At 42.8% G+C, this 111,569-nt stretch overlaps 3 protein-coding genes across 6 annotated transcripts; all 3 read right to left on the bottom strand.

Moving 5' to 3' along the window:
- Positions 1-316: 316 nt before the first annotated feature.
- KLHL33 (kelch like family member 33) lies at positions 317-4,884 on the bottom strand. The gene is made up of 5 exons (XM_021528173.2): positions 4,834-4,884; positions 3,523-4,050; positions 2,333-3,266; positions 1,757-1,927; positions 317-1,186 (listed from the first exon to the last, which is right to left on the bottom strand). Exons 2-5 carry the CDS (start codon positions 4,043-4,045, stop codon positions 610-612), a joined length of 2,205 nt encoding a protein of 734 aa, XP_021383848.2. The 5' UTR covers positions 4,046-4,050; positions 4,834-4,884; the 3' UTR covers positions 317-609.
- A 1,507-nt stretch (positions 4,885-6,391) lies between these two features.
- NDUFA11 (NADH:ubiquinone oxidoreductase subunit A11) lies at positions 6,392-9,722 on the bottom strand. Its single transcript, XM_021528174.4, has 4 exons — positions 9,635-9,722; positions 9,456-9,548; positions 7,446-7,568; positions 6,392-6,588 (listed from the first exon to the last, which is right to left on the bottom strand). Exons 1-4 carry the CDS (start codon positions 9,714-9,716, stop codon positions 6,476-6,478), a joined length of 411 nt encoding a protein of 136 aa, XP_021383849.1. The 5' UTR covers positions 9,717-9,722; the 3' UTR covers positions 6,392-6,475.
- Positions 9,723-33,885: 24,163 nt separating this feature from the next.
- Positions 33,886-92,090, bottom strand: RANBP3 (RAN binding protein 3). Of its 4 annotated transcripts, XM_021528175.4 has the most exons (18): positions 92,052-92,090; positions 78,025-78,080; positions 69,392-69,595; positions 64,012-64,048; positions 63,836-63,922; positions 61,283-61,354; positions 60,064-60,129; positions 58,571-58,663; positions 57,379-57,482; positions 49,940-50,059; positions 49,308-49,411; positions 46,925-47,003; positions 45,912-46,014; positions 44,948-45,072; positions 42,584-42,704; positions 40,867-41,009; positions 39,056-39,239; positions 33,886-38,199 (listed from the first exon to the last, which is right to left on the bottom strand). In XM_021528175.4, the coding sequence occupies exons 1-18, from the start codon at positions 92,071-92,073 to the stop codon at positions 38,156-38,158; spliced, it is 1,764 nt and encodes a 587-aa protein (XP_021383850.1). In that variant the 5' UTR covers positions 92,074-92,090; the 3' UTR covers positions 33,886-38,155. The 4 variants fall into 4 exon arrangements, with proteins under 4 accessions (XP_021383850.1, XP_021383851.1, XP_021383852.1 ...); XM_021528176.4 differs by lacking the exon at positions 49,940-50,059; XM_021528177.4 differs by lacking the exon at positions 69,392-69,595.
- Positions 92,091-111,569: the final 19,479 nt, after the last annotated feature.

The raw sequence follows: 111,569 nt of genomic DNA, 5'->3' as shown, positions 1-111,569 counted from the left end.
CAAAACCACCTAGGAATCCCAAAGCCCCCAGGACCCCCTATTTTACCCCACCACCAACCCCCACAAATTCTGGCACCTCCATAACTTTACTGCCTCAGGATCCCCTATGCACCCCAAGATCCCTCTCAGTCCTGACACACACACATACACCCTCGTGCCCAGTGAACACAGGCACACAGAGTCCCAGTGCCCAGCACCACCCACCCAGGACACTCAGGTCACTGGTCTCTTGCTCTCCTCCTGTTCCTTGTGAGAAGCACCTGGATATCTGAAACATCCAGGTTCCCCACCAGAAACAAGAAGACCCAGACAGACAGTTCAGGAAGCACTTTTATTCAACCCAAGTGTGGGGGGAAATTGAAGGATTCCTAGCTCTCAGTGAAGGGCTCAGACAAGGGGATTGAGTATTCCTGGAGGCAGAGGGCTACAGCTGACCTGTGGAAGATTTATGTTCAGGTTCACAACAGTCTAGGTCATGTACCCTGAGGGTGAAGTGTTGCTGGAAACCACAGAAGGAACCCACCCTGGGAGAGGGATCTGGACACTTTTGTCCCATAGAGGTACCCATGGATGATACCTGGGTATCCCATGAGGTTCAAAGAGTATACCCTAAGCGTTATTGGGAGTTTCAGTTGATCTCAAGGGGTCCTTAAGGCACCTGGGAGCACGCAAGGCAGGGGGTACAGTGAGAACACAGGCTTGTAGGTCAGTATAGGCATGGGGCAAGGTGCCTCGGGTGATCCAGCGCCGGGTACCTGGCTGGTAGGCGTGGATCAAGTGCGTGTCCTGGTAGGTCTCATGACTGTACCCTCCCAGTACAAGCAGCTCCCCTCCCAGCACAGCTGCACCTCCAACAACATGTGCACGGGGGAGAGGGCTGAGGAGGACCCAGATGTTCTTCTTGGGGCTATAGACCTCAAAGGTCAGCTGGTCCCTGTAGCCAGTCTGCCCAGCCCGCTGACACAGGCCCCCGGCCACATATAGCTGCCCACCTGCCTCCTCCATGACATGACCAGCTCGCTGGCCATTCATGGGGGCCAGGAGTGTGACAGGTGCACCTGGGACATAGCGGAACAAGGATGCCTGACACTGGTATGCTTCATCACACCCACCCGACACGTAGAGCTCACCATCCAGGGCACATGCTGCAAGCCCACATAGAGCCATTGGCAGGGGCTGGCACCTCCTGGGCAAAGAGAGAGGGAGAGGTGAGGGATAGGTTAAGCAGGGCTGTCCTGCAGTGACCGACTACCTAGGGGTTCCCTGGTGAGCCATGGCTTCATTGACCACTCAGCAGGCAACACTTACCAACACCCAGTGAGCCCCAGTGGACAACATCAACTGATATAGAATGGATGCCCCACAGATGGGGCCATCACTGTTCAACACTTTGTAGTCGCCACACCATTGATCAACAGCAGTGGGCTCCATTAATGGACAACATTGGCCATCACCCCATGAATTTTCTGCCTATGAGAGGAATCAAACTACTTTTCTCATTGGCAGATGGCCAACAAGACCTGCAATGAACACACTGCTGGCCAAAAACTCATTTGTCACCCACTAGTCAACACTGGCCAACACCTAATCCCCAGGGGACTTGGTTTTTCAACACCCAGTAGACCTCTCTCAAATACTACTGCAGGTCCATCCTCCACTGGAGACTTAGTGACACATAGCACTCTGTGGGCACCATGGCCAAGACAAAGGGCTCTGAGAGAAAAGGAAAACTAGGCATTGGCTGGAGCAGCCTCACCTCCAGGCGTCATTGGCCAGGTCGTAGCACTCCACACTATCTGTGCAGTAGAGCTCCCCTGAGCTGCCCCCCAGGGCATAGATGAAATTACCAAGTGCCACAGCAGCAAAGTAGCTCCGTCCACATGTCATACTGGCCAGACGCTCCCAGGAATCGTCCATAGGCTGGTACCTGGGTTTGAAAGGCAAAGGGGCAAGAGACTACCTGTTACCAATAACACCATGAACTGATGTTGGCACCACTGATGGCAACAACCCACCTACAACTTGCCAGTCCCATATCTTGGGGTCACATGGTCACCTTGCATGGGAATATCCCCTCCTTCTGGACAGTATCAAACCCATAATGTCCTGGGGCATCTCCAGATAGAAGCCTCCCACTCCTGCTCCCAAAAATTCTGTAACATCCCAGAGTAGGAGGGCACCTCTGACTCCTACACCCAATCCTTCCCAGAATGTCTTGGGCCCACTTGACCAGCCACAATGTCTTGGATCCATGGGGTAGCTCTAGCTCTAGCAATACCTCCCACAATGTCCGGGTGCCACATGCCAATTCCAAGTCCTCTGTAGCTCTCACCTGTAGACACTGGCTAAGGTGTCATGGACTCCGTAGTAGTGCTTTCCACCTAGGACATAGAGGTTGTTGCCCACCACAGTTACAGCATGACGGAAGCGTGGGCCATCAGGAAAGTGTCCCAGTGCCCGCCACTCAACCTGCTTCACCAGCCCCACAGCACTGAGGTAGCGGTCTGCAAACCAGAGATGTCTGCTGGGCTTCCGGGCAGCCAGGTTGCCCTTTACTTTGTCTCCACCACAAACCACCAACACTTCTTGCAAGGAACGTACCCGGCACGGCAGCTGGGCCATGGGGGTGAAACTTGCTACCATGAGCTCGCGGAGGACCTTTGGGTTAGCTACACCTGCAGTCACAGATGGGACTTTTTTCAGCTCTAGGCTGGACATAAGGGCAAAGCGAACAGATGACAAGATCTCTTTGGCTAAATCCTCCTGGCCATCTCCATTGGCCATAAGCCACCGAGATGCTGCTTCCAAGGCTTCCAGTTCGTGGAGGACATTGAGACCATCAGAACGGAGGAGGCGGATGAGAAGGTGTGCAGGAAGATCCAGGAAGGCCGGTGTAACCACCACACAGGGAAAAGTGGCCAAGATGTAGTTCTCTGCTATATGGACGACCTCATCCAACCCATAGGCCACAGCAAAGGCCAACACGTCAGGGACAGTTTCTGGGGTCAGGCCATGGGTGAAAACATCCAGGCAGAGAGTGAGGAGCCCCCAGGCCTGGTAGCGCAGGGAGGTCTCAGCTGCCTCTAAGACCATGGGCCATGGCCCTGCTACAGCTCCTGTGTAGGCAAAGGAGAGGAGGAGATGCAGCTCGGCTGGGGACAACCCCGTGACCAGCGGGTTGGCAGGGTCATGGGTGGCCTCTCGCATGGGACAGGTGAAAAGGGCCCGGAAGAAGTCACAGGAGCAGCTCAGGGCCAGTCGCTGAACTAGAAGGAAGGAGGAATAATGGTGGAGAGCAGCAGGGGACCCTCTACAGTGTGTGCAACCCCTGGAACTCAGGTGTCCTGGCCCCATGCCTATAAAAGTCCCAGCTCTGCCAAACGGAGCAGCCTTGTGGGCACCTCTAGAGCCTGATCCCCACCTAGAGCTGCAGTCTTATCATCCCCACCAGAGGACTTGGCTGTCCCAGAACACCCTGTCCCATTCCTCAGCCCCTGATAGGAATCCCCACCTCCTGCCCACCTGGGATGACCTCGTTCCCTGCCTGGAGCTGAAGGTCACAGCCCACACCATTGGCATGGAGCTGCTCCATGGCTCTTAGCGTCTCCCACTGCTCCTCCAGGGCCTTAGGACCTTCTTCCTGGTTGTCAATCTCCAGATGCAGGGTGCAGGCAGCCACCAGACGGGGGGCACCCAGGGCCCGGGCGGCCTCCTCCACCTCTTTTGCCTGGCCATGGGGAACAATTCCCCTATAAGCAAAGGTGAGCACAGCCCGCCAGCCCCACAGTGTGGCCCCAGGTGGCAAGGGGACATGCGGTAGAGGATCTTGGCTGAGTTGTCTGGTCCTGCCCTCCAGGAAGCGGTGGAAGAAGGAGCTGATAGAGGCCAGGACCACAGCATGGGCCATGTCACCCTCTGGGCCCACGGCCACATCCACCAGCTGTCCTGTGGTGCGGAGATGGTCAGCCACAGCCAGGAAGTGTCCAGCGTGAGCCCCATCCTGCAGGCTCCACTGGTCTGGGGCCGGCCCCTCTGCAACCCACATCTTGCCTGTGGAAACACATGGAGCACGGTGTCAGGGAGCTGTCTCCATAGCTGGAGCCTCTGGCTCATGACAGGAGTATTGGCTGGGGACATGGAGTCTTGCTACTGGCACTGTCACATAGTAAAGCCACTGGATCCACCACCAAATCCTCTACCCCACAGCCAGGGCCACCACACTCTGCTGCTGCTCCATTACTGAATTTGATGATTCTTGGCAAGCATAGGTGAGCACAACAGCCCATTTCACTGCCCCATATCTGAGCTTGATCTCCTCACCTGCCTCATCTCTAAACCCTTAGCATGAAGCTACTGACCCACAGCCAATGCTGCCTCCCCACATACCTCAGGCCACTGTCACCACTCAGACCTTCAGTCCTATAGCACACACAACTGCACCCTTCCTCAGGCATTGCCCCATAACTGAAACTACTGATAGCCCAACAGCAACCAAGCCACTGGCCCCCAGCGAAGCACCTGTCACACCTGCTTGGTGCATGGCAGTGCACAGCAGGCATTGTAGTGTGTCACACTGCCTGTCACACATTGTGATGTGTTATCCTGCTAGTTGTCTGCAATGTTACATGCCATGCTCCCGTGCACTGCGTACTGTTGAGGTGTGCTATCATATTACTACCACCCCTTGCCCTCACCATGTTGCTCACTGTTTGCACAGTGTTGCTTGTCCTCGTTCAGGCCATGCGTTGCAGCCCAGTGAAGTGGTTGCTGTATGCTGTGCCCCTGCATTACTGTGTGGCCTGTTATGCTGCGCCATGCACTTGTCCCGCTTACCGCCTGCTGCTGCTCTGCAGAACTTCTGTGACCCGCTAGGAATGTGCTCGGGTAATTATAGACTGGACAGAACACGTGGCCCCAGCCAGGAGCTGGGAGAGGCTGAGGCAGAGGGAGGTCCAAGGCCTCAGAGTCCCCAGGGTGGGACAGTGGGTCACTGAATTTGCTGAGGACAGGCAGTAGGGCCACCTGAAGCTGACAGGAGCTCTGTAAACCCTGTGCTATCCTGAGCAGCTCCTGATGTGGATCCCTGGGCCCTCTGGCCCCTCTATAAACCTTGACCTTCTCAAGAGCACAAGGTGAAGCAGAGCCCCCTCCCGAGCCCTCAGGTAGGGAACAATTGCCTATTCCCACACCCCCATTAGGGAGTAGATAGGTCCACTACCACTTGCTGTGCATCTAAGAGCTGTGCTGTGCTGAGCTGTGGGACTCCAAAGAGCTGGGGGTCTCAGCTCCATGAGAGCTTGGCCCAGCCTCAAGTGCCCCCAGGACCACCCTGCAAACACCCAGGACCCCAGCAGCCCCAGAGCACATACCAGAGCAACACAGCCTGCCATGTGACTGTCCCCCAGTATCACCGACCCTCCCTCTGCTGTCCTCTGGTGCCCCAATCTCATCTTGTCCCCTCCCCTTGCACCTATATTCCCCTCTCCCACGCACCTGCATCCCCCATGCCCACATTCCCTGTCTCTGTAACTTATGCACCCATCCCCTAATGTCCCATCTCTGTACCACACTGTTCCCACATGTCCAGTTGAATTCTGTGTCCCCAAAAATGTTCTCACATGCTCTACAAGTCCAAATTTTTCTTTTTCTATCTAGTTAGAATTTCCCTATCTTGTTATTTCCCATCCTTTACTGCACATCTGATCCTCCACTTTCTGTAGCCATCAAGTAGTGAAAAAGTGCTATTACATCAAATCTTGACCTTTCCTCCAGGCAAAATGATCCAGTTCTCCCCTCCCTTTATGCATACTGTGTCTCCATGCTCTCCATCTCCTTAGTGGGTTTGCAGGACACCCACTTTTCTACACTTGCTTGTAGAAAAGTCAATCAGATATAGATATAAGCAACTTGCTCCAGTTATCAGCTGGCGTTCAGGAGTCCCTTCCAGCCTCAGAAATTCCGTACTTTAAACCCTGAAGCACTTAGCTCTAGACCTCCTGAAATGCTTTTTGGACAAAGAACCCAGGCTCCTAAACACATTGTGAGCAACCTACAACTTCCTCTCTACCCCACCTTCCCCATCTTCAGCTCAGAGCCAAGCACTTCTTCAGAAGCTTTGACTCCAGACCCTCACTGATGGGCTCAGTGCAGTGTAATCCCACACCTTGTCAAGAAGCCTCACAGGGCCCACTCAACTACAAGAACCTCACCGAAGCTACAGCATAGTGCTCACAATTGAGCACAAAATAATGAGACATGGAGGCAAAGTAACTTGTGCACAGAAATCATAGCCAGACCAGAAGATGCTGCTTCCTCTTCAGCAGCTCCAGCTTTCTGCACCTCAGCCAAAATGCTGGGGAACAGCCACATGACACCACCATGTTGTGACAACTGCTGATTGGACCAAATCTTTATTACATGATGTCCTAAGTACATACAGCATTTGGAAGCCAGTTCACAGGGGGAAAGGTGACATTTACAGCTTGGGAGGTCCCATCAGCCTCCAGCCCTCCTTGTTACCGATCTTCATGAGAGCTGCAGTGATTCCAAACCCCAGACATGCTGTGGTGCCAGTGAGGTAACTGTGAGCTGAAGAAAACACATCAAACCAGAAAAGACCCATTAAGGCACAAATCCTTTGCAATAGATCTTGATAGACTGCCATTTTTCATAGGTCCTTAGACCATCAGCAACATTGTCTGGTCAGGGGAATTGGAAAAGTGACCTTTTTATAAAATTGAGTTCTCATGTTTATGGCTTGCAATTTGAAGTATCAATTTCAGTAATACACTGCCCCATCCCCTTAAGTGGGTAATCTTAAATGGCTCATTTGAATGACAAAAATAACTATTACTGCTTCAAACTCTCATCAGCTCAGCAACTAGGACAAGTAAAGATTAATTATATTTCACCACAATTAAAACTTAAAAAAATCCCTCATTTCTTTAGGTTTGAGGATGAATGTCTACAGAAAACAGTTGTGTCAGTATCTGCAGGAGCTGCTTAAGGTTACAAAGGGCTGTAGGAGCAACAACAATAGGACATAGCTTGTCCCTCAGACTATGTGATGAATTCACAAGGTAGATACCAGATTGTACTCGCCGCCTAAAATAAATCACAGGTGTTGCCAAGAAAATATGCATTTCCACAACAGTATTTTTCCTATCTTGCAATTTTAAGGTATAACTGGTAGCTACTACTGGCAGTACTGAGTGAGGTGTCCTTTCATTCTGTATATCACTTCATGTTCCCTTTGGTATCCTCCCCTCTTACAGCCATATTTATTTCAGCAGGCCAACACAATGCCAATGAAACTGGCATGAATAGAGGCTGAGATGAATCATTACCAAAGATGCCTGATACCAACATTCTTTAACATTTTTCCCCAACTGAAAAGCTTCTAAAACCAACAAGGTACATTTCAACACAGGCTTGCCCACAGTTACCTCTCACTCCCAAGACAGCTCCTGCTGCACAGCCACCTATGAAATAGTTCAAAGGATCCTCTGGTTCCTCCCGGACTTGGGCACTGAGACAGGTACTTAAGCCAAACACAGCTCCCAGTGTAGCTGTAAAGAAGAAGTAAAAAAACAAACAAACAAACAAAAAACCCACAAAATCCTCAAGGACCAGAGAATTCACATTGAGAATGACTCCAATATTCACAGTGACTACAATGGCAAATGTAGAAAGATCCGTTCCTCATTTCCCAGGGACATCCTATCCCAGCTGCTACAGTGAGACTCAGCATTCACTCAGTCCCCCTCAGCTTCCCTGGGTTTCTCCCCCTGCACTGCTGCAAGCTGGAGCCTTACAGCACTCCCCACCCACTGCCACCAAACAGCACCGCATGTTGCCAGGGTATCAACTAACAGCCCTTCCTGACAAGGCATGGGGCACCCCTGACAGCTGGGAGTACTGGAGAGGAGCAGTGGTGTCTGTGCAGCCACCTCCCCAGCTTTGCCTGGACTCTGCACTGTAACTCAGCCCTCAAGTCTCTGTGAAGCCACCTCACATCACCAGGCAGAGCAACCCCAAGGGCACTGCTCTCCCTACAAACTGCTAGTCCTGGCACTTTCTTCCTCTGCCTGCTGGGACTCACAATGATTACTGAATAGTAGGAAAATGAATTTTGTCAATTATTCTTGTTTGTAAACTGACTCTGAAATTAAATTTTTTGAAATGAACTAAGAAACTGCAAAGTAGAATCACCTTGTCCACTGAATTACACACTTCGTCCCATCAGACCCTGCAATGATAAAATTGCAAACTTTGGCAAAGAGCTGTATCAAGAACAGCTGGATTTGCACCTAATACAAACTCTTGATCATGAAATGTGAACCTGTCTACCAGGCACCATCTGCAGATTTCAATTCATCTTTTTTAGGAGCAACAAAAATGTCCAGATTAAAAATTTTCAATCCTATATAAAATCAGCAGCTCTTTTTACAAACTTATGCAGAAAATAAATTATGCTTATGCCAAAATCTACTGAAAAGAGCACTCCATAAACAAAACCCCCAGACATAGGACTGCATTTCAAATTTCCTGCTCTCCCTGCTTTGGACCAAGGCATCTGTAGGCCAAACGCACAGCTTGAGGCAATGAAAGGACAGACACGACAAATCCTTCCTCAGGTATGAAACTGGTAAGAGGACCCAATATGCCTGTTTAGGATTAAGGGATTTATTGAAATCACAGTTGATTATATGATCCAGTCCCTTCATAATGACCTCAGCTCATTAGAGGAGATGCCAGATCCTGGTTGGAGTCGAACTACTCAAAAATGCAAACCTGGACTGACGGTGCCCCATCTCAAAGCACCAACATTTGGGGAGAGGCAGAGGTGGCACAAACCATTGAATTAGACTGAAAAGCAAAAGTCTGCTAAGATAAAAACTGCACTTCACAAGGGACAAAGGGAACTTCAACCATACAGCCCCTTCAGCTCCCTGCTCCTCTTTTCAGCATCCACTTTCCCTTCCAAGTACAATTCAAGACAACTACATGGTTTCTCCTTGTCTATATGACACGATGGAAAAGAACCCACGTTTATCTTCTTTTTTCCACCAAAACATTGCATTGTTCTTTAGCAAATGCACTTTATTAAATACAATGCCTAAATATATTAAGCAAAAAGTTAAATATGCTTATACTATGTTGTTGCCCACAAACTGAGTATTCTAGAAATACAAAAAAACCATAATGTACCTTTTACTCCAGATTGCAAAAAATATGTTACTTCACCTGCAAATCAAGGATATGTCTTTCCATTTCAGTGTTTTGGCTCTTGGTTAAACAACGACCCAAGACCGGTGGAAGAGAGAAGCACCGAAAATGTGCAGGGGCAGAGGCAAGGGCAAAAATGAGGGCGCAGCCAGACCGGGCACAGGGGAGGGTGCCGTCCCTGCAGAGTTCCACCCTACAGTTACACTGCCGAGGGGCCCGGCCCTTACCCATCGTGACACTGTCCGCCGCCGCCGTCTGCAATGCGGCGAGAGCCGAGCCGGGCCGCAGCAGGATGATGCGATACGCCGCCCCGACCAGGCCTGCAACACAGCACTGCGCGTCATTGCCCGGGCCCGGGCCCCGCTCGGCCGCCCCCCCGCGTGCCTCCCTTCCCCCCGAGGCCCACCCGCGGCCGCTCCCACGCGCGTGGCGAGCCAGGTGCGCTGCGGGCACTGCTCGCCCTCGGGCCCGTCCCAGTAGCCCGCCATGGCGGCAAGGGGGCAACGCAGGTATCGCGAGAGGACGCGCGGCACCGCCCCGAGACGGGGCGAGGCCACGGAGCGCCCGCGGCGCGGCGAGCGCGGCCCCTCCCCGCGGGGCCCCGGCCCCTCCCGCGGGGGCCGGCCCGGGACCTCGACCGGGACCTCGACCTCCGCCCGGGACCTCGACCTCCGCCCGGGCCGGGACTTCAACCTCCGCCCGGGCCGGGACCTCCGCCCGGGCCGGGACTTCAACCTCCGCCCGGGCCGGGACCTCCGCCCGGGCCGGGACCACCGCCCGGGCCGGGACCTCCGCCCGGGCCGGGACCGTGTGCTCCGCACCAGCGCTGCCCGAACACAGGCGCACCGTCACTGGCCTAAGGGATTTCTCCCTCTTGTCCCCAGGTGCCCCACCTGCGGCTCCCACTGTTTGCCTAAGCCTGGGGCTGTGACCCTACCGTTTGTCTTTGCTGGTTGCTTGCGGGGTGGGGAGATCAGTGTGGTTTTGTTTTGTTGTGGATATTTTGCATTGTTGTGGATATTTTGCTTTTTTGTGAGGCAGGCGTTGTTTTTTGCTTGTGGTTCGTTTTTGTTTTTGGTAGGGTCTACAATAACTTACCTATTGGCGTTGAAATATTTTAAATGAATTTTCAAAGATTCTGATTTAATTCTATACTGCTGTATGGTCATATTTCCTTCTGAAATAATAAAGATGCTTTGACACAGGCTATAGAGATACATTGATTTTTCTAGTTGTTCATAGTACACTAAAAAGACAACTCTCTACTGTGCCTTCTTGGTGATGTACGCAAAATCACACAATGAAAAGCCAACGTCCATAAAGGAGACTAAAGAGTCCTTCAACTTTATTTCCATAAAGGGAGAGTCCACTGGTACACCCATGGCTTTTTTTCTTTCAAGGTTTCTCACGTTGCCCTCTTCCTTTTCCCATTGGCTGAGGTACTAGGAAGGTACAAACCTCCTGAACCACCTTACCACATATTCCCCCTTGAACCTGTCATTTTACCCCGAAGTTCAGAGGTTCAGGCTTGTCCTCTGCTTGTCTGTTTCAGGAGTTGGGCTATCTGGGCTCGGTAACAAACCCGTTTGAAGTTAGTAGAGATGTTAAGACCCATACCCTCACACATCGAATTGGTTTGTAGACATTTGTATGCATCTCCACTATCAGTGACACCCCTTCAGGCAAAGCTGTTCCAGTTGTTTTACCAACTCTTGAAATAACTCCAAGATCTGAGTGAAGAAGTCCACAACTGTATCCTTGTTTAGCTCAAGCTTTCTCACTTCGCTACCTCTTTTCCCTGTATGAGAAAAACATGTTAAATACTTGATTTCTGCATTTTCCAGTATGCTGAATCCCCCACAGTATCTCTTTCTCATAGGAGCTCAAAACAGCTGGAGCTACTGCTTCATTATCCAAAGAAATTTTTTGTAGTGCTGTATCCTGCTGGCAGTAAAGTTGGGGCTTCATGAGCCCAGCAGCAGGAAAAGGAGAAGGGGCATGGCCAGGGTTCGGTAGCTGCACTGTGCTGTATCACACTGGAGATGTGCTGGGGTGCGCTCACAACCCAGCAGGCAAATCACCTCTGTTCCAGAGCTGTCTCAGTGCCAGAAGGAGTGGGTGTGGAGTGGATTCACAACACAGGGCCTTCCACTGACTCTCGGCTTGGGCACTGTGAAAAATGTTTTTGTGATTCATGTTAATTGGCAATAAAATCAGCAAATGCTTGTATCTGCTGTGTCCAAAGTAGATGCATTCCCTGGAACGGTTTTGAAACTTTCTGACTAAATAGCTGAATAAATCATTGAAATAGGAGAAGTATAGTAAAGAGATGAGATAGCTAGACAACTGATGCTTAGAATAAAATAGAAGAAGTTGTGGTAAAGCTAAGGAATATTGTGATAAAACGACTAAATGCTTATGTATAATAAAAAGCTTGATGCACTTGACAAAATCACATAGCAGACACCAGTGTAAGGCCTCCCTCCAGATGACAAGAAGAAGGACAGGAAGCCAATGACCACCTGGAAAGATTATGAAATCGCTGATCCCAGCTTATTAATATTTGCTGATTTGAACTAACCAAGCACATTGGAAAATGTCTTGTAGGCTTAAAACCAGTATATATACTTTGCTGAACTTGTAAGTGGTGTGTGCTGTTACTGGAGTGGTGACTCCCTGGCCACCCAGCCCTGCTTGCTTGCTTTCTGTAAAATAAAAGATATAGAAATAAAATTCTGTTTGGCTATTGAAATTTTGTATCAGGCACTACTTCCTCTGCATGCCAGAGAGCTAGCTGTTTTTATACACAGAACCAATGCTACCATCAGGCACTCACTGGTCCTTTAATAAAGGAAGCATTTTTTAGAACAGCTTTACCCTTCTTCAAAGGTTTCCCTAAGCACACCACATGAAGGGCTGTGTGACTCTTCCAGACAGCACGATGGAGAAAACACTTGCCTGCAGGGTGGCATACGCTGAGGAAGTTCTCTCCCCAATAAAAACCATACAGAAGGCACTGAATCTTGCACAGGGCAAGACTCTACACCATTAAGTAACAAATAGTTTTCTGGGATCCAAGTGTAATAAATGAAAAGGTCTTTGTTCATCAAAATGAGCACTAAAGGAGATAAGAATTTGAGCGGAATAGGGAGTTTCAAGATGTGGGAGGAGGAGGCCTGAAAGGACAGCCTGTATCTTGCTTAAGAATTGTGTAAATGTAGCTAGCACAGTAGATTGCATAACCAAATATGTACAAGTTAATTTTTAGACAAAGGACAATCCGCAGAGAGGATGAGGAGCCTTCATCCCGACAACCATCGGAGGGCAAAATACGACCCCCTAGCAACCGGCGGGGCAGACGCAGAGTACACCAGAAGGGGAATACATAGACCAGAAGCAGAAGTAGTGTTAGAACAATGGCGGGGGGTAAAGCACACGCTGTGGTGAAGCAGAGCTTCCCAGCCACCCCAGAGCTGGCTTTAGCTTATTACCGCTTGCTCAATAAATTCTTGTTAATTGATTTACCTATAATTGGTCTCCCCAATTGAATCTGTCTATAACACAAGGAGCTCTTAAAAGGTCTTCTGAGACCATATCCCATGCAATAGATTCGTAATGCATCTTCCACTGACAAGGGAGGTGAAACAAAGAATTTACATCTCTCCTGCTTTGCAGCAGGTACACAGTATCTGTAGCTGCAAGACTCAGCATACTGGTGTCTGCACCTTTCCACTTGCCTCATGGATAGACTGCAGCTATCCTGCTGTACACTACTGGTAGTGGTTTATTTAGCAGATACATATCCTTGGGCTGCAGACCCTCCCCAGGCTGTCAACGCTGTTAAGACAGCTACAATAAGAGGGAACAGTTACCTTACTATAAATGGGCAAGTTCCAAGGAAAGCAACGCATAATTAATGGAACATTACTCCTAAAACACTAACTTGATTCCAAATGCTTTTACTGTTGTTAAATTAACTGTCCGATACAGAATATTAGTTCCCTTAAGCAGTGAGAGGGGCTCCCCACTGTACTACAAGCTGCAGATAACTGTGTTATAGATGAGTAATGCGATGGTTGACTCTCACAATTAAAGAGCAAATATAATGTATATGTTAAGAGAAGTTTGTAGATGTATAGTTATATTTCTCCCCCATTGCATTGTTATCACAGGATGGCCTGAGTAGTTGGGACATTTGGGAGGGTCTGTAGGAATGCATCCCCTGTTGACGGAGTAAACAAGTTACCCTTTGTCCTCTTAAAAAGGAGAAAAGCCCAGAAGTTTCTCTCCTCAATTTGCTTAAAAGACACATCATAGGACCTTGGGGACTTCACCTCAAACTTAAGGGTAGCTCATTGGACAGAAGCCAAAAAGTCCCGCCTAAGCAATTCCTAGAAAAAGAAGAGAACAAAAGAAGTAAATCGCTTTCGTGAAGTAGTTTAGCAGGAGCAAGTACCTCTTGCCCTGACTCACCTTTTCATTTTTGCCTTTTATTACAACTTTTTTGTTTCCAACACTGTCACAGGAGCCATCCTGCTTCTTTTATGCCACCTGAGGTAGCTGAGCTATCAAGGGTATAATGCTTATTTCTGAGAGCTTATAAGACCAGGCTCAGAAAACAGAAATGCATTAAGGCTCAGCTTGTTACTATGGTAGTACCTGACCTCCAATCAAGATGTAAGAAAGTGATCTCCACCACAGGACAGTGAAGGAGTCTACTGACATAACTTTGGGAGCAGATAAGGTGTTAAAAGACAGATCATCCATTGTGGGATGAGCAGATGGCGTTAGAGTCCTTTGCTCTTGGCGCGCTGTATTATTTTCTCTATTCAGTCTTCTGTTGTACTTTTTAAAAAGGTTTTAATAAACCTCGTAAATTTTTTGAAAGTGAGTATCATTTCTCACAAATGAAGACTGGTCTGGGATATATTCCTTCCCCCGTGGCCCTACGACTTTTCAAAAGTGGCACACCCCTGACACAAGTTTGGCAGATTCTATCAGACTTTCCCAGGACTACCAGTAGTCACAGGTTAAAATCCCAAAGGCACCAGGAGACTGAATTAAAAAAAAGGGGAACGGGAGGTGAGTACCATCTTCATAACTATTTTTGGCCAGACTGTAATTTGGTCATTCTGACTTTCGTCAGTTTCAAATGAGTAGTACACGGGACCCATCCTGGTCTGTTGAAGCTTCAGGATATTGGACAGTCAGAAGGAAAAAACAGTGGGACATGTTGGGGGGAGGAAAAACCAGCAGAAGACATGGGGGGACCCCATGGACAAGGACCCTGTGGCTGGCGAGACGTGTGAGATTTAAAGATTTTGGGGACTTGGTAGCAGGGCAGCTGCTGAAGGGTTTGTGGCGGGGGTTGCCCATCAGAGAAGACCGTGCTCGCATCGGGACAGGGCTACAGCTGAGCAGAACCAGATGGGGGGGCTGCAGCCAAAGCCAGCTCAAGCTGGGGGGAGGAGCCACAGCCGAGATGAGCCAGGCAGGACAGGGAGTAGAGTGCAACCATGGGACCAGAGCATTGAACCAAGGAGGAGAGGAATGGCAAGGAGCAATCCGGTGATTTGGATGTCCCTGGATCGTAGGTGTTTTTTTTACTATTTGCAAGAGAGGTAAAGCTTTTTCTCTCTCTTCCCTTTCCTTGTCTTTCCTCCTTTCCTTGTTTCCGTTTTTTTCCCCCTTCTTTCCTTTTCCTTTCTTAGGAAGACAGGCCGTGCTGGAAGGACTGGTGGTTACCTGTCAAGATGGGATTGCGAACAAGTAGGGAATTCCTCAAGGAGGAAGGAAGAAGTGTGGAAGTACCAATATGGATACCCCCTAATAGCCTACTGGGAAGAAAACTAACCCAATGGAAATATGACCCCAATACCAGAAATAAGGACGAGCTCAAAATGATTCAGTAGTGCATGGCGGAACGTGCTAAAAGGGAAATTAGGAGGGATCATGCACACTGGCTGAGATATGGATCAGATGAAGAATGGATATGTCAGGCATAAAATATCTATTTGAAAGCTAAGAAACCATTCAATCAGGAAGAGAGTGACTATGCTGCCTGCTGGGAAGGAGAGACTTCAAGCTCAAATGTGAGCATGTTTAAGATACCAGAAACTAAAGAATGGGACCTGTTAGAACACTTCCCCTCTCCACCTTCAGTAGCCCCAACTGTACCTCCCTTGCACCCTGATGGGTCTAGCCAAACACTAGGAACAGAATGGCACAATGAGAGGAAAGCAGACCAGGGGATGGAAACCAAACAATAGTATTATATCCCCTGAGAAAAGTACCACTGGGTGGGGTGCAGGGAGGAACTGGATTTGTAAAGGTACCTCTCAATTTCTCTGACGTGCGAATGTTCAAGAAAGAATTAAAAGGATTACTAGAGGACCCCACTGGGTTAGCAGAACAGTTAGGCCAGTTTCTGGGGCCAAATATTTATACATGTGAAGAGATGCAATCAATAATGACCATGTTATTCACACCAGAGAAAAGACATGATGCGGGAGGCTGGGATATGGATATGGGAAAGGGAGCATGTGCAAGGACCTCCTGGGGACCTGAAAATGCCCACAGTGTGCCCCAATTGAGACCACAACATCACTGGGGAAGACAAGACATGGAGGAGTACAGAACATTAATTATAAGAGGTATCAAAGAAGTAGCTTCATGAAATCAAAATGCTACTAAAGCTTTCGATGAGCAGCAAAAGAGGAAAAAAACCCCAACAGAGTGGCTAAAAAGACTGAGGAAAAATATGAGGCGATATTCAGGGTTTTACCTGTGGGAATCCTTAAAATCAGAGTGTTTTGGGAAAGTTGCAAAAGACAGACCTCAGAGATAACAAACTGCAATTAGAGCTAAACAGTAGACAGGATTTGTCAGCAGAAAAATTATACAAGAAGTAGAAAGTAAGGACAAATAGAACAATGGTCTGTGTATTAACATGTGGCTAGAATAACTCCCTAAGCTACAGAAAAGTATGTATAATGAGATATTAGAAGTTCTAATCTTAATAATGGAGCTCTGTGCATTGTAATTTAAGGCTTAGAAGTAGGTATTGTATTCAAAATAAGTCAGCATTGTTTTAACCAAAGGTAACATGTTGGATAGAACTACTGTCAATATGCTTTTGCTTTGTGTGATTGGTCAAAAAGCTTTTAAAGTAAGTTGTAACATTAAGTTCTTTGTCTGCTACCAGGGATGTGAGCTGCTGGCATCTTCCCATTGTCATAACCATGTAATGAGAGTGATGCTAGAAAATAAACAGCTCGAGACATGCTCGTCAGCAGTCCCGTCCCATTCGTGATTTGTACATAGGCCCCTGGCCAGCAATATGACCCTGATACAATGGCCAGACAGATCTTACTAAAGATAAATTTTGTCACTCACGCCTAGCCAGATATATAGAGGAAGTTAGAAAAGTTAGATGGTTGGCAAGAAAGGAGATAAGAACTTTTAAGAGGCACAGAAGGTGTAGAGAGTGATGAACAGAAGGCCAAGGCAAAAGCCAAGATAATGTTAACCGCCATTAGGGAAGGAAAGAACTACCCAGGTAAGGGAGGGGGACCTCAAAAGTTAGAAGACAGATGGAGGGGGCATGCAGCTCCTTGGGACTGGACACAAAAAGAAGAGTTTGGTGTCACGGGGTGACGTTATGATGCTGGTATCCCCAATCATGTGTTGTTTGTTTGATATTATGTTCTGTGCTTTCAGAACTGACTCTGAAAGTGAAGCTTTGTTTTGTCTTGTTAACAGCCGGCTCACCTCCCCCCATGGTCTGCTGTCCAGAAGAGGCTAGTGCTGGCTGTCTTGCTTTTGCTTTGCTTGCTGGCTTTCGCTTGCTTTGCTTTGCTTGCTTCTGCTTTTGCCTTTGCTTTTCTAGTTAGTTTAGCTAAGCAGTCCAATTCTTTCCCTGGACTGGTTCTTTTTTTTTCCTTTTCCTGAATACCATCCAACCTGCTCCAGACTGGGAACTGGGAAACACCGAGGAACACTGAGAGCCTGCGCTCTGTGATCTGCAGCAGCCATCCCCAGTGCCCAGAGCAATCCCCAGCGTCCAGACCCGGGCAACCACTCCCAGGAAAGACTTTATGGAAGTCTTCATCTCTTCAGAGTGGTGGAAGAATTTTGTTGTCATCTAGTGTTGTCAATTTTTTTGGAGGTTATGGCATCCAACGGAGACATTCCTCAGATGGGGAGAGCAGGTACACCCCACAAGCTGAGCTGTGGTTCTTCCTGCATGACTGCGGAGAAAACATGAGGAGATGGGATGGAAAATCTACTGCTGCTCTGGCACAATGGGTGCATGAATTGAAGGAAGGCAAGACTCAGAGAGGAAGTTCCAACAAAAGGAGAGCAGCTCCAGTTGCCCGTAGCCAAACTGCCAGGCATGATGATGATGATGACATGTCCGATCCCCTTGAAGGAACCTCTAAGACATATGCCCAAGGAAAGAAGGATAAACAGGCTTAGAGGGGCCCTGCCTCTAGCCAGGTAGAGGCAAGGGAAAACCGTGTTTTCTGGACTGTGTGGATTCACTGGCCTGGCACATCAGAACCACAAAGATATAAGGCTTTGGTCAATACTGGTGCACAATGCACGTTAATTCCATCGAGACATGTAGGGGCAGAATCTGTCTCTATCGCCGGTGTGACAGGGGGATCACAGGACTTTATCTTGGTGGAAGCTGATGTAAGTCTGGCAGGAAAGGAGTAGAAGAAACACCCTATTGTGACTGGCCCAGAGGCCCAGAGGCCCCATTTATTTTGGGCATAGATTACCTTTGAAGGGGGTATTTTAAAGACCCAAAGGGACTCAGGTGGGCATTTGGGATAGCAGCTGTAGTGACAGAGGGCATCCAGCAATTGAACACCTTGCCTGGACTGTCTGAGAATCCAACTACAGTAGGTCCTTTTGAAGGGAGAAGAACAAAAGGTACCAATTGCTACTTCAACAGTGCATCGCCGACAGTACAGAACAACTGGAGATGCTGTGGTTCCCATTCATAAGATGATCCAAGAGCTGGAGAACCAAGGGGTGGTCAGCAAAACCCACTCACCCTTCAACAGCCCCATCTGGCCTGTGCGCAAATCTGACAAAGAATGGAGATTGACTGTGGACTACCATGCATCGAATGAAGTGACTCCACCGCTGAGCGCTGCTGTACTGGATATGCTGGAACTCCAGTACGAGCTGGAGTCCAAGGCAGCAAAGTGGTATGACACCATTGATATTGCCAATGCATTTTTCTCCATTCCTCTGGCAGCAGAATGCAGGCCTCAGTTTGCCTTTACATGGAGGGGAGTGCAGTACAGCTGGAACCGACTGCCCCAGGGGTGGAAGCACAGTCCTACCATGTGCCATGGACTGATCCAGGCTGCACTGGAAAAGGGTGAGGCTCCAGAACATCTACAATATATTGATGATATCATTGTGTGGGGGAACACAGCAGCAGAAGTGTTAGAGAAAGGCAAGAAAATCATCTGAAGCCTCCTGGAAGCTGGTTTCACCATCAAGAAAAGTGAAGGGACCTGCTTGAGTGATCCAGTTCCTGGGAGTGAAGTGGCAAGATGGACGGCATCAGATTCCTACAGATGTCATCAACAAGATCACAGCTATGTCCCCAACAACCAACAAGAAGGAAACACAAGCTTTCCTAGGCGCCATAGGTTTCTGGAGAATGCACATTCCTGAGTACAGTCAGATCGTGAGCCCTCTTTACCTGGTTACCCGAAAGAAGAATGATTTCCATTGGGGCCCTGAGCAGCAGCAAGCTTTCGCCCAGATAAAGCAGGAGATCACTCATGCTGTAGCCCTTGGCCTAGTCAGGACAGGACCAGATGTGAAGAACGTGCCCTACTCTGCAGCCGGGAGCCATGGTTTGTCCTGGAGCCTTTGGCAGAAGGTGCCTGATGAGACTCGAGGCCGACCACTGGGATTTTGGAGTCGGAGCTACAGAGGGTCTGAAGCCAACTACACCCCAACAGAGAAGGAAATCTTGGCCGCCTAGAAGGGAGTCCAAGATGTCTCAGAGGTGATTGGTACAGAAGCACAACTCCTCCTGGCACCCCGACTACCAGTACTGGGCTGGATGTTAAAAGCAAAGGTTCACTCCACCCACCATGCCACCAGAGCTACATGGAGCAAGTGGATTGCTCTCATCATGCAGCACACCCATATTGGTAAACTGAATCGCTCTGGGATTTTGGAAATAATTACAAATTGGCCCAAAGGTGAAAGTTTTGGTGTCACAGATGAAGAAGAAGGACCAGTGACACGAGCTGAAGAAGCTCCACCATACAACCAACTGCCAGCAGAGGAAACACATTACGCTGTATTCACAGATGGTTCCTGTCACATTGTAGGGATGAATTGGAAGTGGAAAGCAGCTGTATGGAGTCCCACACGACGGGTTGCAGAGGCCACTGAAAGAGAGGGTGGATCAAGCCAGCTTGCTGAACTCAAAGCCATTCAATTGGCCTTAGACATTGCAGAAAGGGAGAAGTGGCCAAAGCTCTACCTCTACACTGATTCATGGATGGTAGCCAGTGCTCTGTGGGGGTGGCTGGAGAGGTGGAAAGAGGCTAACCGGCAGCGTAGAGGAAAACCAATTTGGGCTGCTGAAGAGTGGAAAGATATCGCTACCCGGGTAGAGAAGCTACCTGTGAAGGTTTGCCACATAGATGCCCATGTCTCCGTAAGTAGAGCTAATGAAGATCAGCAAAACAATCAGCAGGTAGATCAGGCTGCAAAGATAGGGGTATCAAAGATAGACCTCGATTGGGAACATAAGGGGGAGTTGTTCCTAGCACGATGGGCCCATGATGCCTCAGACCATCAGGGTAGAGATGCCACCTATAAGTGGGCACGAGACTGAGGGGTGGATCTAACCATGGACAGTGTTTCTCAGGTGATCCATGACGTGTGCTGCCATCAAACAGGCCAAGAGAGTGAAGCCCCTATGGTATGGTGGGCGGAGGTCCAAGTACAAGTATGGGGAGGCCTGGCAGATTGACTACATCACACTGCCCCAAACACGCCACAGCAAGCACTACATGCTCACAATGGTAAAAGCCACCACTGGATGGTTGGAAACCTACCCTGTGTCTCATGCTACAGCCCGTAACACCATCCTGGGCCTTGAAAAGCAGGTCCTTTGGAGGCATGGTACCCCTGAGAGGATTGAGTCAGACAATGGGACTCATTTCAAGAACAGCCTTAACACCTGGGCTAGGGAACATGGCCTTGAGTGGGTGTATCATATCCCCTACCATGCACCAGCTGCAGGCAAAGTGGAGAGGTACAATGGACTGTTAAAAACCACCTTAAAAGCATTGGGTGGGGGATCTTTCAAAAACTGGGAGCAACATTTAGCAAAGGCCACCTGGTTAGTTAACAGCCGAGGTTCCACCAATCGAGCAGGTCCTACCCAGTCTGAGCCCCTGAATATAGTAGATGGAGATAAAGTCCCAGTGGCACATGTCAGAGGTTTGTTAGGTAAAACAGTGTGGATCAATTCTGCCTAGAGTACAGACAAACCCATTTGTGGGATTGTCTTTGTTCAGGGACCAGGTTGTACATGGTGGATAATGCAGAGAGATGGAGCAACACGATGTGTACCTGAGGGAGATCTGATTGTGGGGTGAGACTCATGTGGAAATATCACTGTTTGCTGGATGTTACTGCCAGTATCTGTACATGAAAACACACAGACATGAGACAGAAGGAAATGTGTAAGTGTCGAACATTTGAGCAAGTGAAATAGAAGGAAATGTGTGTCGAAGGTTTGAGTAAGTGAGATGGAAGGAAATGTGTATGAGTAAGTGAAAGATGGAAGTTTTTACTTGATGAAGTTTTTACATGATGTTGACAATATGGAGATAAGGGGTGGAATGACATAGGATGCTGGTATCCCCACACGTGTTCAGTTTATGTTTGATATTATGTTCTGTGCTTTCAGAACTGACTCTGAAAGTGAAGCTTTGTTTTGTCTTGTTAACAGCCGGCTCACCTCCCCCCATGGTCTGCTGTCCAGAAGAGGCTAGTGCTGGCTGTCTTGCTTTTGCTTTGCTTGCTGGCTTTCGCTTGCTTTGCTTTGCTTGCTTCTGCTTTTGCCTTTGCTTTTCTAGTTAGTTTAGCTAAGCAGTCCAATTCTTTCCCTGGACTGGTTCTTTTTTTTTTCCTTTTCCTGAATACCATCCAACCTGCTCCAGACTGGGAACTGGGAAACACTGAGGAACACCCAGAGCCTGAGCTCTGTGATCTGCAGCAGCCATCCCCAGTGCCCAGAGCAATCCCCAGCGTCCAGACCCGGGCAACCACTCCCAGGAAAGACTTTATGGATGTCTTCATCTCTTCAGAGTGGTGAAAAGAGTTTTGTTGTCATCTGGTGTTAATTTTTTTGGTGCTGGGGAATGCTTTATTTGTTAAATAAACAGATTCTTTTCCACTTCCCTCAGAGAAAATTTTTTCCCAAACCAGGTGCGTGGGGAGGGGCCATGGGGGTTTATTTTCTGGGGGCTCCTTCCAGAGGTTTTCCCCTAAATTTGCCCTAAACTAGGACATTTGGGAAACAAGGAAACCTAGGACGAGTTTATTTTTACTGTAAAGAGAATGGGCATATCAGAAAGAATTGTTCCCAGAAGGAAAAGGACCTGAGGATCTATGAGATTGAGCAAAAAGGAGAAGCAGAAGACTAGTGGTGTTAGGGACTCTACCTCCTGGGGACTGAATAGCATCAGGAGCCCTTGACAACTTTAAAAACAGGTCCCCAGAAGGAAGAATGTGAATTTTTAGTAGACACGGGGGCTGAAAGAACTTGTGTTTGCAGAATTCCAAAGGGGTGTAAAAAGGGTCAAGATACCATGCAAGTAGTAGGTGCAAAAGAGGAAGGGTTCAAAGTCTCAGTTATAAGGCAAGTAAAGTTTGAAGGAACAAATAAAACAGGGATTGGGAATGTCCTATTAGTTCCAGCAGTCGAGTGCAATTTATTAGGACGGGATTTTCAGGTGCAGTTGGACATTGGAGTACTCCCAGAGGAAGCAAAAATGGTAGTTAAACTTCTCCAGTTAAGGGAAGAAGATGAGAAAAAAATTCATTAAATGGTATGGTATGGTATCGTACCATACCATAAAATGGTATGGTATTTTTACCTTGAAAAATTGAGGTAAATTAAACATGAAACCTATGATAATAAAAATACTTAATGAAAACCATCCAGTTCAGATACGACAATATCCACTCTCCCTGGAAGGGAGACAAGGACTGTAGCTGGTGATCCAGGGCCTACTTGAGGAGGGGACCTTAGAGCCATGTAGGTCCCCTCAATACACCCATATTAGCAGTAAAGAGTCAGGTGGGACTTACAGGCTTGTGCAAGACTTAGGAGAAGTGAATAAAAGAACATTGAATCAATACTCAGTAGTGACTAACCCCCTATACACTACTTACATCAGTGGTTTAGAGTGATAGACCTAAAGATGCTTTTTGGGCTTGCCCACTAGCAGAATAAAGTAGGGATATATTTGCCTTTGAATAGAAGGACCCTGATTCAGGGAGGAAGCAACAGCTTTGGTGGATTAGGTTGCCCTATGTGTTTTCTGAATCCTCAAACCTATTCAGTAGTGCTCCTAAGCATTAGGAGAAGTACTATAACTTTTCTCCATCAAACCTGAGATAAAACTTATAGAATATGTAGATGATTTGTTTCTCTCAGGACAGGAAGAAAACGAAGTTTGGCACTAAATTTTCTGGGGAACCAAGAACTTTGGGTATCAAAAGGGAAACTCCAATTTGTAGAATGTGAAGTAAAATACCTAGGACATATGATTTGTTAAGGGAGCCAGCAACTGAACCCTGAGAGAGTTATGGGGATAGTCTCACTTTCCACCACCTAAAACTAAGACAGAAGTTAGAAGATTTCTAGGCTTGTTGGAATATCGTAAGCTATGGATTGAAAGATACATGCAGGCCATCAAGTTCTTGTATGAAAGTTAGTAGAAGAAAAGATTAGGTGAGAAAAGATGAGCAAAAGTTTGAAGCTTTAAAGCAAAAATTAGTGCACCAGCACTGAGTCTTCCTGTCTTAGACAAACCCTTCTATCTGTTTGTCAATATAGAAAAAGGGGTAGCACATGGTGTATTAGCCCAGGACTGGGGAGGATCCAGGAAACCTGTGGCCTGCTTATCAAAACTGCTAGATCCTGTCAGCTGGGGGTGGCCAACCAGCATTCAGGTGGTGGCAGCAACTGCCCTACTCATAGAAGAAAGCAAAAAATTAACCTTTGGGGGGAAAATGAAGATATATAGCCCACACACAGTTAGGAGTATCCTGAGCCAAAAGGCTGAGAAATGGCTCACTTATTCCCAAGTGTTAAAGTATGAAGCCATCTTAATAGATAATGATTTAGAGCTAATTGTGAGTAACCAATTCAACCCTGCCCAGTTTTTGTATGGAGAACCAGATGAAGAACTAATACATAATTGTCTAGAGGTTATAAACTATCTAACTAAAGTAAGAGAGGACCTAACAGATCAACCACTCCAAGGAAGGAAACTATTGTACGTTGACAGATCTTCAAGGGTAATCCAGGGGCACTGGGTATCAGGGTATGCTATAGTAGATGAAGAGTTAATAGCCATAGAAAAGGGAAAGTTACCTTCCAACTGTTCAGCCCAAGCATATGAGTTATATGTCCTAAAATGAGCTCTGGAAATAATAATATAGAAAAGAGGAACAATATATATGGACTCAAAATATGCTTTTGGAGTAGTGCATAACTTTGGAAAAATTTGGGAAGAGAGGGGGCTATTAAATTCAAAGGGAAATGGACTGACTCATGAGAAACTTATTTCAGAAGTGTGAGAAACGTTACAATTTCCAGAGGAAGTGGCAGTAGTATATGTTAAAGGACATCAAAAAGGGGCGACTCAAGAGACACGAGGGAACAATTTAGCAGATTTAGAAGCTAAAAATGCAGCCAAATCAGGGACAGAAAAACTAGTTATGGTATTAGCCTCCATGAGAGAAGTGCAAGAAGTCCCCGTATTCAGTGGGACAGAAGAGGAAGAACTCCTTAAAATAAGAGCCAAGAAAGATAACAAAGGGAAATGGAAATTAGCAGATGGGAGGCAAATGTTGAATAAATCCCTTGCCAAGAAAATGCTAGAAGGTATACGTGGTACAACACACTGGGGTACTCAAACACTAAGTGATCAAGTAGCTGAAAGGTGTGTGGTATGTTAACAAGTGAACAAGAAAGTCATGAGGAAAACACCCAGAGGAGGCTCTTTCAAAACATCCTTTACCGAGCTTCCCCAGGTACACCGGTGGAAGTTTTTGCTAGTGATAGTACATCACTTGACTCATTGGGTAGAGCTGGTAGTGACTGTTAAAGCCAATACCAGTGCTGTGAGTAAAACACTTCTAGAATCAATCATTCCCCAGTATGGGATAGTGAACAGGATTAATTCAGACCAAGGAACTTATTTCACATTTAAAATATTGCAAAGTTGTTCAAGCCCTGGGAGTAAAATGGGAATTACACTCCATGGCATCCACAGAGTTTTGGTCGTGTTGAGAGGATTAATTCAACTCTTAGAAGAAGTCTAGTTAAGCTGATGATTGAAACCCAGATGTCATGGATAAAATGTCTCTCTTTAGCCTTGTTAGAAATTAGAACCCAGCTCTGGTCAGATCTGGGGGTCTCAGCTATGAAATTATGTTTTGGTTATCCTTTTTGACCTTACCCCAGAAGGTTGCTACCTACGAGGAAGAGGAAGCCTATGCCAAGAAATATGTCTACAGCACAAACCTTAGAAGGGCTAAGTCATAAAGGGGCAATTCCTCAAACTACCATGCTGGATTTCAGAATCCTTAATATTAATCCTGGAAATTGGGTAATGATCAAGTCATGGAGAGATCAGCCCATAACTCCTCAGTAGGAAGGTCCCTTTCAGGTACTACTCACCACCACATTGGCTGTTCAAACTGCAGAGTGGGGATGGACTGATGCCAACAGAGTTAAAGGCCCAGTAGAAGAACCCAAAGAATGGACTATAACATCCAGACTGGGTGAAATGAGATTGACTCTCAGAGACCAAAAGACAGAAAAACAACAAGATGCCCAAAAAGTAGAGTCAAGCTTCCACCAGCCAGCTTGAGAACTGTTTTCCTCTTTTAACGGGCGAGAATTACAAGCATCTGTTAAGGGGAAGTACACAAGGGACTGTAAGAGGTAATGGGGCAGCTTTCTTAAGAACCACAAGTAAAGACAAGGAATGGAGGGCAAGACCAAGTTGGCCCCTTTCTTAGCTTCCAAGAAGATTCCATAGGCCTGCTGCGAGTAGCAACCCCCCATGGTAACTAGGTAGGTGCAAAAAAGGCCATAATGGACCTCTGTTATTCCTCAATTGTCTTTTAATACAAAAGGGATTAGAGGGCAAGACCAAGTTGGGCTCTGTACACACCACTAAGATTCACCTACTATGGGAACAAACCACATAGGCAAGGTAGATGAGAGTCAAAGCCATACTGGACCTCTTTGATGTCCTTTTATCTATTCCAAATAAGTGTGTCTAGGGAAAACCTGAGATTTTTTTTCTCCAGTTCCCACTGTCCTTGCCCACATTGACAGATGTTAATATGACTCATTCAGGAGAGAAAAATTTTTTTAGTTAATTGTTCAAGCCAAATGACTTATAGAAAAGGGGGGGTTGTTATAGATGAGTAATGCAATGGTTGACACTCGAAATCAAAGAGTGCATATTAAGTATATGTTAAGAAAAGTTTTGTAGATGTATAGTTATGTTTCTCCCCGCCTTGCATTGTTATCACAGGATGGCCTGGGTAGTCAGGACACCTGGGAGGATCAGCTTGTAACTATGGCAACACCTCCACTCAAGATACAAGAAAGTGATCTCCACCACTGTAAAGTGAAGGAGTCTATTGACAAAACCTTGGGAGCAGCTAAAGGGAACATCCATTGTGTGGATGAGCAGATGGTGATGGAATCCTTTGCTCCCAGTGCGCTGTACTATTTTCTCTATTCAGTCTTCTATTGTACTTTTTGATAAGGTTTTAATAAACCTTCTAATTTTTTTAAGTGAGTGTAATTTCTCACAATTGGGGTTCTTTCTATCTCAAAAACCTTTTCAAAAATGGCAGAACCATCCATCAGCAAATTGCATTCAAAGCATTACCCCATCCTTCCCTCTTCGGAGCTTTTTGTAGGGCCTCGTACAATAGATCTATCTGCAGCAGAATTTGTGCTCTCAATTCTCCGGAACAGTTTATCTTGTCTGCTAAAAGGACTACTGACAGCAAGCTGCTTTTTAGAGGACAGTGTACAGTCAGCACATGGATGCTCAGTTACCAGCAGCAGACACTGTACAGTGTGGGCTCAATGAGACCTCCTGGTCTCTGGAACAGGAGAAGGAAATCAAACATAACATCACCACTTGGCTTTTCCAGTTTCATTAGAAGCTGAAGGTAAGCCACCAGAATTTGATCAGGAGTGATTAATTTAAAATAGCCCAACATTTAATTCACAGATAACCCTGGAAAAGGTATTCACTGCCTACCCATGTGTCCTGGTTTGTAAGATAAGCTTGTATTCTATTTGCCATCTGTTGGAGGTTGGGCAGGTTTGTTATTTCTTCCAAGAACAATGGTTTGCTCCGAAGAGGTAATGGTTTGTTAATGGGCCATTGACTGACTCACTTGTAGGGCTGGTAAATGTAACATCATCCCATTGTGAGATGCTCCACCCAGAGGGGGAAGCCAAGCACTCTTTTATTGTATAAGGTGGTACCTTTTTGGAGACAGAGCAGCTCTCTCTCTCTTTACGGGATTCCCAGAGAAGCAGCTCTCTCTCTTTGCGGGATTTCCCAGAGAAGCAGCTCCTTCGGCGGGATTCCCAGAGAAGCGGCTGGAGCGCGGTGAGGCGGCGGTGGCGGAGCTCGGAGGCAACCCCGGCGCAGAGGAAGACCGGCCCCACTGCCACCAGATCTTCAGAGAAAAGCTATACCCTTCTAAAGATCACCACTTCAGCTGCAATTCAGAGGAGCAGTTATCATTTCAACCGGACTGCTACCAACACCCCGAATCCTCAGGTTGTGGACTTTATCACTAGTTTTGTTTGTACTGATTGCATTTGCCTTTTTAAATTGTTAACTAGTTTTCTCCTAGTAAAGAATTGTTACTCCCATTCCCATATCTTTGCCTGAGAGCCTTTTAATTTAAAAATCCTAGTAATTCGGAGGGAGGGGGTTTACCTTCTCCATTGCACAGGAGGCTTTTCGCCCTCCTTCACAGACTCCTGTCTTGTCAAACCAAGACAGATTTTGGCGCATCAACTTGGGGCTTGAGGGCATTGAGAGGGAAAAAGGATTAACAGTTCTTAAGTAATTTGGTTTTTTGTTGTGTGTAAAAACATCTTAAGCATCACCATGTGGTCTAGTTTACCTTGGTTTGGGTGGCATGTGATCGTAGCTATACTTTTCCCATTTGCAGACCCTTATCTAAAAATGGGTCCTATAACTAAGGCTACGGTGTCTGTTATCAAGTTTGGCTGCTGGGTTAAATGGGTGAGGAATTCATGGATCTTTAATTTCCTCTGGAAGGCAGGTACATGGATTCATAGCTATCACACACTAACTGTATGTTTTTGGGGTTACTTTAATAACGGTACCTACTGCGAGGAAATAGCACCTGGGGAAACTTTCTCCCAACCTTTTAACCATCTTTTTGGGTCTGCTCCACCAGTTCTCAAAGGGTTAAGATCCTCTCTAAGTGCTAATGATATCATACAATGGGTGGTCTTGCTGATAGGCCTGTTATATTTAGCACTCAGAGATAAGGGAAGATTAACCTGGATAACTACCGTCACACCTACACCAGAGGCTAGGTATGCTCCTGCAGAACCTGACACTGCCCCAGAGACTCGAGATGCTGCTGCTCCAGAGCCTGACCCTGCCCCACAGCCCACCTTAGAAATGAGCCACCCAGATTGGGTGAGGGCTCTGGTTAAGGAGATACGAGAGATGCTGAAGGAGTGCATTTCCCCAGCTGGTGAGAAACCGGCCCTTTGCCTTGAGGAGGGACAGTCTAATAGTACAGCTGTGGAACCCACAGATGTTACAAATGTCCAGGTTCCAGCTGAACCACAAAGGCAGTCACGGTCAGCAGCAGTTGCTCCGGTAGAAACAAGGAAGTCTAAGGTGAAAGCAGAGCACCCTGCAGATAGGGACAGGAATGGAGGAACCTCACAACCCACAGGGGAGCCAGAGATTGCTATCATCACCGAGTCCCTGACGTACGAAAGTCTCCGTAATCTGCATAAAGACATTGTGAGACGAGGGCGTGAGGCTTATGCTACCTGGTTACTCCGGGTTTGGGATCTTATGGGTACAGGCGTGCAGCTGGATGGTGGTGAGGCAAGGAACTTGGGAGCCTTGACCCAGGACTCAGGTATAAATCAGGTTTTTGTAAGGGAACCAGGGTCCCTTTCTCTCTGGGAGCGGCTCTTAATGAGTGTCAGGGAGAGCTTTGTCCACAGAGAGAGAATGCAGGAGCACCATAATAGAATGCGCTGGAAGACCCTCGAGGAAGGGATCCAACAGCTGAGGGAAGTGGCAGTATTGGAGGTACTCTTTGGGAGGGATGGACGACACAATAATGACCCCGACAAGGTCAGGTGTACAGGACAAATGCTGTGGAGTCTAGCAAATCTGGGGCCATCTCAATACACCACCTTCATTGCAACAATCAATGCTGACGCTCACCGAGAGACAGTGGGTTCTGTTGCCAACAAACTTAGGAATTATGAGAGTATGACTAATGGCCCAATGCAGGCTCATATCTCAGTTGTGATTAAGGAGTTTAAAGAGGAGATGAGGGAGGAGATGAGGAAGGTTAATGCAGCACCCATGAGAGTCACAGGCCACAGAATCAGCGCCCAACAATCCCCAGTTAGAGAGAGAGGGTACACCCCAAGGGCTAATCTGTGGTTCTTCCTGCGTGACCATGGGGAAGACATGGGGAGGTGGGATGGGAAACCCACTTCTGTCCTGGCAGCACGGGTCTGTCAACTTAAGGAGGGAAACTCTAACCAGGGGAGTTCCACCAAAGTGAAGGTAGCCTCAACCTCCTGTGACCAAGCTTGTGTGTACGATCTGTCAGACCCCCTTGAAGGGACCTCTAGTATGTATGCCCAGGAAAGGAATGATAACCAGTGTTAGAGGGGCCCTGTCTCTAGCCAGGGAGAGGCACGGGAAAACCGGATCTTCTGGACAGTGTGGATCCGATGGCCTGGCACATCAGAGCCACACAAATATGATGCTTTAGTTGATACTGGTGCACAGTGTACTCTGATACCATCGGGACATGTGGGGGCAGAGCCTGTTTCCATTGCTGGTGTGACAGGGGGATCACAACAATTGACTCTGGTGGAAGCCAAGGTGAGCCTGACTGAGAAGGAGTGGAAGAAACATCCTATAGTGACTGGCCCAGATGCTCCGTGTATCCTGGGCATAGACTTCCTCCGGAACGGATATTACAAAGACCCAAAGGGACTCAGGTGGGCTTTTGGAATAGCCACTGTAGAGGCAGAAGACATTAAGCAATTGAACACCTTGCCTGGACTGTCAGAAAACCCCTCTGCAGTAGGACTCCTAAGGGTGGAAGAGCAACGAGTGCCAATTGTGACCTCGACAGTGCACCGCTGGCAGTATCGGACGGATCGAGATGCCGTGATCCCCATCCACAAAATGATTCGGGAGTTGGAGAGCCAAGGGGTGGTCAGCAAAACCCACTCACCCTTCAACAGCCCCATCTGGCCTGTGCGCAAATCTGACAAAGAATGGAGATTGACTGTGGACTATTGTGGCTTAAATGAAGTGACTCCACCGCTGAGCGCTGCTGTACTGGATATGCTGGAACTCCAGTACGAGCTGGAGTCCAAGGCAGCAAAGTGGTATGACACCATTGATATTGCTAATGCGTTTTTCTCCATTCCTCTGGCAGCAGAATGCAGGCCTCAGTTCGCTTTCACCTGGAGGGGCGTGCAGTACACCTGGAACCGACTGCCCCAGGGGTGGAAACACAGCCCTTACCATCTGCCATGGACTGATCCAGACTTCATTAGAAAAGGGTGAGGCTCCAGAATATCTGCAATACATTGATGACATCATTGTGTGGGGGAGCACAGCGGCAGAAGTGTTTGAGAAAGGTGAGAGGATCATCCAGATATTACTAGAAGCTGGCTTCGCCATCAAGAAGAGCAAAGTCAAGGGACCTGCCTGAGAGATCCAGTTCCTGGGAGTGAAATGGCAAGACGGACGGTGCCAGATTCCCACTGAGGTCATCAACAAGATCACAGCTATGTCCCCACCAACCAGCAAAAAGGAAACACAAGCTTTCCTAGGTGCCATAGGTTTCTGGAGAATGCACATTCCCAAGTATAGCCAGATTGTGATCCCTCTTTATCTGGTTACCCGAAAGAAGAATGATTTCCACTGGGGCCCAGAGCAGCAACAAGCCTTCACCCAGATAAAGCAGGAGATCGCTCATGCTGTAGCCCTTGGCCCAGTCAGGACGGGACCAGAGGTCAAGAATGTGCTCTATTCTGCAGCTGGGAACCATGGGTTGTCCTGGAGCCTTTGGCAGAAAGTGCCTGGGGAGACTCGAGGCCGACCACTGGGATTCTGGAGCCGAAGTTACAGAGGGTCTGAAGCCAACTACACTCCCACAGAGAAGGAAATCTTGGCTGCCTTTGAAGGAGTTCAAGCCACACAGAAGCACAGCTCCTCCTGGCACCCCAACTACCGGTGCTGGGGTGGATGTTTAAAGGAAAGGTTCCCTCTACCCACCATGCCACTGACGCCACATGGAGCAAATGGATTGCCCTCATCACTCAATGCGCCCGTATTGGAAACCTGAATCGCCCTGGGATTTTGGAGATAATTACGAACTGGCCAGAAGGTGAAAACTTTGGTCTCACTGATGATGAGGAGCAGGTACAAGTGACAAGGACTGAAGAAGCTCCACCATACAACCAACTACCAGCAGAGGAGACCTGCTACGCTCTTTTCACTGACGGCTCCTGTCGCATTGTAGGGATGAACCGGAAGTGGAAAGCAGCCGTATGGAGCCCCACATGCCAAGTTGCACAAGCTACCGAAGGAGAAGGTGGATCAAGCCAACTCGCTGAACTCAAGGCCGTTCAGCTAGCTCTGGACATTGCTGAAAGGGAGAAGTGGCCAAAGCTCTACCTTTATACTGATTCGTGGATGGTAGCCAATGCTCTGTGGGGCTGGCTGGGAAGGTGGAGGAAGGCCAACTGGCAAAGTAGAGGAAAGCCAATCTGGGCTGCTGATATATGGAAAGACATTGCCTCTTGGGTGGAAAAGCTGACGGTGAAAGTCCGTCATGTAGATGCCCATGTCCCCAAAAGTCGGGCTAATGAGGAGCACCGAAACAACGAGCAGGTAGATCAGGCAGCAAAAATAGAGGTGTCAAAAATAGACTTAGATTGGCACCATAAGGGGGAGTTGTTCCTGGCTCAATGGGCTCATGATGCCTCAGGTCATCAGGGCAGAGATGCCACCTACAAGTGGGCACGAGACCGAGGGGTGGATCTAACCATGGACAGTGTTTCCCAGGTTATCCATGACTGTGAGACGTGTGCTGCCATCAAACAGGCCAAGAGAGTGAAGCCCCTATGGTATGGTGGGCGGTGGTCCAAGTACAAGTATGGGGAGGCCTGGCAGATTGACTATATCACACTGCCCCAGACACGCCAAGGCAAGCGCTACGTGCTGACCATGGTGGAAGCCACCACTGGATGGCTGGAGACTTTCCCTGTACCTCATGCCACTGCCCGGAACACCATCTTAGGCTTGGAAAAGCAAGTCCTGTGGAGACACGGCACCCCTGAGAGAATTGAGTCTGACAACGGCACCCATTTCAAGAACAGCCTTATCAACACCTGGGCCAGAGAACATGGTACGGAATGGATATATCATATTCCCTATCATGCTCCGGCTGCCGGCAAAGTTGAACGGTGCAACGGACTCCTTAAGACTACCCTAAAGGCACTTGGTGGAGGAACATTTAGAAACTGGGAAATTAACCTGGCAAAAGCAACCTGGATGGTCAACACCCGAGGGTCTGTCAATCGAGCTGGCCCTGCCCAGTCAGAACCCTTACACACAGTAGATGGAGATAAGGTCCCTGTAGTACCTATGAAAGGTATCTTAGGGAAAACTGTTTGGATTAATCCCACCTCAGGCAAAGACCAACCCATTTGTGGGATTGTCTTTGCTCAAGGACCTGGTTACACTTGGTGGGTAATGCAGAAAGATAGGGAGACCCACTGTGTACCACAGGGAAACTTGGCCTTAAGTGAGAACTGGGTGTAAGATTTCATTGTGTGCAGATGGAAATAGAATAAGTAGAATAGGGGGTAGATAATGTCCTGGTTTGTAAAATAAGCTTGTATTCTATTTGCCATCTGTTGGAGGTTGGGCAGATTTGTTATTTCTTCCAAGAACAATGGTTTGCTCCGAAGAGGTAATGGTTTGTTAATGGGCCATTGACTGACTCACTTGCAGGGCTGGTAAATGCAACATCATCCCATTGTGAGATGCTCCACCCAGAGGGGGAAGCCAAGCACTCTTTTATTGTATAAGGTGGTACTTTTTTGGAGACAGAGCAGCTCTCTCTCTCTTTATGGGATTCCCAGAGAAGCAGCTCTCTCTCTTTGCGGGATTTCCCAGAGAAGCAGCTCCTTCGGCGGGATTCCCAGAGAAGCGGCTGGAGCGCGGTGAGGCGGCGGCGGCGGAGCTCAGAGGCAGCCCCGGCGCAGAGGAAGACCGGCCCCACTGCCACCAGATCTTCAGAGAAAAGCTATACCCTTCTAAAGATCACCACTTCAGCTGCAATTCATCAGCTACTGCAAGAGGAGCAGCTATCATTTCAACCGGACTGCTACCAACACCCCGAATCCTCAGGTTGTGGACTTTATCACTAGTTTTGTTTGTACTGATTGCATTTGCCTTTTTAAATTGTTAACTAGTTTTCTCCTAGTAAAGAATTGTTACTCCCATTCCCATATCTTTGCCTGAGAGCCTTTTAATTTAAAAATCCTAGTAATTCGGAGGGAGGGGGTTTACCTTCTCCATTGCACAGGAGGCTTTTCGCCCTCCTTCACAGACTCCTGTCTTGTCAAACCAAGACACCATGCAACAGAATTATGAGTGCTCTCAATGACAAATTCAGCTTTTGTATCTTTACAAAAGGATGAGTTTTGGAAAGGAGTCCTTGAAAGGAGGTAGCCAAAACAGAGCTCTGAATACTACCTTCAAATGAGAAGGTCTTTTACTTATAAAAATTATCTGTAAGCATTTCTTAATGAGATACCTGTACTTCCACCTAGCAGAAAAGAATCAAGGCTGTCTGATTAAGCAATTCTCTCTTGCACCTGTTTTGGTCTGTGATGATTTCACAGGAGGGGAAAAAAAGAAACCATTACAAAAAAAATTAAACCATCTTTGTAACATTGTCTCTGACAATCTGCTACCCACAGAATGGACTAGAGTTCAACTTAAGCCAGTCAGTGCACAGAAAGACCAAGTAACACTGGGAGAAAAAGCACACAGTGAAAAGTCAGTTTAATAAAATCTTGTATGACAAATTACAGCAATTATCATAACTGGAATTCCTAAAACTAGAGAAGATTGTGGGAAACATGGTAAATTTTGAAATATATAACATGTGTCTAGAAAGTAAATAAACCATTTTCTACACTCACTGGGAGAGCAAGAGACCAGTTCAACTGCAGAATGGGATGTGTTGGGAGCAGTCATTTAATAGCAGTAATACCCAAGCAATGGCATCAATTGATTTTCAGAGAACAGAGAGAAGCCATTACAAAGCTGGACATTTTTTATTCCTACAGGCTTCTAACAATCTGGTCACCTCCCACCCTAGTTCTCATGCAGAATGGCTGAGGACTCATTTATTCATTAAATCATTTCCTGCCCTGTCTTCTCTAAAGCAATGCACTGGGAACTGGACTACAAAAAGATGTTGTAATGACAACATTCTCTTACCTTAATGTTTGTGTTTCGTGTGGGTGCCATTTTTTTTCATTTTATGGATACGAAACTTAGTTCTGGTTTCAGTGACATCACAATTCTAACAACATTTTCATGGAATCATAGAGCTTGATGAGTTGGAAGGGACCCAGCAGGATTATCAAATCCAGCTCCTGGCCCTGCACAGGGCACCCCACCCTATGACTGAGAGCACTGTCCAAATGCTTCTTGAATTCAGGTTTGGTGCTGTGACCACTGCCCTGAGGAGCCCATCTCAATTCTAAAATCACCCTCTGGGTGAAAATCTTCCTGATATCCAAGCTAAACCTCACCTGACGCAGCTCCGTGCTGTTTCCTCAAGCTCTCTCATTGATCATGAGAGTGTACAGACCTGCCCCTAACGTCCCATCATGAGGAGGCTGAAGACTGCACTGAGATCTCCCCTTAGTCTCCTCTTCTCCAGGCTGAACAAACCAAGTGCCCTCAGCAGCTCTTCATTCAACTTCCCCTCTAGACCCTTCCCCATCCTTGTGGCCTTTCTTTGGACACTCCTCTATTAGCTTAATTTCTTTTTTATACTGTGGTGCCCAAAACTGCCCCTAAAACTCAAGATGAAGCTGCCCCAGTGCAGAGCAGAGAGACACAATCCCCTCCCTCACCCAGTTGGCCTGATGCCCCCCATCAGGGGCACATGGCTGGCCCTTCTGGTTGCCAGAGTACACTGTTGAGTCATCAGCAAGTATGTTCAACTTTACTACACTCTTCAGTATTTTTTTTCCACTTGGAAACATGAAAGGCTGTGCCTGTATGAGTCAGCAGCCAACAGGATATACAGGAGTTGTCAACACCACACAAAAGTGAACAAGAGGCCTAAGGGAAAAGATGGAGCACAAGCATGATCAACAGGAAGACTGCTGTAAGGCAGCAGAGCTGGTCACCATTACCCTCTCCACGAACAGCCACTGCTCGGTACAGGAAACACAATGCAGGGCTCAAGGTGTTTTGTTTGCTTGCTTGCCGGCACAGGTTTTAATGTAATTCCCATGTACATTTTGATATGACAGTCTTACATATATCTTTCAAGACATATGGGCATTATCTGATTTTGCCTGTCACTAGCTTACTAAGGGTTAAGCAGAGAGCTAAGTCAGGGTTTTGCTTTGGCTAACTGTCTCTTGCTGGGCAGGGCCTGAACTCAACCCATTGCCAATTCTGTCAGGATGCACAGCAACATTTCTGCCCTCACTATAAACATTTATGCAAAGCTTCTAGCTAAAAATAAAATCCACATCAGTAAATAGTTGCCGATATTTTAGAAAGCTGTATGTTATTGTGTACCATCAAGCCCCAAAGCAAGCATGCTTACTCAATATTTCTGAATCTTCATGCACCATCAATTGCATTTTAGGTAAAACACTTCAAAGTGAGACTCAGCATGGGCACCATAGAGGCTGGTCCAGGAAATAATGCCTGTTTTCACAGAAGTAGACTGTGCGGGCTAAGACACCATATTAATTTTCCTTATGAACAAGCTGTTAACAAGAAACAGCTTTATGGAGCAAGAGTTTTTGAAAAGAGTAGTTTAAATCTGAGTATCTCAACAATGTAAAAGATCCCAGATCCAAAATGCAGATCACTTACTTGAAAGTCCCCAGACCTTGTGATGCAGAAACAATTGTGTGGTGGATACTAAGGAATCTGCCATGTTCCTGTTGAAGCATGGCAAGAGTAGGGGGTGCAGCAACAGGTCTGTTCATTGGTAAGAACCGCCATAACCCTAAGGAGGAAAAAAGAAAACCAAAATGCAAGAAGGCATGAGCAGACAATCCAGAGAGATCAAGATGCAGTGGCACAGCTTATCATTAGCCCTTTTCAATTGCCAGAAAAGTAATCACAGATGTTCCTTCAACTGGCTATCAGGAAAAGGGAAAGCACCCTCTGCCACAAGAGCATCAGTCTTCAGTGATGATTAACAACAGAAAACGGGGGAAGACTTGTTCTTGATTGCCAGTGAAAAGTGTGTTCCATTAAAATAAGAGGCAGTATGGACTGTTTTGCTATTTGAATACCAAATTTCAAAGTTGACTTTGTGTTATAACCTGGGTTTCCGTTTTCAATTCATCCTACATCAAATGCTTCTTTCCCTTTCATTTTCTTTTAGGTGATGCATTTTAGATCCTTAACCTACAAAAGAGCAAGCATGCAAGTAAGAAATCATCTATCAGCAAACTATAAAGGAAATAGAAGAATTTGGGGAATTAAAGTGAAAGTGACCTGGTGACTACCAAATTCCAAACTTGCTGGACAAGAACATACTATATGTTCCAGTAAGAAAATAAAACTCAACTTTCACACAAAAGGCTCAAATGATTAAAAAATATCCAAAGGGAAAAAAAAAAAAAGAAAAAAAATTATGGTTACAGTAGGAGTACTTCAGAATTACACACAAAAAACCACATTTTTGCTTTTATTTGTGGTGGAACAGAATACAATAACCTTCAGCCCAAACTACTCAAGGCTGGCAGTATTACCTTTTTCTTCATGCTGCAAGACTTCAGAAAATGGAACAAGGAGAGGAAGGGTTTAGAAGTTAAATTTTCTATTTAAGGCCATTAATTCAACAAGATTTAAAAAAAATGTCCTCAAGTTTAAGCATGAAGAGTTGCATTGACTTCAGTAAGATTATTCACATACAGTTAAGTCACGCAAGTGCTTAAATGGCTTGTTGAATCAAGCCATTAAATGAGAGCTGCTTTATTATATAGATTTATTTTAATGGGTGGCAGCGCTCATTACATGAGCCTATTATTCTTCCAAGGGCTAACAGCTGTTTTGTCATTAACTTTTCTGAAGGTCTAACCTGTATGCCTCCTGCACTTTACTGTAGCCACAGAAACAAAATTTTCTAAGAAAAAATGTATGCAACATCTATTATATATAGTGGCTTAGCTCTCCCTTAAATAGTAACAGAACAGTACAAAACAATAGTTTCACTTTTTCAACACACGAGAGCATCTTATTGAAAAACTAAAATAAAAAAGTCTCACCACAATATAAATCCCCAAAATATAATAATGAAGTGGAAAGAAAAACGGAGTTAGCAAAACGTCCTGCAGACTTTAAAGTCTCTTATCGCATTAAAAAAGCTTTTCTGGTGAACCACAATGTTTTGTTGCTTTCTGTTTACAAATCCACTAGACAGCAAACAATGGTGTCCACATCCACAACCCATGTTGGGATTAAAAGGTAAAAACATAACCTGCCCCATCTACAATCCAAAAAAAATAAAGGAACCCAAAAGGGCAGCCAGTGAGCATAGGAGCTGGTGAGGACTGAGTTTCCCTGCGTAAAGGGGAGTAGGGGTTATAAAAGCAGAATTCAATTTGGAACCACATTGAAAAGTTCTATCTTGGAGACCTGCAAGACATGAACTACTGAAGAAACAGACAAAAGGTCCCAATGAAAAGCTGTAACAAGCTGTAATGTGCCATTTTAATTACAAGGAAGAGGGGAAATGGTTGAGGGTGGTTGCATTTTGTGTTTTTGTTGTTTTGGGGTTGGATTTTTTTTTGTTGTTGTTGTTTTTGCTCATCAATATGATGAGCTTTCAACGTCCCAAACCACATTCAGGTAGTTTCCAAGTCTGCTATTTTTTGTGTGGAATCTACTGATCCAGACCAAAAACCCAAATGAATAGAACAGAGATGCACAGTTCTTAGGTCCTGGAGCTTTCAAAACTGCCTGAAATAATCGCTGGCCTGGGGTATCCAGAGATGCCTGCAAGATGGTGTTTATAGCAGCCTTGCAAGCAGATCAGCTCACATCTGCTATGTGCTGCCAATGTTCTGCCCATCACCTTCATCATTAGGACCTGAAACAATAAAAGTAGTTCTTGGTCATAAGAAATATCTTTTCTTTCTTGCCTTGCAGTAAGAGACTCATCTCAAATAACCTACATAAGTCTCAGATTCAGGTGTTCAATGAGAGAATTCATAGAATTCTTCCTCCCCCACACTGCATATGGCCTTCTCCAGACTAATATTTGTCTACTGTACAATTTTATGTTCTTGACTAATCTAGTTCAGGAATCCCAGCAGCATCCCAAAACCTAAAAGCTCAATTTCAAAGCACTTTAATCTTCCCACTGCTTTTGTTCATATTCATTCCTTTTGTTTTCCCCTTCTGTGAATCAAGATGGAGGACTACCATAGGCTGGATGTTCCCAGCCACAAGAAAGCAAAGCACAGAAGACATCCAAGTTCAGAGTACAAAAGGAAGCCTTCTTCAAACTGAAGACTAGTATTTTTCTTAAATTATGGTCTCCTCATGCACAATAAAAAACATTACACTCTGCCCCTTTGTAAGCCTTCTGCTTTCCAAACAGCTCTCTACTGTAAAGGTCAGTCTGGATGCTGTCTACTGATCCTGAGTCATCTCAGGTTTTATGTGCAACTCCTGGCCATGATGAAGGCCAAAATGAAACTCAGAACCACCCTTAGAAATCCTGTAAGTGATAAAAAGCACAGAAAACCTCTGCTAAATCTGGCATCTCAGAGGCAGCACAGGGGCCTTTTACCAGTTTGGAGAAGCAAGGAGTAGTTGCATTCAAAAAGGAAAGCCATGCAATAGTCCTACTCCATAGACATACACAATGAGCACAGACTTGCTTTAAGAAATGACACAGAAAAAAATGCATGGAAAACAGGAAATACCATTGTCCTTCTTACCACTTCCAACTGATCCTGAAGGTGCAATGACATCATCATCATCACTGTCTTCCTCATTTGACTGTGTTACCTCTGGCTCAGGTGCTACATTCTTGACTTCTTGCTCTTGTTCCACTCTACTGCGCAAGGCCAAGATCCGATGGTGCAATGCAGCATACAATTGCCCTGTATCTTTAGAGCTTGCCTGCATTTTTTAATATTCAGAAATAAGAAAAAGATGCATGGAATTATAATGCAATTAAAACACAGATGACATAATACACACCAGTCATGCCAAATTTCACAATATACTTTTTAGTTTTCTCATAAAGTATTTCTCAAACTGGTCAGATTGGGCTGTGGTACACAGCAGGACATTAGATATAGAGAATTCTGGTGGTAAGAGTATATTCATCTGCTTAGTTCCAACTTTCTCTGGCTAACATACCCAGTATTTGCTGATCTCATATAGCCTTCTTCACATATAAATCACATAGATTTCCTGACACCTCCCAAAAGATTATATTAAAAAGACCTTCAATTAAAATCTTGCAGATTTTTGCTGCCCCGTCAATAATTCAACATCATACATTAGTTAATCATAATCAATCCAACTGTTTCATTAGGCACTGGCATAAAATTTCAGTATGAGATATAATGAGAAAACTCAATGAACAAACAGGCAATTATTCAAAGTTTTTTTTGAACAGTCTCTGTTTCATAGGGAAGCATTTTTGAAAACCTGTCAAATTCTTTCATAAAAAATAGTTTACATCCACCCCATCTGACACTTCAATCTGTCAACTGTATATCAGCAAAATTCTCCTTAAATAAGCTGAAATGAAAAAGTAATTCCAAATAAGATACCTTTTATCAATACTAAAATCAAGAGCTAATAACCTTATGACAGATTAACTCAAAACTTTCAAAACTAGAAAAATATGGAGAAAAATTTATCCAATAATTTTACTTTTTTTCTTTTTCAATGCATATTTGGTATCATTAAGTTCAATTCTGAGACTCCAGATCCCAGCCCTACAAACCTAATGTCACAGGGAAAGCTGGCCATTTGCTGATGCTCTAGATTTCTGATCCCTAGGAACACTAATTCTTTTGCCACATCTTGTGTAAAATCAGTGCAAATCAAAAGAATCTTCTCAGACCTCTCCAATTCTTTTAGTGCTTTAGCAGGCATTAGAGAATGACCTTTCTCCCTTACTGACTGTATGATCAGATCAGTGTTTTAGTAATTCTGATTGCAATTGCCGTTCCCCATTTAGTAAGCACAGAAATCACTTTCACTATCCTGTTTCTGCTTTAATACTCTGTATCAAAGGAAAATCAAAGTTAAAATACGTAAACCTTAAGTACTAATATGATGTTATTGACAGTTTTAGTGTTTCCTTTTCAGTGGGCACCTATTCATCCTCCTGCACTGCAGACAATGATGGTTTTCCTGTGCTGAAACTTCCACTAGATCAAATTTTGGTTAAACTACTGCATAAAATCTATTAAATTATGCCATTTTTTTTAAATCAGAAAAGAATTGGCATGAAACACTATAGTTAGAGTCTCAGTATGTGTGGAACAGATCCCATGACTCTATGGGCAATGCTTTGAGCAACACAGCTTCATAGGGTAGCCTTTGATGTGGCCTTTTGTTCACAACTAGCAAGACTTTTTAGACCAGGAAATCTGCCAAGTGCCTTGTCTTTGGGGCAGGGGTGATTTTAAGACAGTGTGGGGTGCAAAGAAAAATGGAATGCTACCTCAGCTACAGTTTAAGTAAGCACCAACTTGAGTAGGATGGTCAAGACATAAATAGTACTCACTGATATAAGAAAAACTTTAACTCCTTGGTCCTCTGTATCCATGGCGGTGATACGGATACTCTTCTCACTGGCTTTATCGATCTGCATCTGAGCCCAGAGCTTCGTATTTAAGATTAACCTGAGACTCCCCTGAGTCCTCATCACTAAAGCCAAGTTACAAGATCAGTTAGGTGGAAAAAGACACAACAGGAAGCTCAAAACAGTCAATACACTTTTTATTGTACAAAGGTTTCAGTCTTTTTACAAATAAGCCCTCTTAGGCTTTTGTCACAACTGTAAATAAGAAGAATGTAGACTTGTGCTGGTTTTGGCTGAGGTAGAGTTAACTTTCTTTCCAGTCAATGCTATGGAGCTGTATTTTGGGTTTCTGCTGAACGGACAGTTGATAATATAGAGATGTTTTTGTTATTGTTGAGCAGTGCTTGCACAGAGCCAAGGTATTTTCTGCTTTTCATACTACATACACTGATGAGGACAATGGGAGTATGTAATACGTTATGGTCATAGGTTGGAGACAGGTACAACAGAAATTACTGATGATCATGTGACAAATAGCTCGGTTTATTGTTTGGCGTGCCCTTTTATAGGGGGTTCCTGTGCTTGGACAACTGATTGATCAGGGTCTCTGCACTACCTAGCTCCTTGACCAGTGATATGTTTGCATTCAGGATTGAATGGAATTGGCTGGGGTTCTTTGAGTTCAAATTTATCCTATCATTGCTCACCTAGGGACTTTACTTATTTTCTCCAATGAACTAGGCAAGCCGAATTGGATCTCTGTTTATGGCCATATTAATCTGTCCAGCTACATACCAGCTGTGCTGTGACAACTATGTGGGAGGTTAGGGGCAGACACAGCTGGGACAGGTGACCCAAACTGACTAAAGGGATATTCCAGAACAGAAAACACCATGCTCAGGATATAAAGCAGGGGGAAGAGGAGGAAGGGAGGATATTTGGAGTGATGGCGTTTGTCCTCCCAAGTCACCATTACACATGATGGGATCCTGCTGTCCTGGAGATGGATGAACACCTGCTTGCCCACAGTAAGCACTGAATTAATTTGTTTTGCTTTGTTTGCAATTTGAATGCACCGCTTTTGCTTTCTTTATTGAACTGCCTTTATCTCAACCCAGGAGTTTTCTAACTTTTATATACTTCTAATTCTCTCCCTGATCCTGCTGGAGAGAGAGTGAGCAAGCAGCTGCAAGGGGCTTGGCTGTTGGCTGGGCTTAAACTGCAACAAGGTTATTAAAAATTATGAGTCATATCTAAAGCTATTTAGTCTGAAGTCTTATATGTTAATACATTAAAGTTCAGCAGTGGTATCTGAGCAGATAATCTCAGGCTAATGCACATTCCTGCCAGCCTGAACAATCGTACACTATTCAGACTTCCCTCATCACAAGCAACCCATCCAAAGCAGCCAGATCTGAATGATGTTACAATCAATTTCTAGGCAAATATTCTAGTTACTAAACATGGCTTGCTTTTATTGGGGGAAAAAGTAACTGGAACATCTGCCACAATAGAAGGGTATGAAGATACCCTCTTTGGAGGCAGTATTCACTAACTGAAGCAAAAGAAAAGGTCCAAACTGCTACTGAATTGCTGGAGCTAATACAAACTGAAGTGAATGTTGCTGTGTGTCAAGGAAGAACCTTATGAAAATAGCATGGCTGTCATCCAGTATCTCATTTCCCCTGGTTCCTCTTACCCAGTCGAGACTGTAATGTTCCATCATCTGTTGAAGCCATATCATTGAGTCTCAGGAGTCCTCGACCTCTTTCCACCCAAGACTGAGAGCTTTTATCAAATACAAACAGCTTGCACTGAATCTGTAACAGAAAATATCTCTATGGCATAGTGGTTGATTGAAGTAATCATATATTTCTTAGTCACCTACAGTTGATTAAAAAAAATATTCAGATTTCATACTGGAATTTTTAATTGTTCATAGCTGTGGAAACCAAAACAATCATCCTCTCTTTTGCAATAAATTTCTCAAAATATGCTGTCTGCATTCCTCAAGTTTTATTAAAAGAAGCTACATATTCTTGAAGAATAAGAGGGTTCAAGATCAAAACAAGAAGTAATTTTCAGGTAAGATATAAATTTTCACAGAGGAAACTTAATGTCATTCTTTAAAAAGCCTTAGGTACACATTGCAACCCAGCAAATATAATGAAAGCAAAGCAAAATTCTTCCTGTAAGGAAGTAAAGGATGAACAAACATGCCAGCTCATTATCAATTCATTATCAAAGCCTGAACCATACAAAGTCATTAATAACTTAGGGTTCAGAGGTTACAAAATTCAAATATGTGCATTTATTTTTTCCAACAGTAGGAATACTGAAGGATCTTGACCTACAAGCTCCCTTTTTCTTCCATGCCAAACATCTCTACTCTGTATTGCCCTCTCTAATCCAACTTCACTGTTACTGCTGAGGCTTTATACCTCAAACCATCACCCCTCAAGTTCCCCACAGATAAGCATGCACTAAATGCAAAAGATACTTCCATTTTCATTCCCTCAACTTCTTATCTTCTTCACACCAGAACATCTAGCTCTGTATGTTTCTGCAACATTAACATAGTTCTGTCTGTACAAGTCCCACTTGGAATTTTAATGCATTAGATTTCACAAGAAAAAAAAATAATTAAAGTTAGGCAAGATGTCTGTTAAATCACAACATATTTATGCAAGTCAGTCCTCTGTGAAGTATACAACTTTATTAAGTTGTATACTTCATAGAGGACTGACTTGCATGAGTATGTTGTAATTTAAAAACACAACCACCAAAAGTTGTGGTTTTCCTAAGTGAAACAGGATTCTTATCTCTTCCGTTTCTTGTTCAATTATCTGAAGATCCAGACATTTCTGAATTACATAGAAACAGAGATGTACATAGAAACAGAAGAACCACTTAAAGACCATTTATGTGTGGTAAAAAGAAGTCCAAGAAGACCAACATTACAGAGTATAATTTTGTAAGGTAACGCAGGTGTAACTGATGGGCATTAGATACTGATAGTGCAACTGTTTGGTGTCAGAAGAATAGAGCATCATGTCTGTAAGAATAAAAAAGTTATCCTTGAAAATAACACAGTTCAAATGCTGAGAAACAAAATATCTCACGGAAAAAATCAAACTATAATTAGAGGATAAAGAGAGATGGGAAAAAATACATATACCACTTCATTTTATATGAAAACCCTGAAAGTTTTTCTTAAGGATATACTGGAGTTAGAAAGTATATTTAAGTTAATGAATAACTACAATGTTAAATATATCATTATTAAAATCAGCAGTCCAAGTCATGACCAAATATCCTTCTACAACATCACTAATTCAATTAAGTATCTCAAACCAAATTCCTGAGTGTTTGTGATATAGTTTCTGTTTTGCAAGAAACGAGACTACTGGCATAAATAGTTCATTCCAAGTTTTAAAAAAATCTTCTGTAGTACAACAATTGAAGAACTTAAAAATATTTAATTAATTTAATTTTTTTCCAAATAATTGTCTCACAGAAAATAGAAGCTTCTATGTGACAGATTCAGGAAAGTATGCTTAAGATACGCCTGGATGGCTTATATACTAAAATTTATTCAGAAAGAGGAAATTAAAAAACAATGTATAACAAGTTAATAAATAAGGATCTGATATAAATATCTAGAGTTTGCATTTTAACACAAGAAAATACATTAGAGATATAGAGGAAGGCTGAATTGTAGGGAATCAGATGGTATGCATTCACTGGAGATCTGTTACATGGGGCCGTTGGTCAGAGACAGGGACAACACAAAACTCTCAGAGATCCAGGCAACAACAGCAACAGTTTATTATGGAGGCCTGATTATATAGGGGGTTTGAAACTTCCTGGTTTAAACAGCTGATTGGTTGGGATCTCTCTCTGCCCAGATCTCTGGCCAGTGGTGTGCTTGCATCTAAGCTTTAATAGATTTGGCTGAGGGTCCCCTGTATAGATTTAAATCCAGCTTATCTATGGACTTGTTACTGTGACAGACATCCATATGAATCCCCATAAACTCAAAGCTCCTCTATCCATTTCTTACCTGTAACACGTTACTTTCAGCTTCCTCCCCAGTAATCACTTCTACCTTCGCTAATAAACACTTCCTTGCTGTTGCTTTAGTATAGGCTGCTGCAGACTCTGCCAGTGATTCTGAAATATTATTAGCTGAACAACATTTTGAGAGTCTGAGAATTATTAGCATAAAATTTTGTAAGATATACAAAAGTCTAATAGAATTTTGAGACCTTTTGAAATGTATAGAAAACAGCTTAAATAGAACATGTAAAAAAGGACTGATATTTAAAGCAGAAGTTAAAGATTGTCTTTTAATACTTGTTTTACAAGCATAAGGAACAAAATAGATAAATTCTCAAGAAGTTTTGTCCCTACATACAATAGTTCAAAACCTTTGCATGGACACCTGCTTATCTGTAGATGCTCCAGCAATACTGATACTCTTGCCAGCCATACAACTGTGCCTACACATGGACAGTGCATTTAATTTTCCACTTCCATTTGGGCTTGCAGGCAGTTTATTGAAGAAAACCCAGAATTTCCATAATATCTTGACAATCTGAAGTCATAGAATCCAGCAAACAGTTCTGAGTTCAAGCAACATGTGGGGCACCCACTCAATGCAATAATACACATTTGACCCAGAAATTCAGTCACTTGAAATAAAATAGAATTATTTTTAAAAAAAGTTTGCCACATTTCTCCTATGTTTTTTTACCAAGTCCTATTACCAATTCTGTTAATTCCCTCTAATTTTATTCCATTGAAGATACTCTCACAACCACAGACTGTCAATGAAAAAGAAAGGGCAGCCTGCACATGTTTATATCCAGCAACTTCCACACTCAGCCCGTATCTTTGGTTACAGGAGACAATAAAGGCAACATAAAAATCTTATGTTTTTGAAAAGTAACAGGCTATTGAAAAATACAGTAATTTTAAAAGGGATTAACTACCATTATATATAATATTTTTATTTTGTTTTTCACCTTTTTCTGGTGTGGCCTCCTGAGAAGACGATTCAGACCCAGACTCTGTAGCAGCATTCTCCTTATTACCCTCTGTACTACCTTCATTTGATTTTGGTGGACTCTATCACAGAAATAAGATGAGGTAAACAGAAGAGAGAAAGCATACACTAATTCTGCTAAACAAGACTAGTGACCAAGTACTGAGGGCAGCTTCAGTATTTATAAACCATATGACAAAAAAAGAATCTCAAACAACATGCTTTCACAGTTAAAACTATCCTACAGTCAGCCAAGGAACTGAATGGAGCGTGACCTAAAAAACAGTTCAAATTATTTTCCCTTGAACTGATACCAAATTTCAATCCTTATTTTGAAGCTTTTTGACTTGCTTTGTTCAATACAGCAAGTCAATTTCAGCTTCAGCTACTCATGGCATAACTGACTGAACTCCTGCTTGGTAGTTAGACATGTCTGAACACTCAGCATTAAACATTTCCATTTTGTTCCAGCACAGGAATAAAAACAACAGCAGGAAACAGTGAGGTACTAGAAGTTATTCCTTAGGTTGGTACATCATAAACAGCATTTCCAGAATCATACCTCAGTCCTGAGGCAGCTGCTTTACTGCTGGGCTTGAAATCCCATCCTGGGGGGAGTCACATTACTGAACTGCTCTCAATTTTGAGGACAAACATAAAATACTGTTTAATACTTATACTCCAATAGCCATTTAAAGCAACAAGCTGTGCCATAAAATGCTTGGGTACAAGAACCACATGCACTACAGAGAGAGCACTGAATCTCCTTAACACTGAGAGCTTGAAAGGGAAATCCTGGAAAGTATTGCTGGGCAGACAATAGCTCATAATGAACTTCCTGTGCTGCACTCAAAGTAAGTTATCTTCAAGGGAAGCCACTCAAAAAACCCCATACTCAAGTGAGAAGTATAATTAAAGGCTCTCAAAATTCCTGAGTGAGAATCTGTAACAAACTGCTGGCAAAATTACAACATATACATAGTGGATACTCACTAGGACTCGCTCACTCATGTTCTGTCCAAAAACAAACTTGTTGCTAGACGCATCTGCACTGTTTGTAGAGTTCTCTACACTGAAAAAAACCCAATAAATAAGCCAGGTTTTACAAGGCAGAAAATAATACCTCTTTTATTTTCTACTAATAAAATTTCTCAGAAAGTGAGTGATTGTCACTGGCTTCAATAAAGTAAGCACTGGTTGACACAAACCTAAGTAAAAATTAATCCAACTTAACACAAAAGCACATCCTAGTTTTACAGAACAAGAATTCTCTCAGAATGACAACAAATGATTTTGTCTCTGTAAAAATCTTCCTCTTCAGATAGCTATTAATATACAAAACTATGCTGAATGCTAAGTGAGGGCTTATTGTCTAATCATATAACATACATCTTTTAAAACAGTAGTCTGCATGCACAGACTTAAACTTTAGGTCAATTTTCTCAGAAACGGAAAGAACAGAAACAAAAGCACTTGCAAGATTGTAACTGAAGCAAAGGTAGCAGTAAAGCCTTTTATCAGACTAGCTGCAATACAGACTGTCCAAGAAGTTTCACAATCAAATCTCAGCCTTTACTTCTTCCTTATAGAATAAACATCTTCCTCCCATTAGTATTTTTATTAACAGATTTTTAATCCTATTTAGGAAGGACAAGTTTTATTCTTTTACAGACTCAAATGACTTAACAAGTCATTGTTCCTGTCCCTTGCCATCAGGCATACCTTCCTAAGACACCAGCTTGCTCACAAAATGAACATACAGACCATTCTGAATCAAGCCTACATGCATTTCACCAAGTTTGGAAAACAGGGACTCACACCTACATGATTCAAGTGTAACCAAACAAACCTTTAAACTGTACATGTAGAGTTGCTTCTTCTGATTAAGGAGATTCCTAGAACAAAGGAGATCCTCAGTGGAAGATAGCTTTACCTCCTAAGGGTATTAAATACCACAGTTCTGAGCTCCAAATGTTGACAGGGACCTACCAATATCTGTGGGCCTACCAATATCAATGTGGCCTACCAATATCTGCCATGCTACCTAGCACATTACAGTGTTTAAAGAACTGACAGTGTTACACAAAGGAAGGAGTTTCCTTTTACAAGCTGATTACCATAATGCTTTGCCATCTCAGCTGAAAACTAAAGCCAACTCCCCTTAGAAACACTATTGTTTTTAGGACAAGTCCAAACCTAGGTTTCTTGCAACTGACTCACCATGAATAAATCTTCCCAAATTAAAGACTCAAATGAAATTACAGTAGATGTGATATGAGTTGAAAAATATGAAAAAATATTCCAGTATTAAAAGATCACATACTAGCAGTTATTGTTTGCCAAATCTGATTGAACAAGTCTGACTGTGTCTATTGGAAAGCCACTGATCTGGCATCAAGAGGGCAAAGGTGTTCTCTACCTCTCCAGCGTAACATCTGAAAAGTTCAGCATCAAAAATTCATTGACTGCAAAACTGCCTACTGCCTCCTTCATGGTGAACAACAGTATCTTAAAAATGCCAAATATAAGGACAAAGAAAGCATTTATTAGTGCTTTTCCTACAATTATTTCATTGCCTCAATCTGAATTTCAGCTTATGCCAGGAGCAGAGAGTCGCTCTGCTTCATCACTCTTGGTGGAATTTCCTCTCACATTTTTCCATAAATTCACAGCTCTGTATCGTCTGTTTTATTATTATTCTTTACACTACTTCATTTTTTTGACCACTACTAAGCTAGTATCTTTACAGAGATACAGATTTCATGTATCACTACCTTAGCCACAACTGAAAGCTGTCAGCTCAGAGCTCACCACTACATAAAACAGGATTAGCAGTTTTCTCCTGGCTGCTTCACTTTACCTATACATCACATTTCTTCTGATATTATTGATGTTATTGCTATTCATCAGAAGTAACCTCCCACAGTTAGGCTCCTACTTATTCATACAGGCCATTCTGAAAAGCTTACTATCATGAAAAAATGTCAACTGTTCTTCCTTTTATCTGTATCATATATGAAACCTACTGAATAACACAAATACAGTGCAGATCTCCACAAGATTCTACTGGCAGCTCAAATTTAGTCCATCAATGTTTCTGATCATGCATGAAAAGACTTCTCATGTCATGCTTTTTGGTTTTCTGAAGAGGCTTTGGTAAGGATGTGGTCAAATAAATAGTTAAATGCATCTCCCTTGATGAGATGACTGAGGATTCCCCCAGATCTGAAGAGTGTTGTCTCACTCTTCAGAAGTCAGGGTCCCCACTAACCTAGTCTAAGCCCTGCATCTAATAAAGAGCTGAATCATAAAGAATTTTCAATAAAGAAAATAAAGAGTAAGGAGAACTGTGCTATTGGTTTCCCTGTAGTCTCACCTGGAACTGATGTACTGTAGAAAATAATTTGTCGCAGAGGGTATATCTGATGTCAGAAGGCCAGCATTCTGCACATCAGCAGTTTCATTGCTTTCATCTCCTAGCTAGAAAAAGAACAAGTATATATCAATAATATTAATCACAAAATTTTCAACTCATTCTTCCTGAAGACAAAGTTTCATCCACAAATGCTTTCTACAATAAAACAAGATATGTCCCAATATTACACCTTCTTTTATCATGCTAGGAAGCCTGCGCAAACCTGTCTTCAACAGGAGGTACTAACAATCCAATTCAGTTATTCTATGCACAAGTTTAAGCCCAGGTTCAGCCTATTTTTCCATCATTTCTGTGAAGTCTTGGTTGCATTGGAGCAGATTAGGACCACATTTCAACTTCATTCTAACTCAAAAAGTAAGAGAAGACACTACATTCTACTGAGCTATAGTCGCTACTCACAATTGCAGTAGATGTTTTTTTTTTTAAACAAAAAGGTTCTATGTTACTTAACAGAATTCATTTATTAAATGTCCAGAAGACTAGTTTTATTAAGCAAACAACTCTGCTGTGTTCATAGCTTTTACTTTTACATATATTCATAAACTCTTAGTCAAGAGAACAAATGTGTTTACCTTAACTCTATCTCGTAAATTTTGCCCAAAAACAAATGCTTGCTGTGCATTTAGTTCAGCCTTCTCAGAGCTGTCATCATCTGAAGTATTGTTGGACTCCTTTTGCTGACATTCTGCTGCCTGAAGAAATGGAAAAATGTAGCCAAAGAAGCTGAGTTTCTTTAAATAAAACCACCTTATGATAAGGTGAGTCACACATTCATTTACAATGCCAAGCCAACAACTCTTTCAGATCTATAAGGCATGTTTTGCATTTAAATAATGTCTCTGTTGTTAAGTGTTTTTCTTAGCAAATCACAGAATAGTAAAGGTTCAAAGGAATTTCTAACAATCACTTGGTCCAAACTGTGTTCAAAGCAGCACCAACTTCAAACTTATATTAGGCTGCCCAAGATCTCATATCAAGTTTCAAAAGATCCATGTGACAGTTTTACATTTTGGTAGTCTGGTTCTGAATCATGATTTTAAAGGGCTAAGATTTTAGCTGAGGATTAGAACCAATTCATACTGAAGTTAGATACACTAATGATAGGTTAATGATTATTAGATGCTGAAGCTAATGGTTATATTATGAGCTCATTTATAGAAGGAAGTGGAGCAAGTGAACCATTATAGGAACATATTGAAACCAGCAAAACAATGCCCAGCACCTGGACTCCATGTCAATCCATCAGGGAGCAGGGGGCCTAGAATGGTGCCAGAAGGTCACAGAGAGTTGACAAAGACTTCCTGACTTCATCCTGGGGACCACTGACCCAATTAGAGACCACCACCCCAATTCAAGAGAAGAAATGCGCACATGTGAAGGACTAATAACCTCATTTTAATACAGAGTGGAGATGCTGGGGTTATGCATATGTATTATTTTGGGAAATAAACAGAAGGCAAAAATCCTTGTGTGGTGTGGTCACACATGTCAAGGACGACCCCCCACCCCATGCTGTAATAAACATACTACTTGTTAACTTTAATTAGTTAAGAGTCTTTGTCTGCAATATTTGGTTTTAATGATTTACTTGGTGAGCCAGCCAGGAGGAGACTCTGCTCAGATGTGAGACCAGCCCAGGTCATGGACCCCCTCAGGGCACACCCAGAATATTCCTGGAAGAGTGAGGTCTACTGCCTGGACTGTTCATCCAGCAGCAGCCAAGGACCCCTGACTACTAAAATTCCAGACAAAATTGTGTGTTTATAAATTGAAACTGTTTTAAGTAGTGACCTTTAAGGTGTACGCGTGGTCAAGAAAGGCTGTTGGTAAGTCATGGGAGACGTCCCATGTGAAACTTGTGCCCCTGTAATGTGTTTGCAAGCTGAAGTTGAAATTGAAATCTGGTTGTCAGCAGAAAGAGTTGTTAAACCGCCATACAGAGCTTGGGCTTTTGCTGCTGACAGCAGGGGATTTTGCCATTTCTTTCACCATGGAGGGCTCAGTCTGGTAGCAATTGGGGCTAGCAGTCATGAGGACAAATCCCAATCTCAATTAATTGTAAATGAATCCTGACTGTCAGACTTTGTGAGAGTGTTTGTTGAGACGTGCTGTTGGCATGACGCAAGTGAGAGTTTGGACCCATGGTTCTGTTTTTGGGCGACTCAAACAGCCGGGGAAAAACAAAGTGAGTGGGGTGCATGATCCTTAATAAATCCCCTCCCTGTTGTGACTCTGTGTGTGTGTACATGTGTGTGTTTTGGTTACAGGGGATGGAATTTACTGTAATACCCACTGTTTACTTTAAAATGGTTCAGACTCTGAGAAATTATAGGGGCAGCACTTTGCTCTTCAGTTGTTTATGTTTGTGGAATTTAAAACATAGAAGTTGAGTGCTGTAAGTGTAGTGTGTTTGTATATTGTTAGACTGCACAAAGTGTTTCCCACAGGAATAATAACATTGTGATGTTGTAATGGTGTTTGGAGTTGTGTATTTTTGTGGCAACACTGTCATCTTGTGTCAAAAGTTGTAAGTGTAGCACACGTTGAGTGTGAATAAGTAAAACTGGTTTGTTTGAAGCCTTTGGTAAGAGTTTATTTGTGGATTTAGGTATGGGGATTGTGTTTGTAATTATAATAGGGGTAGTTTTGGTCTGAGAATCCTATCTGGCCAGACGGATAGGAGGAACTCCTTTGATTCAGTTGTTTGGGCTCAACTCGTGAGAGTTTGTAAATTTAGTAAACTGGTGGATAGATGGGAAATGAGAGAGTGTATTTAAAAGGTTTATATCAGATGTCTGCTGGGGGACTAGTGGCTTTGGATTGGGAGCAACCAGCTGTGGAGAATTTATAGAGTCGAGAAGGGGTGAATGGAATAGCTTGCATTTGTGGGAATTTTCCTGCAGCTTTTGGTACATCTCGAGGTTGGCATTGCACATGGGTGTTTCTGCAGTGTAAGATTTGCATAGGACATTATTACTGTTCTTCTGCTAACTGGTACGGAGAGCGTGTCCAGTGTCAACAGCTCCCTGATCAAGCTGATCTAGAATCAAGGATTTTAAAGCTGGTGTGTGGAAAGTCACATTTAGTACCTGAGTGGTGGGCTGTGCGAGAAGACTAGGAAAGGACTGTACAAATCTGTGAAGCCAGTTTTGGGTGGAAGTGAGACAAGAAGCAAAGGAGAAGGCAATAAGGATTGGAGTGCTGATCTCAGATATGGGCCCCAGCAAGGCCTTTGAAGCCTTTGACACAGTAAGAGATTAGTTTGTGATGCAGTTAGAAATGATGTTAAGGTAAACACAGTATTAAGGAGCCATCTGAATGTGAATTGGTATAGGTCTGCAGTGTGAAACTCTAGTCACCTTAAGATGAAGACAAACAATGTTTGCTGGCTAATGATAGGGCGCTCAAAATTTGTAAACTATATTTAAGTGTATATAAACTGCCATCTTATAAACAATAAACGGAGAACGTAGCATTAACCATATTGGCTTGATCTGCATTTGTCCTGTCCAGCATTCCCTATTTTATAAGAAGTCCCTAGCTTCTGAAGAGGATCAATGAGAAGCAACCAGAGTAAAGAAATCCCCAGAAGTAGTTCTTTAGGGTGTACTTTGGCACACTGGAAGGAACTAGTAGGGTATTGGGGGATAGAAAATAAAAGGACCCTTGTGAAACTTTCCACACAGTGGTGGCCACTTTAGAGGTTTGAAAAGGGGGTCAGGTGGCTTCCAACTGAAACTCTACGTTATGAGACTTTGTTACAGCTTATGTTATTTTTGAGACAGGAACAGAAATGGGAAGAGGTGATGTATGCTGATATGCTTTTCTCCCTCCAGAACCACCCTAAGTGGCAGAGGGACTGTGGACTCGGGGCTTCCTCTGACCTCTTTTTATTGGCCCTGGAAAAAGCTAATGAGGCTAGAAGGGGGAGGCTGAAATGGTGTTGTAGTGCATGCTCCATAAACCAATGCTGCACACACCCAGACAAGGTATACCCAGCTGACTCACTGGAGCAAGAGTTGGGGGATCTTTGAACCACCTCTTAGAAAGCAACGGAAGCAGAGAGGGGCATAAAATTTGGGAACAACCTCAACTCCAGCTCCAGCTCTTATTCCACCTCTCAAGACTTCACCCTCAATTTCAACTCCAGCTCTTGCTCCACCCTCTAACACCTCTGTCCAAACTCCAGCTCATATTCCATCCCCCACTCCACTACTATTTCAACCCCAGCTCCAGCTTTGAACAAAGCTATTTCTGTTTTAACTTCAGCTCTGGTTTTAAACTCAGCTGAATCAACTCCAGCTTCTCTCTCAAGTTCAACTCCAGCTTTTATTCTATCTCCCACCTCGAATACTCCTAAATCTTTCCAACTACCCAGCAGCGACAGTGAACAAGAGGAGCCCCTCCAGAGGCCCCTATAGCATCCCAGACTTGGAAACAAACTAAGAAAATTATACAAGCACCTTTGAGGGAGGCAGTAAGTCCTGAAGGGAAGACAATGTCAGTTAAAATCCCTTTTTCTACAGCAGTTTTAGAGGTTTGGGAAAAGATTGTTAAACATTATCAGAGTGAACCAATAGGTGTTGCAAAGAAATTAAAGTTTATGATGAAACAGTGTCAACCTAATTAATTAGATCTCCAGCTGTTGTTGGATGCCCTAATGGAAACAGAAAAACAACTGATTTTAAAGATAGCTGGGGGTTTAGCAGAAGATGCTTGTAGAATAACACAGAGTGATACAAGAGATGTCTTTCCTCTCCAGGATCCACATAGGAATGCTAATGATGTTAATGATATGGGAAGATTAGAGGATTATCAAGACTTCATATGAAGGGGGTTAGAACGGGCAATTCCTAAACCAATAAACTGGTCAGCCCTATATACAATTAAGCAAAGTCCCTCCAAAACGCCTTCTGAATTTCTAGAACATTTGTGGGATGCAATGTGTCGTTATACAACCTTACATCCCGAGTCTGAGGAAGGAATACAACATCTAATGGGTTTATTCTTAGGACAATCTACACAGGACGCAAATTAGACAAAAATTTCAGAAGATACAGTTCCGACAGCACAGGATTTAGAGACTTTGCTAGAAGAGGCATGGAGAGTATTAAGTAACTGGGAAGAAAAGTGCAAAGTAGGGATGAAAAAATTATTAGCAGTAGTAAGGCAAGAAGAAAAAGGGAAATGTGGACAAGGGCCACTAAGGCAGGGACCATGTCAGCTAAGGAGAGATCAATGTGCATTCTGCAAGAGAGTTGGACCGTGGAAGAACCAGTGCCTGGAACAAAGAAATAGCAATGAACAAAGAAGAGATCAAAAAGGGAGGGTGGTGGTTGCCCATGTAAAGGAAGACTGATGTGGACCAGAGGACCTTACCCTAAGGGACCCTCTGGTTATAATGAAACTAGGGAACAAGGAAAAGGAAATGTAAATTTTGATAGACACAAGGGCAACATATTTGGTATTAAATAAAGCTTTAATACCTGTAACAGATGATTATATCATGATAAAAGGGGCAACCGGCCAACCTGAAAGAGCTTATTTTTCTAGGCCATTGAAATATAAACTTGGGAAACAATGGGGAATTCACAAGTTTTTATATATGCCCAATTCTCCATCAGAACTTTCGGGTAGATTTATTGGAACAATTAGAAGCAAAAATAATATTAAAAAATGGAGAGATTACTTTGGAGGTTAAGGACCAACAATATGTGGAATTGTTAAGCCTCATACTAACAGCCAGTGAGGCTAAAGCTGAAAGTGAAGATGAGATTCACAGAAAAATATTGGATCAAGTATTTCCTTTGTTTATATGTTGAACAGTCCTAAGGAATGCCTCTAGTGACTGACACTTGTCAGACTTCCAATCACTGGCTGCTACCTGCAAAGCTCACTGCTTCTGTCAATTTATCACCCACTTTAAATTCCACTCAACCAGTATACCTCTCTCCATTTTGGCTACAACAATGATACTTCAGACCATACAAAGATCTTGCCTAAAGTCAACAAGTAGGGCTCTCTGCAAAGCAAATAAACTCAGAGGATAAAAAACCCATCGGGTCGGTCTCTGTTTTATCTATACTGGCTGTTCTCAATCCCTTTAAGGTGCTTCATATCCTAGGATTCCTTCACCACAAAGGGAGAAGAAGGAGCTGAGCCATTTCTGTTTTCCTGGAACCTCTTTCTTGCTATTCGTGGAAACATGTGACATGCTTTCTTCTTTCCCAGTAACTGGGACCCACCACAGTACCATAACTCTCTGAGGACAGGCAGGGGTCTCACACAAGCAGCCCCCAGCTCCCTGCCTGAGTTTATTTTCTTGCCAGTACAACACTGGCACAACACTGTATTTTGGATCCAGGATGAGAATAATCTTGATCATGCACTGATATTTTGGCTGTGGCTCAGTCATGCTCACACCAAGTCAAGGATTTTTCAGTGTCTCATGCTCTGCCAGCAAGGAGTTGCACAAGAAGCTGGGGGGGAACACAGCTAGGACAGCTGACCTGAACTGACCAGAGGGATATTCCACACCATAAAACATCCTGCCCAGTGTGTAAACTGGGGAACTGCTGGCGAGGGGCTGATGACTTCTGGGAGGCAGGCTGGGCACAGATCAGTGGGTGCTGAGCACCTACACTGGGCACCACTTCTTTTCTTTGTGTTTTATCTGTCTCTGTCCCCTTTTCACTACAATTATTATTATTATTATACTGTACTCTGTTTCAACACTGTTCTTATCTCAATCCCCTAGCATTACCTTTTTCCTGATTCTTCTCCCTATCCCAACTGAGTGGAGGGAGTGAACAAGTAGCTCCATGGTACTTAGCTGCCAGCTGGGGTTAAACCATGACTCCCCTCTGCACCTATGGATACACCCAGTCTGGTCCTATGGACCTGTGTACATCAAACTGTCTAAAACAGTCCTTAAGCAAATTTATTGTAATAATTCTCTCCCTCAAACTCCCCTAAATAAAGGACTTGGTAGATCTGACAGCAGACCTCTTCAGTGGAAAACAAGACAAAGGTATTGAGTACAAATTTTTTTCATTTTTTTCACCACTTCAACATTTTGCAGGTCTACAATTTTCCTTCATTTTACCTTTGCTGCCAATACTAGTGGAAGCCTTGCTTGCAGCTTTTCATTCCCTGTAATTTCCAACTCCAGCCAAATTTAGGCTTTACCAGTTCTCCAACACATCCAGGCAATCCTACTGCATACTTCTCAGGTGTCTTGACTGCTTTCACAAGATATATGCACATTCTCTTTCTGGATTTAAGGAGCTCCCAAGCCCAAACACTGGTCTCCTGCCAAATTTGCACAGTTTCATGCGCTTGGGATAAATTATTCATTATCTGAGGTGGCTGCCCATGAAGGTAATGAGCTCTCATGAGCTCTGCTGTCCTTCAGAATCCTACCAACCAGCTCAATGAACAACCTGAAGTCTTCTGTCCTGAAGTATGGATCTTTATTCTGCTATTTATTAGCTCCCTGAGTATCTCAATCTCATTGATGTCTCAATGACAGCTACTCTCTTTGCATTTCTAGCCAGTTCTTTGCTGTGAATACCAGGTACAGCTAAATACCTTCCATGTCAACTTAGCCAGCATATGCAAATATGCTCAGCAACTTATTTCTAAGATCTCCAAGAGTACTCAGGAGGATTTCCACCAGGACATGTTGCCATTTTATCAGGTGTCCAAGTACTAAAGTCCTCCTTTAGAACCAAGGCCTGTAATTGTGAAGCTTTTAGTTCTTAAGGGTGTTAGTTACTTTCTCTACTTTATCAGTCCAAGTCTGGTGAAGGTTCATTTTGATCTCACTCTTGTTGGCTTCCCCTCTGATCTTAATCTATAAAGCCTTGACCAATTCAGTGCCTTCCCAAAACAAAGCCTCTGCATTCAAACAGCTTCTTTTAGCATAGCAGAAGCCATCCCTGTATGTCTTTCCAGCCTTATTTCCTAAAATATTTACATTTGTCACTTTAAGTCTCCTTCTCCAACTCACCTTGTCTTCAGAGTCTGAACTTTTCAATGTTGCATCACTTAGTGATTGTGATGTGGCTGCAGAATCTGGAGGGATATTTACACCATTGGTGCCACTGCTGAGAACTGCAACACAGAAACAAACAATATATACATGAACCCTCTAGATATTTAGACTGTCCTAAAAGTTTTCTTGTTTAAGTCCATTAAACATTGCAATGTAAGCTAAAAATTTCCCATATTTTGCAAGAGACATGAGGACCACAATTCAGCAATGCTTAGCAGAATCAAAGTTCCAAATGCAGAAAACCAAGTCAGCAAATTAATCTATACAAATGTTGTAAGGACTTCAATATGTACAACTTCAAGCAACCATCCTTCTCCAATCTAATACTGTTCACACCCAGCAGGGCTTGTCTTCAGACTGATCTACCTGCTCACATACGAACTCTCACTGAAAATTTTACCCCAATACTAAGTCCTCTGTAGAATCCAATCTGTGTCAGGAGGCACGTCAAGAAATCAAGCTAGAATTGTTTGGTTCTATGCCAGATTCTGCATTACCTGAAGTTACTTCTGTTTCTGTTTAACTAAACTTCCATATAACAAATAGCATCGGGCTGGGGAAACATGGGGTTTAAGAGACAGGGACTTTAAACAGATTTTGCATTAATTTCCACACTTTAATCATGTCTGCTTACATCAGCTACATCAAATTCTGCAATTCCATAATACAAAAAGCATTATATGAATGATCAAACTTAAATATTAAAATTCTGTGTTCAGAATTAAAACTGTACTTCAAAGCCCCAACTGCAAAATGGTCCCTAAGCCCAGAGGCACCTCTCACTGATTTAGGTACTTTACTGTTGATCAATTACCAATAATAGCTTATTACATCATGGTCAATGCTGTCATTTGAGATTGATTACTTATCCATACTCTTACAAGTCTTTTTATTTCAAAACTCAAGTATTGACTACACCGAAGTTAGAAGCCTGGCAACATCAGTCACCCTACACAAGATCTGAAGGTTCCACTATGTTATCCTTAATGTAATACAGATACGCTTACTGTTTAAGATGTTTCTTTTCTGTAAGGAGAAAACTAGAAAAACCAAGGTGAGCATTGAGTAAAAGCAAACCACCACAGTAAAAAAATTCAGTATTTTTGTTCTCTCTCCACTGTATTTAGAATGCAAAAGCATTATTTACCCATCTGTGAGAAAGCTTTTGGCTGCGGTGCCTGTAGTACTGCTGGACGGAGCACACTTCGCTGCTGTTCCTTCGGTTTCTGGCTAGGGAGACCTGCAATTGCAAAGGTTTTTCAAGAAGTATAAAATTTTAAAGTTGGAAAATTCAGCTTCACCTAATCTTCACTAACTGCTTCCAATAGAAGACAATTAAAAAACAGACAAAGCTTCTACTCCTTTTCCATCCCTCCTTACTCAGCCTCAAAAGAGAATTAGTCCCAAATAGGGAAGACTATTTCCTAGCCTAAAAAGACACTTTAAAATACACTGTCTACCTTATCCAGGAAAGCATAGATGAAATTGATCTAGAAATAGCCCTATTTATGCACTGAAATTTCATTCAACTACACATTACAAGTCTTCTTTTCTCCTTCTAATACCGTACTTTCCAGATAGTAGTAATTTTTTTTTTTATCCATGCAATCAAACATATTGGTACTGTAATAGTTGTGTTGTGTAATTTAACAACCTTTTGGCTTTTTGAATTAACCTGGCTTGTTTGGTTATTATAGTAAGATGTACAACACTACAACTCTAATTCTGCTATGATTCGAAAAGCTAACTGACCTTAAAAAACCTAATTAAAAAAACCCCAAACATTGTAACATTAACTCTAGAAGGTTATGGTAAGCCTGGAAAATTCAGTTTTCTTCACTAAAAAAGGTCAAGATGAACTCTTGATCCAATAAAATACTGCAACAGAACTCACTCATAGCAATTAGTTCAATTTCAGCTCACCCATATTAAAAGGGCATGACATCAGATTTTAAAGCTATCCAAAGTTCAAACACTCATAAGCTCAAAACAGCTTGTTCCTTTCTTAAATTTACCACTCTTCCTTCAAGTGAAATGAAGTTTCCATATTGTTATGCAACAATAGCTTTCGTTACCTATATAGTTTTGGGTTGTTTTTTTTCCCCCTCAAATTCCTAAGGAGTGTAATACTAATATCTTTCTGATAGTGGCTGTGTATACATCAATAAACAGGAAACTCAGTCATAGCCAACCTGTAGTGCAGAACAGGAATGATCAAGACCTGCCACTTACATTGCTGCCAAAAGCCAGGGAGAGCAGAACTGGGCATTCTCTTGACACTTCCTGGTCGCAGACTAAATACTCAGTAATGGCCAGAACTTGCTCAAGACACTTGTTGAACATGCTTTTTCTTATTGTTTGCTACCAAAGAAATCAAATTCACTGTCTGTAGGATAACTCCAAGCACAAACAGAAGCTTGCTAAGCAGCAACAGCTGGGAGATCCACTTCAGACATGCACAGCTGATCCAATGCATCCATACGCATTACACAGCAGATATGGGCACAACCACTTAGAGAAGACAAGACTTTTTCCTGTAGACACATAGGTATTGCTACCTTCTATTTACACTAGCTGATTGATGAAACTACTAATTAAGATGCTTGAGCTGGTTACTGTTGCAGTAAACAGTGAACTCACCTGCACTAGGCGCCTGACCATGTATAAGTATTGGTGGCTTCAGCCGGAATCCACTGCTCTTTTCCTCTGGAAGTGAAATACAAAATTACAAGGACAAAGCTGTAACATATTAGAAATATCCATTCAGTCATAAAATTGCTCAGTTTTCCCCACTGTAACAACCCACAAGTCCTATAAATACACAAAGTTATTAGGAGCTTTCCAAAGAACAAATTCTCTTCTTCTGAAAGTAACCTGAATTTCCAGCAATCATCACAGACAAGTAAGAAGTTCAAATTTTTTTTTCTGAAGAAGCAGGAAAGGTACTATGTTCATCAGAGAAATCGGGCTCCTTCTGTGAAGGATTTAATATAGATAATAAAGGTTTTAAGTGAGAATCAAACTAAAGAAGGAAAATCAAAGTTATGACCGAACATGACAGCTGCTAACAACTATAACTCCTAATGATCATGAACCAAGTTAAACTTAATTGCTTAATGTTAGTTTCTTGTAATAATAAGCTTTTACTCATGCTTTTGTAGTAGGAAGATAAACTCCTTTGCTCACACTCACTACAGTTATGGTTTTTAAATTAAATACCAAAATCTCAAAAAAAATATTATAAAACTACAGCTCTTAAAAACTGAGTTCCCTAGAACTTATACAGAATAATTACACTTCTTTCCTTTTAGGGGCTTAATATCTGTACTCAGAATAAGACAACTCAGCATCTTACAGTCTCACTGTGCTTGGTTATAAGCATATGTAACATGCATATGTAGTGCAAATGATGTGCACTACAGTGATACCAAGACAACTGAACTAGAACTATGGAGACTAACAAAATTGGCAGTTCTGTCAACACAGGGCTCACAGGTCATAGCTGGACACAGTCATACCTTATGGTTGTTTTGCTTTCCAATATAAAATAACATTTTTCCAAAGTAGATACATTAAGCTTTCCCAAAGGTTTTATTGTGAGGCTAGCAGGTAAGGGCCATGCTGCAGTATTCTACCATCACTCCCAAAGCATTTAACAACTTTGATATTATTTTAATTACCTCCAGCAATGGTGATGTTGAACGATGAAGTGAGCAAGAGAACAGCACTAAGATCAGAACTATCATCACTTCCATTCTCACAGACAGAAGTACTTCTTACTTCTGAAGTATCCGATTACTTTAGACCACGACAAATTAACAACAGTTCAAGAAAAAAGCAGAAAAATGAGGAAGCTCACCTGGTTCTGAGTCAGAATTGCCCACAGAGGGTTCACAAAAGCTTGATGGCATAAAGACATTATTCTTTGTTACTGCAGTCAAGGAAAAAGGAAAAAAAAGGGAAGTTGTGTATGTTGTTCTTTATTATAAACCTGTTCCCAAACTTCAAATTGAAAACTACTCTTCTAGTGTTTTATTTTGGTTTTATTTCTTCTAAATTAAAACAGCATTACAGCTGAAGTAGCAAACAAGCCATTGTCCATAAAATCCTTTCAGTGTCTCCTGAAACAGAGAAAGAACCAATTTCATTTTTCCGAATCCTGTATAAATACAGGATTCCCAATCTGAATTGTATCTGAATTAGGAATTAGAAGTGGTGTTAGTATATATTATAGCACTGCAAAATGTATAATACCATTTCAAAAGTCCCTTGCAAAGAGAGAGAGCAGAAAGGTGTGTAATGCCTGCTAGAGAGCAGAAGTGAACATCTGGGCTCTGATGGACCACACTATTTTCACCAAGAGGCAGCTTAGGTTTGAACTACCCTGCAAAGATAAAACTCCTATAGAAACAGAGGAGAGCACATCAGAGTACTGCCAGATGTCACCTCAGCAGCATATTAGTAAACCAAAGGGAAAGCATGTTTGAAAAAACAGGCAAAGGACAGCATTTCTTATCCACCCTTTGCTGGGTCCTAAAGAAGCAAACAACAGGGAGTTTGGCTGACACCCTGTCCAGCAGTTCTAGCACTTTTGGTGTTATACAAAAATCACAATCCAGTTTATAAAATAGGACAATCAGAAGGAGACAGATTTCTCCAACAAATAATTTTGCATGAAGAAAAGCATAACAGTACTTACTGGCTCTTTTAGCTTTTATAAGGCTGTAGAAAAAGTTCAAGTATGTTGAAAAAAGAAATGAAGATCACCTCTGAAGATCACTCTACTAAAAAATGTGGCATTTGCCTTTTATAATTAAGTCTTAAAATTTTTTTCTAATTTCCTTTTTTTCCTCTTACTTCCTTCTCTTTTTATTATTGTCTGCCTTAAGCTTAAACATGACAGTTTTCATGTAAGTAAAACTTCCCTATTCCTGAGAGAAACATAACCCCACCAAAAAAAAAAAACCAAAAAAAAAAACCCACAATGTTGGGAAAGTAAAAGATTTTCTGGAAACCAAAGCCATTGAATAACATCAACAATATTCAAAGAGGCCTTCATGGAACTTGCAATTCAAACCAAAGTTGTCACTGCTTGAGAACAACACACATCAGAAGAGAAGAAAGGTGTCAAGGAATAAATCACCACATCCTCTCAAAATTCATTAGCTAAGCAGAGGCTTGAGAAGGATACTGGACTCCTGGAATATCCAGTATGTAACCAAAGAAGAGATGAGTAAATTATTTTCCTCCACTTCTTAACAGATGTTAGCATAGAGATTATAATCTTATACAAAGACATTGCAGGATGCAAGTGTTAAGAGATTATAGGGAGCCTGGGTATAGACAAACTATTATTCTAACAGAAAATCTACAAAACTCTGTATTTATTATTTTTGTGCATTCCTTTACTAAGAGTGGTTGGCAAGCAGACAGCAACAACCCTGATCACTCAATTCACAGGATGGCGTATGGAGACCCACTGAGCTGCACACCAGGAAACTGTGGTCTGAAAGAGAAGAGCTTCTTCCCCTGACTAGAACTGGTGCATGACTTGAAAATGCTATGCCTATAAAGTATTTGGATTTCACAGTCATTTTTTTCTTTAAAATTAAAATCAAAACAACTAGGCTTTCACCTTTTAGTCACATCTCCAAAATGTGCTGCATAAGAGAGGAACATTTTTTTTACTGTTTCTTCCTTCAAGGTTTTTAATCTCCTCTGTTTCAACTTAAGACATAGAAATAAAGTAGCAGTCTCGAAATCTGCCTCAAACACTGACATATTTTAACTAAAATAACCATTGACCAAAGCTAAAACCTTCATATGACCAGTGAGGAGAGACGGCACAAATTAAGACAGTTCCTGTGAGTGAACATCAAATATGACCATTCCATACAAGTGAACTGCATGAATTTACCTCAGTAAATTCACTGCACTGACTGTACACACACACAGGCTGTGGTCATTCTCTCTTGCATTTGTCAGGTGCTTAAGAAATGCACTGAATCCCCCCCATTTTAAAAGGAACGGGAGAAAAGAAGAGGACTAAAACACAAGTTGAGACTTGAAAAACTTCCCTGGCAGCAGAGTAACTAAGAAAAAGGTAGCACATATAAATCTGGAAAGAAGCAACCTGATCACAATAAATCAAGAAGATTTCTTGTTAATTCTGAAATTTAACAGCACAAAAGTAAAAGGTGAAACTACAAATACACATAAACTTACAGATAGAAAACATTTTTTAAAACTATTAGCTCCTTTGGGCTTCACCAAATTTGCTAACATGAGTACATGGCTGCTGTGGTCTTAACTGAAAGCACAACAGACAGTAATAAGACTGCTTATATGACTGGAAAAAGAATGTTTAGGTAGGAAAACCATCCCTCATATATAATACTGTAGCAACATTTACCTGACTGAGAAGGAGGGAACTGAGTCAAAGATGAAGTTCTCTCACGTTTTACAGGTGGGCAGTAGCTTCCATCCTCACGATCAGATTCTGTAGAAAAAAAAATTATTAGAAAAAACACAGAACATCCCAGCAAGACACACACTCATGGCTTTTAATTTTACAGTAAAATCTCTTACCATCTCCATCTTCTGGACTTGATCCATCTGCAGATCTCTGAAATCAGATTACACTGATCAAACAAAGATCACATACTAAATATTTCAGTCTCTTGAGTTTGATCCAAATGTTTTAAACATCAGTTAGGAGAATTTTTCTTTAATGTCAGTGATACACACTCAATGCAATAATCATCTGTGACTTATACTATCAAAATATTAATTAATTCAAAATATTTCTTTACAAGTAATGAAATTCTTGAACATTCCCAACCACTAATATCTTTAGGGACTGTGTAACAATTACTACAGTTACCTTTTCTATATACTGAAAATTTGAAAATGACAGTTTTCAAATTTGGTTTCATTTTTTAAATATAAAGTTTCAAGCTCAACATAAATATACTCATTATTTGGGAGTTCATTCCAAAGCACTTTACCTAATTACTCTAAGTGACATTAGTTCCTTCAACAAAATTATAGCATTAGAAGAATGTCTTTCAAAACATGCTCTATAAGCCAGTACAACAGTATTTTTATTGGAATTAGGATTGGATAGTCCCTTAACATCTTCCACAGTACCAGAACAAAAAAGGAAGCATCACAGGCTACCAACCAGCATAGATACTAAAAAAAGTCTTTGAACAAAGGTTTTATGTATTTTCTGAGGATTTCTATGGCCCCTTCCTCTTACCTCTCTACCAGTTCCTCAACTAATATAATCTCCTTTCCACCTCCAAAAAATAACTCCATGACAGATTCCTTTCACTGTGGAAGGTGATCACAGCTGCACCAGCATCTTCATCTCACTACAAAACATCTCAGAATAATCGAATTGCTTAGGTAAGCAAGAACATTTAAGATCATCAAGTCTAAGTGATCCCTCAGAACAGCCATATCCAATGCTAAAACATGCCACATCCACACATCTTACAAATTCCTGCAGGGAAGATAGCTCCACCACTGCCATGGGCAGCCTGTTCCATGACTGCACAAACCTTTTGTGGAACATGCTTTTCCTAATATCCAGTCTAAATGTTCAACTTGAAGCCATATCCTCTTGTCCTGTAACTTGTTACCTGGAGGAACAGACCACCCCTCACCTTAGCTACACCATCCTTTCAGACAGCTCTGACATACTGGACCATCTACCTAGTCCAACACTACCCTTTCATCCCACTCCTACCCCAGGACATGCAGATGGACACCTCCCCTTCACTCAGTCTTACTTCAGAAATTGGCTGATAAATGGAAGAATGGCAGCTTATAGGCAGAGCCCATTGATGCCCCAAAACTCCTTCTCCACTATGATTCAGCCCACCTGGGCACTGAGAGCAGGCAGACACACAGAAGAACTGCGCAAGTCTGCACAGGACTGACATCTGAAGCATACCTTGGGTGTAAGAATACCAGAAAGTACAAAACTTTCTGTTTACCACTGCATACATTTAGAACCCAGATAATACTGTACTATCAGTACTCCGCTAAATGCTAATTAAAACCACTTACACTGCACTTAGGCTATTTAATTACCTTCAACGGCTTTTCTGTTTTGTTTTACGTTCATAAAAAGATATAGCTACCTCACTAGCACCCTAGTTGAGTACTTTTGAAACCTTTAGCATTGGGAATAAGAAGCTACTGACAGTTCTAGAATGCAACTCCCTGCATTCATACACACCTATCAGCCCAGCCATGTTAATACTGCACTTGATGATCCATGGCTCTTTCCACATAATTAGTCAAGTAGTCCATGGTACTACCAGAAGGTGGTCTTTTCAGTCACTGACCTTGCCAACACACAATACTTTCTCAAAAGATGAGGCTAAAATGGAAAATCATGATATAATGTATTTCAGCAATCAGCATCTGAACTCAAAATGATTCCATTTTGCATGTAAAGTGTTTTCACATATAAAAGCCATTTGTTTCCACTTTTATCAAAAATCCTGAAAATGAAAAGAAAACACTTGGTAAAAAATTTGCATGAGTGGAACTGCAGATCTGTATATGCAAAAATCCTTAAAAATAAACCAATTATTTCCACCTGAATGCCAAAATCTTAACATCTGCTTCATTCTCAATGCTCAAGTAACACATCCAAAAGTCAAACTTATATGATTTGAGGCACAAGCCTCAAATCATCTTATTACTGTAATTTTGTAACTGACAAGCACAACTAATGTACCATCACTGTGTTTAGTAGGTAACAGGCATCAATATCCAAAACTAACTCATACTCTACTGAAGGCAAAGCAGGACAGAAAATCTGCTCCGAGAGTTTTGGGAGATAAAGCTATGTACCTTTGGACAAATAGATGCCAGGTAGATTCTGTGAGGGTACACAGATCTACTGTATTAGCATAAGCTTCACTTTTCTATGATGCCACAAATAAAGTAAGTCACCACTGCAGCCAGAATTGCATACCAGTGCTGCTTCAGAGGAAGCTGGGTACACTAGACAAAAAGCAGAGGTATATACATATGACAAATCTGACAGACTGGAAAAGCAGCAGATTACATTTAGTGACAATGAAAAGCAGTCCAGCCTATCCATTTTACACCTCTCTTCTCAACCTACTCAGTCTGTACTTTACAGCAACATATGCTTTATACAAGTACCCCACAAAATGGAAACAAAAGGCAGGACCATCTCATCCTGTAAGAATCCATCAAGGTAATTAAATTTATCTCCACTCAGTTGTTTGGACTTAGATGCAGATGAAACACAAACTGGTAACAGCAAAATCCAACCTAGAATTTTCTCATTTAAGAGCAGAACCCACTTTTCACTTATTCTCTCTGTCCCTGGCTTTCAGAAATCCAGCTAGAGAAAAGTTACATATATGTCTCTATTTATAGAGGCTCCTACAATTAAGACACATTTCCAGTTAAGGAAATTAGTTTCATAAAGGCTACCAACTGCTTCTTAAAAGCCTAAGTCACAGTAGTTAACTAAATACAAACATTAATACCTCACGCAATTGTTACATCAAGCTAAGATAAGAACTTCAAAACTTAAAACTAGTCAGATTTTGCTTATTTACACTAGTAAGCAGAAACAGGGAGAGGAAGGGAGAATTTGGGTAAAGCAAAAAAGATCAATGCAATTTAGGGAAAACTCTAAGAGTACACTTCTAGTGTTTATCTTTGGAAATGCATTTTAAGATGCAAAAAAATCTATATATAAAGGACTTCAGAGCTAAGTAATGCAAGTCTTCAGTCCAGACACTCTGCACATACAGAGGCATTCTTGAACTGCTATGATTTGCTTAAAAGCTGTTCCAGAACCTCTTAATCAGCTTGGTCTTGCTGTGATGGCCACGTGCTGTGGGAGGTTGGTGTGGGTTAGCAGAGTTAGGATACAGCCATCAGCTCTGCAAGGGGCTGTACCTAAGGCCACACTGAATTCATGCCATATCAGAAATATCTGTGAGTGTGTGTACAAACAAGTAAACAACAAATATGCAGTGTCACTTCTCCTGTCTTAACTCATTCATCTTCCCAGGCCCTGGGAAGACTGCATGAAAATTACTGCTCCTATGAGCCAGTACAAGCACTCTTAAGATGCATCAACCTTCTCTAGATTTCAAGGTAAGGGATGGTTTTACTGTATGACACTGTGATAATTTGAAGAGTACTTGCTAGTGTGTGCCAGTTACATACCCATACTGAGCACCATACAATTTGGTACATTTAATTGACTGGAATAAAAAAGAATTATGAATGAATCAGATGTTCTGTACAGCCACTACTTTCTGCATATGATCCCCAACAGCATTTGTGGGTTTTAAATTTCTTTCAGAACACAGTTAACTGGGATAAGATTTTCTGCTCTCTAAGAACAAGACAAAGATAACCACTTCCTGGTTAATACCATTCTCTTGGTCAGTTCTAGTAACACTGCAATTTCAAATGACAGAGAACTGAGATAAAAGTCTGTGACTATGCTTTATAGGAAAGATGTGTGATAACGTCTTTACAAACGATTCCATGGGTAATGGTATTATGGGTATTAACGTATTTGAAATGGGTCTTAATGTCTCCCCTAACTTCAAGCAGCAGGTTTGTTACTAGAGCCCAGACAGCCCAGCTCCTGAAACAGACAAGTTGGGGACTCTGCACAAGCCTGAACTTATGAACTTTGGGGTAAAATGATGCTTTGAAGGAGGAATATGCAATAGGCAGTTCGGGAAGGCTGTACCTTCCTAGTACTTCAGACAATGGGGAAAGGAAGAGGGCAACGTGCAGCCAGGAGCTTGGGATAAAAAGAGAAGGCTGCACCCTCCAGAACCTCAAGAGAGAAAACCCGGTGGGGACATACGGCCCAGTGGACACTCTCCTTTTTTATTCAAATGAAGTTGCAGGACTCCTCTGTCTCCTTTATGGGCATTGGCTTTTCAGAGTGTGATTTTCTGTACATGTTTACCAGCTATATTTTAAAATATTAACCCTTAAAAATTTTAACCTTCAGAAAAAAGACTGAAAGAGTTCTGCAGGTAATCAAGCAACAGTCTGAACACAAAGAGGTCCTTAACCTACAGCTATTATTAGCACCTAATCATGACAACCCATTCAGTACATTTGAAATGGCCGATTCTTGGACAAAAAGCCCCAAACCAACCAGTGCAAGAGAAGGGTCCAGGTACTGGGTAGAGCAGCCTTAACAAAGCTTGAGCAAAGAGCACATGCCTAGGGTGTGATGCCAGAATGAACAGTGACACTCATCTGCACCAAGAAAACACGGTCCACCAACCAGAAAGATTAGGAACACTTAAAGTTGCTCTGAAAGACTGTATGGTAGGAGTCATTTAGTCATCCAATCCTTCAGAAAAGATTTTGCCACACCACCAGAAGAAAAATCAAATTATGAGCACTGACAGCTTTTCCACAAGATACTGATTTTCTCCCCACTCACTCCAAACACCCAAATCCAAAACTCTGCTATGATGCTTGGTGCTTTTAATCTGTTAAATACATTACAGGTTGCCATGACATACCCAGTGGAAGCAGTATTAGCTGCTCACTTTGTCAAGCTGCAGCATTGTGGCCCATAGAGGGAACAAAGAGTCCTCCTCTAACTGCTTGAAGCAAATCCCTCAAAAATAGACCCACCTTCTCATTTATTTAGACATGCTCTTGCCCTTAGCAAACACAGTTGACACTTCAAATTTTAAAACACTTGAGGTGTCTTCTACAGTTACGCTAATAGGGAGACTCACAAATTTCATTTCTTCTAATTGGAACGAGGGTTTAGAGACGACTAACACTTGAGATCAAAGAACCAGACAGACTGTGATTTGCACTACCTACAGTGAACAGCAACAGATTCCACCTAATAGAAGGGTCTTTTTCCTCTAATCCCCTCAGCAGCAGAAGTACTTGGTAGATTGACACTTACCCCTGCCAGTTCTTGTTGAATAGGAGCAAGCTGCGCTTCAGAAGCAGGACTCAGGGTAGCACTGACTGAGACCACAGCAGGAGCAGGGTGCTCAGAGTCGCACTCACCAGCTGGTTCTGTGTGACCCAGACCATGGTAGGGGGGCTCAACCTCTCCCTGGGGGTCCTCGCCTGAATCCGACAAAGCTTTTTGCTCTGCAGGGGACTGTGAGCAGAAAAGACAACGTCCCTTCAATGCAAGGCTGCAACATGAGATTGGTCGTCCTAGTGAGAGGATCCGTTTTTTTTTTTAATTTCACTGTTTTCACAGTATGGCAGAAGGAGCTGCTTGTTGCTGAGACACCACTTAAAATACATAGAAACTCTGTAACAGAACCTGCTGACAAAATTACTTCCCAAGCCTGCAAAAAGCCTTAGCTGGAGCAAATGCACTCTTTTGAAAGTCACCAATACCATCTGTACCCCCAGCCAAGAGGATTTTGCCAGCTACAGGCTTGTTGGGGTTTAACTCCTCCCCTCTCTCAAGGACTAAAGGACAGTTGATAGCTTTTACCTTCATATTCAGATATAAAAATTAGACAATTACTCTAAATAACTGTTCTTCACTGCCTCTTCAGCCCACTTTTGAAGGAGGTGAGGTTGGTTATAAAATTCTCACAGAAATTATTTTAACATTCACACAAGACACAGGATCCTTTCATATTTACATGACATGAATTATCTGAAAAGCAGCACCAACGCTTTTTTTTCATAAATTAGCAAGTTTCAGTCTATTTCAAGGAGGGAGGTGACTGGATAACTAGTGCACCCTAATGGGATTTGACTTCTGCCACAGACTTTTCACTCCTTCACATCATTTAATGCTGCACATCCCTGCCTGTACAACAAAAGTTTGCATTATCATATTCTGTATATATTTGAAGAACAAAAAAGTTATAAAAAGACTTGGAGCACAAACAACTGTATTGTGATTAAGGACTGAATTATAGTCCATGGATAACATGCAGGCCAAGGATGTGCACTTGTAATCTGCAGGCTGAGCTTCCCTGCATCTTTTGGTGAAGTATTTGAAGAATTAGCAGTAAGGAAAAGATGGCTCTCCAAAGGACACAACTCAGCTTGCTCCCAGAAAACACTTGGTAGAACAAAGAGACTAAAAATGCTCATCATTGCCCAGGTCTGTACAAGAAAGTAAAAGCCTGAAAAATAAACAGCAGCACTTAAGAGCCAAGTTCTTCAAGTAACACTTGTCCTGTCATGGTAACAAAAGCCAGCGATACATGAAATTTTATTATGCAAGAAATTACTATAATTAAGGCTCAAAATAGTCGAAATATATTTATGGGGCTATTACTATGAATATCAGGTAAAAGTTCAAGGTGCTGGGTTTTTGCACTGTCAAAGTTATCTAACATTTTAATATTTAGTTGTTAATAACAGATCCAAACACTAACTTAAAACCCCACAGAATGAGAAGAGTTAAAGAAACATTTTTTTCACCAAACACTTAATAAAATCTTGTAGTCTAGCCACCTATCCTTACCTTTTTGTCTGGGGAGAACAGCAGGAAAAGGCTACCTGGAACTGGCCATAGCACTCACAATATATGTAAAATAAAAAAAAAAAAAAAAAGAGCCTTACCAGAAACATACACTGACTTCTAGGTACAGTTTAGAAAATTGCTCGTAATGAAGAAGAGGCAAGAATATGCAATCCCAAGCACTTAAAATTGGAAATTACAAAATATTTTGCAAGTAATTCATATTGACACGGTTTAGAATACCCTAACCCTAAAGTAAGCTAAGTGAACATACAACAGATTTTAATAACTCCTGTAATATTTGAAATACTTGCTGTCAAACATTTAAAAAAGTGGAAGTAAGTACAAATCTGATTTCTATCCTAAGCAAGACTGGAATATCCACTTCAAGACCCACAAAAGAAATAAACAAAAGTAACTACTGCAAATCACCACTTCTATGAAGAAAAATCTGAATCCAAAAAAAGAATTTCATGGCAAATATATAAATACATAAAATATAAAATTATATTAGAAAAAGTATATTAATCAAAATTCACTGTAAGTTTCAGAATTTTGTGAATAGTATATAGTTTAAGTCATGGAAGACAAGGCCAAAGGACTCAAGGATTTATTTATCAAACCAGAACTGCTCCAGGCAGATATTTGTACAGCTGCTTTTTTGTTCTCAAAAAAGCATATCCAAAGGAAACTGTGAATTCTTAAAATTAATTTTAATCCTTAGTGATGCATACTATTGAAAGTGTTTCCTAGTCTCTTAGCTTCATGAATTCTGATCTGAGCTCTTTCTGGAAGTTCTTAGGAGCTGATGAACAGTTCACTCTCTTCCTTTTTGCTGGAATATTTTGACGGAGAAATGTGTCCCTCCCTCCTTGAGCCTCCTCTCTCTAGAGAAAACATTCCTTATAAAATGCAGTTCTAGGGAGAACTTGACAGAAACCTGTTCCTGTCTCTTAAACACTATGACAAAGATCAAGGGAGAGTTGAATAACGTTAGGAAACCACCTACACAAATTCACCTTTCTCAGCCAGATGAAACAACTTCTATTTTTTTAAAACTAAAAATAACACACCAAGACTAAATACATCTATTTGAAGATTTTGTTTCCTCTGTATTACAGAAAATAAGGAGAGACATGAACGAATAATTTAAAGCTAAGACTTGCGTGATACTACAGTCACCAAATAAAGGCAAGGAAATAATATTCTTTTTACATAATGACTGGAACAAGCACTCTTGGAGCAGCTTTTCCTACCAATTCTAATTTGAGTTATTTGCAATCCCTTTCCTCATTTTCCTCACCCTAGCACCTCTATCCAATGGCTGAAAAAGACTACTCTCAGTATATCTTTTCACATTTTTTACCTGCTTAGAGCCAAGGGCAACTCTTGTCTATATGCCTAATAACCTTTATCAGCCTCTCTATATACCTCCAAGCTTTTTCTGTACAACTGTCTCTCCAAATACCTTCATGACTGTTCTTTTATGTACAGCAAAATGTTCACAATTATGAGCTCTTAAGCACAAAATTCAACTCTATAAGTACATTATGGACTTACAATACAGTTCCACTGGGTATCCATGCTAACAATGCTGAGACAGACTGGGAAAGGGAATGCTCTGCTTCTCCTTACACAAATTATTTCATTCACAGCTTTCTCACTGCCACTATCCTAAACCTGGAAGTCATGGCCACAGCACGAAGAACCTTTTCTAGTCATCTGCCTCCCCAAACCACCAAAACCCAAGCATTTCCAAATAACACTGCATCAAAGCAGGACTTCAATTAACCCCTACTTTAAGTATCTTAAAAAAAAAACCTCATTATTTTGTTCTTCAGGCTATTGAGAATGTCATATTCCAATCACCTACATCACTTCTACAACTCTACACCTAGTTTTAAACTGTATAGTTAAGACCGTGATGACAGCTAGAATAACTTAACAACACAGCCCCTTATTCACTCCAGAACCTTTGCATTTAGGACCCCCAGTTACCCCTTAAACTCTTGGTATGGAACATGACCCAAGTATCACATAGCTTACTTACCTTCTTTCAGAGTCAATCTTAAAAGGTCACCACTATCAATTCATGTATGGAAAGGAGGACACTGATCAAAACCAGTTATACAACAAACTAGAAATAAAGTACTCTTTTCTATATTCTACCAATACATAGGCTGGTGGAGGGAAGAAGACAAGGTGCAAGCTACACCATAAACAATGGTGTCTTCAAGTGCAAAAATTTTTTAAATCCGAGTGGAGAATTTACCTTTTCCTATACTTGTTAATCACAAGTATAAAAAGGTCATAGTATAGGGAGGTCATAATGATCCTATGTAATGACAATCAGTAACGACCAGTGTACCAACAGTTCATACTAGCAGAACAAATGACACTATTTAAAAACATTTTTGGACAAAGTGTTTCTTTACACTACTGATTAAATTTGTTTGAGCTAATATACTTGCTTAAAATGTGCCAATGAAAAAGTAACAGAATACTTTCACCTCAGAAATGCATGTTAAAAGCTAACTTCAGAAAATTAATTAAAAGTAAACTGTAGCCAGAAACTTGTCATGAAATGGTTTTATGGCAGAAGCTAAAATCAGTTTCAGAGCAGAAACACCAAAGTGTATAATAAACACAGATATAAGTTGTATCCCTCAATATAAGTTGTATCCCTCAATTTAAATATTTAATTCAGAAAGTGCTATGAAAAGCACAGCTTAGCTCATAAAGAAGTTATTTGGAGTAACAGAAATACTCTATACGTAACAGTGAGGTTCAGACTTCATATCGCTTTCAGATCTCAACAGTTTGAGCCTTAAGCTGATGCAATTTTCCAACGGGTGTCAGCCCTAGGAACTCTGCTTGTCAGAAATAATAACAGTGCTACTATTCAGATATTTGCAAAGTTGTATTTCACACATTGGAAAAACAATTCTAAAATAGTTAAGGAGACAAGAAAATAATGAAAATACAGACTCATATTTAGTAACTACAAATTTGATATCCACCATTAATTGACATCTAAACTGAAAACAAGGACAGACTAATCCTGTCTTTTCACAGAATTACTAGGTTGGAAGAGACCTTCAAAATCGAGTCCAACCCATGGCCTAACACTTCAACTAAACTAAACATTGAGTGCCATATCCAGTCTTTTTCTAAACACATCCAGGGATGGTGACTCCACCACCTCCCCAGGCAGACCATTCCACAGCTTTATCACCCTTTCGGTAAAAAAACATTTTCCTAACATCCAACCTATATTTCCCTTGGTGCAGCTTCAGACTGTGTCCTCTGGTTCAGGTCAGTTGCTGCCTGGAGAAAGAGACTGACCCCCAGCTGACTTACAACCACCCTTCAGGTAGTTGTAGAGAGTGATAAGGTCACCTCTGAGTCTCCTTTTCTCCAGGCTAAACAACCCCAGCTCCCTTCAGTCATTCCTCATAGGGCTTGTGTTCCAAGCCCCTCACCAGCCTCATTGCCCTTCTCTGGACATGCTCAAGCATCTTTAACTGCAAAAGAAAATTCAAACTTCCTTATGTAAAGTAACATTAAGGAGCAACACTATGAACACTATGCATTTTTTGTCCTCTCTATATAAACATGTCAAATTGCAAGGCCTGATATTTTATTCAAGTATATACAACCTTAGCTGGAAGATGTAGTCAAAAAATTAGTTTCCAGACTAGTATTAATTTTGTCCTAGAACATGCTGAATATTTTCCAATTTCTAGTGGAGAAAAGGATCATAAAACCACAGAATTGTTCAGGTTTAAAACCTTCTCCAAGATCAGAATCAAGCCATTCCCTCAGCACTACCAAATCTACCACTAGCCCACATCACCACAGCTTTTAAATCCCGGTAGGGATGGGGACTCCACCACTATCCTGGGCAGCTGTGACAGGGCTGAACAGCCCTTTCAGTGAAGAAATTCCCAATATCCAACCTTAAACACCCCAGCACAACTCAAGGTCATTTCCTCTCATCCTATCGCTTGTTCCCTGCTAGAGCCTGACCTCCACCTGGCTCCACCCTCCTGTCAGGGAGTTGTAGAGAGTGAAACAATCTCCTGTGAGCCTCCTTTTCTCCAGGCTGAGCCCCTGCCTGCTCCCTCAGCTGCTCCTTATCAGCTCCAGACCCTTTCCCAGCTCTGTTCCCTTCTCTGGACATGCTCCAGCCCTTCACTGACTTTCTTGTCAGGAAGGGCCTAAAACTGAGCCCAGGGTTTGAAATGCCTCAGCAGTGCCCAGCACAGGGGACAGTCACTGAGTTGGTCCTGCTGGCCACATTGTAGCTGGTACAGCCAGGTGCCATTGGCCTTCTTGGCCACCTGGGCACACCTGGGCTCATGTTCAGCTGCTGTTGACCAGGACCACCAGGTCCTACTCCACCAGGCAGCTTTCCAGCCACTCTGATCCAAGTCTCAAATGTTCCGTGGTGTTGGTATGACCCAAATGTCAGACACCTTCCTAGCACAAACTTAAGTCAGGGTATCTAGAAAAAGAACATTGTTTAACTTAATAGTAGACACTACTGTTAGTTCCAGGAAAGTCAGTAAGACCACTGAATTATATCAACACAGCTGTAATACTGAGAGGATCTGCAGACACTGAAATGAAGTAATTCTGCTCAGGAAGTACAGGTTCATGTGGAAAAATACTAGACAAACATATGAACAACCATCACAGACAGTTACCTGAATACACAATGCAATGCTTTTTCTTCCCCTCAGCTTATCGTCAGACTGCTGTGTCAGCACTAAAAAGCCTCCACTAACACTTTTGCTTACAGAAAAGTGACTTGACTAGACAGACATTTTGCTAAATTAAAATTGTAATTTACATTGAGAAATTACATATTCAAGTAGTGTGTTCTTTAACAACTATTTTGAAGTTACTTTTGCATTTTCTTCAAAACACTGCTCAAGGAAAAACTCCTCTGTTTGTAGGATTTCCCTGTTAACTTTAGAGGCTAGTCTTTTGTGGTAGGCAATGCACTTAACCAAGCACCTTTTACAGAAACAGTAACAGTTACCCTTCTTGGGAAATCTTAGCTATTAAGCCATTCTGAAAATACAGTGAAAGATCTCAACCAGTATGTAACATGATGCACTTTTCCTTAATTAAATTGATTAAAGCTGGCCTGAATGCCAGGTTCTGATATATACAGCATAAGACATCGGCTGTTACTTGAGCTCACAGCATCATATTCTGACTATACTACTACTGTATCTATACTACAAAAAACAACTACTGGCACAAGCAAGAAGCTTTTAATTCAATCAAACTGCAAGAAGCACAGCATAGATGCTTCTACAAGTCCTTCTCTGCAGTGTCAAATACATAACAATAAAAGCCACTAAAATTATTAACCACTCCCCCTTCTCCTTTAAAAATCCTCTATCTCGACACAACACTCTAGCATAAGCATTTATGTCTGTCACTACTTTGAAAATTGGCAACTAACTGACAGATGCTACCACTAGACTCTCTGATCTGTTTCAAGGAACAGGCCCTACTCCCCACCCAAGCCAGACTTATTCCATGCACAAAGCAACAGTGGCCAGCATCCATGACAGCACCACCACCGCCTGGCATTTAAATAAATGCATAACTTATCTCTACCTCCTGTGCCTTCAAGATGCTTAGGAGCCCACAGACTCTCTACCCATCAAAGCCAGACTTTCTGTCTATGTCGAGGCAGTCCTGAATACAGTTATCTGCTCAGCACCACCTCTGCATCCTCAGAGGCAGCTGGGCAGATTAAATCACAGATGTCCCTCCTTAGATCACCTCTGCCAGCACCAAAATACATTATCCCTTTTATTAATATATTTTTATGAATATTTTATTGCAATCTATCAGAGTGCAACAGATCTGTCTCACAGCCCAATGGAGGAGTTTGCACAGCTTAATGCTGAAGGCATGAAGTATGCAGGCCGCTAGAGGGGTGCAGAAGCAAAGGTGCATCATGAAGGAACTTGAGAGTACAAGAACTGCTATCTTGGCATGTAAGGACCAGGCCAGCCCAAAAGGACACAGGACCACGTCACTCTGCCTGGATTGCACACTGCTACAATCACCACCAGGGTAAAAGACATCTGCAGAGAACACGCACCATGACACAACTCAGAAGGGACTTCAGAATAGTCTAGGCAACAGTGGGTGATTGGGAGCTGTTTCCTAAGAGGAAACATGATCAAAATTGGCAGTACAAACACTACCACTCCCTTCATTCCACAGTATATGTAAACAGTTATTGTAAAAAATGTAATTAAAAGGATGTCTTGAAAGCACTTACTCTCTAGCAGATTTAATTTGATTAGCTAATATTTGGAGGACAACAGACTTAAATCCTTTCCAAGCTGAAAAACAATTTCAAGCTCCTGCTGAGGAATATGAACCTGTGAGAAAGCTTGAGTCTGGTACTTGTTCTAAACTAAAGAAAAGCTATCAACTGAAAAATTACTCAGTATTTCAATTCAAACATTTCTGACTCCACAGATAACAAAATAATCCAGTGATCCAACAGAAAGTGTATCATACACTTCTGTTGGTTCCCAGCATCTTCAACAGAAACAAGAGTAACCTTGATTTTTTTCCCCACATAAATCGTACTAGCTTTTACTATTAACCAGACAGAATTAAATCCCATATTGAGATCAGCGAACATAATTACCATTTCCCAAGATAACTAGACACTTCACAGTATACAAACCAAAGATACGAGAGACATTTAAGTACACTGAGGTGAAAAGCAATAGTCTGGACCAGTTTTCTTTGCTTTGTAGCTTTGTCATGCTGAGCGTGTCAGCACCCCTCTGCCACATGTTCAAGATACACCTTCACCGTACTTTTTCTTCCACATTGATCCATATTCTGTCTGAAGAGCTACCTGTATTGTGAAACCACCATACATCTTCCCACTTTTAGCCCTTCAGTATCTGCTTGCACTATGCCCATTGATGATGGTAATGTTCTATTAGCCACCTTCAGCCTCACAACAATACAAAGGGCTGATCACCATGGAAGAAAGGAGTCAGGGCTAAGAACAAAAAAAGAAAGTATCAATAACTCCTTACCTTCTGTGCTTTATCCTTCTGAAATACAAAGACAGGTGGGGCAATGGCAGGTTTTTCTGTAAAAAGAGAAATCATTGGAGTTTTTTCCAACCACATTCATCTTGACTATTATGAAAATGTTCTGTTCTGTGATGCTTTTAGCAACAATGAATCCCTAAGCCAGTTAAATCTCAGTTACACATATTGTTTCTACCAGTTCCTGGTAATTGATGTTTATAAGGACTTAACCTTCAAAAGTTAAAAAAGAGTGTTTTAAGACAAACAACACAACTAATGTCTAAAAGCTATTTGTGTTTCTCCTCCAGATCACTTACAAGCTAGTACTTGTACCACACTTTAGTACATCAGAAGGAAAAGTCCCTTTGATGCAGCAGTTCACTAGCTGAACACATGCTTTTCCTTCCCCACTGACACGCATTAATGAAAGGGGAGTTTGTTTTACGCCCCCACATACTCCTTTCTTAAAGGTCCCCTAACACTGACATTTGATTACGCTTGTATTTCATTATCACTGAAAACTGTAGAAAGGTCCTATATTAATATTTGCAGGTCTACAATTCAAACCTACTATATTACACATTACAGAGGAACCAGCCTTTTCTGCACAATTTAAGAGCACATATGCTTTCATCTTAAAGCTCTGAATCAAATATTAGCAGAATGCTATTTTCTAAATAAGCACATCAGCATCAAGTCCACAAGAGTAGAATTAATGTATAGAATGAGTGTATATTTCCATTGTCCTTTGAGATTTCACAACTACTTCAGAATCCTGAATAATAAAAATATACATACTCAGGGGGAGTGTGCATGGTAAAGCAGAGGTGAGAATTCCTGAGAGTTCAACAAACTGACACATCTTGTCTGTGAGTTATATTTGAAGAGAAGCTGCACACACACTATGCAGTCAGCAGCCCTCCTGTATGTTTGCAGGGCTAAAGATGAGCACAATATTTCAGTCTTTCAGTCTGGAAAACGGGATTTACAGAGAGCTTGATTTACAAAGAAATTAGCAAAAAAAGTTCCACCTTTGCAATTATCCAGTCTTATAAACAAATCTAGACATTTAAGAAAATTAAAAATTTTAAAAGTTTCAGAGATTGAAAGGCTAACATAAAAGAAAAAGAAATACAAAGCTATCAAGAAGAACTACCTTGCACCACAAAAAAGAACAGTATCACAAAATCTTGCAGGATCAGTAAAGTACTTGGAGCACCATATAAGGAAAAAGGAATGAAACTGACCATTTGGGAACTGTTATATTAGATCAGTTTAACTGAAAAAGTGAAACTTTAGTTTCACGTATGCAAAATTATGAAAATTATTGCCAGAACTGTGCATTTAATTGTGAGGGTAGAAGAGCGTCTATTTTTCTATGGATCTAACTTAAAGGGATTACCCAGCAAAACCAAAAAACACTGCAAGAGTGATCTAACAAGACTGGCATAACATGTTCTGCAAAAGGCAAAATTAATCAAGAAATTAAGCTACTTATGACATAATTTTGCTTGCTCTTTTTTTTCCTTTTTAAGTTCATCTATCCATCAAATACTGCTGAATCTTAAAAACGCTTATTAATAATAGCAATGCAGACAATGCAGACAATCCATTTCAGAAGTGAAAACAATACAGACCCTTAAATGTAATAATACCTGTCCCAAAACCCAGAGTGTGGTAATACAAGCCAAGGATCCATTTTTATTCCCTGGGCTTCAGTATAACCTACCTGTGGGAGGCTCCACTAGGCAATGACTAAGCTTTTAAATCTTGACTTCAAAGTGACAGTTATGGTGGTATACTTAGGTTGGAAATGGGAGGGTGTAATCTATTCCCATCTGTTGGAAGTAGGGTAGTTTATCTTCTGTTAATTGGGCCATTTTCTTTATCTTTTCCACAATTAATCCTCCCTCTGGGGAGACATCTGCTGTTAATAGGCCATCAAGTGTCACTGCATGACTGATAAAAATTATATCATCCCATTGGGAGATGCTCCACCCAGTGAGAGGAGCCAAGGATTCCTACTTGTATATAATCTGAGATTTGGAAGACCACAATCAGCCTTTCCCACTGGATTCTCAGAGAAAGGCCAAGCCCATCTACACCACCACTGTATCTTCAGAGGAAGACTACAGCCTTCTACAGGATCACTGCTTCAACAGAACCACATCTGTCACTCCAGGAGGACTGCAGCCACCATTTCAACTGAACTGCTACCAACACCCTGACCCACAAAGTGTCTGGTTGTATTTTCACTCTGTCAGTGTTGTTTTGTATTGCTGCATTGTTTATTTTATTTTTAAAAATTTTCTTTCCCTAATAAAGAACTGTTATTCCTGCTCCCATATCTTTGCCTGAGGGCCCCTTAATTTCAAAATTATAACAATTTGGAGGGAGGGAGCTTACATTTTCCATTTCAGGGGAGGCTCCTGCCTTCCTTAGCAGACACCAAGACAATACTTCAGTGGTCATTAGTACTACTGCTACAGCAGCATGCCCTCTGCCAAAGCAATCAATAGGGAGATTTCCCAGAATGTGGGACTTGATTATCATGCACATCTTACAAGAGATTCCTGCACCAAATTCCACAAATACCAAGGAGAACTGAACAAAATCTACTTGTCTCTCTAGTGCATAACAAAGGATTGAAGTAATGAGAGAGAAGAAAGCAAAGAAAAACAGATTCAACAACAATGCAGAGTGCAGAGAAAAGCATGGGACAGCTGGCTAAAGGTGGAATGAGCAGCCAGAGAAACTGATGCAAAGTAATACAAAATACGAAATGGAGTAATTGAAAACTAAGCACTCAAGAAAAAAGACAGATGTCAGAAACAGCAGAAAGCTTACAGTAAAAAAGAAATAGATGAAAGAACAAAGAAAAAAAGAGAGTGAAAAACCTCCAACTATTTGAGGTTGTGAGCAGCTACGACAAATGCGAATGGCAAAAGGACCTAATAAAGCAAACTATGCCCAGGGCTATCAGTCAACCCGAAAAAGGGAACACTGGTGCAACATCTCATAGTCTTTGTCCACTAAAGGAACTCAGTAATCCAGTATTCAAGGTCCAAGAATCTCACTACTGCTCTTGCTGACTGTGAGACCAACTGACAGGGTCAGGAACAATGATAAGAGGCACTCACAGCTAACAACTGTACCAGTGCTTACTCAAATACAGACACACGGAGCACTTGTTCATTTCTGTCCTTTCTGAAGTCTGCAACAATATCACAGTGCTGAAAACATCTTCCTAATTCTAGCCCAAGGCAGGAAGAGATTACTAGATTGCCTAATCTGACCACCTTCACTAAATACTGCCTATTTTTCTAAGCTTTATTTAAATTTTGGTAAACATTTTCATTGAAGGCATCAAAAGCAAAGTAATACTGCCCTCAATCATCTATTTCTGCATTTGGTAAAAAATTCTAGTGTCCAATTTCCCATTCAAATGTCCAGCTCCAGATTCTGGTTCCTATTTCTAGTTACATTTTCAAATGCATTTATGCAGAGCTCTCTACCATTTATTGTTTTTCATACAAAAGCACTTACACATACCATGTTTCCATCAACTGAAGAACCCCCATACCAGATTTTATTTTTGCGGATCAGAAATGCAGATGTTAGGTAGTTCTTTGGTTTTCCCAGTCAAGTGCTGGCTCAAAACAAGATTTCCACTGTTATTTGTATTAGCCAACATCTGAGCCAGACGGCCAGGTTCTCAAGCTTTTGTTACACCAGGACGTCTGAAGGATGACCTACTATAAAATGGATTTAGGTCCACTAAACTCTCAGCAACTTGAAAATAAAGCAAATTTCAGGTAGAATGCATGTAAGAGAACATGAGACCTCCTTCACCAAGAGACGAGCAGTCAGAGCACAGAGTTCTTAAAAACTGAGGATTAGATTTGGTTTTTTTCTTCAGAGAAGCAGACAGAAACATGGCAAAACAAAAGAGAAATGTCAATTTTTTCTAACCATGTCAGTCTTGATAAAGGCATTCAGATGAAGTCCAAGCATGTAAGAAGGAAAGCAAAACTTCAGTAATTAGCATCAGAGATAGTACCTCTCCAATCTCAAGACCTGGCACCATACAAACCTGAATGGTTTTAGACTGTCAAATCAAATTAAATCCACAACTGAAAACCAACTGAATCCACAGAACTCCTTCCTGCAGTTTATTCACTTTGCAGATATTTCAACCTGCATGAATAACTACAAAAAACCTCAAGAGTTGGATTTCACAGGCTAAATTTCTTTAACATATTTTACCATCAAGTGATTAACTAGAAAAAAATGCCCTATGTACTGTGAGAAAAACATGTACTATTAAACCTGCTGAGCTTCCTTCACAAGCTGTGGAAATCAAAATGCAGAAACAGAAAATACTACCTCCATAGCTCATGCAGAGATACCATCTTCAAGTCATACATACTATTTACTATGAGATTTTTAACCTAGATGTGTGACCACTAGTAGCTATAGCAAACTCTCCCATGTCAATCATATTTACCACAACTAGACATAACATTCACTCACATGATGCACCTCTAGCAGCCACAAGGTGTCAGACCTTTATTGCAGCATGAAGTGACTCATTGAAAAAAATCCAAGGGACCAAGGGCAGCAAGAAAAGCTTCTGTAGTTACATTGGAGATAAGAGAAAGGCTGGGGAAAACACTGGCCCTCTCCATCAGGCAACAGATGTGGTTTCCATGGATATGGAGAGCTGAGGTACTCAATGTTTTTGATTCCATCTTCACCAAGAAGTGCTCCAAACCAAGTAATAAATGGGGAAAGCAGCAGGGACTGGCAGAATGAAGGCCCACGTGCTAAAGGAAAACAGGCTTGAGATTATCTAAGGAAGGTTAAGGTGCACAAGTCCATGGGAACTGATGAAATGCATGCATGAGTCCTAAGGGAACTGTCAGAGGAAGTATCTAAGCCACTCTCCATTCATTGAGAAGTTGTAGCCCTCTGAGGAAGTTCCCAGTGACTAGAAAAGGGGAAACTAACACCCATTTACAAAAAGGGAGAAAAGGCAGACTTGGGACACTACAGGCTAGCGAGGCTCACCTCTGCACCTGTCAAGATCATGGAGCAGACCCTCTATGAACCTCCACCATGGAAACTCTGATAAAGCACATGGAAAATAAGGCAGTGATTGGTGACAGCCAACCTAGTTTCACTTAGAGCAAACCATGCCTGACAAATTTGGTTCTATGATTGTCTTACACTGTTGGTGGACAAGGCAAGAACAACTGACAGTCTACCTAGACTTATGAAAACCATTTGACACTGTCCCAGAGGAGATCCCTTGTCTCTAAACTGGATAGATGGACCATTCCATGGATAAGGAATCTGCTGCACTCAAGAGTTGCAGTCAACAGCTCAATGTCCAAGTGGAAACCAAGTTTGGGACCAGCACTGCTTAGTATCTATTTTGGTGACATGAACAGTGGAATTGAAGGCAGGAAGTCTGCCAATGACACCAAGCTGTGTGGTGCGGCTGATATGCTGGAGGGAAGGGATGCCATCTGGACAGGCTGGAGAGGTGGGACTATGCAAACCTTATGAACTTCTACAAGGCTAAGTGCAATTCCTGCAAGTGTGTCAGGGCAATCCCAAGAACAAAACACAGGCTGATGAGAGAAAGGATTGAGAAAAAGCCTGGGGAGAAGGACTTGTGGGGGCAGGTGGAGAAGAAGCTCAACATGCCACAGGCACAGGCACACAAAAACCCCCCTCTGTGCTGAGCTCACTGACCAGCATGAGCAGGGGGGGATTCTGCCCTCTGCCCCACTCAGGTGAGATCCCACCTGAAGAGCTGCTTCCAGCCCTAGAGAACAGTATCAGGAGAATGAAGAGTGGAGCTCCTGAAGCAAGCCCAGAGGAGGCCACAGAGATGCTCTGAGGTCTGGAGCCCCTCTGCTCTGGGGACAGGCTGGGAGAGCTGGGGGTGTTTAGCCTGGAGAAGAGAAGGCTACACACAGACCTCAAGAGCCTGTTCCAGTACCTAAAGGGGCTCCACAGGAGAGGGACTTTGGACAAGGGGGAATGGCTTCAAAGTGACAGAGGGTAAATTTAGATGAGATATTAGAAAGAAATTCTTCCCTACAATGGTGGTGAGGTACAGGTTGCTTCATGGACCTGTGGATGGCATCCCTGGCAACATTCAAAGCCAGACTGGATGAGGTTTGGAGCAATCTGGTGTAGTGGAAGGTGTCCCTGAACAATACTGGGGGGGGGGGGGGGGTGGTGGGAGGAAAGAGGGGTGATGTCTTCAAAGGTCTCTTCCAACACAAACATTTGCAGGAGTGTGTATCTCTGTAGAGTTCTCAGGCTCACAGAGTATATCTCATGGCACAGCAATGACAAGGGCCAAAAAGCAGTCACCTTCTTCACTGCTGAGCCCTTGGGGCCTCTGCCATAAGGAAACAGCATGAATCAGGTTGGAGGTCTCTAGTCCAATCTCCAGCTTCAAGTAAGGTCCATTATGATGTCAGGCCAGGTTAATCAGGCTATCCAGTCTGGTCTTAATATACAAGGACAGAGGCTGAGCAGCCTCCCAGGGAAGTCTCTTCTCTACTGCTTGACTGTACTTATGGTGAAAAAACCTACCACCACCACAAAAATCCAACCTTCCTCCTATTTCCAGTCTGAACATCTCATTCCACCTCTCACCTTTTGTCTTTGTCCTTTCAACATACACCACTCTGATGGGCCTGGGTCTGTCTCTCTAATAACCTCCTCACAGACCCTGATAAGCTCCACTTGTGCCTCTCTGAAGACTTCTTTCCTCCAGGCTGAACGCACACAGTCTCCCCCACAGGATATGCAACCCAGACCATGAAATATCTTGGCGATTCAGGTTAATCTTTAAATTTTAGACGGAACCATGGCATGGAAACAGCTTTTAAGACCTCACCAGATCTGCTGTAGCCGCATTAAGATGAGAATTTATTTTTAAAGCTAAGAATAACAATGTTTCAAACTTTTTCTTTTTAAATTTACTCCAAATTACGTTTAGAAATTGAATAGTGCCTGATTACATGGAAAACTACATGAGGCAGGGGAAAAAAAAACCTACAGTGCAACTTCTTGGCAAGCAGGTCCTTGCTTCAATTTCAAGAAGGACTCTTCAACACCAGAAGCATACAAGTTGGGAATAGCTACTCCAACTGTAACTCTTTGTAATAGATCACTTGAGAGAAAAAGTGAGTGTTAAAAAGAACAGCAATTAGGTTGTTAATTGACTTTAAATACTCAGAGTGATAATTTATCACTTGCAAAACACTTACCTAAGAGTCAAGAAAGTAAAAGTTCAAAGTTAGGTTTAATTATGCTTATTGGAACACTGCAGGCAACAAAAAAATGTCCTTGGGGATTTTTTCACCATTTACATTATGAAGAGCAGAATAATCATGCTAAATTTAACATATGAAGAGATACAGATCATATGCAGTACTATAAAATTCAAAAGATGTTGATAACAACACAGCATTATTTTTCAATAGCTAACAATAGACTCAAAGCAAAGAGCAAGCTGCCACTAAGAGCTTATCCGCAGAAAGAACTCCACAAGCAAAATCCAGCCATACCTCATGTCAGAAACAAGAAACACAACTGGATAATTTATGGCCTATCTCCTCATGATGACTAGAACTGACATGGTGAAAAGAGATACTTCTGCAAATGTTACAAGTCAGAAAAGAAAAAAGTAGCTTATTTTCATACCAGAGGGAAAAGCCATGAGGCAGGACAACTATTTGGTAATGTAGATAAAATATATATAAATAATTCAAAAAAGTGTTCACAAGAAGTATTGAGGCATTAAGATAGCTCTGCCTTGTCAATTAAATAGCTCTTTATGATGCCAGGGTGTGAATTATTTGGACATGTCACTCAGCCTAACTTTGCAACCACTAATCCATCTGAAGTCACCATAGGGGAAAAAAAAAAAATCTTGTTTCTAGAGTCTGCAGCAGTCAGTGGTGAATGACACATTTTCTCTCAAAGTGACAGCAGACCTTCCTCTGTCCAAAAGCTACCATGAGACAAGTAGAATGAACAACCAGGGCAACCCCCAACCCCTTGCCCCGCCACCAAAATGGCACGGAAGCAATCAGCATCCTACAAGTCTGGTAAAGAAATTATACTGATTAGTCTGAAAGGAACTACTTCAGTTTGCTCACCTTCTGTGTATTTCATAAAATATGTTGAGTTGGAAGGGACCCATTAGGAACACTCCTGGCCCTGCACAGGTGTCCTGGGGTGACTGAACCCCAGGAAAAACAGTGAGGCTCCAGAACAGCTGCAGTACATCAATGACATAATTGTATGGGGGAACACAGCATCAGAAGTGTTTGAGAAAGGAGAGAAAATCACCCAGATTCTCCTGAAAGCTGGTTTTGCCATCAAGAAAAGCAAAGTCAAGGGGTCTGCTCAAGAGATTCAATTCCTGGAGGTAAAATGACAAGATTGACAGTATCAGATTCCCACTGAGGTCATCAACAAGACCACCATGATGTCTCCACTAACCAGCAAGAAGGAAACACAAGCTTTCTTAGGTGCCATAAGCTTTTGGAGAATGCATATTCTTGAGTACAGTAAGATTGTGACCCTCTCTACCTAGTCAACCACAAGAACAGTTTCCACTGGGGTCCTAAGCAGCAACAAGACTTTGCCCAGATCAAGCAGGAAATGGCTCATGCAGTAGCCCTTGGCCCAGTCAGAACAGGACAGGACCTGATGTGAAGAACATGCTCTACTCTGCAGCTGGGAACCATGGTCTGTCCTGGAGCCTTTGGCAGGAGGTGCCTGGGGAGACTCAAAGCACAACTCTCCCTGGCACCCTGACTACCGGTGCTGGGGTGGATGCTCATAGCAAAGGTTCCCTCTACCCACCATGCCACATGGAGCAAGTGAATTGCTCTCATCACACAGCATACCCATATAGGTAAACTGAATCACCCTGCATACAGTAGACAGAGCCAAAGTCCCAGCGGTGCATGTCAGAGGTTTGTCAGGGAAGACAGTTTGGATCAATGCTGCCTTGAGTACAGACAAACCCATTTGTGGGGTTGTCTTTGCTTAGGGACCAGGTTGTACACAGTGGATAATGCAGAAAGATGAAACAACATGATGTGTACCTCAGGGAGATCTGATTGTGGGGTGAGAACTACGTGTAAGTATCACTGTCTGATGAATGTCATTGCCATTGTCTGTATATAGCTGTATACTGTGTATGTGTATATAAATACACACAAGTGCTGAGTTAGAATATATACTAATTTTGGTAGTAAGCTGACTATATGGGGATAAGGGGTGAAGTGTCCTGAAATGACTTTATGATGCTTGTATCCCCATTAGTCTGTTTAGCCTAGAAATAAGTTCTGCACCATTAAGACCAGTTCCAAGAGCAAAGAGGGAGAGAGCAGAACCCTGGAGTTTATTATCAGAAATTGCACTTGCTCCCCCGCATCCTTCTCCTGGACTGTGCTGTCTGCAGTACAGACAGATAGCGGGACAGAGCTTTCCCTTGCTTTTAGTTAGTTTTTAGCTCACTGAGCCAGACAAGTTCCCTGGACTGTGGATTTTCTTTTTCTTGGAACTGTTCAAACCTGCTCTTGACTGAACACCCAAAAGAGCACTGGCAGCTTGCATCTGTGGCCCATTGGGCTGGGCCGTGGCATTTCCAGCACTGGAGGGTCTGATGAGAGACTGAGTGAGCTGAGCTACACCACACAAAGGAGACTTTCTGAGTTTATAATTTCTTCAGAGTGGCAAGGTTTTATTGTTTAATATTGTTCAATTTTTGTGCTGGCAAATGCTTTGCCAGCAGGGGTTTTTCCCACTTTTCTTCAAGGGAACTTTTTAATGAACCAGTTGGGGGAGGACAGCTTGAATCTGCTTTCTAGAGGAACACCCCTTCAGAGGTTTTCTCCCAAATTTGCCCTACACCAGGAAAACAGGGCATCCCAAAAAGGCCACCATGTGACAGAGCATTGTTCAAACACTTATTGAACTCAGGCTTGGTGCTTCTCAGTCCACTGCCCTGAGAAGCCTTGTGTGCTCAACCTCCCTCTGGGTGGAAAACCTTTTCCTCGTATCCAGGCTAAACCTCCCAACTCAGATCCATGCTGTTTCCTCAAGTTCTCTCATTAGTCATGAGAGTGTACAGACTGGTACCTGCCTCTCATGAGGAGGTTGAAGACTGCAAGACTTACTCTCCTCTTCTCCAGGCTGAACAAACCAAGTGCCCTCAGCAGCTCCTCATACAACTTCCCCTCTAGACCCTTCCCCATCCTTGTGGCCCTTCTTTGGACACTTCTCTATTAGCTTAATGTTTTTTTATACTGTGGTGCCCAAAACTGCCCCTAAAACTCAAGATGAAGCTGCCTCAGTGCAGAGCAGAGAGACAAATCCCCTCCCTCACCCAGCTGGCCTGATGCCTCTAAGGACATGGTTGGCCATCCTGGCTCCAGGGCACTGCTGACTCAGATCCAACTTGCCATCAACCAGAACCCCCAGGTCTCTTGCTGCACCACTGCTCTTTAGCCTCTAATTAATTCAAGGCAGGTACATATAGTAAATCTGTTATGATTGTGCTGTATGCTCAGCAATTTCATAAAGCCAAGTAAGTCACAGACACCTCGTGAAAGGAAAATGTGTACACATCCATCAAATTTTAGCCCTGAGAAAAATTTGTACTGCTTTTCAGCCATTGAAAAGATTAATTCATTCCCCACACAAGGGGAGCTTGTTGTCTTAAAAATGCAGCTTCAGCAGTAAGTTACAGACAAGCAAACTACTAGTTGTGTTTTAGCTGCAAGTTAATGAGAAAAGCATTCTGGTTCCCATAAATATATAGGACCAACAGTAAGGTCCTAGTTCTCTTTGGTATTCTAGCTGGATTGTCTTAACACTGACACTTCACGCATGTGGCAGTCAAGTACCAAAGACTTCAAAGAAAGTTTCTAAGAACTTTCAGTAACTACTTTATACATTAATACCAATAACAATTATTCTTACCAGTCTAAATCCCTGTTTTTCAATAATCACCCTCATAACGACAGTCCCCAAAACCTTTATCACAATGTCATTACATCTTTGCAGCAAAGTCGATCAAACTTCACACAGCTAGGGAGAAACTACTCCCTCCTCCTCTTCATTAGCTCCACACTTATCAACTAATCTGCCACCATGACAGGCAATGCCAAGACCAGGATGTGTTCCCAGGAAACTTCACAGTACAAACTTCTTTGGTAAGTGGCACTGCAACTATGTCATCTTTTAGCCCCCTTCTATGTAGTAGAGGGCCCTCTTAAACCAACAGCCTTCTCTTGTCAAGATACAGTTGGTCATTATTCCAATATAAAGAGGTAGGGGAGCAGTTTCACCTATTTATTAGAAACAAAGACAAGTGGATGAAAAAGACTTGAGGAACAACAAGAATAAAAAAAAATGAAGTAATTATTAGAGAGAATGCTTGCAGTTTTGACAAAATGCATCACAAAAAGATCATCCATTTAAAAAGCTCAAAATTGTAAAAGACATTGGCAGAATGGTTACTTGGAGGCAGTACTGACAGCTCAGCAGTGATTTAAGACATCCAACAGTTTAAGAGCATCAAAACCTAGAAGGTAAACATAACTAATATACTGTTGGAAACAGAAACACCAATCAATGAATTTAAAGACGGGTGTCATGGTAAAAGTAACAGGTTAAAAGACCTTTATATTAGTAAGATGAGAGGACACAAGACACACAAATCTCGGCACTTCTCAAGGCCAGGAAAAGGTTTGTTGCAGTAATCAAACAGGTAAAAATCTTGAGCTTCACCTGCATGAACAGACAATAAAAGCTATTGTTTAAACACACCAAACAAAAACAGTCTGCAAGAATGACTGAAACCTCATTCTAGGTACTTATATGGCCTGTGTGTCAAAGAATAATTAGCTTCACACCTCAGAACAAAGTATAATTGAGACAGCACTGTTGTACAGATTAACTGAGATTCAGGAAAGTTAAGAACTTCGCTGAAATCACACTTTTTTGTGAACATGAACATTGAGCTATCAAATGGTACAAACAACAGAAGACCAATATGAAGCAGAAGGTAAAAGAATTAACAGTACCAAAATAGTTACGTCACATATTTAGATTAAAATACCTGGGCACAAGGAAGTAAAGCATTCACCTAAACAACGGAAAAATAAACTCACTGATGTGCTTAAGAACGAGGAGAAAACAGTCACCTGAGAAGATCCTTGCCATGACAGAGTCTGCAAATAAGCCACGTAGAAAGACTATAGAATTTTTCAAGTTTCTGGAGAAAGATGCGAAATCCAGGAAGTGCACATATTTCCACTGTTATACAAAGAATATACATCTCAAAAATGGCACTGAAAGGAACAAAACTAGCAACAGTCAATGATATTAGAAGGAGGGGACAACAGTTCCAAAGCAAGACGATCTTGCTTCATCTGAGGAAAGATTTTATCACATTCTTATTGCAAGAAGAAACAGAACAGCAACAGATGAAGGTGACAACTGTGGAAGAAAGGCGAGTATAAACTAAAGAGGTTTTTACAGGTGAAGTAAGTCTCTGGAGGCAGGAAAGGATTTTAAGGATGGGATCACACTCCCCCTTGCCATCCCAGGCAGTCTACAAGACCCTGCAGGAAAAAAGAAGTAGAGATAGAAGCACACAACAAGTCATCACCAAAAGATGTAATAAGTATTGGTAAACTGTTGAGCTTAATGCTCCCCAGCACAAAGGGGAGTAAAGTGAGGGGCTTGCATGACTTAAGATAGGTATTGCCAAGCTTCTGATTCTAAGAGAACAAAAGAACCCATTAAAAAGTATTATAATAGCAGTATATAAAATAAGTACTTATGTTAAGTTTCTTGCAAATAGTCATTACATATTTGGCTACTACTATTCTTGAGATCACTTATCATGCCTCCTCAGGCACTGACAACTCACCCTGAGTCTGGAAGCCAACAGCCCAAGACATGCTGCATCATAGGATTTGTTAACTTAAGCATAATTGTATTGTTAACTTATTGTAGGCTTCATCTTCAAAGGCTGCACCAACATTTATTTGCTTCCTATTGTTTAACGTTAATATCAGAACAGTAATTGCCACTGACACAGAGTTCAAAAGAAAGAAACTGTCCTGAAAGAAGGAGCCACACACACATTTTTCATTCACCTGACTCTGGGTATCTCTTTCCCTCTTCCTTTACCTGAGAATGATGAGAGACAACACAGCAAACTGGCTTTTGCCAAAACCCTGAGAGACATTTGTCATTCCCAAAGGCAAAATATGGATACCCACTGCCACTTGAAACACCACTGTACACACCTTGGGGAAGAATACCCAAAACTGCAGTATTGTAGACCAGGTTCTTCTAATGGTCTTCAGAAAAAAATGAAGCCACTTTACTAGACCACCTCTGATATTTTCAGCTTTAAAAACCCACAATGCATCTACTATGACACCCTGCTTTACACAGGCTTTCTATTAATCCTTTAACTAAAGGATTAACAAGAGTGTAAGCAAAGGAAAGATCTACAGTGGTACGAAAACTGTGGACGGTAACTTCAAAAAGCAACTGGACATGGCGGGGCACAAAGCGGTTCAGAGCCGGGGCCAAGACGCAGCGCTCGCTACCGTGCTCCAGGGCCCGTGCCCAGCGCCGGGCCCACGTCCAGGGAGCACGGGCCCCGGGCCACCTGCCCCGGGAGCAGCCGCAGAGTGAGCCCAGAACCACCGACCCGCGGGAAGCACCTAAGGACGTAGGCCCCAGCCTGGCTTCGTCCGCCCGCGCCTCGCGGACAGCGCGGTGACCCGGCCACAGGGCTCCTTTTGTCCGGCCGCCTTCCCCACTGGGACCGGGACGGCTGAGGGGAAGCGGCGCTCCCGGACCGGCCCCTGAACGCGGATCGCCGGGCCGGACCAGCCTAGGCCCACAGCAGCGCAAGGCCACTGTGGGCCAGAGTAACGACGCCCGCAACTCCCACCTACCTTCGTTCGCCAGGTCCGCCATTTTACTTCCTCAGCCGCACCCACAATGCACCGCGCAGCAGAACGACACCGCTCACCGCAGGCCCCGCGCGCCGCGCACGCCCCGATTTACGGCCGCTCCGGGACGGCGCCGCGCGTGCGCGGAGGGCCGCCCCTGGTTGACTCGCGGGCTCCGCGCGGTGCCCGATGGGTTTCCCATGGGTGCTGCAGCTCCGTGAGGGCTTTCTGGGCAGCGTCCCCGTGGGCCGACTCGTTATGAGGTCTGCGTTGGCCCGATCGCTCCCTGCGGCCCGCGCACCGTGTGTATCGCGGCGGTCGGAACGGGGCTAGCTGCCTGCGGGTCTCCGTCCCGTGCGCGGCCTTGCCGTCCTTCCGTGGCTGCGGAGCCCAGGCGGGCAGACCATGAGCTGCTCCTGGTGCCTCGTCCTGCGCTCAAGAGCAGCTGGCACATGGGGTATAAACTGAGCAATTAATGGTTCTCGTCTTACCCCTATGGATTGTTTCAAGGTTCATTTAACAGCAGCATGCACGATGCCCTTCATTTGACTACATCCCTCATAAGCTATCACACTAGCTGAAGGTAGAATCCAAGGGCCAGGCTCTTGATTCCTTTTGTAAGTCCCATCCATTGAAACCATCTGGTTTGCCTGCTAGGATAATCATCATCAGGAATATAACTGCAAAACTGACAAAACGTGTTAGGAGTAAATAAATTGTATTAATTAAAAAAAAAAAAAAAAACCAACAACAACAACAACAAAAAAAAAAAAAAAAACACAACCAAAAAAAAACAAAAAAAAAAAAAAAAAACCAGAATCATCACTAAATGGTTTGGGTTCCAAAGAACCTTAAAGCCCACCTCATTCCCCCCATTTCCATAGAAAGGGACACCTTTCTCTAGACTAGGTAGCTCAATGCCATATCCAGCCTGGCCTTGAACACCCAGGGATGGGTCAACCCTGGCTTTCACCAGTCTACTAGCCAGGAATTTCTTGGCAAGATCCCACCTAACCCTGTGCTCTTGCAGTGGGAAGCCATTCCCCCTTGTCCTGTCATTCTAGACTCCTGTCCAAAGTCTCTCCAGCTCTCCTGGAGCCCCTTTAGGTACTGGAACAGGCCATAAGGTCTCTTCAGAGCTTTCTCTTTTCCAGGTGAGCATCCCCAGCTCTCCCAGCGTGGCTCCAGAGCAGAGGGGCTCCAGCCCTCAGAGCATCTCTGTGGTCTCTTCTGGATTGGCTCCAGCAGCTCCACATCCCTCTGATATCATTCCCTAGGGCTGGAAGCAGCTCTTCAGGTGGGGTCTCATCTGAGTGGCGCAGAGGGCAGAAGCCCCCTCCCCTGCTGCCCATGCTGGACAATGAGCCTGGCAGAGGGTTTTTTTGTGTGCCAGTGCCTTTGGCTGGGGCATGTTGAGCTTCTTATCCACCTGCCCCTACAAGTCCTTTTTCCCATGCCTTTTCTCAATCCTTTCTCCCCTCAGCCTGTGTTTGTTCTTGGGATTGCCCTAACAAACTTGCAGGAGTTGCAGTTGGCAACACTCCATGTTCTTTTGCATGGTATCCTTTCCCTCCAGCACATTGAATACACCACACAGGATACCTATTTTTAAATACAAAATACCTATCTGTAAGTAAATGTCCATCTTCAGCATATGACGGAATACTTCCATAGATCAGACAATACTCTTTGGAATTTTATGATTGCTTGCTGTGCAAGCTGCATTATCAGTTGAATTTGCAAGACAGTGGGCACAGGAAATCCAGGTGTTTTCTAAACCATGTTAGGGAAAAATTCTTACCACACTTGCTAGATAGCCATCTAGTTCAACTGGACACCCAGCTGTACCTGGTACTCATGACCAAGAGAGGAATGTTTGGGGACATGTTAATCCCTGGTCATGTTGGTTGTAACAGTCATGAAATTGTGGTATTCACCGTTCTGAGAGGCATGACAAAGATAAATGGCAGACTGCAGCCCCTTCAAGAGAATGACTTTGGGTTATTCAAGTGGAGATTCTGTGAGAGTTAGCTCTGAAGAACAAAGGAGTTCAAAAGAGCTGGCAGTGTGATAAGGACTTCCTCCAAGCCAAAGAACAGTTTGTCCCAGCAATCAGAGGCATAAGTGTTGGGAGACTAATTTGGTAAATATAGAACCTGTCAATTAACACAAAAAAACTATACATGGGATGGAAGCAAGGACAGACTACTGAAGTGGAATATAGGAATACTTCTTTAGCATGTAGAGATGGTATTAGGAAGTCCAAAGGTCAACTAGAGTTGACACTGCCAAGGGACTTCAAAAGCTTTCCTGGTCTTACTTTCCACCAAGTTAGTTTCACCAAGCTCAGGTCTCTGAGCTTTGAGACAGGATTCAGAGACAAGATCAAGTCAAAAATCTCTGGAGAATTCTCAGCCCACCTGTACTAGATTGCAAGATAATGTGTGTATTCTATTCCCATCTGTTAGATGTGTGGCAGTTATCTTCTGTTAGTTGGACAGTTTCCTATATTTCTTCCACAAACCAATCTCCTGGGAGACATCTGCTGTTAATGGGTTATTGAGTGTCACTGCATGACTGATAAAAATGATATTATCCCACTGGGAGATCCTCTGCCCAGGGGGAGGAGCCAAGCATTCCTACCTGGATATAATCTCTGATAATATATAATCTGGGACATCAGGGCAGCCTTTTTGACTGGATTCTCAGAGAAAGGCCAGGCCCATCTACACCACCACTGTATCTTCAGAGGAAGACTACAGCCTTCTACAGGATCACTGCTTCAACAGAACCACATCTGTCACTCCAGGAGGACTGCAGCCACCATTTCAACTGAACTGCTGCCAACACCCTGACCCACAAAGTGTCTGGTTGTATTTTCACTCTGCCAGTGTTGCTTTGTATAACTGCATTATTTTATTTTTATTTTCTTTCCCTAATAAAGAACTGTTATTCCTGCTCCCATATCTTTGCCTGAGAGCACCCTTAATTTGAAAATTATAACAATTTGGAGGTAGGGGGTTTACATTTTCCATTTCAGGGGAGGCTCCTGACTTCCTTAGCAGACACCTGTCTTTTCATACCAAGACACCACCCAAGTCCATGGGATCCAGTGGGCTGTGTGGGAGGGGGCTGAAAGCTGGCTGATGTTACTGAACAGACACATTCCATCAGCTTTAAAAGTTCCTGGAGATCAGTTACTACCAGGTCTGCATTCCAGGCAGTACTTTAAGCAGTAGGAGGCTCTGTTTAACCTCTCACTCTCCAGCTACCAAGGCAGAAAATATCATTAAGAATCTTGCTTTTCACCTGAGATGGGTCCTATCATGCTTACCTGGCTTAAATAAATTTACCACTAGTCAATAAGCTACATGGTCCTGAACAAGTAATCCCTGTTTTCCCTGAGGGTAGAGCTCCAGCCATGGAATCCACAGATATCTGGGACTGCAACATTTTTAATTTGATCCCAGATGAATTAAAGCTGATTTTAGCATATCATCTGATCATGACCTGAGACTTTGAATAGCTTTGCAAGATTTTTTTTATTTTGTGCGTGTCCATTGGGAGCTTACAGGGCTGGACATTAGTGCTGACAGCTGCATGATGTCCACATGGCAGCCTGAGTCTGTGTGTGGTTCTAGACCCTGTCTGTGCCTTTTCCCTGGAGAACATTTGGTGCAGACAATTTGCAGAGAATTTAGCCAAAAGAATTGGCATGTCTCTATTCACACAAGAACTGTAATTTTCAGGGATATACAGCATGGCTGACCTAGCTCCAGTCTTTATGGAATTTCGTTCCTTTCCCAAAGCAGACATGTCCTACAAACTGAGCCAAACACTAGTCTTGAAAAGTGAGAGTCAGAGTAATTACTTATTATGTGTCTAAAAAACAACAATTATTTAAGTACTTATTCTGATACAGATATCCATTACAGAAAATTTCATTTTAGAACATTAAAACCTATTAAACCAATAAGAAACTGTGAACATGCTTTTATAATGAAAATGCTTTTATAATGACAACTTTAATTATAGGAATTACTGTCCTATGCTTCTCTAATGAATGTGTGATACCAGCATAGTGAGTGATGTGACCTATTTAAGGGGAGTGTTTTAGAAATAATGTACCTCAGAAAGTTGCATACACTGAAGAACCAGCAGCTCACAGTGTGTTCTCTATTCATGTTCTAATTAGAGCCCATATTTCTCAGAATCATTAACGTAAGAGAGGAAAATTAACAGTTTTATCCTAACAGTGTTGGGAGGTTTCTGATTATGATTTAATTTACCTTCAAGTAGATCTGTAGTAATACCAGGATAAATGTGATTCTAGCAATTTATTACTTCAGTAAAAAGTAAACTCCATCCACACCAATTTCACAGTTCTTGTGACTTTTAGAAATTAATTACAAGAGTTATCTGTACCCTATGAGCTTGTCAACTTGCTGATATAACTAGAATCTATTTTGGGTGCATGCCATTAAGATACTATAAATGCCATACTTTCTGATTAGTACTATTGTTAGGTCAGTATTTCTAAGGGGACATGGCCTAAAAGTCACTATGACTTTGAGAAATTAAATATTATTCCATAGCTGAGCTCTCAAAAAAAAAAAAAAAAATCTACCAAAAAAGCCAACAACAAACAAAAAACCACAAAAACCAACCAAACAAAAGAAAAACAAACAAACAAACAAAAACACAAAGGCAAAAAGCTACTTCACAAAGAAAACCCCAGCCCAAATCAACCCACCCTGTTTAAAGACTTTCTACTTCTGAGAGCATAATTTGGATGGACTCAGACCCTGAAGCATTCACAGTTGTTCCATAGCATGACAGTGGCATTTTGATCCATTGTCATAAGCATTCATCAGCAAAAGAAGAAACAGATGCTCTAGAGTGAAGACAGCACCACAGGTAATCACTGTCTCATTTCTAGCTGTATCACTCTATCAGTGTCCTGGACAAGAAGGCAGTTTCTAGATGCTCATACCATGTAGGTCAGTTAATATACCATCTTGTCTGCTTCTGGTAGCAGACCTGGATCAAGCAGAAAGTTGTACCTGAGGCCTCCAAAGGTCCATTCTACCCACATCTCTATGATTTTCAGCAGAACAGTTATTCTTATTAATTGGGAAAATATATCCAGGACTCTGTATAACTTAGGTTCTGCTTGAGTTGATTCACTTGAAACCTATTTTTTAACTTGTTTCTGAACTGATGTAGTTAATTCTCAGATAACTCATTCTTTACAGCTGTCAAGGACAAGCAACCTTAAGAGGAATAGGGCTTCCTTTTTCAACAGCAGCATGGATTTATGTCACACTCAACTAACCAATGTCACATGATTTCCCAGATGCTAGACCATTTCTGTGGGTATTACAGATCCACTTCAGAATATTTTGTTAAGGTTCTGCTCTCTCTTGTGGCAGGTCACACCTCCTGTGACATCATGACCGTGAGCCAGAAACTGCTATATTAATGCTACTGGGTGACTTAGCAGTGGCAAAGCCAAGTATCTTCAAGCACTTGTTTGCTGGAAATTCCAACAATAAAGAAAATACATCTGTTAACCTGCTTTCAGGCAACATGCAATGTGAAGCCAGTGGTTCATCCCTGGAAACTAATAGTTGCATGTAACCCTAACGCAAAATTAATCGGGGTGGGACTGGCCACACACCCCACATATGAGGGTCTTTAACAACATGACAGTGATGTTGGTTACCACAATTAATGTTTTCAGAGGTTTTAACTCAGCAGGGGATTTCTCATGAAGCATTTGTTTCCTCCTTTGTGAGGACTGAATTGTAAATTTTCCCTGAGGGAAGAGAGCCATCAGTCTTTCTCCAGTTGTAAGGAAAGGGGAAGGCTTTTTCTTTTAAACCCTTTGTATGTAACCAAGAGCCCCGTTGAGTGAAACTTCAACATTCCAGCGATGTCCCGCTAGCACACAGCTCTGCTCATCCAGGCATCGCTTAGAGGCTGCTCAAAAAAGCAGCCTGATGTCCTTAGGCCATGGCGTAGCCCTCCTCCCTGGCTGTGGTGGGATCTCCAGCACCCACTAGATGGTGACCTGGGATAACAAGAAGGAAGCTTATGAGGGGCCCTGAGAGCAAAGGATTGTTCGGCATGAGAGACTGAAGGAATTTGTCAAAACACAAGACCTAGGAGCAAAGGGCTAAAAACACTACAAGAGGGTCATTAAAGCTACCTTCCTGATGTTTTTTTCTCAGAGGAAGCAAGCTGGGTTTTTACAAGATGTGGCTCACTTCTAGTAAAGCGCATCTGTGCAAGGGCAACTAAGTCCACTCACAAATACAAAGAAGTGCCTTAGAAGAATTCATAGTCCAGCGTTCACTTCTCTAATTAACTTGCAATGTCAGTGCTGTTCCTGAGTTGTGACTTTCCAGACACACTGGCCCAGAACTCTAGAGCCTGAAAGCATGAGCAAGGCTGTCACTAATTAGTGCTATTGAGGGCCTGAACTAAAAAGCTGAGAAATCTTACTTCCCACCCTGCATTACTGGGAGACCCTGGCAATTCAAGCCTGTTGGCACAACCTTAGAGCTAAAATGCAAACAGCATCTTCCTCTGCAGACATCACAGTGTGCAAGAAAAAGGGAACCTGCACTCCCATTCCCTGGCAGGACTTAGGAACATCTTTTTTTGGTAGGACTTTGTTTTATTCAAGTGATTTCCTAAGCTGGTGGAACAGTACTAGTATATGGACTGAGGTGGTATATTCACTGAGGTGATGAATTTTCATCCTTGGAGTGTTTCAAATTTAACTGGATCAAGTTTGACTGAATAACCTGATCTAACTTTGCAGACAGCTTTGTTTCAAGCAGGAACTTAAAGTACAAAGTATCTTACTCTACCTATACCTTTCTATAATTTTGTGATATATTTGATTTCTTGCACTCTTAAAAGATTCTCTAAAAGGGCTGTGCAGGTAGAAGGAGAAGAGGAGATGGACAGTTATAACTGCAAGTCTTGGTCTATCTAAATAGGATCAAGGTGCAAAAACACGTGAGACCACATTTGTAGTGTCTGATCTTAGTGCATGCACATGGCCCCAGCCTCCAGAGACTGGCAGCTTAATATTTACTGGAACATTCTTCCTTCTGAATATAACCACTAGATGGGGAAACAAGCACTTGATTTTTCACCATTTCTTGCTGAAAAATTATATGTCCGTGGTTTTAGCTATGCTTATACAATTAACTGGGTTGTCACCTCTCTGTTTAGCATCTCTGACTGGGTACCTGCTTTAGTACCTTGTGTTGTAGCACCCAACCTCAGGATTTTGGCCTATCGACATTTAAAGAAGGCTCTGCACAAGACCACAAAAGAAAGACCCTAAATCTAGAGGTGTATAGTCATAGAATCACAGACAGGTTAGAGTTAGTTTGGACCTTTAAAGCCCATCTTGTTCCATCCCATGCCACAGACAGAGAGAGTTTCCATTAGATCAGGTTTCTCCAAGCCCTGTCCCACCTGGACTTGAACGCTTCCAGAGAGGGGGAAGCCACAGATTCTCTAGGCAACCTGTGCCAGGGCCTCATCACTCTCACATGGAAGAATTTCCTCCTAATGACTCAGCATTATCTAAATCTCTCCTCTTTTAGTTTAAAACCATTCCCCCTTGTCCTATCACTATCTGCCTGTGTAAAAAGTCACTCTCTCTTCTTACAAGCTCCCTTCAAGCACTGAAAGTTGAGGTCACCCCAGGGCCTTCTCTTCTGAGAAAGGCTATGAGGCAGACAGTTTATTTCAGCTTGAGCTGGTGCCTCCGAAGTGGGACACTGAACAGTGCAACTCCTGGGCTTTTATCTGCTCACAGTCTGTGCACCTGACCTTCACATGCTCTTCACATGCTCTGTACATGCCTCTTAGTCCAATGGCAAATTATGATCTGGGGTCTTCTAATACCTCACTGGATTCTTTCTTCATGTCCACATGGGCAGGCCATTAACTGCTCTTCTCTTCCAGCTTGGGGTAACCTTAGGGCCCTCCAGGGTCTCAGCTCTTATTTGAAGATCTCCAGATCTCTGTCTCCTCCCCTGCTCAGCCGTTTATGTTCACTGAGTTTATTTACAGCTCACCTCAAAGCCAAGCTTTGAGCAGGGCCCACTCATGCTGAACTGTAAGCAAGTTAAAATTAAACTTAAACCTACACAATCAATTTCCAATATTCTAAAAGTAAACTTACTTTACTTCTCAACACACTACATATCTCTGGCTGTGTACTCCAGATCCTATCCTGGTTTCAGATAGCACAGGGTTAATTTTTTGCAGTAGCCAAAAGAAGGTGTGGCTAAGGTCCAGATGTTACTTGACACAAAAGGGACACCCTCTTTGGCTTGTCCAGTGAGAAGGGGTTCCTTCCAGCCAAGAAAACATGGTAGACAGAATGGTCTGGTATGGGTTTTTTTGGGGGGGACTTGCCATGTAAATAATTTATTTTTCTTGTACCTTTTGTTATTAATATTGTTGATGTTCATGTTAATTTTCTTATCTCACATTCTTATCAGTGAGATAAGAAAATTTTCCAGTAAATTGTTCTTATGTCAACCTATGATCTTTTGTCTTTTGAGCCTCCAGTTGTAGGGGGGTGGAGTGGAAGCAGTGCATAGTGTTAGCAGGAGTACTAAACTGGAGAATACCATTCTTAAACCACAACACCACCAAAGAGTCCACTCTTCAAATCCATGTCTTCCCACTTTGGAGATAAGGATGCCATGTGGGACCATGTCACAGGCTTTACAGAAGTCTAAGTGGATAAAACTGGTCATCTTCCCACATCAATTGTTGCAGTAGCTCCATCATAGAAGGCCACAAAAGTGGTCAGTCATGATTTGCCCTTGGTGAAGCTGTGCTGGCTGTCTCAAGTCAACTCCTTGTCTTGTATGGGGCCTTAATATTACTTCCATGAAGATCTGCTCCAGTCCTTTCTGTGCCAGGGACTGAAGATGTGTCTAAGGCCTGCCATATTTGGTCTGCTGTTATGTATGTTGACAAAATAATGTAGAAGAAGACCTTATTGTTAGTTAGTAAGACTTTAACCTTCAGAAATGAAACTATGTATTGGTCACTTGGTAGGAGATTCAACCTGTGAAAGGGGAATAGCATACAAAAACCATTGTTGGCATGGAGGTGTTATCATGGGCTGTTATGACCTCATCTAACACTTTTTCTCTTTATGCCAGGTCTAATAAGCTCTCAGAAATAAGCATTATACCCTTGATAGCTCAGCTACCTCGGGTGGCCTAAAAGAAGCAGGATGGCTTCTGTGACAGTGTTGGAAACAAAAAGTTTTAATAAAGGGCAAAATAAAACAGCTCTTTACAGAGAAAACCCAAGCTAGGGCAAGAGGTTCTTGCTCCTGCTAAAATACTCCACAAAAGTGATTACTTCTTTTGTTTATTTTTTTATAGTGAATTGCTTAGGTGGGACTTTTTGGTTTCTGTCCAATTAGCTGTCCTTAAGTTTGAGGTGAAGTCCCCAAGGTCCTATGAAGTGTTTTTTAACCAAATTCAGGAGAGAAACTTCTGGGCTTTTTTTCCTTTTTAAGGAGACAAAGGGTAACTTGTTTACTCCATCAACAGGAGTACACTCATCTCACATATTGGTTCCAAATGAGATGATGTTGAAACTAGCCGCTCCTGAGGAAGACATATAAGGTATGGTCCTGGGGTGGAGGGGAGAGGAAGACATGATGCATGCTGGTTTCACCCAGGGGATGCTCTGAAGGTTCCCTGCCTCCCTATCCCTCCTGCTCAGAAGCCATGTTCCATCTCCTTCTCCTGTTCGGCAGCTTCTTTAGAATCCAGGGCTGGATTGTATTAATTGCTAGTGCGGCTAATAAAATTAATTTGCTTTGCAATTCTGAGTGCATTTTGAGTTTTTGTGCATCCTCCCAAACTTGTAACATCTTCCCAGGCACAGAGGTGACAGTCACTGGTATGTAATTACATGGGTCAAGACAGGGTTAATGTTCTTGTGATAGCTATGAGGGGCCAGAACCTGGAGCTGGGTGGGTATGCCCAGGTTGTTATTCTGTAGCACCCACTTCACATCAGCGGAGATGGGGTGAAGTGGGGGATTCTCATTTCTGAGAAAGAAGGGGTGGCAGCCCAGGGGCCATTTTCTTCATTGTCTCAGAACTGCGCAGGACCTGCTGCTTGTTTAGTTGGTCAGTGAGCACTTTTTTTAATGTAAATCACCCTCTTTTGTATACTTTTTTGCCAGCATCTCGTCCCCAGTTCGTTCTGCCACCCCGGCTAGCTCTCCACAGGGTGATAGAGGAGCAAGAGGCACTCTGCTGAACCCAGCAGGGCTTTAGGGAGTGCCTTCGTGGGTCCAAGGACACTGCTAGTCCCAACGGCAAGGAAGGAGGCAAAACCCTTCTGGGGATAGATCCAAGAATTATTGCGACTCTGAAGAGAACTCCAGAGCCTAACAGCACTCAAAGAGGTCCAACAGAAGAGAGTGAGCTCTCAGCCTGGAACAGGCCCTGACTTAGGGAGGGCGGGGAAACCCAATCAGCCAACGGGAGAAGACATGGAGGTGGCCCTCCAAGGAAAGGACAATCAGGCTATCGACATAGGAGGCAGAAGGGGAGGGACCCCAGGCCATTGTCCAGTCACCCAGTGACCCTGGCAGAAGCCTCCAGACAAAGGGGAAGCATGGACAATTCATCTGGGTGGGGTCAGGGTCATGAGTCAGGAGTTTTGGGATTGATGGACACACAGGTACTAACGGGAAAACCTGGGATGAACCAAAAGGGCACAGGGAGGTACAGAGGGACAAACCATTTTGAACATGCATACAGTGGAACCTAAAAACACAACTCCACACTTTTAAAATTAAAATTGTTGCTGTTACTGTTCATTTTCTCATCACATTACTGTTTCCAGTAAATTGCTCTCTCTGACTTTTGTTTGTCTCTATGGGGAAGGGGTGAAAAGAAGGTGTAAGGCTGTAAAAGGCTGAATTTCTAGCTGGGTTTAAAAGCATGACACCTTTTAAATATAGGATTGATGCTTTCCTTTTTCCAATCACTGGGACTTCACCTGACCACCATTTTCAAATAGGATGGAGAATGGCTTGGCAACTACATCAACCCTCAGCATCTTGGGATGCATCTAATCAGGCTCCATGGATTTGTGCCTTGTGATCTCAAACCTGCTCTTTGCTGACAGGTGGAACATTGTCCCCCAGTCTTCACCTGGAAGTTCAACAACTTGGGAGAGGCAGAAAGTCCAATGGCCAGTGGAGTCTGAGGCAAGGTTGTGCATGGGTTCAGGTCTCTGTAGGTTGTGCAGCAGGAGAATGACTTACAGGGAAACTATTAAACAGACAGGCTTGCTGATAACACCTGCAAACAATCAATTATTTGCGTCTCTTCAATATTTACCTTCATTATGTTTTTAAAGATCCTTCAGCAGCCTGGAACATAATAAAAGCAGTTGAGGCCTGTCTTAACTTCAGTCTAGGACTTGAAAAATACCATAAACTACAATTTGGAAAATTGGAATTGCAGACTCTGGACATTTAAAACTATGGTGCACATTAAGGAGAAATATAAGTTTTGGAAGTTGGTTGTCATGTGCCTCATAATCAGTGTCTGTCCCAAAGGCTGTTGCCAGTTTGAGTTATCCAGTGTGACTTTTGCCACAAGTTTGTGATTAGGCAGTTAGAATATTTTCTTGGGAAATCACTGACTATTGAATTCCATCTTCTATTCTAAATGGCATCTTCTTAGACTTGAGATGTCAGAGAAACATCTGAAGCAAGCAGAGCATGAGGCACACAAACGAAGCCATTTGACTAAGAATGGGGATCTGCTATTCAGCTATGGCTCCATCTCAGGAACAGTGTTTCTTCCTCTGGTGATGCTGAGGGGGGCACTCACTACACCTTTGTGAACAAGGGCACTAGACCTATGTTAGCCGTGAACTAGTGTAACCCTGACCCCTCTCAGGACCCTCCCTGAGCAGCTGCAATTCAGCACAGGCTTCCCATGTGTTTCTACTTTTCCAGTATAAATTCAAACACACTCTTCCTTGGTTAACACCATTGTTAGATGTAAAAGTGATCTAGCCAAATTAATAATTAATAAAAATAAGTTCTTATTCAGCAATCAAAATTTGGTCTAAGACAGTCACAATCAAAAGGACAGTGCTGAGCCCGGGACTGGTGCTGGGTGAGACACAGGTCTGACTGCTAAGCATAGGGTCTCCTATGTTCACCATGACGGTCCTGTTCAAGTGGTTTTTATACAGTTTATTCTGCCTGTGTCAGAGTTCTCTGTGATCACGCTTTTCTTCCTTTCAGAGTCCCACATATTCATGGAGTTTCTTTTCTCTGCATTGAGTTGAACAAAACCATGTCTGGAGAGTGATGTATATCCATGATTGAATTGCTGGAACTTGACATTGAGACGTATCTTTCCAATGGCTCCAGCTATCTCAATCTTAGATATTTATCAAGTCGATCATCACCTGGGAGTTCCTCGGATCACTCAGCGGTGGTTTTGGCATATGTGAGGCAATCCCCTAACTCTGGCTTGCATGCTTAAAACTTTATACAAATATTTCTCAGCAATATAGCATGTTTTATATATATATTTATTTATTTATTTATTTATTTATTTATTTATTTATAGGCATGAGAATTATCCATATCACACATAACACCATGGTGGGCTTAGCCTCTGGAGGCAATAGGCATGGACACAGCAGCTTTCTGCTCAGCCAAAGTGGACAGGCTACACACATGCTTTCACACCAGGAAGCATGAAGGGTCAGGGTGCTGGAAATGCTGAAGTCAGGATGTGGGGGAAGATCCCAAGGTACCAGGATGGCAGCATGCCCACCCTAATTTCTCAAATCAATTTTCTTTATGGCCACTGGATAAGGCAAGTGCAGAGAGCCCAGATAACTTTTCAGAAGTCTATCTTGACACTGCTCTTTCCACCACTTACACCAGGACAACTTCTCTTCAGGAAGATTACACAGTAGTCACTATGAAAGAGATGTCATGCTGGAGATGCACTGGGGGGAATATCAGCATGTCAGAGCTGTACAGGAAAGAAATATGGTCAGTAATGAAAATCCTGCAATGACACAGACAAGCAACAGCACCAGCCTCACCAACAAATTGGGACCAGCTCCAGCTCCCTGCCCCTAAATCTTTACTCTGGGGCCAAGCAGAGGCATAGCAGCAACATACCACCTGAAATAATGCAGGCACCTTGCACCACTCAGGGTAGATGGCACCAAATATTCCCAGCCAATTTATACCCTGTGCTCCTGCACTGGAAATTTAAGAAACCAGCAATGCTGCATTTTCCACCTCTGCCATAAAACAGCACATTACAGTGAGCTGAACTGGACAATCCTCTGCAACTTGCCCTTGAAGAGGGGTTTGCCAGTGTAAGCAGAGGGATCATTGCAGAGAATCCCCTCAGCACCAAAAAGCCCCTTAGCTCCACTGAAGCTTCCAAAAGGCTCTACAAGATGGAATAGGCTTCCCTAGGGGAGGAGCTGCAGGGTTAGACAGCACAGCTTTTTGCATTCCTGTCTGTGACTAAGAGTGGGGGAAGTGTTTGTAACTATAAGGACTGATTCTCCAGCAAAAATACCTTGATCTCTGCAGTTCAGTAAATATCACAAATACCCGCATTGTGACATGCTTTGCATATCAGTGCCCATAGCAGCAGCACTCCTTGCTCCCATTGCCACATATAGACAGGGGTGTCGCTTCCCATGTTGGACGTGAACAATGATCTGTTTTCTTGTGCATCATGTTTGCTGGGTGCCATCTCAGATTAAAGGAAGATGAGTTACCCTTTTTCCAAGCTAAGTGCTCATATGCAAACTAGAAATGAGAAGGTGCTAGGGGGGACAACAGAAATTTTCAAACGTGAGATTTATGCATGGGAGGCAACTGTCTCTGTACAAGAAAAAGTTTCCTGAATTATGAAAACACGAATTTTGATGTAAACAAAACCTAAAGGGAAGACTTTTGCTGCTCCTTTTCAATAATAATTAAAAAAAAAAAAAAAAAGCTTTCAGGACTTTTAAGGTTTGATGTAAATGCACTCAAAATGTACTATCAGCCTCCTTCCTCAGCTTTGCCGAACAACCTTACACAGACTTTCACAGCAACATTGTCAAATCCAGTATCAGTATCCAGTAGTCAAACTTTTCATGTTTCAAAGCAAAATAAGTGAGCATTTTCTACAAAGATTATTCTGATTATTGTTGCCATTCTGCTGATGAGATACATCCGTTTCCAAGCAGATCAGAGCCACAATAAGTGTGTTTATGACAGCCAGTCCATGCTACTGATACTTGTGTATTTCTAGAGCTAGAAAGGAAGTGTTTCAAGTGGAAAATTAGGCATCTAAGATGCAGGGCAGTGGTGGACCTTCCTCAGGTACTGCTCTTCTCTGCAAAGCAGCATTACTGACTGCCTTGTACCTCAGTGGCCTACAATAATTACAAATACAAAACTGCTGAATGATTGAGCCATTCCTTCCTTGCTAATAGTGTGATGCTGCTGGAGGTAGGAAGGCTGCAAACAATATGGCCATAATAGTGAAGGCAGGCTATGAAAAGTGCAGAGTAATGTGGCAGATAGCTTCACTGACTTTCACTCACAGTCAGGTCTGTGAAACTGGTTCCTCCAAAATGGCAGAGAAGCAGTTGTGTGTAAAATCTCACTATGATAAGCCATTGTCCACAAAGGAGGCAGAGAAATCCTGCAACTTTGTTCAAATAGAAAAAGGAGAGAGTCCACTGGGACATATCCCCATGGGTTCTCTTGAAATTTTGGAGGATGCAGCCTCTCTTTTTTATCCCAAACTCCTGGCCGCATGTCTGAAGTACTAGGAAGGTACAGCCTTCCCGAACTGCCTATTGCATATTCCTCCTTCAAAGCATCATTTTACCCCAAAGTTCAGAAGTTCAGGCTTGTGCAGAGTCCCCAACTTGTCTGTTTCAGGAGCTGGGCTGTCTGGGCTCTAGTAACAAACCTGCTGCTTGAAGTTAGGGGAGATATTAAGACCCATTTCAAAGACATCAACCCATGGAAAAAAGATATTAGCACACATTTTTCCTATCAAGGCCTCCTGGCTTGTGTTTGTGTCCTGCCGCAGCAGCCTGGCAGAAGCCCAGACTCTACTGCCCGGCATTTCCCTGAGCCTTACGAGGGCCGGCTCCAGCCGTGCTCCTCTCCACTGAGCACCAGGGGATAACCCGAGCCCCGCGGCCGGCAGCCTGCCCTGGCCCCCGTCCGCCCGGCCCCGGGCAGCGGGACGTGCTGGGCGTGGGACGGGGCCTCGTTCGCTGGGGCCAGCGGAAGTCACGGGCACAAAGAAAGAGCAAGAAATGAGCTGTGGATGTGATGCTTGTGGCTAACCCCTCCTGTCCAAAGGCTTTCTTTCCATCTTCAAAAGCTCGGTGCCTGGCGTTACTCAGCAGTTGGAAGTGGGCAGAGCCTGTCATTCGACCTAAGCAGGCAGAACTTGTTTCCTCAGACAGTCAAACTTCCTCCTCCCCCCCGAGACCTCCACAAGCTTTACTCCAGGTCTACAATTTGAAGGTATGGTGAGCACTTTGTAAAGGTAATACTCTGCTCAATTTTGCATGAAGACTTTGTTAATCATACAGGAGATCCCAAAAGTGGGCAGGATTCCCGATCCAGGGAATCATTAAAGATGTTAAGGGACTTGAAAGGATCAAAAATACTCTTTCGTATTTCTGGTATTTTCGTATTTCTGCACCTCCCACCATCACAGTCAGAGGGGAAGAGGTATCAGTAATATAATTTGTCCTTACAGATTTTACATTAATCCAGGTTTTGTGAACAGGTGTTCATACAGTTCTGAGCTTCAAGAAGCAGCTTTGCTCTTGGGTTATAAAGGAGCTGAACCTGCCTAAGGCAATATATTGGCTATGTCACTGCCTTATATCAATCTTTTACAAATTCTCTGCCAGCTATGCAAACTATATATTTTAATAAGAACTCGGTATGTCATTTTTTGTACTAGATGCCTGGTTGGTTAGACTGAGTAAGCACAACTTCTTTAAATTTCATTCTCTTTTCTGACACCACATTTTAAATTATTTGACTTGGAAAGGGCTAACAGACCTCCCCATCAAGTGGTTTTTGAGACAATGTTTTAAACGTGTGGATGAAACATATATGCATATAAAACCTTATCCAAGGGAAGCATATAATGAATTGAAGCCTTACTAAATTATCTTGTTACTGCATACTAAATAAGATCCCTCAGAGACCACGTCGTTACAAGGTGGACGACTGGCCTCTCCCCACCCCTGCTGGGATCGGGATCATTTGTGGAGGCATTTGCTCTGCATTTTCTTTTCTCTGCTGTGATCAGAGGTAGCAGACGGCTTGTGGCCATTAGCAAGTGAGATGCTCCATGGTATAGGAGTGTTAAGGGGAACAGTCTGAATAATACTGTATGTTAATAATTAATACTTTATTTGCAGGTTTTGTATAATTTAATTGCATAGCATTGCAAGGGAATCAGCAACAGTGCATTCACAGTGTGTAGCATAGTTGCCAGGATTTACGGCTGTGTAATTCCCATGGGATTCATTCCCATTGGTTAGTACTGGCTGTACACTGGTGACCTGAGTGACATTGTAGCACATTCACTCGCACATACATTCTGCCCATACACTCACACGCTTTTCTCACCTCTTCACAGGGGACTAAATGAACCTGCTGTGAGCACAGCTGCAGATTAGAGGTAAGAGTGTGTTTGTGTGTGGAAAGGCTCCAGAAGGGGGCAAATAAATCAAAGAGAGAGCACGCAAAGGTTTTCAGACCATCAGCTGGGATTCCTGAATTCTTGAAAGGCTGGCATTCATTAGTCACTTTATCATTCTTGTCTTTAAGTAAGAAGAGCCTGTAAGTTTGACTAATTTTACACGATGTAGCAGGGTTTGAGTTAACCTGGGATGAGGCGATGTCCAGAGCTGATCATTTAGCAGAGGTGCAAGGAGTTCAAGCATTAGGGAGCAGCTTTCCTGTGCTCAGCATGGCCAGAACTGAAGGAAAGGTCTGTTCTGTTGGTCCATGCTGGAGCCTCACCCTTCATGTTGCACTGAACTGACTGTTAGCAGTGCTAAAAAAATATTTCAAAGCAGAGCAAAGTGTGCAAGATGCTGTTCCAGAGGCACTTCTTATCACAGTGCTAAAAGAGGGCTGAGCAGATAGTGCAGGCATCCTGGCAAATGTGCACAATTCATGGGACCAAAGCAGAGCAGCAGCCTGGCAAGCAGACAAACACACTGCTGGTTTGCTTCCCAAGTTCTTCAACATGGTGTGCTGTGATGAAGAAGAGTGGAATTTTCCATCTGGTTAATCAGACTTTGCGTGCCATCCTACCATCTCCCCACCATAGCTGCTTGCAGATGCCCATTTAGCTGCAGGCTATGAACAGTGAGATTTCTCAGGGGCTTCTCCTAGGTCAGGAACAATCACTGGAAAAGTAGATCAGAGAGCTCACAGAGGAGGTGGCCTGATAAGCTGGGAACGTGCCTTCCCTTTGGCTCAGTTTCTGTAATGAGCTGTGAGATAGCTTGTGTTGCCTCTGTTGACAGCTTGCAGCCAGCACAGCACCGCTCCAAGCTTTTCTGAGGAAGGACTTGAGCCCCACATACTTGCCTGAGCTCAGCCTAACGCCTACAGGCATCTGGGGACCACCTCATGACCCATATGCTTTATGACCTGTGAGAGGGGATGGGGAGAAAACTCCCTGTGTGGGAATTTGGAAAGGATGCTTGGTTGGAGGCAGCAGTGATCCCACATACTGTGACTGCCTATACATGACTGTGTTGTGTGCTGGCATAGGACAGACTGCTTGGAGCACCCTACCCATCTATGGAGACCTTCCGAATCACAGCCCAGTACTGTCTGTGCATGCTGCCTGCATGGGCCAGGGAGATCCAAGCACCAGATCTGTGCAGTTTCAGTGGGTGAAGTGTGCTAAACAAACCCTTCTGTAGTACCAAATGGGGCAAACCAATTCCTGTGACACCAGCTCTGGAGAACTGTTTGAAGAGATGGTCATGCTTCCCCCCGTAATACTTCAAAGATGTAGCAGAAGAGGCAAAGCTTATGAAGCTGAAACTGTTCAGCTGTTTATTTGAAAGCTGATTTATTGAATTCAGACTGCATTAATATGTTAATATATTAATATATAAAAGAGTGATTTGTAAGAAATCTTGCTGACAGGACAAGATACAAAGATAGGCATATAGCTACATATGCCTTTGGTATAAGATACCATTTGACCACAAAAGCAGTTTGGCAAGGAGATGCATGTAGAGTTGCCTGCAATCTGAAAGAGGAGATCCTGTATCTTTCTGATACAGCTTCCACAATGGGAAAGATTTTGAGATTCCTGATGGATATGGGAACCTTTGAGTTCACTTGGGGTCTTACAGCAAGGTTCTACCCCAAGGTGAACAGATGTTTTGTCAAAATTAGGAGCCTATGAAACATCACAGAAGAGTGGCATTAATGGAGTGAAATAAAGTCTCTGAAGAAGAGGGAGTGTGTTTTTTCTAGACAAAACTTGAGAGAATAAAATACAAAATCCATAAGGAATGGTTGAAAGCAGATGGTTTTCAGGGATTCTGCAATTCAGTGAAGGAAAGCAAATGGGGTAGATTTCCTCTAGAGCTGTCTGCATTCTCTGAAGTCTTCTGGATTTTAATTCTCCTTCTTCCAGAAAGCCATTCAATAACAGGGTGGACTCCCTGTCATTGAATGGAAACCAAATTGCAAAATCAAACTCCAGAAGTCAACATAACACTTCAGTCTGTTGTTCAAGATCTCACTTGGAAGGAGGGGAAGAGGAACTATGTGAATCCATGCTGAGGGAAGAGATTTGAGGGAGCATCTGGAAAAAACTTGGAGGTGATGCTGTCTCAGTGACAGCTGCAGGATCATTCACCTTGACTAAGACTTTCATACCACAAAACTCATTTGCATTGTGTCTAAGACTGCCTGCAGGTGCTGTATGCATGAGTGTTTGCCTATCTGTGGTGATTAAGCTACAGCTTCTTGGTGTGTCAATGTCAGCATTACCATTAGCATTAGTAGCTTCAGTTCATCTCCTCTACAGCAGCAGCTGACTGCTTCTTCATAGTGATTATGCATCATTTCCAGGGTCAGGTAGACCCAAGCTTATATAATTTGCCTGAAACTGTGGTGAATTCATGACCACCAGAAGATAGTAACGCAGGTTCTAAAATTTCTTTAAAATAGTATATTCTACTTAAAAGAAAATTAATTAACACAGGGCTATTCCTGTCCTGAAAAAGGAGGTCAGATTAGATGATCACACTTGGTCCCTTTTGTCCTTGTAATACATTTACAAATACACAGCATTGGGTGCTGTTGGAGAAGAGCACAATGCCAATGGTAACACAATATGGAGAATGGCAAAGAAAATGGACCAAGTTAAATCTG

This window comes from Lonchura striata, chromosome 28, assembly GCF_050655825.1.
Source record: "Lonchura striata isolate lonStrDom1 chromosome 28, ASM5065582v1, whole genome shotgun sequence".
Taxonomy (NCBI): domain Eukaryota; kingdom Metazoa; phylum Chordata; class Aves; order Passeriformes; family Estrildidae; genus Lonchura; species Lonchura striata.
The sequence above is the reverse complement of the archived record's forward strand: the minus strand, read 5'-3'. Positions and strand labels throughout refer to the sequence as shown.

Bases quoted from the DNA above. Each gene is read 5' to 3' on its own strand.
- KLHL33 (XM_021528173.2), bottom strand. From the start codon at position 4,045: ATGTGGGTTGCAGAGGGGCCGGCCCCAGACCAGTGGAGCCTGCAGGAT. The intron at 3,267-3,522 runs GTGGGCAGGAGG...CCTTCCTTCTAG, and splicing joins AGGGAACGAGGTCATCCCAG to TTCAGCGACTGGCCCTGAGC. The intron at 1,187-1,756 runs GTGAGGCTGCTC...CTCTTTGCCCAG, and splicing joins CTGGCCAATGACGCCTGGAG to GAGGTGCCAGCCCCTGCCAA.
- NDUFA11 (XM_021528174.4), bottom strand. From the start codon at position 9,716: ATGGCGGGCTACTGGGACGGGCCCGAGGGCGAGCAGTGCCCGCAGCGC. The intron at 7,569-9,455 runs GTAAGGGCCGGG...TCTTCTTTACAG, and splicing joins GGCGGACAGTGTCACGATGG to CTACACTGGGAGCTGTGTTT. The intron at 6,589-7,445 runs GTAACTGTGGGC...TGTTTTCTTCAG, and splicing joins AGCTGTCTTGGGAGTGAGAG to CTCACAGTTACCTCACTGGC.
- RANBP3 (XM_021528175.4), bottom strand. From the start codon at position 92,073: ATGGCGGACCTGGCGAACGAAG. The intron at 69,596-78,024 runs GTAAGGAGTTAT...TTCTGCTCACAG, and splicing joins AGAAGGATAAAGCACAGAAG to TCCCCTGCAGAGCAAAAAGC. The intron at 39,240-40,866 runs GTGAGTACTATT...TAAAAAATGCAG, and splicing joins TTAAAGTTTTTCTTATATCA to GCAAGCTCTAAAGATACAGG.